Source organism: Scyliorhinus torazame, chromosome 7 (assembly GCF_047496885.1).
Source record: "Scyliorhinus torazame isolate Kashiwa2021f chromosome 7, sScyTor2.1, whole genome shotgun sequence".
Taxonomy (NCBI): Eukaryota; Metazoa; Chordata; class Chondrichthyes; order Carcharhiniformes; family Scyliorhinidae; genus Scyliorhinus; species Scyliorhinus torazame.
In genome coordinates this window covers 15503131-15629654 of record NC_092713.1, presented here as the reverse complement: position 1 = coordinate 15629654, position 126524 = coordinate 15503131, and the positions used below count along the sequence as shown (strand labels likewise).

The 126524-nt window shown below is 49.5% G+C and overlaps 1 long non-coding RNA gene across 1 annotated transcript; it reads right to left on the bottom strand.

Moving 5' to 3' along the window:
• Window positions 1-8019: 8019 nt before the first annotated feature.
• On the bottom strand, window positions 8020-117761 carry LOC140426053 (uncharacterized). Its single transcript, XR_011948113.1, has 3 exons — window positions 117433-117761; window positions 97333-97473; window positions 8020-9538 (listed from the first exon to the last, which is right to left on the bottom strand). It is a non-coding gene; the product is annotated as an uncharacterized lncRNA (long non-coding RNA).
• Window positions 117762-126524: the final 8763 nt, after the last annotated feature.

Genomic DNA, 126524 nt, shown 5'->3' with positions numbered 1-126524 from the left:
GGAGTGCCGGGAGGGGGTCCGTGCCGGGGTGGAGGTTGGGGAGGGGGTCCGTGCCGGGGTGGAGGTTGGGGAGGGGGTCCGTGCCGGGGTGGAGGTTGGGGGGGGGGGTTCCGTGCCGGGGTGGAGGTTGGGGGGGGGGGGGGGTCCGTGCCGGGGTGGAGGTTGGGGGTTGGGGGGTGGTCCGTGCCGGGGTGGAGGTTGGGGGGGGGGGTCCGCGCCGGGGTGGAGGTTGGGGGTTGGGGTCCGTGCCGGGGTGGGTGATGGGAGGGCAAATGAGTTGGTCCACCTGGCCAGGTGCCAGCCTCCAACAGTTGGACCCATGCGGTCCATGCCACCTGGCTGGGGGGAGGAGGGGATATGGGCAATGATGACATGTCGTCGTTCCCCTCCCCCCCACCAGGCCGTCATGTTTTCAGACCATCCAGCGATGTTGGCCGCCGTGGTGGCAGCCGCTCATGTCTATGTTGCCCTGGATGAGGAGGAGGAGGAGGAGGAGGAGGAGCGTGCCAGAGAGGCGGCGCATGCTGCCGCAGAGGGGCCGGCGGCAGCCGCCCAGGCTGGAGGGACACCTGACCGACAGGACGAGGAGGGGGAGGAGGACGTCGCGGCCCCACGGCAACGGAGGCACCCGAGGGCGCCCCGTGTGTACCGGCCCCGGCAGTCATACCAGGACCTCACGGACCGGGAATGCAGGAGGAGACTCCGGATGAGCAGGGAAACCGTGGCACACATCTGCCACCTGCTGGCACACCTGTCACCGCGTGGCACTGGCGGGGGACACCCTCTCCCCGTGTCCATCAAGGTTACGGTGGCCCTGAACTTTTATGCAACGGGGTCATTCCAGGCACCGAGTGGGGACCTGTCCGGCATATCGCAGACATCGGTGCATCGGTGCATCCGGGCAGTGACAGATGCCCTTTATGCCATGGCGCACCGCTACATCTGCTTCCCCGTGGACCGGGCCAGCCAAGATGCCCGGGCCGTGGGCTTCTCTGCCGTTGCCGGGTTCCCCATGGTCCAGGGCGCGATCGATGGGATGCACGTCGCCGTGCGGCCACCTGCAGAGAACAGGGCCGTGTTCACTAATAGGAAGGGGACCTATTCAATGAACGTACAGGTGGTCTGCGACCACCGCATGATGATCCTGCACGTCTGCGCCCGTCACCCAGGCAGTGTACACGACTCATTCGTGTTGTCGCGGTCATCCATCCCCGGCATGTACGAGGGACGCCATCCCCGGCTGAGGGGCTGGTTGCTGGGCGACAGGGGCTACCCATTGCGATCGTGGCTGATGACGCCTATACGGAGGCCACGCAATGAGGCGGAGAACCGCTACAATGATGCCCATGTAGCGACAAGGGGAGTGATCGAGAGGTGCTTTGGCGTGCTGAAGATGCGTTTCAGGTGCCTGGACCTCTCTGGGGGCGCCCTCCAGTATCGGTCAGATAGGGTCGGCCGCATCATTGTGGTGTGCTGCGTCCTGCACAACATAGCCCAGCAGAGGGGCGATGTGCCGCAGGCAGAGGAGGGCGGAGTGGAGGAGAGGCAGGAAGAGGCCCAGTCCTCCCCAGATGAGGGGGATGGGGGCAATGGTCAGGGCAGACGGGGTAGACACAGGCGGGTGGCTGTCCACCGTTACCGGCTGGCCCAGCGGGCACGGGACAGACTGATAGACACCCGCTTCACTGACTAGATGGGCGTGGGAATCGGGTAGTATGGCCACAGACCGCACACCATGACAACAGCCGACCACCCACACCCCCCACCCATCCACCCACCCAGCACCCTCACCCCCCCTCCCCAACCCCACACACCCCACCCGCATGCACACCACCCCCCCACCCCCAATTGCCGATCCACCGGCGGCACAACGGGCCGGGCTCACCCAGTTGCGGGTGGACGCGTGTCTATCGCAGGCCATGGAGAATGATGACAACCCGCCTCCGATGAGCTCCTGGCTCTACATCGTTGGACTATGTCTGACCCATGGCCACAGTACCACCATCCACCCGGACCATCCCTGCATGCGGCTGTGACACTGCAGCGCACGGTCCCGTCCTCTGCCCGGGGGATGTTGATGGCGGCCCAGGGGGAAGGGGGCAGACTCACCTGGGGCTGAGGTAAGACCACCCCTCACACACACACTTGCGCTCAACGTACATGACACCCCTGCACACTTTGGACAGAGCACAAAGGCAGCTTCGGTAGTTGTAACATTGACTTTAATAACCAAAGGAGTTCATGCACGTGCCCTAGCCCCTAAAACTCATCTGTGCCCTGCACCCGTGCCAACTTACTCAGTGTCTAATTGTTTGGCCTTACGGGCCCTTTGACTACGTCTACGTGGTTCCCCAGACGGTACAGCAGAACTGGAGGTGGACTCCTGTGATTCCTGCCCTCTGACACTGGATCCCTTTGGCGGCCGTTTCCTGGGGCGTCCTGGCCTAGATGGGCCAGGCTGCGGCCCGGGCGACTGGGATGGCGAGCTGCCAGCCTGTCCTGCCCGTTGCCCACCCGATGCACCTGGGACGGAAGGGGGGGAGTCCGAGGTGTCGCGGTGTACCGGGACCTCCCCTACAGAGGGAGCCGGGATGGACCACACCACCTCCTCCTCCCTCGGGGTGCCCGATGGCCCCCAGGCCTCTACATGGGTGGGGGATGCGAACGGACTGGCCATCCGACGCGCCCCCGACATCTGGCACTGCCAGTCCTGGAGGCTCGTGCTGGTATCGACAGGGGTCTGCAGGTTTGCAGCCATGGAGCCCAGGGGGTTGTCGAACCCTGTCTGCGACAGTGCGACGCCAGCTCGCACATGGCCACTGGCGCCGATGCCCTCAGCGATGGCCTGCTGAGACTGGGCCATGGCCTGCAGAGACTGGGCCATGGCCTGCAGAGACTGGGCTATGGCCTGCTGAGACTGGGCCATGGCCTGCTGAGACTGGGCCATGGCCTGCTGAGACTGGGCTATGGCCTGCTGAGACTGGGCCATGGCCTGCTGAGACTGGGCCATGGCCTGCTGAGACTGGGCTATGGCGTTGAGCGCCTCTGCCATCTGGCGCTGGCACTGGCTCATGGCCTCCTGTGAGAGGGCAGCCATTTCCTGGGCCACAGACGCCGCCTGCACGGAAGGCCCCAGGCCTCCCAAACCGTTCCCCATGTCTGACACCGTCGCACCCATTGCCTCCACCGCGGACGCCACCCGTGCGGTGTCAGCCTGGGTGGCACGCATGACCGGGACCACTCCCAGCTCCTGGACGCGGGTGGACTCCTCCACCTGCGACCGCAGCCGCCGCAAGCCACCCGTCACCCTCTTCGCTCGTCTCCGTGTCGGTGGTTGCATCGGATCTATGTGTGGGTGTGGTAACTGCAGGAACCCGGGATCCATCTGGGCGGCAGATGTTCGCTTGGCCTGGGCTGCCCTCCAACCGCCCGGTCCCTCTGCTGCTCCTACCTCCACCTGCTGTACCGGGACGGCTGTGTTGTGCGCACCAGTGAGTGTACCAGACGCCTCATCACTAAAGTGCCCAACCGTGGTGAGTGTTTCTGCGATGGTGGAGGGTGTTGGTGACAGCAGTGGCGTTGTGTCGTGCTCTTCGTCCCACTCTGAGTCCATGGCACTTTGGGGTGGGGGTTCGTCTCCACCCATCCACTCTGAGTCACTGTCCGGTATTTCGTCTTCCCGGGTAGGGGTGTCCTGGGTAGTGCTGTCCCGGGTAGTGCTGTCCCGGGTAGTGCTGTCCCGGGTAGTGGTGTCCCGGGTAGTGGTGTCCCGGGTAGGGGTGTCCTGGGTAGTGGTGTCCCGGGTAGTGGTGTCCTGGGTAGTGGTTTCCCGGGTAGGGGTGTCCTGGCTCGGATGTGACGGGGGCCTGTGGCTGCCCCCCTCATCGCTGGGTGGTCGCTCCCGCACGTGACGGGGGTGTCGTCTCCCTGTTGCTCCAGGTCTCTCCGTCTCCCGTGGTCTCCGAGGGGCATCCTGCGGGCGTCGCATGCTGGAGGGTGCGGGTCTCTCCGTCTCCTGTGGTCTCCGAGGGGCATCCTGCGGGCGTCGCATGCTGGAGGGTGCGGGTCTCTCCGTCTCCTGTGGTCTCCGAGGGGCATCCTGCGGGCGGTGTGCATCTGCGGGGATGGGTGCCTGGACGTTTGGTCCTGCGATACACAATGAAGCATGCATGGTTAGACATCAGGCAGTGATCAGGTGATACGGGGGAGGGGGATATAGGGGAGGGGGGATATGGGGACGGGCTGTTGGTGGCTCACTTGCTCGTGGGGCCCCGACCTCTGCATCAGCAACCTCCCGGTCCTCAGGTCCGCCAGCCAGTTCCAGGGCCCTTTCCTCGTGTACGGTCAGTGGCCTCTCATCAGCGGGCCCTCCTCCAGTCCTCACATGCTCCCTATTGTTGTGTGCGCGCTTCTCCTGGGGGGGGGGGGGGGGGTGGTGGCAGGGGTAAAAGGCAACAGTGTTAGGCAGGTATATGAATGCACGCCATCGGTTGCGCGTGCATTGCAGAGGTTAAGGTTAGGGCTGGATTCACTTGGGGATATGGGGGAGGGGGGATATGGGGGAGGGGGGATATGGGGAGGGGGGATATGGGGGATATGGGGGAGGGGGGATATGGGGATATGGGGGAGGGGGGATATGGGGGAGGGGGGATATGGGGGAGGGGGGATATGGGGGAGGGGGGATATGGGGGAGGGGGGATATGGGGGATATGGGGGAGGGGGGATATGGGGATATGGGGGAGGGGGGATATGGGGGATATGGGGGAGGGGGGATATGGGGGATATGGGGAGGGGGATATGGGGGATATGGGGGAGGGGGGATATGGGGGAGGGGGGATATGGGGGATATGGGGGAGGGGGGATATGGGGGAGGGGGGATATGGGGAGGGGGGATATGGGGAGGGGGGATATGGGGGAGGGGGGATATGGGGGAGGGGGGTTATGGGGGATATGGGGGAGGGGGGATATGGGGGATATGGGGAGGGGGGAATATGGGGGATATGGGGGAGGGGGGATATGGGGGATATGGGGGAGGGGGGTATATGGGGGGTATGGGGGAGGGGGGGATATGGGGGATATGGGGAGGGGGGATATGGGGGATATGGGGGAGGGGGGGATATGGGGGAGGGGGGATATGGGGAGGGGGGATATGGGGGAGGGGGGATATGGGGGATATGGGGGAGGGGGGATATGGGGGAGGGGGGATATGGGGGATATGGGGGAGGGGGGATATGGGGAGGGGGGATATGGGGGATATGGGGGAGGGGGATATGGGGGAGGGGGGATATGGGGAGGGGGGATATGGGGGAGGGGGGATATGGGGGATATGGGGGAGGGGGGATATGGGGGATATGGGGGAGGGGGGATATGGGGGATATGGGGAGGGGGGATATGGGGGATATGGGGGAGGGGGGATATGGGGGAGGGGGGATATGGGGGATATGGGGGAGGGGGGGATATGGGGGAGGGGGGATATGGGGGAGGGGGGATATGGGGGATATGGGGGATGGGGGATATGGGGGAGGGGGGAATATGGGGGAGGGGGGATATGGGGGAGGGGGGTATTTGGGGGATATGGGGAGGGGGGGATATGGGGGAGGGGGGTATATGGGGGAGGGGGGATATGGGGGAGGGTGGATATGGGGGATATGGGGAGGGGGGATATGGGGGATATGGGGGAGGCTCACCCTGCCTGCTCTGACGAGGTCGTTCACCTTCTTGTGGCACTGGGTGCCTGTCCGTGGTGTTAGGGCCACAGCGGTGACGGCCTCTGCCACCTCCCTCCACAGACGCCGGCTGTGGCGTGGGGCAACTCTGCGGCCGTGCCCGGGATACAGGGCGTCCCTCCTCTGCTCCACCGCGTCCAGGAGCGCCTCCACATCGTGTGACTCGAACCTCGGGGCTGAGCGACGGCCAGCCATCCAGTCAGGTGTTGCATTCGGCTGTTCTGGTCGGGTGGGGGGGAGCTGCGCGGCCTTATGAGCCGTCACGCCGTGCAGCGCGTATGACGCTGCACGGCGTGAACCACTGCGCAAGCGCGGATCCCGTTACGTCGCTGCTAGCCCATTTCGGGCCGCAGACTATCGTCCCATTTTTATGACGTGACGCAAGTGGGATTTGCGCCGTTTTTTGCGCCGATCGGCGGACTTTCCGCCGATAATGGAGAATTTCGCCCCAGTTTTTCTCAATCTCTGTAACCTCCTCCAGCCTTACAATCTTTCCCAGACAGTAGCCAGTCCAAAGAGCATGTGGTCGCTGACATACCCTGCCACACTCCCCCACACCGAGAATTTCATTCTTTTTTAAAAAAAATTATTTTTATTTTGTTTTATAAATTTGGAGTACCCAATTCATTTTTTCCAATTAAGGCGCAATTTAGCGTGGCCAATCCTCAAGCAGTGATAAAACCAGCGTCCTTAATACCCATTCCAGCATTTGAGGAACCTTTTACAAGGGTCCTAATTGATTGCGTAGGACCACTTCCTAAAACAAAAGGTGGGAATCAATGGGCGGGATTCTCCCACCCCCCACCGGGTCGGAGAATCGCCGGGGAGCGGCGTGAATCCCGCCCCCGCCGGCCGCCAAATTCTCCGGCACCGGAAATTCGGCAGGGGCAGGAACCGGTCGGCGGGCAGGCCCCCCCCCCCCCGGCGATTCTCCGGCACGCGATGGGCCGAAGTCCCGCTGCTGTCATGCCAGTCCCACCAGCGTGAATCAAACCACCTACCTTACTGGCGGGACTGGCGGTGCGATCGGGCTCCGGGGTCCTGGGGGGGGGCGCGGGGCGATTTGGCCCCGGGGGGTGCCCCCACATTGGCCTGGCCCGCGATCGGGGCCCACCGATCCGTGGGCCGGCCTGTGCCGTGGGGGCACTCTTTTCCCTCCGCCTCGCAGAGGATCTGGCCGATGCAAAAGTGACCCCCCCCCCTGCGCAGCGCGGGGATGACGTCAGCAGCCGCTGACGCTCCCGCGCATGCACGGACTTCCGCCGACCGGCGAGGTCCCTTCGGCCCCGACTGGCGTGGCACCAAAGGCCTTTCCTGCCGGCTGGTGGCGCGCCAACCACTCCGGTGCAGGGCTAGCCCCTCAAGGTGAGGGTTTGGCCCCTAAAGGTGCGGAGAAATCACCTTTGGGGCAGCCCGACGCTGAGTAGGGGAGAATCCCGCCCCATATCTTTTGACTATAAGGATGTGTCTACTAGGTTTCCAGAGGCCATTCCAGTACGTAATATTACAGCTAAAAAGATTGTGGAGCAGTTACTTAAATTCTTTACTAGATATGGACTACCCACAGAAATACAATCGGATCAAGAATCAAATTTTACCTCAAGGTTATTCAAAGAAGTTATGGATAGCTTAGGAATAAAACAATTTAAATCAATTGTGTACCATCCAGAATGGCAGGGAGCATTAGAAAGGTGGCATCAGACATTAAAGACAATGTTGAGGGCTTAGTGTCAAGATTATCCAGAGGTTGGGATAAAAGACTTCCATTTGTGTTGTTTGCAATTAGGGATGCACCTAATGAGTCAATCAAATTTAGTCCTTTTGAACTAATATTTGGTCATGAGGTAAGAGGACCACTTAATTGATTAAGGAAAAATTGGTGAGTCAGAAATCAGAAATTACATTATTGGATTACGTGTCAAATTTTAGGGAACGATTAAATAGAGCAGGTGAATTGGCTGGACAACATTTAAAAGTTGCACAAAATGTGATGAACCTGGTAGGGGACAAGAAATCCAAAGTTTGTAGTTTTTGTACTGAGTTGAGGAGAAATTTATTTACTTTCTTTTTTTAAATTTAGAGTGCGCAATTATTTATTTCCAAGTGAGGGGCAATTTAGCGTGGCCAATTCACCTAAGCTGCACGTCTTTTTGGGCTGTGGGGCTGTTGCTAACTTTGCCTTAGTTTAATTGCTCTATTTTATCACCTTTCCTCTTGAGTCGCCAGGTATCTTTCTGATACCGCCACGTGGTTCAAGTCCGAGTAATGATCAGTAATCCAATACACCGCTTAGTAAGATTTAAATCAAAGCACATTTATTATACACAGTAATCACTACTCATGTACAAATTCTGCGTCTAAGCTACTTTTACGACTAACAGGCCAATATTTAACTTTGGACTGGCCCACCCGGTCAGGGAAACGAATGGCCTTTCGTTCGGGTTCTGAGCCTGCGGGATTCGAAGTCGGTACAGATTGGTAGCTAGGAGCGCCTGTCTCATAGCGAGCGTTGAAGTAAGACTTACTGGATATCAGCGGTGGCTGGACCGGTCACTGTCAAGGGTTGGTTCGCGTTGCTGAGTGACCCGGTCAAGAAGAACGATTTGAACTTGGGCTTGATTCTTATAGTCCCCAGGGGCTTCCCGCCTTTCGGGGCGGACCCTGTACCTGGTCCCAAGTGATTGGACTTTGTCCCAATCACTTGGTTCGATTTTCTCCAATGCTGGAGCGGTTCCCTGATCGATGGGCGGTCCTGAGGTGGTCGTTCACCTCCCATTGTGTAGGCTTCTGCTGGCGCCGAAGAGTCTGGTTTGGCTTTATGTGTCTAAATGTTGCTCATTGTTCCCGGGGATTGCTCATTAATATGCAGATGGCTGGTGTTTTGTTATGCTGATGGTTGCCGGTATCGATCTTGTCTGGCCTTTCCAGAGGTAAGTACACACTCAACCTGCAGCTGCTCGTTTGTGTCCTGTTGGCTGACTTTCCCATCAGCCTTTGCCTTTTGCCATTTTAAATCTGGAGTTAGCCATTCTAAATCAGGAGTTAGCCATTTTAACTGGCTACAGACCCTCCTCGTGATCCTAACGCGAAGCGTGAAGGATCACATAACTATGTTGCTTTCCATTCCCTAACCTGTGGGGGACACTTCCTTCATGGCCTTTGCACTGACCATAGCTTTGCAAAAAATGTTTCACTAACAATTCTAAGGACGCTATGTCAAACAGGAACATGCATTACAAAACAAGAAACTGGGAACCTCTAACTATTCTTAATATACTACACTCACTTAAACATTTCATCATCCTATCTTCCGCAATCATACAACAAAATCATAGCATTTCATACACAGTCTTTCCTGGCTTGGCAGTCAAGCTCAGGATCATACAATTTGCTCATGAACAGTTCTTTACATTTCTTTATTTACAATAAACGCAAGTGAATGTACTTCATTATAGATCACGGGGGTCGGGGGTCTGGTCGTATCCGAACATAGGGGATCTGATCCTATATACCGGGGTTCGAGCGCGGTAGGCTCTCCTTCTCCATTTCCGTAGACGCATAGTCTGCACTATGCAGCAGAGTATCGCTAATACCAGTAATGTTTCGATTACATAGGACAGAGAGTACCAGGTTATAAACCTGGCACACCAAGATGATATGGTGTCGCTGGTGACTGGGCTCTGGGTACTGCGGGGAAGTGAAATATTAACGGCTGGGGGGCTTGAGGTCCGCGAACCCAAAAGTCCATAAACATGATGCTGATCCATGTGAAGGAAGTCCTCATGGCTCTTCTCTTCTCCGGTCCTGGAGTTCTGTGGAAACAAGCATAGTGTCTGTAACTATCTTTGTTTAATATCTCGTACGATAGTGTGTCTGTCCTTTGGTGCCAATTATTCCCTTTATAATTGGTCACTATGTGCGACTCCCTCATTTTTTTTTCAAAAATCGAATTTTAGGACAAGACACACTTCCTAATAATGAACCAGTGCGAGCCGTCTCGCAGACTGTGCAATTTACCATCCAAATGTTTCAGGATGTAAATAGCATGTGGTTGGCAACCTGAAGGTTACCTAAACAAAACAAAACTTTTTGAACGAAAATTTCCAAAATGAGGTGCGTATGGGCCGCGACGGGTACGATTTGGATGGAGTCCCCGGGTAGGACGGCTACCAATGCCGTGTCTCTCCTACCCGAGCGTAGTTGACCAGAGGGGGGGTCCCCAGGCAGGGCAAGTCCCAAGCTGTTTCTCCACTGCCTGAGCAACCGACAAGAACGGGCAAAAAGTGTAGTCATCGTGGTGGGGCTGTCGTAGTGGTTCTACCTTCGAACCAGAAGGGCAGTTATGAACGGGTGTCTGGTTCCTTAAACAGTCTCTACAGACAAGCTCTGAGAGGTTTCTGCTGAACTAGTGTCTGGCAATGGTGAGTCTCTGTGGGCAAGTCCTCAGAGGTTTCGGCCGAATAGGCATGGGGCAGTGAGATAAAATTCTCCTGTCGGACATACAACATTTAACAAACGTACAAACAACATAAAACATTCTGCCGGTTCCATCAGAAAGGACAACACTTCTCCCAAGCGGTTCCTTTTAAAACATCATCTGGACACCTCAGTTCTCGGTTGCGAACAGGGTCGCAAAGGGGTTCTCGGTTTGGGAGTCAGACCCAAGGTCGTCCTCTTCTCCCGGGTGCCACACTCTTGAGTGTATCAGGGCTGAAAGGGCTGCATGGTGTGAGGTGGGGTCGCTCTCGTCGTTGCGGACGAGTCTGAACGAGTTATTTCGGTGCCAGTAATTGGTGTCTAGCTGTGTGGGACAAAATCGGGGTCGTCAGTGTAGTTCGGTGGTCGGTGGTGGGGTTTGTTCAGGAAAGTGATCATGAAGGGATCACTTGGATCGTAGTCGGAATTGCTAAGTGTGGGTCCTGTTGCATGGGGATAGTAGGGAGGCGTGCTGTGGCTATCGTCCCAGTCACAGTCGCTGTCTCTGCTGCTGCAGTCTGTGGGCATTCCGGGGCGGAGTGTATATTTCGGGGGTGGAGTTGAGGTCGAGTCCGAGGCTGGGCTGGACATGGTGGGGGTTGGTAGGGTTATGTTGGCTGTGGGCGGGTGTGGTGTGCTGCGTCGAGCATGACGTGGTGTGCGTGGTTAGACTGTGTTCCATATGCCTTCAGCTGGTTTATATGAAACCACGCAGTCTTACCGTTGGGGTACTTTATTTTATAAACGGAAGGGCTTACTTTGTCCGCAATGGAATACGGACCCGAGTATTTTGGTGACAGGAATGTGCTGGGGTTATGTACAGAGAGCATGACTTGCTGTCCGATACTGTACTCAGTCGCATGCACTGTCTTGTCGAAACAAGCCTTGCTCTGTTTCTTTCTGGTGCCCAATTTTACTGCGGCTGCTAACTGAGCCGTTTTAACATTTTCCACTAGTTGTTCTACTGCTTTCTCGTGTGTGAGGGCCTTCGGGGCTGGTCAAGTCCAAACCTAACAAATTTTCTGTGCCTTTCAGTCCGGTCATGAGGGTGTGTGGGGTGTAACCTGTGGAAGTAGAAATTGTGTTACGTATAAACATCAGAGCAAAAGGGAGGACTGAGTTCCAAGTGGTGTTGTTCTGCTGGACCATTTTTCTGAGGGTGGATTTTAGGGTCCGATTCATGCGCTCCACGATACCACTCGACTGTGGGTGGTATGCAATGTGGAATTTTTGGGTGATGCCAAATATCGTGAGGACGTTCTGCATGACACGTCCCATAAAATGGGAGCCTTGGTCGGATTCAATGCTGCGGGGGAGTCCCCATCTTGTAAAGATGTGGTGGGTCCAAATCTTGGCTGTGGTTTTTGCAGTGTTTGTACGGCTGGGAATGCTACCACCCATTTCGTAAATGTGTCAATTACCACAAGTACATATTTATAGCCATTCCTGCAAGGGGGCAATGGTCCTATAAAATCAATCTGGAGGTTAGTCCAGGGGCCACTAACGGGTCGGGTGTGGCTGAGTTGAGCCTTTTTGGCATATCTGTCCGGATTATTCTGGGCACAGATAAGACAATTCTCGAATTAATGGTTTACATCATCCTTTAAATTTGGCCACCAACAAAGCTGCTTGAGATGGGCTGTAGTGGGATCGATTCCCTGATGTCCATGACCATCATGGAACAAACAAATCAGTTGATTCCTGTCCTGTTCAGGAACCACATAAAGGGTGTCTTTTAACACCACACCATCATGTGTGGTCAGTGCATTTCTAAACCTCTCATAGGGAGCTGAATATTTCCCTTTTACAATCTCCCTGAGATTGCTGTCCTGCTTCTGGGCCTCTACTAGATCCTCGATCTTTGTCTGTGAGACCTGAACTGCACTCACTGGTGCGCTTTCGGGGGATGTCCAAAAATATCCGTGCCTGGAACCTGCTTTAGCCAGTGCGTCGGCTTTCACATTTCCAGGGGGGGAGGAACGATGGTGACTGCGGACTTTGATTATCCCATAAGTCCTGTTCTGAGCTCTCTGTAAAATATGACGGAGCAATGGGGCTGAGGGGAGGGGTTTTCCGTCTGCGGAAACAAATCCTCTTGCTTTCCACAGGGGCAGGAATTCCGTAAGGCTGTTGCAGACATAGAGGCTGTCCGAGAATATGTCTGCTGGGCTGGGGAAGGAATCTGTGTGGTCTACTGTGTATGCGATGGCCGCAAGCTCTGCTGCCTGCGCGCCTAGTGTCCGGGTAGTTTTAACGATATTTCCTTGAGGGCGCGCCCCTGCGCGTCCTCGACATAGATCCCGCAACCTGTTATGCGCTTCCCATCCAAGACTGTGGAAGATCCATCCACATAGATTTTTATGGGCTCACACGTGTCCATGTGTTGGGGGCTCTGGGTTGAACTATCTGTCTTTCTGGGGGGTGTTTTAGCGATAAAGGGGCCTGTGTCGTGGTGTGGAGAGATAATCTCACATTCATGGGGGGTTCCGGGGTACTGTACGTTGTCGGCTAAATAGATGTGTGTCTTTATCCGTTTCACAGTGATGTCCTGTCCCAGCAAGAGAAGGGTCCATTTGGCTGCTCTTATTTGACTGACGGTACCGTCCTTGAGTCATCCGTCCAGTAAATGTTGGGTGGGGGTGTGCTTGGTGAGAATTGTGATGGGGTTCAGTCCGGTAATGTACGAAAAATACTGGACTGCCCAGAATACTGCAAGCAGGTGCCTCTCACAGGCTGAAAATCCCTGCTCCACAGCATCTAAAATTCTGGAGGCGTAAGCCACGGGCCTTAACTGTTCCTGTAGGAGCACGGCCGAAAGGGTGCGGTCTGTGGTCGCTACCTCTATGGCGTAAGGGGAAAGCGGGTCTGGAACTTGTACTGCGGGGGCTGCTATGAGTGCCTGTTTTAAAGAGTCCACAGCATCCGTATGCTGCGGAAGCCATTCCCAGGGGGCTCCTCTCTTTAGGAGGTCTGAGAGGGGCGCTGCCTTGCTGGCGAAACCGTCAATGTGGTTTCGGCAGTAGCCAACCAGTCCTAAAAACGACCGGAGGGCTGAAACGTTCTGGGGAAGGGGCAATTTAGCGATCGAGTCAATCCTTTTATGCTCGATCTCGCGTTTACCATGTGTGATAATTGTTCCCAAATATATCACTTTTTCTTCCAAAATCTGGGCCTTTTTGGGGTCGACTTTACAACCGATTGAGTGTAATAGTTCCAGGAGTTCGGACAGAAGCTCAATGTGCTCTTCCTTGGTGTCTGTCTGCAGTAGTAGGTCATCAACATACTGAACCAGACATTCGGGGCGAGAGAATTTGGCTAAACCATTTGCCAGCTGTCGGTGGAAAATGGAGGGGGAGTTGTGGAATCCTTGTGGCAGGCATGTCCACGTGTACTGCTGTGCTTTAAAGGCGAAGGCAAATTTGTCCTGGCACGCCTTTGCCAATGGAATGGACCAGAATCCATTACTGACGTCCAAAACCGTAAAGAATCGGGAATTGAGTCCCTGCTTGAGCATGGTCTCGGGACTTGTAGCTACTGTGGGGGCTGCTGCGGGGGTGACTTTGTTGAGTTCCCGGTAATCGATGGTCAGTCGCCATGATCCATCGGGCTTTCTCACTGGCCAAATCGGGGCATTATTAGTGGAGGCTACTGATCTAAGTACGCCCTGCTCTAATAAGCTTTCTATTACCTTGGAGATTTCTCCCTCTGCCTCTTGGGGAAATCCGTACTGTTTTTGGGGTCTAGGGTCAGGTCCTGTTACTTGTACGGAGCCAGTCATCCGTCCACAGTCGTGCTTGTGGGTCGCCAATGCTGCCCTGTTCTTTTGCAGAACTGCCCTAACCTGCTTGTCCATGCTAAGTGTGGTCGGGTTGCACCAAAATTCACCTACTGCGCTAATTTTGTTCATGTAGTCTCCTATGTTGAGCGTTGCGGGGGCTCTTGCGGATTTTGCCATCTTCCAGACACACTGGTTGACTGGATCGAATGAAAGGTGGTGGGAATTCATGAAATCGGTTCCCAGAATGTGTTCTGCTGTGTGGGGCAGGTCAACTAAAACTACGGGGTGCTTGGTGGTGATGATTCCGATTTGAATGGGTACAGGGGCTGTGATGTGTCCCTGCTGTGAGTGGCCTGTAAAGCCGCTGAGGGTGATAGTGGCTGTAGTGGGCCACGTGTATTTTTGAAACAGGGTGGAGGAATTTATGGTGGTGCGGGACCCTCCTGTGTCCCAGAGAAATTCGATGGGCTGTCCCCAAATTTTTGCTGCAACTACCGGTCATCCGGACCTATCCCAAAGGGTGTTGCAGACCCAACTGGGGGAGCCCGTACACCGTCAGTCCGTTCCGGTCAAGTCCGTCTGATCTGAACGGGGGCGAACGCTATGAATGGGCTCTGTCTTTTTCTTACTCAGAGTGCCCGTCTGCTGGGCTCTCTGTGGCTTTTTAGGGGCATTGCACTCTCTTGCGAAGTGTCCCAACTGTCCGCAGTTGTAACACTCTTGTGACTTGGGTGGGGGGCTGTTCTTTCCCTCATTCACCCATGCGGGGTTCGGGTGGGTTTTTACTGCCTGCATATCTGCGCCGGCCTGCTTTTCCTCGGGATTCTTAACTGCGGGTTTACTTTGAACAGATTGCTCCCAAGCGCGGGACAATCTTTTCACTACCCACTTCTCGTTATGGGCCTCCTCTGAGGGATCATAACTCGTACAAGCTTTCTGTCCTGTTTCTGTGGCATGGGAGATAAGGGTGCGGGTCCATTTGGCCATGTTGTCTGGGTCAAATGGGCACGGTCTAAATCTCCAAAGTCTGCAGCAAAGTGAATCCACAGGCGTCCAGCGAACGTGGTGGGGTGCTCGGATTTCTTTTGCCTACATTTGTTGAGGTCATCTACGGGGTCACCCCGGTTATACCCAATCGCATCCAGGATCGCGGTATGCCTTTCTGCAAGGGTGCCTCCTCCTACATTCTGTGGGTCGGGAAGGGCTGCTGCTACTGACGGGTCTAAACCTAAAACTGTGAGCTTTACCTGCTCTCGCTCATCCAGGCCATACATGGTCGCCTGATGCTTAATTGTGGCAAAGAAATGGTGGGGGTCTGAGGTGGGGAGGAACGGTGTGATCCTATCGCACACGTCCTGTAATTGGGTCACTGTTAAGGGGGTGGAATATAGAAATTCAGCATTGTCAGATGTGGCTGTGCAGTGGGTGGTTACTGGGTTCATTGGAGCTTGAACTATCTGCTGTGTGGGGGGTTGGGGCATTTTTCTCTTTTGTGGCTTTCCCTGCGCACTTGTTCCCTGAACATATCTCTACGTTGTTTCATTCAACTCTTCCCAATCAGGGCCGTCTTCCTGATCTAATCTTTCTCCAAAGGTTTCCTGGAAACCTTTCTGAACTGAGAGCAGCGATTGCAGCTCTGCAATCTGCTTCCGGCACTTTGCGTGATCTAATGTGCTTTGGCTTTGTTCTGTGGTGGCAGCATGGAGTGCTCTTAATGCTGCCTTGAGGTCACTACACTGTTTTTGCTATGCCTCGACCTGTTTTTCCGTTTCTTCTCGTACCAGGATTGCACATTGCGTGTCCTGATATGCCTTTTCGTATTGAGACTGGAAGCTGCTTAAGTGCGCCAGACAAGACTGGTGAGCCCTTTTGGCGTCATCCACCTCTCCAACTTTTGCTGCCAATTTCCTTCTCAAGTCTAAATTCTCCTTTTCTACCTCGCTTACATCGACCTTACTCATCCGATGTATGCCCTCTACTTCTTTCCGGAGCGTCCTAACGACCTCCTCTGTGCCTCGCAATTGTGCCAAGCAGGACACGATTGCCATCAGCTTGCGAGCTTTCCCTAAGCTCTTTTTGTGGATCTCGCTCAGGTTCTCCCACCAAGTATGTCCTATACTCCCGGGACCTGATTCCTCGTTATAACAGAATTCATTCCAAAGGGGCCATCCTTTCCCTTTGAGATATTTCCTGATCTCTTCCTCCCAAAAGGTACATTGTCCCACTCTACTGCTGCTGGTTGCTGCGATCGCAAATTCCTCTGGGTTCATTAGGCGCTGCATTGCCTGCATTGCCATCTTTCCTATCCGAATGCTTCTTTTAAATTTGGAACAGGGGAGCTAAGGCGGTGCTGTAAATACGGGTACGGCTTTCGCTACTTTCCGATATACAAACTTCCGACAGTTTTGACGCAACAAAAAATCTATCAGTTTAACCTTATAGCCCTGTTAGTTATGCATGCATACACACACTTCTGAATTATGACTATTGATCAGAACTGCTTGAACACTTGTGGGTTTCTGTTTCCAATTGGATTTCTAGTTCAAATTCTTGGGTTCTCCCGGAGTGGTTTTCCACTTCTAGATCAGGTCCCGGTGGAGTCGCCAAATAATGTTGCTAACTTTGCCTGAATTTAATTGCTCTGTTTTATCACCTTTCCTCTTGAGTCGCCAGGTATCTTTATGATACCGCCACGTGGTTCAAGTCCGAGTAATGATCAATAATCCAATACACCGCTTAGTAAGATTTAAATCAAAGCACATTTATTATACACCGCAATCACTACCCATGTACAAATTCTACATCTAAGCTACTTCTACGACTAACAGGCCAATATTTAACTTGGAACTGGCCCACCAGGTCAGGGAAACGAATGGCTTTTCATTCGGGTTCTGAGCCTGCGGGATTCGAAGTTGGTACAGATTGGTAGCTAGGAACGCCTATCTCGTAGCGAGCGTTGAAGTAAGACTTACTGGATATCAGCGATGGCTGGACCGGACACTGTCAAGGGTTGGTTCGCGTTGCTGAGTGACTCGGTCAAGAAGAACGATTTGAACTTGGGTTTGATTCTTATAGTCCCCAGGGGCTTCCCGCCTTTTGGGGCGGACGCTGTACCTGGTTCCAAGTGATTGGACTTTGTCCTAATCACTTGGTTCGATTTTCTCCAATGCTGGAGCGGTTCCCTGATCGATGGGCGGTCTTGAGGTGGTCGTGCACCTCCCATTGTGTAGGCTTCTGCTGGCGCCGAAGAGTCTGGTTTGGCTTCATATGTCTAAATGTTGCTCATTGTTCCCGGGGATTGCTCATTAATATGCAGATGGCTGGTGTTTTGTTATGCTGATGGTTGCCGGTATCGATCTTGTCTGGCCTTTCCAGAGGTAAATACACACTCAACCTGCAGCTGCTCGTTTGTGTCCTGTTGGCTGACTTTCCCATCAGCCTTTGCCTTTCGCCATTTTAAATCTGGAGTTAGCCATTCTAAATCAGGAGTTAGCCATTTTAACTGGCTACAGGGCTGAGACCCACGCAGACACGGGGAGAATGTGCAAACTGCACATAAACAGTGACCCGGGGCCGGGATCGAACCCCGGTCCTCGGAGGCCTGAGGCTGCAGTGCTAACCACTGCGCCACCGTGCTGCCCCTCAGAGAAATCTATTTACTCAGAATCTTTTAGACTCTCTACCCTAGAGGGCTGCGGATGTCCGGTCGTTTATTCAAGACAGAGGCCGACAGATGTTCGGATATTAAGAAAATTAAGGAATATGGGGGTGGAGCAAGAATTTTATTGAATGGTGAAGCAGGTTTGAAGGGCCAAATGGCCTGCCCCTTTTCTTAGGCCTGTATATCCATGTTTGTATTACTACTTCTGAAGCCCTGGGGACTGACATCTTTGCCAAGATTAACTCTGCCATGAGTGTCGTTTTCTGTTCCAGGCCCAGATATTTCTGTCAGGTCCCGATCACAAAGGTCACCTTTATGCACAACTTTACCTTATTTCTGGGCAATCAAATGTTGCTCTTTGGTCCAATTCTTTGCTTTGACATCTTTTAACCTTCAGGATCCAGATGACTTCCGGCTACTTACTCACCTGCACCTGGACGCCCTCCTCACTGACCACATCCTATAAAGGGGCAACAATAACTTGCTTTTACGCAGCATCGTTAACATGGTCGAATTTCCTGAGATGTTTCAAAGGAACGCAACCTGGCAAAACTATCCACCAAGTCACACAAAGTGATGTTGGGCTGAATCTTGCGGGGTGATGGAAATCTCAGCTGTCAGGGAGACCCCCACGTGAACACTTCTCGAGATGGCCATGGCATCTTGTGTCACTTAACAGGTCTTCCTCGGGAAACAAGGGTGTTGAAGTCCCGTCCACTGTCCCGTCCCAATCAGAGGCCAGAAGCTATTCTGTACTCAGCAGCATCACTGGGGAGGCAGTGGCTGTTGTCAGTACTGCACCCACCCAAGGACTTGAATTGAGGGCTGACCCAGGTAAAGGTGTGGAGGGAAGGGGGTCGCATGCTGTGGGTCATTAGCAAGTCATCATGGGGAGGTGGGGGAACGGGCCAACTGCAGGGGAAGTGGGGTGGCTTTTAGCTGCACCCCCTTTCTGATGTCGGGTCCCTGGATTTTTGTATTTTCATTTCACTTTCTGGGTTGTGGGCATCGATGACTAAGCCAGCATTTACTGTCCATCCTTAATTTCCCTTGAGAAGGAGACGGTGAGCTCCTTGTTGAACTGCTGCAGTCATGTGGTGTAGGTACACCCACAGTGCTGTAGGGGAGGGAGTTCCAGAATCTTGACCCAGTGACGGTGAAGAAGCGGCAAAGTATTTCCAAGCCAGGATGGTGAATGACTTGGAGGGGAACCTCCAGGTGGTGGTGTTCCCAGGTACCTGTTGCCCTTGATCTTCTCAATGGTAGTGGTCGTGGATGTGGAAGTGCTACCTAAGGAGCTTTAGTGAGTTTCTGCAGTGCATCTTGGAGGTGTTACATACGGCTACTACTGTGCACGTCGGCGATGGAGGGAGTGACTGGTTGTGGAAAGGGTGCCAATCAAGCGGGCTGCTTAGTCCAGGGTGGTGTTGAACTTCTTGAGTGTTGTTGGAACTGCACTCATCCAGGCAAGTGGAGAGTATTCCATCACACTGCTGACTTGTGCCTTGTAAATGGCGGACAGTCTTTGGGGATTCGGGAAGTGAGTTACTCGCTGCACGACTCCCAGCCTCTGGCCTGCGTTTGCAGCCACAGTATTTATATGGCTAGTCCAGCTTATCTTTGAAGGAGGATAACCAGTGGGAACGTGGAGGCAAACGTGGCGGAGTTTGCTTGTCATGCTCCTTGCATGGCACACTGACACAGTGGTTAGCACTGTGGCCTCAGAGCGCCGGGGACCCGGGATCAAATCCGGCCTCGGGTCACTGCCTGTGCGGAGTCTGCACGTTCTCCTTGTGTCTGCGTGGGTTTCCTCCGGGTGCTCCGGTTTCCTCCCACAGTCCAAAGATGTGCAGGTTGGGTGGACAGGGATAGGGCGGGGTGTGGGGCTGGGTAGGGTGCTCTTTCAGAAGATTGGTGCAAATGGCCTCCTTCTGCACTGCAGAAATTCTATGGGGATCCCCCCGCCCACTGCTAATTTAATACCAGCGGAGGCAAGATGAGGCCATACAGTGGACATGAACTGACCACTGCAATTAATTGGTTGTTTGGCCTCTGCTTTACTCGTAACATTGTGAACGGTCAAATCATCAAGGACCACCTTGGCTTTGTTGTAAGCACTCGACCCTGAGTCCAGAGAATGGCTGTGAGCTGCAAATTGACGGTTCTGTTCTTCAGATGGCGTGTTAAGCCAAAACACCTTCTGCTTTCCACAATGGTTCTTTAAAGAACTTTTACAAAGAGCAATCAAGATTTTTTTTATAGCCAGGCTAACATCCACCCCTCCCTCCCACCCATTGAATCAAGTGTCATCTTAGATAGCACTCTCACCTCTGAGACAGAAGCTGTGGGTTGAGCACAAAATATCAGCTGACACTTCAGTGCAGTATTGAGGGAGTGCTAGACGGTCAGAGATACCAGGCAGAATTCTCCCCACTGGTGGGTTCAATGGAGGGTGTCGGGGGCACTGAATATGGAAGGAGGCCCATAAATCGGTTTTATGCCGGAGTGAACTTTGAACCCACAACCGTCTGACTCCACAGTCGGAGGTGTGCTAGCCACCACACGGCAACTGACAGAAAAGTTCAGTCAAAGAGGCTGGTTTTATTGAACCCCTTAAAAGCACCGACCAAAGGAGAGACAGAGAGAAAGAATGGTGGAAGGCACAGCCGTCAACGATGGACCAGGGAAAATTGGGAATGGACGTAAGAATTGGAGGAGTGCAGAGATCTGAGAGGGCACCATGGTAGCACAGTTGTTAGCACAGTTGCTTCACAGCTCCAGGGTCACAGGTTCGATTCCCGGCTTGGGTCACTGTCTGTGCGGAGTCTGCACATCCTCCCCGTGTGCGCATGGGTTTCCTCCGGGTGCTCCGGTTTCCTCCCACAGTCCAAAGATGGGCAGGTCAGGTGGATTGGCCATGATAAATTGCCGTTAGTGTCCAAAAAGGTTAGGTGGGGTTACTGGAATAGGTTGGGGGGGTGGGCTTTTGTGGGGTGCGCTTTCCAAGGGCCGGTGCAGACTCGATGGGCTGAATGGCCTCCTTCTGCACTGTAAATTCTATGATTCTATGAGACGGTTACATGGCTGGAAGAGAATACGGGGAGATAGGAAAGGGGCAAGGCCCTAGGGGGATTTGTAAACAAGGATGTGAATTTTTAATTCAAACATCAGGCACATTTACAATTTGGTGTATTTTTATTCTAATTTATGACACGTTATGATCAACAAGCAGCAAATTAAACCCCTAGCAACCAATAATAGGGAAAATCACAACAGAGGGAATCAATAATTCACAGTGAGATCAATGTCAATTCTGTAATTGATTATCACCACATTATAAAACTCCCAGTATAATCACTGAACCTCAATAATTCATGCTCTCCAGGTTACATATGCCCTAAACTGCTACAACTAATTATTACAGATGGAAGGACATTTATGGATCTCACTAAAAATTAGCATCAAGCTAAGTTAAACCTGATGACTTGAATTCATGAAATTCCATCTGAAGTTCTTTGACAAGCTGAAGTAGCACCACAGTTATATTGGTAAAATGCACAATGTGGTACTCGATTTCCGATATTACACAGTGACTTCAAAGGGGCACTTTACTGGATGTAATTTGGAACATCCTGGGATCATGAAAAAGCCCCTCATAAATGCAAATCTTACTTTCTTTCTTTCCACTGTATTTGTCATATGATGAGTCATTCGTTGAAGTTGTGTAACAGTTATTGTATAGCTGAAGGCTGCAGTAATAATCCTCTCGTAATATACCACAGGTAGGTGTTAGATTAACGGTCAGTTTAATTTGGCCCTTGGCGAGTTTGGTTAGCAGGAGGGATGTCAGGCCGAATGTGCTGCCCTTCAGTAAACAACCACGGGAGTAATGGAGCAGGGAGCTGTGGCCTTGATGCAATGTCTCGACTGAAGGGAGGAAGCTGCAACAATACGTCACTCCTACAGTGGATTGCCAGCCCAAGTTAGATGCTCATGTCATGGAATGGGCCTTTGGCGCACAGCTTGCAAGAGCAGTGAATTTATGTCTCCTTCCAAGTGACGGACCTTTTGAGAAGTTCCCAACTATTGGCCGGGATTCCCCAGTCCGCCAGCGCATTTCACTGGGCGGCGCGCCCTGACCGGAAGTGGGATTCTCCATTCCCGCCACCTGCCAATGGGATTTCCCATTGTGGCCACTCCACACCACCGGGAAATCCGCGGGCCTGGCCACACTGCTGGTGCAACGGAGAATCCCGTCGGCAGAGAATCCAGCCCATTGTATGATGCACAGTCCCATCCATTTTATTATCCCACTGAATTTCGAGGCCTGCTGCAGTCGTTTTAAAGATTCTTTTAGCTTGGAGGAAGAAGGAGAAAGTGCTAAACCAGGAGATACCAGGCAGGTTGGGTTGCAGAGCGATGCCTTGGCCGACGTGGCCCTCTCTCATCACTACGCTTAAAATGCGTGCTACATTTTTTTAAAAATGGGGCTTTAAACCTCAAAGTCCGACTCAAATGTGGGAATGTTTGCCAATTGAAGAAAACTGGCACTAACGAGCAAATGAAATCACTATTTATTCATTAAAACATGCGTGTCACAGAGTGATTCTATCACTGAATGCAGAAAGGAAATATTTAAGCATCAGGGCCAGTTCACTTGAAGCTTGTTAAATTGGAAATCTTTTAATAGCCCCTCCTGATTGCTTCACAAGACAGATTGAGCATGTTAAAAAAATAGAAAGGTCTAATGTATTTTGTGGCAATCCAATAATTATACAATTTGGACAATAATGAGTTTGTAGCAAGCAACCTACATTTGTATCTCTTAGATTTCTGCAGTGAGATCATCTTTTTAAATTATCTTATTTCTGAAATACCCCAGATACTTTCAGGTTCCTTGACAAATCATCGGAATTTTTAAAAATTCCATTGGATTTTTGCTGTTGTTTAATATGAAGAGGAGCAAATTGCATTGATTCAGGTTTAACATCTCTCCACAAAGCACCTCAGATTCCTTCACGTATAATCAATTCCTCCTCGGTGCAATAACTGTATTTCCACAAAACCTTGTCTCCTTTCTTCTATGTCCTTCAGATAAGTATTTTGAAGAGTGAGTTCCTGGAGGAATGTGAGTACACAGCAGAAAACGAGCAGACGAACATTCTTTACATGGTAGCTCAAAGATAAATATAAAGTTATGGTCATAGAGTTAATATCGCACAGAAGGGGGCCAGGGCGATACCCTGGCACTGCCCACCCGAGAAGGAAAAGGAACAGTAAAATGGAGAACTAAAAAATTCAAACTGTTTTTTTTCCTTCTGGGGGCAGGCCCTGCCAGGGGGCAGTGCCAGGGAGGGGGTGCTTCAAATGGGGATGTCCATCGGGGGGGGGGGGAGGAATTCATTGGCGGGGGAGGTGGGTAGCTGTGTGCATGTGGGTAGGTTTGTGTGTTTGTGGTGGAGGCCCCTTTTTTCATACCTTTGTTATGTTTAGATCGAGGCACCCTTTAAAAATGGTGGTCCAATCTCTGGGAGGCTGACTTTGTTGGCGGTAGGGGCGGTGAGCCCGCCCCGCCGGAGTGACGTCGTGGAAACCCACCGCCAGGGTTCCCTTTGGCCAAGTGTCAACAAATGTGGTGGGTAAAGGCGACAGTGGAGACGGTGGGCTACACACCGATATTCCGCCCCCCCCCCCCCCCCCCCCCGCCCCCCCCCCCGCCCCCCTGGACTGACACTTACTCAAAAATGGAAATTTCCGCTCATAATTGTTTTTCGGGTAACCACTTGTCTCTGGAATAAACCAATGGAGACTGACAACCACACTCAGGAGGTGGGGGTGGGGGGGATTTGACATATTGGGAGGTGCTGTGGGTGCATCAGGGGATGAGGGAGTTGGTGCGAGTGGGGAATTAAGTGTACTTAACAGAGCCAGAGCGCACATGGCGATTCTGAGGTTGACTATCCTGCATCTGTATAACTCCTTTCTCGTAGTCGGGGTGTGTGACCTTCTGAACTGTAAAACACTGAAATGAAATGAAAATCGCTCATTGTCACAAGTAGGCTTCAAATGAAGTTATTGTGAAAAGCCCCCAGTCGCCACATTCCGGCGCCTGTTCGGGGAGGCTGGTACGGGAAACGTTGATGGGTGTGCAGTTTCATTTTGCAAGACTATGAGTGTTCCACATTTAGCATTGAAATTAGTGTGTTAGAAGCCGTGGGGGAAACGGTTGAGAGAGAAAGGCTGGGTATAGCAAATAAAAGTATATTTAGCAGCAATTAACTCACACCATGGGATGAGCGATTGTATCATTATGCAATTTAAGTAATTTCATTTTGTTCCATAACAGTGTCAGACATGGAGAGGACATGAAAGAGAAGGCAAGAGCTTAATCAAATGCCTCAATACTTCCTTCACTCTCATGGCTTGCACCGAGACCCGTCACCCCAATATTTAACAAGTCAAGCCAGGAAGGAGTCATGCTGATTTCAATAATTAAATTAGACCCTCATGCTCAGTTCACAAGGAATCACAGACTGTCAGCTCCTTGCTGCTGAGGAGCTCGGGACGTAGCCAGGTTACCAGGATGTTGCCTGGTATGGAGGGCATCAGCTATGAGGAGCGGTTGAATAAACTCGGTTTGTTCTCACTGGAATGACAGAGGTTGAGGGGCGACCTGATAGAGGTCTACAAAATTATGGGTTGCAGAGACAGAGTGGATAGTGAGAGGCTTTTTCCCAGGGTAGAGGGGTCAATTACTAGGGGACATAGGTTTAAGGTGAGAGGGGCAAGGTTTAGAGTAGATGTACGAGGCAAGTTTTTTACACAGAGGGTAGTGGGTGCCAGGAACTCGCTACCGGAGGAGGTAGTGGAAGCAGGGACGATAGTGACATCTAAGGTGCATCTTGACAAATACATGAATAGGATGGGAATGGAGGGATACGGACCCAGGAAGTATAGAAGATTTTAATTTAGCCGGGCAGCATGGTCGGCACGGGCTTGGAGGGCCGAAGGGCCTGTTCCTGTGCTGTACTTTTCTTTGTTCTTTGTTCTTTGATCTCTTTGGCTACCAATTGGCAGGTGCGACAGATAAAAGCCTGAAAAAGCACTTTGCGTTACCAGTACTGCACCCAGCTACCTGGTCGGGAGCGGAAGTAAATTCAACTTGTCACATCTACTCATTGCCCAAGGTGAGGAGGATTCCGTCATTGCTTCTTGCGGCTTGCTGAGATGCCCGACCCACACCGAAGGGAGGTCCTGGGGAAACCTGCTGTCTTTGGAGTGGGCAGCACGGTAGCACAGCGGGTAGCACTGTTGCTTCACAGCGCCAGGGTCCCGGGTTCGATTCCCGGCTCGGGTAATTGTCTGTGCGGAGTCTGCACGTTCTCCCCGTGTCTGCGTGGGTTTCCTCCGGGCGCTCCGGTTTCCTCCCACAAGTCCCAAAAGACATGCTTGTTCATTGAATTGGACATAGAACATACAGTGCAGAAGGAGGCCATTCGGCCCATTGGGTCTGCACCGACCCACTTAAGCCCTCACTTCCACCGTAACCCAATAACCCCTACTAACCTTTTTGGTCACTAAGGCAATTTAGCATAGCCAATCTACCTAACCTGCACATCTTTGGACTGTGGGAGGAAACCGGAGCACCCGGAGGAAACCCACGCACACACCGAGAGAACGTGCAGACTCAGCATAGACAGTGACCCAGCGGGGAATTGAACCTGGGACCCTGGTGCTGTGAAGCCACAGTGCTAGCCACTTGTGCTACCGTGCTGCCCATTCTGAATTCTCCTTCAGTGTACCCGAACAGGCAGCGGAATGTGGCGACTCGGGGCTTTTCACAGTAACTCCATTGCAGTGTTAATGTAAGCCTACTTGTGACACTAAAAATTATTATTATTAATCTTATTACGTTTCGTCGAACAAGTTGTTCCGGGAGAACAGGCTTCAGTGGTATCCAGCAGAGCCCAAGGCCACTAAGCCTTTGTATTCTGAGTAGCCAGGTAGACGCAGATCCGCACTCGCAATGCTTTTGCTGGCGGCACGATTTGAAGCGTGATCTAACAGCGCAGCCACCGTATTGTGACCTTTTCAGCACAACGCGCTGAATGATGAGGACCCTTCCATCACCAGGGTCGGAGCCTGCGGTGGGCCGTGAGCACTGCATCAAGAGAGGGCTGGATAAAAGTATTTGTGCACTCTAAGCCTGATGCAATGACTTGTAAACTGCCCCGAAATATGGATATAACTGAATTTTCAGCATGAACTAAATTTAGTTAATTAAGTAAATCTGGAATTTCAAAGCAAGTAACAGTAACGGTGACCATGCAACTTATAATAATCTTTATTATTGTCACAACAAGGCTTACATTAACACTGCAATGAAGCAACTGTGAAAATCCCCCAGTCGCCACACTCCGGCGCCTGTTCGGGTACACAGAGGGAGAATTCAGAATGTCCAATTCACCTAACATGCACGTCTTTCGGGACTTGTGGGAGGAAACCGGAGCACCCGGAGGAAACCCGCGCAGACACGGGGAGAACGTGCAGACTCCGCACAGACAGTGACCCAAGCCGGGAATCAAACCTGGGACACTGGCGCTGTGAAGCAACAGTGCTAACCACTGTGCTACAATGCTTCCCACCCTGGTTGGTCGTTAAAAGAAAAACACAATCTGATTGACCATTAAAAACATAAGAAGATAAGAAATAGGAGCAGGAGGAGTCCATTCAGCCCTCCGAGGCCATACTGCCATTCAATGAGATCATGGCCGCTCTTCCACTTCAACACCATTTTCCTTCATGATGTGTTTTATTTAATTCGTTCATGGGATGTGGGGGTCACTGGCTCGGCCAGTATTTGTTGCCCACCATTAATTGCCCCTGAGAACGTGGTGCTGAGCGGTATTCTTGAACTGCTGCAGTCCGAAATCTATCGATCGCCGCCTTGGACTTGCTCAACGTCTGAACCTCCTTATTCCTCTGGGGTAGAGAATTCCAAAGATTCACCTCCCTCTGAATGAAGAGATTCCTCCTCATCTCAGAACCGAATGGCCTGCCCCTTCTCCCGACACTGTGTCCCCTGGTGGACCCCCCCACCCTCCCCGCCCGGCCCTCTCCCTCCTCCCTCACCAGCCGGCCAGCCAAGGGAATCACCCTTCCTGCATCCACCCTGTCCAACCCTGTAAGACGTTTGTACATTCCAGTTCGATCATCTCTCATTCGTCAGCCTATTTAATCTTTTCTCATAGAGACAATCCCTCCATCCCAAGAATTATTTTGGTGGACCTTTGTTGCGCTCCCCCCATGGCAGATTTCTCTTACCTTAAATAAGGTGACCAAAACGGCAGACAATATTTAAGAAGCATTTAGATTAACATGTTAAAACGCCATAGCATACAAGGCTACGGACCAAGTGCTGGACAATGGGATTAGAATAGATAGGTGCTTAATGGCCGCTGCAACCACGATAGGCCAAAGGGCCCCCTTTTGTGCTGAAACCTCGATGACTCTATCTCCCAGATGTTTTCCCACTCGCATAGCCTCTGCAAATTTCCTTGAAGCACCTTTGCATCCTCCTCACAACTCACACTTGTAGCTGTGTCATCTGCAAACTTGGAAATATTACTTTTAATCCCCACATCCAAATTATTGATACAGATTGATATAGGGTGGCGCGGTAGCACAGTGATTAGCACTGTTGCTTCACAGCGGCAGGGTCCCAGGTTCGATTCCCAGCTTGGGTCACTGTCTGTGCAGAGTCTGCACGTTCTCCCCGTGTCTGCATGGGTTTCCTCCGCGTGCTCCGGTTTCCCCCCACAAGTCCCGAAAGACGTGCTTGTTAGGTGAATTGGACATTCTGAATTCTCCCTCCCCAATCAGGCAGCGGAATGTGGCGACGAGGGGCTTTTCACAGTAACTTCATTGCAGTGTTAATTTAAGCCTACTGGTGACAATAATAAAGATTATTAAGATTATTATTATCAAGCACTAACCCTTGCCGTACCCCACTGGTCACAGCCTGCCAACATGATGTCCTTTAGGGAAGGAAATCTGCCGTCTTTACTTGGCCTGGCCTACATGTGACTCCAGTTCCACAGCAAAGTCACTCTTAAGTGCCCGCAACCTGGCTAAGGTCAATTACAGATAGGCAATTAACTTGGACTTGCGAGTAATGCCTGCATCCTGGGAATGCATGTATACATGTAAACTGTAGTCTATAGCTTCTCCAGGAAGCCAACACAGGCATTCGGGGTAAGAATGCACATAATTAATGAGTTCAAGTGAACAAGGTGGTAGTGTTCGAGTATTTAAGGGTTTGGCAGGCCTAGAGATGTGTCACATTTTGTTGTCGCGGCAGCGATTTCTCTTCTGATGTCCTTGGAATCATTCGAATTCTCTCCCCCCAGGGGGCAGTGGAGGCTGCGTCATTGAGTACATTCAAGGCTGAGTTAGACAGAGTAACGATCGACAAGGGAGTTAAGGATCATTGGGGCAGGCAGGAAGGTGGGGTTAAGGCCGCAATCAGCTCAAACGCAATTTTATTGAATGGCAGAGCAGGCTTGTGGGACCAATCGCCAATCCCGCCCCTATTTCTTCTGTTCCTCTGAGTCTTGTGTTTATGGTTAAGAGCTCTGTTGTATCCCACACGGGACGGGAATGATTATCTTCGCCGTGGTTCCCGCGGAGTACGAGCTCCCCCACTGAGGAGCGGGCGGACTCCATTCCGCTATGTATGAAAGGTCGGCCAGTGGGGCATTGACCGTGGGGAGGCCCGGTCGGGATCTACCAGGTGTTGTGTATAACGTAACTGTAAATAAACCAAAGTTCCTTATTCTTACTAGGATTGGACTCCCTGTGTCGTTACTGAAGGCTCCTCATTACCATGTCAGAGATTCCTGTTTTTAAAAAAAAAAAATTAAAAATAAATTTCGAGTACCCAATTCATTTTTTCCAATTAAGGGACAATATAGCGTGCCCAATCCACCTACCCTGCGCATCTTGGGTTGTGGGGGTGAAACCCACGCAAACACGGGGAGAATGTGCAAACTCCACACGGGCAGTGACCCAGAGCCGGGTTTGAACCTGGGACCTCGGCGCCGTGAGGCAGCAGTGCTAGCCACTGCACCAACATGCTGCCCGATTCCTGTTTTTTTAAAGTCCCCGAGCTTCCCATCAGCTGGGCCAGAGCGGGGCAGGCTTTGCCAGGCTTTGGTGAGGTCATGGGCTGTAACACGTTTTCCGTAGCACCCGGCGAGGGAAGGGAAAGGGGCGAAATATGCGTTCCCCAGCCCGTGCACCCTCTAAGAATCAGTCTGACAGAAAGGAGAAGAGATATATTCATGATAGGGTGGGGTGGACGGGCGAATGGGCATGGATAGAGTGCTCATTGGAAGGGTCGGTGCAGATTCGATGGGCCGAATTGCCTCCTTCTCCCTCTGTAGAGATTCTCTGAATTACCTAAGATTTCATGGGGAAAAGTTTGTGAAGCACTCTATCGGCATGTTGTTTTTCTATGCAGTATTAATTGAAATGACAGAATCCTTTTTTTTTTAAACACAGCCCACCTACTAGGATTTAGCTTCGAACTGTCAAAAACCAAATCTGGCTCAATATTTTGACAAAAAAAAGCATCTGGAAGAGTTCAACAAAACTGCAGTGAATTTGACAAATTGGGTTTTAACAAACCTAAAGTTCAAATCGCAACATTTTCTGTCTTCGATAAAAGGACCTCGAGAGGAGAGTTGCAAATAATCCTCACCGATGATCCCATTTTCTGTTGGACAGTTGGTTCCCCTCGCACCCTCGGTCTCCAAACTCTCCCCCCAGTCACAACATTTCTTCTGCCGCTCCATCTTATCGGCGTTACTGTGGTTAGTATTACTCTGAATTCTCCTCTCCTATTCCATCCAAGCTCTAAGATCGACCTGCCACACACGTTCCTTCTGGCCAGTATCATCTCTCCGTTGAAGACGGAGTAATAACAACAGGGATGGCAACTGTGCCATAGAAACCAATTGGGCCTGTTGCGATCCCAGTTGGTGCATTAACTGGCCGGGATGATCCATTATGGAACCCTGGCGCCGCACTTGGACCAATTCAGCGATTGTGGAGGGGCTGGCGCAAACGCCACGTGGAACATGATCCATTCCAATGAGAAACAGTGTTGGATTCGCCAAGATTGACATTCGGGAGGCTGACAAGCTGCAGCCACAGATACACATTACACTCGCCACACACACCATCCCAGCCAACAAGATGGGAGTGAGGAGAGCTGCACCCCGTTTCAGGGACGGCGAGTTGGGCAGCCTCCTAGAAGCGGTGGAGGAGAGGCAGATGACCCCGTGCCCTGGCCCAAGTGGCAGAGGTGGTCAGCGCCACGAGCAACACCATCCGGACCGGCCTTCAGTGCCGGAAAAATCTGCACAACCTCCTCAGGGCGGCCAGGGTGAGTAGGCAGCACTGTGCCCCTGGCACTAACCCCCGTCCCACACACCTGTAACCCGACCCCGCCCCCCCCCCCGCCTCCTCACCTGGAGGGCGTCCGAACCCCCAACTTGCACCACATGCCGGCATTAGGGGCTGTTTAGTTCAGGGCTAAATCGCTGGCTTTGAAAGCAGACCCAGGCAGGCCAGCAGCACGGTTCGATTCCCGTAACAGCCTCCCCGAACAGGCGCCGGAATGTGGCGACTAGGGGCTTTTCACAGCAACTTAATTTGAAGCCTACTTGTGGCAATAAGCGATTTTCATTTCATTTCCAAACCGACCGCCTTACCCGGGTGCCCTGGCCACTGAGGCCAGCAGCCTTCCCACCTCCTGAGCTGCAAGCGTCGGACTGTCTACAGTGCGTGTTTTCTGTTGCCTCACGCAAGAGAAGGTCGCCCATAACCGCCGGGAGGTGGAGAAAACTGGAGGGGTAGCGCTGGATCGGTCCAAGTGCGGCACCAGTTTTGCTGCTCATGAACTCCACGCATCCTGCGCCGGTGTCAACATTTAGCCTCAGGAACGGAGAATCGCCCCAGTGGTCTTTCGAGCCAGGGTTCCATAATGGATCTTCCCGTCCAGTTAGAACATCAACTGGGATCGTAACAGGACCAGTTGGTTTATGTGGTACAGTTGCCATACCTGTAGCCCCTCACCGTGGCAGAACAAAAGGGTAATGGATGTGGTTGGCAGCCCAGAGTAAAGGGAGGTCACCGAGATGGAGGTTGGCCGCAGGCAAGGAAGTGAGACCCTGCTGAGTTGCGGCTTCCAGTGACACATGTGTCAACCCCCCCCCCCCCCACAACACGACCTCCACCCTCACCCTCACCCCCATACTACCCTCACTCATGCCACCCCCACCATTCCCCAGCCAGTGGTCTAATCATGCATCTTGTCTTGTGTCTGGCAGGATATACTGGTGATGGGGTGGGTCCATCTGGTGTCCCCCACCCCCAGCCAGTGCTACAGCCGGAGCCACCCCCCCCCCCCCCCTACCGCCAGCAAGTGCTACAGCCAGAGCACACACCCCCTCCCCGCCCCCTTGAACTGAGCAGTGACGAGGAGAGTTACGAGTTAGAACATAGAACATAGAACATTACAGCGCAGTATAGGCCCTTCGGCCCTCGATGTTGCGCCGACCTGTGAAACCACTCTAAAACCCATCTACACTATTCCCTTATCGTCCATATGTCTATCCAATGACCATTTGAATGCCCTTAGTGTTGGTGAGTCCACTACTGTTGTAGGCAGGGCATTCCACGCCCTTACTACTCTTTGAGTAAAGAACCTACCTCTGACATCTGTCCTATATCTATCTCCCCTCAATTTAAAGCTATGTTACCGGACACCAGCCCTCCGGCCGAGACTCAGGACACCCAGGAGCTCGAGTCTGGGGATGACACTGATATCTCTTCACAGCTGTCTCCAACACCCTCCACCATCCCAGAGACATGGGCAATTTAGTTAAGAGGCTCCTGGGACATTTTTCTGGGGCGCACAGATAGGATAGATAGGATAGATAGATAGATAGATAGATAGACCTGATGCCAGGGGTACTGTCGGTTGGCACTACCCATGCCAGCGGCACACTCCACGGCCCCCACCCATAGCCCATTACAGTTAGCATTGCCCTTGAGTGGGCCGCCTGATGGCCGGGTAGGGGGGTATAACGGAGGGTGGGGTGCGGGCATAGGGGGTGGGGGTGACAAATCAAAAATGTTTTACCCGTCAGTCTGGCCTCAATAAAAGTCGAGATGGATTTGCAGGTACAGCATTAGTTATTTTATTTGACTTGCAAGTCTGTTTCATTTCACACAGGCACAGGACACAGCTAGTCTCCTACACCCCGGGAAACGAATGAAGAAGGAGACAAAGGGATTTCTGCAAATACATTCAAATGGCATCAAGTTTCACATACACGATTCCCATAGGTCATCCTATACCCCTCCTGACCTGGCCATCCTGATTGGCTCACTTCTCATCCCTTCCTCTGGCCCCCTATTACCCAGCATCCTTTTCTCCTCCTTTGCTGGACACTCCTCCCCCCTTGCTTTGCCATGCGTTCTGAAATCCTTTGTCTGTGAACTCACCAGAATGAGACTGGCCTATCTCTCCATTACAGTAACTAATATTTCTAAAGTAACTATTTTATATCACATTCGTCAGGGGCACCCATATGGCTGGTGTTGCTCTGCAGAACCAGGGACCAAGGTGAGTGGTCAGTGGGGTGCACAGCAAGATGGCTGCCTTGCAGGCCGGGCAATGGTTACCCACGGCTGGGCACCGCTCCAGTCTCGTGGCGGGTCTCTCCGGCTACACAGCCTGTTACCCATGACCAACCCTCCCCCCAACCCTGCAAGGCCCCCCTCTTCCAGCTAGCCTAGCCAGTGCACCATCACCAACAGTTTGTCCTGGTCCACTCACGTTGATGCAACAGTCAAGAAAGCCCAACAACATCTCTACTTCCTGCGGAAGATAAAGAAATTTGGCATGTCTGCATCGACTCTCTCAAACTTCTACAGATGTGCGATAGAGAGCAACCTATCCGGCTGCATCACAGCCTGGTGTGGCAACTGCTCAGTCCAAGATCGCAAGAAACTGCAGACTGTGATGAACTCAGCCCATCGCATCACACAAGCTTGCCACCCCCACATTGATTCTGTCTACACCTCCCGCTGCCTCAGGAAGGCAGACAGCATTATCATAGAACCCTCCCACCCAGGCATTGCCTTCTTACAGACCCTTCTATCAGGCAGAAGGTACAGAAGTCTGAAGACTGACACATCCAGACATAGGAACAGCTTCTTCCCCACAGCTACAAGACTCCTCAACGACTCCCCCTCGGACTGATCTGTCCCCTGTAAGAACACTATTCACGACGCCCTATGCTGCTCTTGCTCATGTATTTGCTTTGTTTGGCCCTTTGTTCCGCACTGTAACCAATCACTGTTTGTCGATGTGCCATTTGTCAATGTTCTCTGTTGATTATTCTTGTGTCTACTATGTACGTACTGTGTACGTTCCTCGGCCGCAGAAAAATACTTTTCATTGTACTTCGGTACATGTGACAATAAATCAAATCAAATCAAATCAAATCAAATCAAAAATCTCTGTGTCCTAACTCCTCGGTTTCCCTCATCAGCCATGGCGACATTTCCACCATTTTAAAAAGATTCACAAGTCAACCGCGCCGTCAGGAACTCGACCCATCGGAGGCGGAGAATTGCGGAGGCCCCCGAGAATCAGGCCCGCGAATGATATGCAAACGGTGTTTACTATACGTGCGTTTCGGAACGCATTGATGGAGAATTGCGATTCCGTCTCATATCGGTCCCGTTGCGATTTCGGCGTTGGTACCGATTCTCTGCCCAATCGCAGTCCCGATTCCGGTGTCGGCCAATGGAGAAATCCGCCCACAATAACTTTTATTTTTTAAAATAAAATGGTGAGGACCACTAATTAGTTTTAACAACAATGAAAAAACATTTATTTAATATGAAAAGTTGGATTATTGTACCTTACTCTCCCTTTAGTTTAACAATTACCCACAGATTTTGATTGATAGTTCTTTATTGTCACATGAATGATATTTTAAGACTCACATCGATTACAAATTAAACGACAATGGTCTCATTAACACAAAATACCTTTAGGCACACAGATTGGCTGTGGTCAAATACTCTCTACTCTCTGAACCCAAGGTAGTGTCTGGGTTTCTCTTAATAATAATCTTTATTGTCACAAGTAGGCTTACATTAACACTGCAATGAAGTTACTGTGAAAATCCCCTAGTCGCCACATTCCGGCGCCTGTTCAGGTGCACAGAGGTTGAATTCAGAATGTCCAAATTACCTAATAGCACGTCTTCGGGATTTGTGGGAGGAAACCGGAAGACCCAGAGAAAACCCACGCAGACACGGGGAGAACGTGCAGACTCCGCACAGACAGTGACCCAAGCCAGGAATTGAACCTGGGACCCTGGCGCTGTGAAGCCACAGTGCTAACCACTATGCTACGGTATGGCCAGACTTCAGAATCTTCAGAATCTCCCAGATGACTGTCACATGAGAGTTTCCAAACTCCACTTCCGAAAACACACTTTAAAATCTTTTCTCATAATAATGCTTTCCCTTGCTTGTTTGCATTCTGAAATCCAGACCAAGGTTTCCAAATGACACATTTAAACAAAGCTTCCATTCCACTTTTAACACTGTTTCTAGTCCAGGAGTTTACACCAACCCCTTTAGGATTTATTTGTCTTGACTGCTATGCAAACTGCTCTCAATTGCTTTAACTCTCAATTATCAGGTTGTATTATAATGGCATCAGACATTTGATTTACCTTTGAAGGCTGCTGTCCCATTTTAAATCTAGTTACAGCAATTGACAATTTAACTCAGAACAATTTGTTTACTCTTCCTTGAATTCTTCTGAACCATACCTTTGTTTCTGTTCTCTTAACTCTTGACTTCTTGGGCACTTCTCTTCATTTCTCCAATTTCCTTAACAAGCATTAATCTCTACTGTGGCTTTTCTTCCAGCAAGGCTGAGAGACATGTTCCCTCTTTAGTCTTCTAAAATCAATTGCTTCTGGCAGGGCTGTGAGAGCTGCCTTCTCTCACTACCTATCTCCAACTGCAATTGAATTAGCAAAACTAAAACTTACCTTACAAGGTCCCAGTTGCTAAGCAATACCCACTTGCCTTTGACTTTTTCTTCATGCCGTCACCCTCTCTAAGCACTATAGAAATACAGCTGGAACTTCATCCACCCCCACACATACAAACACCTCTGTCCAGCATGAATCTAACTATAGGTTTTGCCCTTCCAGGCACAGAGGCATTTAAAACGATACCTCATTTCACATGTTTACCAATACAAATATGAATCCCTTAAAACTACCTTTGTTTTCCCAAACGTCCAGCTGATTAAAATAGAGAAATTGATTAAATTCCACCACTGCTGCTGGGGAATTCAAATCCGGTCAATTAAATCTGGGAATGGAAATGATTGAATTGGCATAAAAATCTATCTGGTTCCTTTAGGGAAATAAATCTTCTCTCCTTAACCGAGCTGGTCTGTACGTGACTCCAGACTAACGGCTCCACGGTTGATTCTTGACTGCCCTCCAGGATGGCTGAGCAGGTCACTTAGTTGTCTCAGTGCAATTGGAGATGGGCAGTAAATGTTGGCCTTGCAGTGATGTCCAGATCCTTTGAATGAACCACTGACAGTGAGCAAGTCATCATGAGTTTCATAGCGATGGAGCTTCTTATCTTGCTCAGAATTTCCTACCTCCTACATTCTAATTGACTTTGAAGACCTAGCTTGACATCATCAAATTGCTGATTTACTGTGGGCGGATTTCTCCCCCCCCACGCTGGGTGGGAGAATCGCCGGGGTGCCGCGTGTGTCCCGCAATGCCACCCCGACGCCCGCACGCGATTCACCCCCCCCCCCAAACCGGTGCAGCGAGAATAACGGCTGGCCGCTGGGAGAATCGCCGCTCGTTGTTTGCAACGGGCGAACGGTGATTCTCCAGCCCGGATGGGCCGTGCGACCTGCCCAATACGACGGGTTCCCACTGGTGCTGTCCACACTTGGTTGCTGCCGGCGGGAATAGCGTGGGAACGCTGGGGGTCGGTCTGTGGGGGGGGGGGAGGGGAGATCCTGCACCGGAGGGGGGGACTCAAATGGGGTCTGGCCCGCAATCGGTGCCCACCAATCGGTGGGCCGGCCTCTCTGAAGGAGGACTTCCTTTCCTCTGCCGCCCCACAAGATCCATCCGACATCTTCTTGCAGGGCGGCTTCGGGGAGGACGGCAACCGCGCATGCCGGCCGAGTCATTTACGCGGCTCCGCTTTTACGCGGCGCCGCTCCTAGCCCCCCGGGGGCAGGAGAATAGGGGTTGGGAGCAGGCTTCGACGCCGGAGTGAAACACTCCGGTTTTCACTCCGGCGTCGGCACTTAGAATCCCGATGGGAGAATTGCGCCCGATGTTCCAAGGTCTACATTCTCATTGGAGTTACCTGAGTACTTGATGAGTATGTTACCTCTTATGTGATAATTTTGTCGTCCAGCACTTTCCCGGAGCGGAGAAACTACGGCATCTTCTTCACAGCCTTCAACATGTCATTGATGAAGATCAACATCTTGCCAAGGTCATCCCCACACGCAACTACTTGCCTTCAAACAACCGCGCAACCTCAAACAAACCATTGTTTGCAGCAAACTACCCAGCCTTCAGAACAGCGACCACAACACCACACAACCCTGCCATGGCAATCTCTGCAAGACGTGCCAGATCATCGACATGGATACCACCATTACACGTGAGAACACCACCCACCAGGTACGCGGTACATACTCGTGCGACTCGTCCAACGTTGTCTACCTCGTACGCTGCAGGAAAGGATGTCCCGAAGCGTGGTACATTGGCGAGACCATGCAGACGCTGCGACAACGAATGAACAGACATCGCGCGACAATCACCAGGCAGGAATGTTCGCTTCCAGTCAAGTCAAGGGCATTCAGCCTCTGATCTCCGGGTAAGCGTTCTCCAAGGCGGCCTTCAGGACGCGCGACAACGCAGAATCGCCGAGCAGAAACTTATAGCCAAGTTCCGCACACATGAGTGCGGCCTGAACTGGGACCTGGGATTTGGCTGAATTTGCCACCCCTGCCCAATCTACATGCTGATTCTTAATGCCCTCAGTGCATCTATATATTGGGCAAAATGTGACGCCGCGAGCAGCTTTGAATGCAGTAAGTCATTCAAAGGTTCATTGACTTTGGTGCAAAATGGTGCAGGTGTAAAATTTCACCCATTGCCTTATTGCTGCTGCCCGCAGGCTAAGAACAGGCTTTAAGGTCTGAATTTTTGTTTGGCAGGGAAGGGAGGTCCGGAGTCGGACGAGGCCATAACTTCACGTCCTGGAGCGCCTGGACGGCATTCCGACGATATTCCTCCGCACCTCAACAATTTCAGAAAAGGAGTCAGGCGCCTGAATTCCAGCCAACTGCCCAAGCATAATTGAGGAGGTCACCGCTGTCCTCAATCTGACCGGCATCCCAGAGGGCTGCCTTCTCCGAAATTGCCCTTCGGGGCAGTCCTGCCAACCAATTGCGACATAAATTAATAATTGGGGCTGGTTTAGCACAGAGCTAAATCGCTTTGAAAGCAGACCAAGGCAGGCCAGCAGCACGGTTCAATTCCCATACCAGCCTCCCCGAACAGGCGCCGGAATGTGGCGACTAGGGGCTTTTCACAGTAACTTCATTGAAGCCTACTTGTGACAATAAGCCATTTCATTTTCATAATTGCTGTTAGGTAATTTGGACATTCTGAATTCTCCCTCAGTGTACCCGAACAGGTGCCGGAATGGGGCGATGAGGGGCTTTTCATTGCAGTGTAAATGTAAGCCTACTTGTGACAATAAAGATTACTATTATGTATTATTATAAATTACATCCTGATAGGGCGGCATGTGGTGCAGTGGTTAGCACTGGGACTGCGGCGCTGAGGACCCGGGTTCGAATCCCGGCCCTGGGTCACTGTCTGTGTGGAGTTTGCACATTCTCCCCGTGTCTGCGTTGGTCTCACCCCCACAACCCAAAGATGTGCAGGTTAGGTTGATTGGCCAGGCTAAATTGCCCCTTAATTGGAATAAAAAAATTATTGGGGTTCTCTAAATTTAAAATTAATAAATAAATAAATAAATTACATCCTGATGGCTGAATCGGAACAAGGGTACGGAAATTAATTTGGAGGAGGGAACAGAGATGCAAAGGTGGGAGGAAAGACAGGTTGTAAGGAAGATATATAAACAGTTTACAGAGAGATATTGATGGGCTAAGTGAGTGGGCAGAAAATTGGCAAATGGAATCTAACGTGGAAAATTGTGAGATTGTTCATTTTGGATGAAAAAATGAGGAGGCGGATTATTATTTAAATATAGAGAGATTGCAGAAAGCTATAGCACAAAGGGACTTGGGTCCTTGTTCACAAAACCCAGAAAGCGATCATACAGGTGCAGAAGGTAACAGGGAAGGCAAATGTAATGCTGGCTTTTATTTCAAGAGGGCTGGGGTATAGAGGTAAAGAGGTGTTGCTGCAACTGTACAAGACGCCAGTGAGGTCACGCTTAGAATGTTGTGTCGAGTTTTGGTCCCCTTATTTTAGCAGAGCTATATTATCCTAGCAGGCAGTACAGAAGACTACTTTCAGGTATGGAGGGACTGCAGATGGGGAAAGGTTGAACAGGTTAGGTCTGCACTCCTTGGAGTTCAGAAGAATGAGAGTGATATGATTGAAACCTATAATATTCTTAGGGGGTTAGATATGGTAAATGTTGGGAATATGTTTCCACTCATGGAAGAATGTAGGACCAGAGAGCATAGTCGCAGAATAAGGGGGAGCTAATTTAAGACAGATATGACAAATAATTTCTTCTGTCAAAGAGTGGTGAATCTTTGGAATTCTTTACCCCAAGGAAACTGTGGAGGCCGAGTCTTTGAACATTTTCAAGGCTGAGATCGATCGGTTTTTAATCCGTCTGGGGAATTAAGGGTTATGAAGATAAGGCAGGAAAGTGGAGTGGTGAATGGTAGATCAGCCATGATCTTATGAAATGAAGGAACAGTATCGAAGGGCTGAATGGCCGACTCCTGTTCCTATTGCTTATGGTCTGACGGTCTTAATTCAGTCCTGAGAAGCTGGAAGTGCCAAGGCTTGAGATAATGTCGTGAAGCTGTCTTTCCAGGCCTCAGCAATTTAACAAAAGACAGTCAGAGATACTCTGCACATCAGATAAGCACTTGGCATGTTGGTGTTGGAGTAATAAAAGATGGGGTTAAAGCTTAAACCACTTTATTGCAAAATGCATCTCTTTAATCCTACCTTTCATCAGCCCTTTTAAACAGAATAATTCATAAGAGCAACTCCGGTAATTTTTAGTTATTATAGTGGCAACAGTTTAAAATAAGCAGCTTATGTAACAAAGAGCAAGGATAGTCTGAGGTTTTAGGCTGCATTAGGACTAAGATTGAAAGGTGCATTCTTTTGCTTCCCATTTACTCCCCCAGCTTCGTTCAATGAAAAGGCTCTGTTTTATTTAAAAAAACAAAAATTGACGAGCCGCTTCAATTCTTTTGAGCATGTCACTCTTGTAATATAATCCCCTGCTTTGGGTTTATATAGGATGGAGCACATTGGGATCAAAGAAGCCAGTGTAAATTGGTTTTGTCACTAGGGCTGAACATTAATAGGGCAGGCAGATAGCACATCCGATCTGCTGTGAGAGTGTTCAGGGTACTTGTACCCAAACAGGCAAGGCTTCCAGATAATGGCTTGAAGTGTCTCACAGTGATGCAAAATTTGCTGTTTATTCCTGGAGCTATATTTTAAAAGTGATAGAAGGAAATGTTACCAGGGGTCAGATGGGGAGCGCGGACGCCATGGAGGGAAGCTTATGCAGACCATAAATACTATCTACACCTCCCGCTGCCTGGGGAAAGCGGGCAGCATAATCAAAGACCCCTCCCACCCGGCTTACTCACTCTTACAACTTCTTCCATCGGGCAGGAGATACAAAAGTCTGAGAACACGCACGAACAGACTCAAAAACAGCTTCTTCCCCGCTGTCACCAGATTCCTAAACGGCCCTCTTATGGACTGACCTGATTAATACTACACACATGGATGCTTCACCCGATACCGGTGCCTGTGTATTTACATTGTGTACCTTGCGTTGCCCTATTATGTATTTTCTTTTTCTTTTATTTTATTTTCATGTACTAAATGATCTGTTGGCGCTGCTCGCAGAAAAATACTTTTCACTGTACCTCGGTACACGTGACAATAAATAAATCCATCCAGCATGGATCTGTTGGGCTACTAGGTCTTTTTCACTGCTCTAATTATTTTGTAAACCATGTTTCGGGGAAACGGTGGTGCCATTGTAACGTCACTGAACTAGTAAGCCAGTGGTCTGGGCTAATTCTATAAGGATAATGTGGAGATGCTGGCGTTGGACTGGGGTGAGCACAGTAACAAGTCTTACAACACCAGGTTAAAGTCCAACAGGTTTGTTTCAAATTACTAGCTTTTGGAGCACTGCTCCTTCCTCAGGTGAATGGAGAGGTAGGTTCCAGAAACATTTATATAAACAAAGTCAAAGATGCAAGACGATACATTGAATGCGAGCATTCAAAGTATCGTCTTGCATTTTTGACTTTGTCTATATAAATGTTTCTGGAACCTACCTCTCCATTCACCTGAAGAAGGAGCAGTGCTCCGAAAGCTAGTGATTTGAAACAAACCTGTTGGATTAATTCTATAAGGGCAGTGTTCAAATCCTACCATGGCAGCTGGTGGAATTTAAAGTTCAACTGAACAAAGTCTGCAATTGAAAGTTAGCCTGAGTAATGGTACCCATGAAACATCGCCGGTTGTCGTAAGAACCCATCTGGTTCATTAATGCCCTTTAGGGATGGAAATCTGCCGTCCTTACCTGGATACGGCCTACATGCGATCCCCAGACACGCAGCAAGTTTGACTCGGAAATGGCCGAACAAGCCACTCAGTTCAATGGCATTTAGGGATGGGGTGACGAGTGTTGGCCTTGCCAACAATGCCCACATCCCATGAAAGAATGGAGAAAATTGTTCACTGCCAAATTTATGGGGGCTACCAAAACCAAGTTTACATGGGATTATTTACCGGACTTTCATTCTATCAGTCTGCGATGGATGTGATTGCAAACCCAAAAGGTCAAAGGCCAGCTATCTAATCCAACTGTAGCAACCAATTGCCACCACCCAAACAGTTTGGAAGCTCCCCAGAGTGATGATATTCCAATTTTGATGGATGCTTGGCTGATGAATAAAATAAATATGCTAAGATATGGTTTCAAACCTAGAATTGCTCATTCTGTTGCACTATAATTGAGCACTTCATTGTTTGTCTTTTTATGTCCCTCGAACAACCTATTAAGGCAAGACAATGTTTTTATTGCATTGTTGTCAAATTTCAACTCATGGCATTCTCAAAGCGAAGTACTTGCTCGAATAATGTTTGGCATGTACTATTCAATTAGTATTTGACAGTCACATATTAAATTTGTAACAAACACATTCATTTGTCAGATTGACAAACAATTAGCACGCTTGGAGTTAAGTGCCACAACTGGTTGTTATCCAATCACCACTGAAAGATGCTTTGATTCATGAAGATTCGAGGAGAAGCATTATCTGTGGATAACTGAGGAAGTTAAAGGTCGTCTCACTTTGAAAGAAAAAGCATACAATTCTGCACATTTAGCGGTAGGTCAGAAGATTGGACCGAATTGAAAAACCAGCAAAGAACGACTTAAAAAAAGGAAAGGAGGGAGATGAGAGAAAATTAGCTACAAATGCAGACATTAAGTGTTTCGCTGGGTAATTTCAATAGGAAAAGATCAACTGGAGTAAGGGTGGGTCTTCTGGCGAGCGAGTCTGGGCAATTAATAATGGGAAATAAGGAAACGGCAGATGCCTTTAACAGATATTTTGTGTCAATCTTCACTGTGGAGGACACAAATAACGTCCAAGAACTACTTATAAATCCAGAAGTGAAATGGAGAATTTAAAACTATTACAAGCACCAGAGAAAGGGTATCGAAAACACTTTCAGAACTAAAAGCTGACAAGTCCCCAGAACATGATGAGTTCCATCTTAAAATGAGTGGCTGCAGAGATAGGAGAACCATTTTCCAAATCTTTCTGAAGCTCCCTCGATTCTGGAAAGGTCCCATCTTATTGGAATATAGGGCAGGGATTTCCACCTACCCCATCCCCCAACTCCCCAAGGCATGTTTTGCGGTGGCTTGGGCAGCCCATCATTGGCCAGTGGCAGGATCTTCCTACCCCACCCCTGTCAGTGGGGTTCTCCTTTGTTCCCACCCTCCGCCGCTGGGGATCCGGTGGTCGGGGGGAGGGGCTTCTCCATTGGCGGGACCGGATGATCCCACAAGCGGAAACAGCCGGAAGACCTTGACCTTAGTGAATGTAACTCCTCAAGAAAAGAGGAAGACAGAAAGAAGGAAACTACAGGCTAGTTTGCCCATTATCTGTCATAGGGAAATTGCTAGAAAAGATTATTGCGGAGGTTATCGCAATGCACTGACAAAATCTTAATACAATCAGGCAGAGTCACCATGGTTTTGTGAAAGGGGATCATTGTTTGATTAATGTTTTTGAGTTCTTTGAGGATGTGGCAAGCAATGTGGATGAAGGGGAACCTGTAGATGTAGTGTACTTGGATTTTCAAAAGGTGTTTGATAAGTTGCCATATCAAATGTTACCACAGAAGATACAAGCTCATGGAGTAGGGGATAACATATTAACATGGATAGAGGATTGATTAGCAAACATAATATAGAGAGTAGGGATAAATTTTCCAAATCTTTCCGAAGCTCCCTCGATTCTGGAAATTTGGGGGTCCCCGGATAAATTTGGGGCAGCACGGTAGCATTGTGGATAGCACAATTGCTTCACAGCTCCAGGGTCCCAAGTTCGATTCCGGCTTGGGTCACTGTCTGTGCGGAGTCTGCACATCCTCCCTGTGTGTGTGTGGGTTTCCTCCGGGTGCTCCGGTGAGGTGGATTGGCCATGCTAAATTGCCCTTACTGTCCAAAATTGCCCTTAGTGTTGGGTGGGGTTACTGGGTTATGGGAATCGGGTGGAGGTGTTGACCTTGGGTAGGGTGCTCTTTCCAAGAGCTGGTGCAGACTCAATGGGCCGAATGGCCTCCTTCTGCACTGTAAATTCTATGTTAAAATGGATTCTTTTCCAGTTGGCAAGCTGTAACTAGGGGAGTGCTACAGTTTTGGGACCTCAACTATTTACTATAGAACATAGAACCTACAGTGCAGAAGGAGGCCATTCAGCCCATTCGACCCACTTAAGCCCTCACTTCCACCCTATCCCCCTAACCCAATAACCCCTTCTAACCTCTTTGGTCACTAAGGGCAATTTATCATGGCCAATCCACCTAACCTGCACGTCTTTGACCGTGGGAGGTAACCGGAGCACCCGGAGGAAACCCACGCAGACACGGGGAGAACGTGCAGACTCCGCACAGACAGTGACCCAGACATCTATATCTATATCAATGACATGCATGAGGGGACTGAATGCATGAAAGCTAAATTTGCTGATGACACAAAGGCAGGTAGTAGAGTGAGTTGTGAAGAGGACCAAAGGAATCTACAAAGGGCTGTTGATAGATTAAGTGAGTGGGCATAACTTTGGCAGATGGAGCATAATATGGGAAAATGTGAACTTTTCCACTTTGGCGGGACGAACAGAAAGGCAATACATTAATTTCATGGAGAGAGATTGCAGAACTCTGTATCATAGAGGGATCTGTGTGTTCTGCTACTTGAATCACAAAAAATAGTATCCAGGTACAGCATTAGGAAGGCAAGTGGAATGTTGCATTTAGGAGCATAGAAACATAGAACATGCAGTCAAGAAGGAGGCCATTCGGCCCATCAAGTCTGCGCTGCCCCACTTAAGCTCTCACTTCCACCCTATCCCCATAACCCAATAATCCCTCCTAACCTTTTTGGACACTAAGGGTAATTTATCATGGTCAAACCACCTAACCTGCACGTCTTTGGACTGTGGGAGGAAACCGGAGCACCCGGAGGAAACCCACGCAGACACGGGGAGAACGTGCAGACTCCGCACAGACAGTGACCCAAGCTGGGAATCGAACCTGTGACCCTGGCGCTGTGAAGCCACTTGTGCTACCATGTAAGTTAAATAGAATATAAAAGTAGGGATATTTTGCTGCCTTTGTATGGGGTGTTGGTATGGGTGCAACGGTGGAACAGTGATGAGTACTGCTGCCTCACAACATCAGGGACCCGGGTTCGATTCTGGTCTTGGGTGTCTGTCTGCGTGGAGTTTGTACTTTCTGCCCTTGTCAGCGTGGGTTTCCTCTGAGTGCTCCGGTTTCCTCCTACAGTTCAAAGATGTGCACGTTAGGTGGATTGGCCATGCTAAATTGCCCTTAATGCCCAAAGGTTAGGTGGGATTATGGGGTGGAGGAGTGCACCGAGATGGGGTGCTCTTTTGGAAGGTCGGTGTGGGCTTGATGGGCTGAATGGTCTCCATCTGCACTGTGGGTGGATTCTATGATTGATTGAGACTGCAAGGACTGTGTACAGTTTCCACTCCTGTAATAACCCCCACGCAGCCCACAGGGATATCCAAATTGATCTCCCCATGCGACTCGTGGAATATGAGCTTCCCAGCCCGTGAGCGGAGTCCCACCCAGCTGGAGCACATAATAATTTTGCATAAATACCGGCCCAGAGAGGGACTGGCATGTCGATTGTCCCAAAGGGAATGATACTATGTGTGTATTTACTACCTTTGGGCAGTTTCTTATGACCGTGAATATGCCAGCGTTTACCATACCTTTCGGCTTCCTGTGTTGAGATGGATAGAAAGCTGGTTAGCAGACAGGAAACAAAAAGTTGGAATAAATGTGTCTTTTTCTGATTGACAGGCAGTGACTAGTGGGGTACCGCAGGGATCTGTGCTAGGACCCCAACTGTTCACATTATATATTAATGATTTGGAAAAGAGAACTAAATATATTATCTCCAAATTTGCAGATGATAGAAAGTTGGGTGGGAGGGTGAGCTGTGAGGAGGATGCAGAGATGCTTCAGCGGGATTTGGACAGGCTGAGTGAGTGGACAATATATAGCAGATGCAGTATAATGGGGATAAATGTGAGGTTATTCGCTTTGGCAGCAAAAATAGGAAGGCAGGTTATTATTTGAATGGGTGTAAATTGAGAGAGGTGGATACTCAGAGAGACCTTGGTGTCCTCGTGCATCAGTCGCTGAAAGTAAGCGCGCAGGTACAGCAGGCAGTAAAGAAGGCAAATGGTGTGTTGGCCTTCATAGCGAGAGGATTGGAGTATAGGAATAGGGATGTTGCAATTGTACAGGGCATTGGTGAGGCCACACCTGGAGCATTGTGTGCAGTTTTGGTGTCCTTACCTGAGGAAGGATGTTCTTGCTGTGGAGGGAGAGCAGCGAGGGTTTACCAGACTGATTCCTGGGATGGCGGGACACTCGTTTAAGGAGAGGCTAAGTCGGTTAGGATCATATTCATTGGAGTTTAGAAGAGTGAGAGGGGATCTCATAGAAACTTACAAAATTCTGACAGAATGTTCCCGATGCGGGGGAGAGTCCAGGGCTAGGGGCCTTAGATTGAGGATAAGGGGTAAACCTTTTCGGACTGAGGCGAGGAGAGATTTCTCCACCCAGAGAGTGGTGGGAAAGCGGAATAGGGCTTTGACTTGATGATCAGCCATGATCATGATGAATGGCGGAGCAGACACGAAGGGCAGAATGGACTCCTCCTGCTTCTGTTCTCTATGTTGCCATGTTTCTAACTCCCTATTTGAAAAAGGATATAAATGCGTCAGAAGCAGCTCAGAGACGTTCACCCGACTGATTCTTGGGAAGAAGTGATTATCTCAAGCGGAAAGCTTAGACAGGCTGGGCCTGTTTCCATTAGAGTTTAGAAGAATGATGGTAATCCCACTGCAATATATTAGGTGTTGAGGGATTTGATAAAGTGGAGGCTCCCCCTTGTGGAAGAGACTGGAACTAAGGGACGCAAATTAAAAATGGGGGTCGGGATTCTCCGTTCCTGGGACGAATTATTGAAGCCAACATAGAATCCGTGGACGTTTGCAGCAGAAACAAACGACGCCGCACCTGGACCGATTCCACTACAGGAGCTGGTGTAGCACAGTGAGCTAAACAGCTGCCTAGTAATACAGAACAAAGCCAGCAGCGCGGGTTCAATTCCCGCACCGGCCTCCCCGAACAGGCGCCGGAATGTGGCGACTAGGGGCTTTTCACCTTCCATACCCCTCTCTCTCCCTCAGCTGCGGCCACGCCGGTTTCCTGAATTTTAAAAGCGTAACTGAACCACGGCATAGGAATTCAGCCCATCGGAGGCGGAGAATCACGGAAGCCCCGGAGATTACCAGGTCGGGCCCGCTAATGATATGCAAACAGTGTCTACTGTGCGTGCGTTCCAGAACACATTGACACCGCTGTTGAGGTGCTGGAGCATGGCGGTTTGGCGTCAAATCAGCGCCTGCCCGATTTTGTCGTTGGAAACGATTCTCGGCCAAATCGCCTTTCCCAATTTCAGCGTCAGCGAATGGAGAATCCCACCCAAGGGGTCTCCTATTTAAGACAGAAATGAGGAAAAATGTTTTCTCTCAGACGGCCATTAGCCTGTGGAAGTCTCTTCCTCAGAGAGCAGTGAAGGTAGGTTCTTTAACTATATTTAAGGCTGAGTTAGATAGCTTGTTGATTGACAAAGGAGACAAAGGTGATGGGGAGTGTCATGTGAGTGTCCCTTTAAGAAAATTGTGTTTTATCAAATGGCTGCAGTGATGTCATTGTGTGGGTGGAGCTGGAATGTGATTCTGCTTTTTACTTTCGTTTTAAGCTGGAAGCTCTTTTTGTCTCTGTGTTTTAGTTTTGCTTTCAGTTGGAGAGCTGCATTCAAACAAGAAGGTGTATATCTCTCTCTCTCTAAAGAATGTCTCCAGATCACTTGATGATTTCAAAGTAATACCTGTTTCTGTAGAGAATTCAAATCTACTGTCTTTGTTAAAAAGTGTTTTGGCTTATGGATGTTGTCAGGAAAGTTACTAAGGGTTATCTATAGAGTACTGTATCTTTTTGGGGGGTTATCAGTGTTGGTAGTTGGTAAGATGTTTACTGTGGGTTTATAAAATGTTAACTGGATTCATAGAATAAACATTGTTTTGTTTTCGAAATACTTTAGATCTCTGTTGCATCACACCTGTAAAGTGGGCCCTTGTGTTCCCCATTACCACAATCTATAAAAAGTTGTGGGTCAGGTGAACTCCAGGATATACTTTGGTGTTCTCTAAACCCTGACCCATAACAGGAGTAGACTGGAAAATAGAGTTGAGGCCACAATTAGATCGGCTATCATCTGATCAAACGGCAGAAATTAACCCTCTGTTTTTTCTCTGATTTTATGCCTCTCTTGGAGACTGGATTATAAGGAGGTGGAAGAAACGTTTCACCACAATGGTCAAGCATCATGAGGGTAGGGCAGGCTCGATGGACTGAGCTGGATTTTTCCTTCTCATCATTTCTGAATGTTCTGCAAGAAGGGGTGGAATTCTCCGTTTCTGGGACTAAGTATGGTGACACCAGATTTTGCACTTGGAAACTCATTACCTTTTTTCTTTATTCATTTACGGGATGTGAGCATCGCTGGTTAGGCCAGCATTTATTGCCCATCCCTGGTTGCCATTCAGAAGGTGGTGGTGAGTTGTCTTCTTGAACCGCTGCAGTCCCTGAGGTGTAGGTACACCCACTATGCTGTTTGGGAGGGAGTTGCAGGATTTTGACCCAACGACAGTGAAGGAACAGTGATATATTTCCAAGTCAGGATGGTGAGTGACTTTTCTCATAGATAGAATTTACAGTGCAGAAGCAGGCCATTCAGCCCATCGAGTCTGCACCAGCTCTTGGAAAGAGCACCCTACCCAAGGTCAACACCTCCACCCTATCCCCATAACCCAGTAACCCCACCCAACACTAAGGGCAATTGTGGAGACTAAGGGCAATTTATCATGGCCAATCCATCTAACCTGCACATCTTTGGACTGTGGGAGGAAACCGGAGCACCCGGAGGAAACCCACGCACACATGGGGAGGATGTGCAGACTCCGCACAGACAGTGACCCAAGCCGGAATCGAACCTGGGACCCTGGAGCTGTGAAGCAATTGTGCTATACACAATGCCACCGTGCTGCCCCTAAAATTTCAAATGTTACCATCTGCTGTAGTGGGATTTGAACCCAGGACCCCAGAACATTACCCTAGGTCGTTGGATTGCTAATCCAGTGTCAATAACACTACTACATCACTTCCCCATTAAATTTGAAAGCGATTGTCAAAGACTTGGCAATTTGGCAAGTTGATAATAATAATCGCTTAATAATAATCGCTTATTGTCAAAAGTAGGCTTCAATGAAGTTACTGCGAGAAGCCCCTAGTCGCCGCATTCCGGCGCCTGTTCGGGGAGGCCGCTACGGGAATTGAACCCACGCTGCTGGCATTGTTCTGCATTACAAGCCAGCTGTTTAGCCCACTGTGCTAAGCCAGCCCCTCGATCGCCTCCAAGCCAGACTTGGAGGCGAACTTCAAGGTGGTGGGGTTCCCAGGTATCTGTTGCTCTTGTCCTTCCAGTGGTTTTGGGTTTGGAAGGTGCTGCCTAAGGAACCTTGGTGAGTTCCTGCAGTGCATCTTGTAGATGGTACACGCGGCTGCCACTGTTCGTCGGTGGTGGAGGGATTGAATATTTGCTGGAAGGGGGAGCATTCAAGTGGGCTGTTTTGTCCTGGATGGTGTTGACCTTCTTGAGTTGTGTTGGAGCTGCGCTCATCCAGGCAAGTGAATAATCCATAGCACTCTTATCTTGTACCATGTAGATGGTGGACACGCTTTGGAGGGGTGGTCAGGAGCTGAGTTACTCACCATAGGATTCCCAGCCTTTAATCTGCTCTGCTCGGCATGGTATTAATGTGGCTAGTCCAGTTCAGTTTCTGATCAATGGTAACACCCAGGATGTTGATTGTAGGGATTCAGCGATGGTGATGCCATTGAATATCGTGGGAGATGGTTAGATTCTCTCTTGTGGGAGATGGTCATTGCCTGGCACTTGTGTGGCACAAATGTAACTTACCACTTGTCAGCCCAAGCCTGGATATTGTCCAGGTCTTGCTGCATTTGGACTTGGACTACTTCATTATCTGAGGAGTCGCGAATGGTGCTGAACATTGTGCAGTCATCCGCAAACATTCCCACTTCTGACCTTATTTACATACATAGAATTTACAGTGCAGAAGGAGGCCATTCGGCCCATCGAATCTGCACCGGCTCTTGGAAAGAGCACCCTACCCATGGTCAATATCTCCACCTTATCCCCATAACCCAGTAACCCCACCCAACACTAAGGGTAATTTTGGACACTAAGGGCAATTTATCATGGCCAATCCACCTAACCCGCGCATCTTTGGACTGTGGGAGGAAACCGGAGCACCCGGAGGAAACCCACGCACACACGGGGAGGATGTGCAGACTCCGCACAGACAGCGACCCAAGCCGGAATCGAACCTGGGACCCTGGAGCTGTGAAGCAATTGTGCTATCCACAATGCTACCGTGCTGCCCTTATGATGGAAAGGAGGTCATTGCTGAAGCAGCTGAAGATGGTTGGGCCCAGGACACTAACCTGAGGAACTCCTGCAGTGATGTCCTGGAGCTGGGATGATTGACCTCCAACCACCACAACCATCTTCCTTTTGTGCCAGGTATGACTTCAAACAGCGAAGAGCTTTCCTCCTGATTCTCGCTGAGTCCAGTTAATCTCGGGTCCCTTGATGCCATATTCGGTAAAATGCTGCCTTGATGTCAATGGCAGTCACTCTCACCTCCGGCATTCAGCTCTTTTGTCCATGTTTGAGCCAAGGCTGTAATGAGGTCAGGAGCTGAGTGACCCTGGCGGAACCCAAACTGAGCGTCCGCGAGCAGGTTATTGCTGAGTAAGTGCCGCTTGATAGCTCTGTTGATTACTCCTACCATCACTTTGCTGATGATGGGGAATAAACTGAAAGGGTGGTAATTGGCTGTGTCCCATTTCTTGTGTAAGGACAAATCTGGACAATTTTCCACATTGCCGATGAGATGCCAGTGTTGCAGCTGTACTGGAACAGCGTGGCTAGGAGTGCAGCAAGTTGCGGAGCACAAGTCTTCAGTACTATTGTCAGGGCCTTTGCAGTATCCAGTGCCTCAGCCGTTTCTTGATGTCACGTGGAGTAAATCGCATTGGCTGAAGACTGACATCTGTGATGCTGGGGACTTCCGGAGGAGGCTAGCAACCTCAGAAAGAAGTTTGGTCCTCGATTCAACCACCCTTCCCCCACACAGGGCAATCAGCTGTGAGGCACCCATGTCCCACTTGGACCTTTACCCATGAGCTCTGGAGTCCATCACATGTGGTACCCATTTGATCCCCTTGCTTGTGAGTTTTTCACACAGTCTTATTGAGTCCTAGCTTCCCTTCTCTTGGACTTCTCTCTGCATTCCACTATATGCCTTCTTCATCCATCTGCTTGCCTGGCTGCCTGCCAAAGTGAGCCCTCACCCTCTCCCCCCACTCTCAGCCTTGCACAGCCCTCCTTCCACATTGCCCCTCCTCTTTTCGTCAGGCACACCCTCCAATCCTCACCTTGCACTGCACCCCTGGTTGAACTTTGCATCTTTGCTACGGCAATTAAACATGCTTATTGCAATGATTGGAGAAAATGGGAAGGGGCACTAACAATTCCCTGCCATTCATACTAATCACCGCTCTTCAGTAAATGTCATACTAATAGCTCCGGAAATTAATGTCAACGCATTTCACAATGCAGGTTTACATGTGATTTTATTTATTTCAGCTCTCCCTAATTTTTATGCTTGTACTGGCTGCTAATATCATCACTAAATTTAATTTGCAAAAATATTAAATCTGCACCATAATTGCAAGGCACAGCTTTCCGTCAAAAAATACGGTTTTATTTTAATCATGCAATTATTATTTTCCCCTCTCTCAATAAATAAATTAATAATTACACTTCAAACAACACTTCTTGGCTGCATCCCTGCATTTCAACACGCCTGCTATTAAAAACATTCAAATTAAATTACTCGCTATGAATATTTATAATCCTCCCCAAGTCGCATCGCTTGACAAAAAGAAAAATCCTTTTCATTTGATCTCAAGAGTTTGGGTCCAAGTGCCTCCTCGAATGTCTACACTTTGACAGCTTTTACCTTTGTTTAGTTTGTTTATTTGCCTCCTTCAATGTTGCCGTATTGTGTTGAATTGAATTTTTCACTGCAGCTGTGAGTCAGTTTAATAAATCATTCATCATGTTGAGGATTGCCCAGAAACTTTCATTTTTATAAGATGTTTTATACACACACACTCACGTGTACTAAAGACAGGCAACACAGAATAACTTAATTGCCTCACGATTCAACCCAACCCTGCTCTATAACAGGAGGGTGAGCATGGGGGAGTGGTGGTTTAAGATTTAAACACTGAAAATGTGGAAAAGATCTTGGGGTCATAGTTTCAGGATAAAGTGTCAGCCACTTAGAACTGAGACGAGGAAAAGTTGAACTCAGTGTCGAGTTAAAATAGACCCCATTTTCACTGTAGCAAGAGTCTTATCTCGCAGTGTGAGAGTTGAAATTATGAAGTCATACTTTCTTGGGAAGACTGATAAAGTATGTGGAACTATCAATCTGCCAGGATGTTTAAATGTCCAGCTCTTTAAAAATTAAATAGCAAATGCCCATGTCTGTGAAAAGTTAAAATAAAAGCTGCTCTGCCAGTTTCAATAGCTTTTGGTTGACATTACCCTAAGTGCTATCATCATAGCACTATTAATGCTTGATTGCATTGTGCCACATATCAATATCATAGTGGAGGGGGATGATGGAAGTTCCGTTTGACTGACAGATCAAAGAGTTTACTAAAGGATTAGTTGTTTTTGACATGGGGTTATGAATAAAATGTTTTATTTTTATATGGGATTAAGTACTTGAATATTTGAATATATTGATTGGAATTTATGAACTATATTCTTTATTTCATATGGTGAAGTCTATAGTAGATACCTAGAACTTAATTTTATTTCATCTCAGCATCCGAGATCTCCCTCTGATGGATACTGGGTGATTTGTCGACAAGGTGCTGTAAGGGGCCATGGGCATGGGTGAAGGGAAGAGCTGGTATGAGTTGGCACGATTTGCCACTAAATGGCAGAGGGGCAATTGGTTATCACTGCTGCCTCACAGCGCCAGGGACCCGGGTTCAAATCCGTCCTCGGGTGACTGTATGTGTGGAGTTTACACATTCTCCCTGCGTCTGCCTGGGCTCCAAAAACGTTCAGGTTAGGTGGATTGGCCATGCTATGTTGCCTCTAAGTATCCAAAGGTTAGGTGGAGTTACAGGGATAGGGCAGGGAGCTGGGCCGAGGTCGGGTGCTCTTTCGGAGAGTCGGTGCAGACTCAATGGGCCAAATGTCCTCCTTCTTCACTGTAGGGACTCTATGGAGCTATAAGGGAACCTGGGAATGGGTGGGGGCATGAGTTGGCATGGAGGGTGTGAGAAGCCATTGGCTGTGGGTGGGAGGCATTGGCTGAGTTGATTTGGTATGCATTGTCACAGAGAGTGGGTAGGAGTGTTGAAGTGGGTGGGAGGAGAAAGGGCGAGAGAGAGCCTAATGTTTAAGAAAACAACTGGAATGAAGCAGGACAGTCCCTGTGGCCACCTCTGATCTGCATGGAGAGCTGACAGGCCTGACTCCATCTTGCACGCAGCCCACTGGAATGAAGGTCCTGTATTCGGGGTACAACTCCCCCGGCAGGTGCAGCAAGTCAGGAAATTCTCCTGCTCTGCGCAACCACCACGGGAACAAAAAGGTGTTTGGAGTGAGCATTGAGCCCACAACCTTTGTGAGTCGGAGGCGAGAGTATTAGCATTGAGTCATGGCCGTGTTTTAGTGATCAGTTTCAATTTCTGAATCCCGTTCGGAGAAAGGATTGAACGGATGAGATTGGGGTAGTTTCTGGTCTTTCAAAAAGTAAGACCTGTGGTAAACTTAGGTGCTATTGCACATGTAAAAAGGAGTGAGGGGACATTCTGGTCCCCTTGGGAAGTATTTCTGGCACTGTGTTGTCGATCAACAAACTGAGTTACCTGTGAGGGGGATTTGTTGTCTCTTTTCCATGGTTATGTCTGTCATGATATGCACTCATGCACATAATGAGATACAGACAGGCAGTGACAGACACCCATTACAGCCAATCAACACACAGGACAGAGCACAACCAATCACCAGGCAGAACACTCGAAGGTGGTCTCCTACTATAAAACACACAAGGCATCAACACTCCGCCTCTTTCCACTGGTGACAACAGTAGTGACAGTCAGGATGTATATATCAGTTAGCACCTTCTACACATGGCTCAGAGCTAGTCTGGTCTAGTTAGTTATAGCAAGCACGCTTAAATTAGTAGAGTGTCAAACCCACAGCGAACTGTGTGCACTGCTTAACAAGTTCAATAAAGCGTATTGAACCAACATCAAAGTTTAGAGTCCACATTCAAGTACAACTGCATCCAGTTGCAGTCCGTGTTGCCCCAGGGTGAATAACATGACAATATCCACACCTACATGGCCTAGAAGAAGCATATTACAGTGTTCAGTGGTGTGCTTGAAGTCTCACACACCCGCAGTGCACTGTATCATAGATTATCATAGAATTTACAGTGCAAAAGGAGGCCATTCAGCCCATCGAGTCGGTACCGGCTCTTGGAAAGAGCACCCTACCCATGGTCAACACCTCCACCCTATCACCATAACCCAGTAACGCCACCCAACACTAAGGGCAATTTTGGACACTAAGGGTAATTTATCATGGCCAATCCACCTAACCTGCACATCTTTGGACTGTGGGAGGAAACCGGAGCACCCGGAGGAAACCCACGCACACACGGGGAGGATGTGCAGATTCTGCACAGACAGTGACCCAAACCGGAATTGAACCTGGGACTTTGGAGCTGTGAAGCAATTGTGCAATCCACAATGCTACCGTGCAGTCCACGGTGTTGTGGATGTGGATTCATGTAAGTGACGTGGATTCATGAAACAACATTATGATTTAGTGTGATATGTGATAAATTTATTTTGTTCTGCTGGGAGTTTGGTGAATGAAGGAGCTTTACTCCAGGTTTGTTTGCATTTAACATTTAATGAAAAATTACACAAAGTTAAGTTTAAATTTCTAAATCCACACTTAAGCAGGGACAAACAAGCTTACTATCAGAGAGCTGATGTAATTAGTTAATTAGGTAGCTAGCTTAATCTGGTTTCTAGTAGAGCCGAACCATCAAAGTCTCAGCTAGCATAATACAGGGCTATCCGTGTGACTTACACTGAGTGTGAATCGTAGAATCCCTACAGTGCAGAAGGCGGCCATTCGGCCCATCGAGTCTGCACCGAGCCTTCCTCACTCCGCCCTATGCCCGTAACCCCATAGCCTAACCTGTACAGCCCTAGACACTAAGGGGAAGTTTGTCATGGCCAATCCGCCTAACCTGCACATCTTTGGACTGTGGGAGGAAACCGGAGCACCCGGAGGAAACCCACGCAGACACGGGGAGAACGTGCAGACTCCCCACAGACAGTGACCCAAGCCGGGAATTGAACCTGGGTCCCTGGCGCTGTGAGGCAGCAGTGGTAACCACTGTGCTACCGTGCTGCCCCATGGGTGTGACTTAACAGAGTCGGCAGCCTGGAGTTTGGTGAGTGAGGGAGTTCAGAGATAGGTGGTCTTTTATTTTTCTTGCTTTATCAGCCTCCAGTGTTTGGTTCTTCCTTTGATAAAAAGGAAAAAGCTGATTGATGAGCAACGTAAGTTAATTCTACTTATAAATAGCTTGTAAAAGTTAAGGTATGGTAGGGCAGCCCAGTTGAGTGGAATTTACATCCTACGGAACATGGGAAGTCCCGGGTGCAGCATATGTGCTGCAGAAGCTTGCTCTCTGGGTTTTGGAACTCGAGCGGTGGATGGAGTCACTGTTGTGTGTCCGCAAGGCAGGGAACTATGTGGACAGCATGTTGAGATAGAGGTTCGCATTGCAGGTTAGGATAATGTAGCAGAAAATGACGGGTGATTGCCAGGCAGTCTGTGAAAACCAGATAGATAATGCAGAAGCCCCCGAGTCGATCTCCTTCCATGAGAGTGATTGTTCCCCAGAGGAGTGCAACATCAACCACATCAAAGGCACCACGGGTGACTGAGCTGTACAGGAGGGGAGAAAGAAGAGAGGAAAAGCAATGGTGATAGGGGATTGGTTAAGTGGGGGAACAGCCAGGTAATTATGCGGCCGGCAAGTTGCGACCCAAGGATGTTACATTTGCTCCATGGGCAGCACGGTAGCACAGTGGGTAGCACTGTTGCTTCACAGCTCCAGAGTCCCAGGTTCGATTCCTGCTTGGGTCACTGTCTGTGTGGAGTCCAGTAAGAAGTCTTACCACACCAGGTTAAAGTCCAACAGGTTTGTTTCAAATCACTAGCTTTCGGAGCACTGCTCCTTCAGCAGGTGAATGAGTCTCGGGTGGGTGGAGTCTGCACGTTCTCCCTGTGTCTGCGTGGGTTTCCTCCGGGTGCTCCGGTTTCCTCCCACAGGTCCTGAAAGACGTGCTTTTTAGGTAATCTGGACATTCTGAATTCTCCCTCTGTGTATCCAAACAGGCTCCGGAATGTGGCGACTCGGGGATTTTCACAGTGACTTCACTGCAGTGTTAATGTAAGCCTATTGTGACAATAATAAAGATTATTATTATGACACCCGGGTGAAAGATGTCACAGAGTAGCTGCAGTAAATTCTTCAGTGGGAGGCTGAACAGACAGAGAACATAATCCACATTGGTACCAACAACATAGGTAGGAAAATAGGCCCTTAAATTAGATTTTCAGGAGTTAAGAGAGAAATTAGAAAGCAGGAACTCGAAAGCAGTAATCCGAGGGTTACTCCCAGTGCCATGTGTTGATGAGTACAGGAGGATTGAGTGATTGAACATGTCGCTGGGGAAATGGTGATGGAGGAAGGGCAACAGATTTCTGAGGCACTGCGACCGGTTCTGGGGCAAGATGGATTGGTGGCATCTTAGCAGAACTGAAACCGATATCTTTGCAAGAGGTTTGCTAGTGGTGTTAGGAAGGGTTTAAACTATGTTGGCAAGGGGATGGGAAGCTGGGAGTGAGCTCTTATTGGAGGAAAGCAAAACCGGTAACAGGAAGTGAATGAAACGAGAAGGTGGATGTAACAAAAGAAAACATCAAATAGGATCAGTAATACTCAGTAATAATATCTCACTGATGGGAATTCCCATTGAAGCCGTCCCATGCTGTCGGAAAACCCACGGACTGGGCTGCAATCCCAATGGGACCAGAGAATCCCGATACCAGCGAACGGACAGACAATTCCGGCCTACTTTTGAACTAAGGCTGTAATGAGATCAGGAGCTTATGAATGAAAATGAAATGAAAATCGCTCATTGTCACAAGTAGGCTTCAAATGAAGTTACTGTGATAAGCCCCTAGTCGCCACATTCCGGCACCTGTTCGGGGAGGCTGTTACGGGAATTGAACCGTGCTGCTGACCTGCCTTCTAAGCCAGCGATTTAGCCCTGTGCTGAACAGCCCCTGGCAGAACCCAAACTGAGCATCAGTGAGAGGTTATTAGTGAGTAAATGCTGCTTGATTGCACTGTTGGTGGTCCCTTCCACCGCTTTACTGATGATTCAGAGTAGATTGATGGGTGGTAATTGTCTGGGTTGAATTTGTCCAGCTTTCTAGGCACAGGGCATACCTGGGCAATTTCCCATATTGTCGGGTAGATGCCAGTGTTGTAGCTGCACTGGAACAGCTTGGCTATGGCGCGGCTCGCCCTGGAGCACAAGTTCTAATGCCTGGATATTGTCAGGGCCCATAGCCTTTGCAAAACTCAGTGCCTTCAGCAGTTTCTTGATATCACATAGAGTGGATCGATTGGCTGAAGACTGGCACCGGTGATGCTGAGGACCTCCGGAGGGGGCCGAGATGGATCATCCGTTTGGCACCTTTGGCTGAAGTTTTCTGTGAATGTTTCAGCCTTGCCTTCTGCACAGATGTGCTGGGCTCCTCCATCATTGACGAAGGGGACATTTGTGGAGCCTCCTCCTCCACTGAGTTGTTTAATTGTACACCACTGGTGGGAAATACAGAAAATCTTCCAGAAATATTGGGGACGCAAGGGACTTGTGAAAATAGGAACTTGAAAAAATGAATAGTAATAAAGATGCAATGCTCAAAAAAATAATTACATTGAAGATTGATAAACCCCCTGAACATGATGAGCTACAGCCCAGATAGTTGAAGGGGGTGGCTAGACAGAAAATGGATGCATTGATCGTTATCTTTCAAAATTCAATAGATTCTGGGAAGTCCCTGCAGACTCGAAAGTAGACAATGTAATCGCACTATTTAATAAGGAAGGGAGCGAGAAAATGGAGAGCTTCAGAGCAGTTAGTTTGATATTTGTAACAGGAAAATGTTAGATTCTATTATAACGTCTGTAATAACTGGATACTTAGAAAATAAGCATATGATTGGGCTGACTGGACAAGAATTTCTGAAAGGGAAATAACATTTGCCAAACCTGTTGGGGCTTTTTGAGGAGGCTACCTGGAGCACAGATAAAGGAGAACCTGTGGACGTGATGTATTTGAATTTTCAGAAGCTTTTGATAAGGTCCCACACAGGAGGTTAGTAAACAAAATTGGAGGACTGGTGGTTCGGGGTGAAATACTGGAAGGGATTGAGAATTGGTTAACAGAGAGTCATTCTCAAGATGGCAATGTGTTACCGTGGGGTGCAGCAAGGATCAGTGCTGGGGCTACAGCCGCTCACAGTCTTCAGAAATCATTTCGGTGTGGGGGCCTATTCGCCGATGATACAAAAATAGGTGGGAATGTCAGTTGTGAGGAGGATGGCAGGAGGCTTAAATGTGACTCGGACAGGCTAACTGATTGGGCAAGAATATGGCAAATGGAATTCAATGTGAATGAGTGTGAAGTTATCCGCCTGGGTAAAAAAGAAAGATGACGAGGTGCTGGGAAGTGTAGATGTCCAAAGTTTCCTAGGTGCCCTTGCTCGGGAGTCACTAAAAGCTAGCATGCATGTGAAGAAAGCAATTAGGAAGGTCAATGGTAAAATTGGCATATATCACAAGGGAATCTGAGTGCAGGAATAAAAGTACCTTGCGGCAATTGTATGCAGCCTTAGTGGGATTGCCCCTGGAGTACTGTATACAATTTTGATCTCCTTATCTAACAAAGGATTTACTTGCCATTGAGGGAGCATAACAAAGATGCACCTAACTATTCCCTCGGATGACGGGATTGCCTTTGAGCAGAGGTTGAAGAAACTGGGCCTGTATTCTCTAGAATGAGAGATGATCTAATTGAAACTGACAAAATTCTTACAGGACAATTTTTTTTTTCATTCAAGCGACGTGGGCAGCATTGGCTGAGCAAGCACTTGGTGCCCATCTCAAATTGCCCTTGAACTTAGTGCCTTGCTAGGCCTTTTAAGAGTCAAGTACAGTACTGTGGGTTTAGAATCACATGTAGGCCAGACCAGGTAAGGACGGCAGGTTCACTAAAGGGACATTAGTGAGCCAGATGGGTTTTCACAACAATCGATAATGGTTTCATGGTCAGCGAAAGTTTGAATTCAACTTCCACCAACTGCCATGGTGGGATTTGAACCCAGGTCCTCAGAGCATAACCTGAGATCTCTGGATTACTAGACCAGTGACAATACCACAACACTACCACCGCCCCATGTAGACAGGTTGTTTCCCCTGGCTGGTGTCTGTAGAACAAGGGGACACAACCTCAGACTAAGGGGCAGGTCATTTAGGACTGAGATGAGGTGGAATTTCTTGGGCAGCACGGTAGCACAGAGGTTAGCACAGTTGCTTCACAGCTCCAGGGTCCCAGGTTTGATTCCTGGTTTGGGTCACTGTCTGTGTGGAGACTGCACGTTCTCCCCACGTCTGCGTGGGTTTCCTCCGGGTGCTCCGGTTTCCTCCCACAGTCCAAAGTTGTGCAGGTTAGGTGGATTGGCCATGATAAATTACCCTTAGTGTCCAAAAAGGTTAGGTGGGGTTAATGAGTTACGGGGGTAGGGTAGCGGCATGGGCTTATGTCGGATGCTCTCTCCAAGAGCCAGTGCAGACTCGATGGGCCGAATGGCCTCCTTTGGCACTGTAAATTCTATGATTCTCTGATTCTTCACTGAGAGGCTGGTAACCCTTTGGAATTCTCCATCCCAGAGGGTTGTGATAGTTTAATCATTGAGCATGTTCAAGACAGAAACCGGTAGCTTTCTGGATATTAGTGGTATACAGGGATAAGTGGATGGTGCAGGAAAGAGACAGGGGGACACATGACCAGCCATGATTTAATTGAATGGACAGCAGGTTTGACGGGCCAAATGGCCTACTCCTGCTCCTATATTCCTATTTTATTGTTTGTGTCGCTTTATAAAAGGGCTAAATTGTTTTTTTGACTAATTGCACCATCATCCTCATTGGCAATTAAAAAGAATTAAGGAGCACCGTTTCAAAGTAAGACCTAATCCCTTTAAAGATGGAGATGCTGAGGAATTACTTCTCTCAGAGGGTCATTAGTAGTTGGAATTCTCTCCCACAGAGAGCAGTGGAGACTGGTTCATTGAATACATTCGCGGCTGAGTTAGAGAGATTTATGATTGACAAGGAGTCAAGGGTTATGGAGCACACGCAGGAACGTGGATTTGAAGTCACAATCAGACCAGCTATGATCTTAATGAGTAGCGGAACAGGCCCAAGGGGCCGAATGGCCTACTCCTGCTCCTATAACTTATGTAAGAGGGGATGAAGAATCTGCGATCATAGAGTTTTGCAACAGAAAGAGGCCTTATGGCCAATCAGCGGCCATCAACACCGATCTGTTCTAATCCTGTTTTCCAGCACTTGGTCCATAACCAAATCAGCAAGATTGCCAATGACAGAAAGGAAGTGGGAATTGATGTGTTGGGTGCTCTGCTACACAGACGAACCAACACAGTTGCGAATGGTACAACTCAGTTTTATTTCAAACATCTGTTTACAGTTGTATACTGTTTACTGAGGTTCGATCATAACCCTTGAATCTGTGGACCTACTCCTAATTCTATCTTGTAGTGGCACTCAGCACATGGTGGATGTCTGAGTGGCTTGCTGTGAGCTCTGTGCCCTGAGCTGTCTCGTCCTCGATTGCTCAGGAATTGTCGTGTTCCCTGTTTTGTACTATGTATGCTCTTGCCTGTGATTGGCTGTCGCGTTGTGTGTGTGTTGATTGGTCCGTTGATCTGTCCATCAGTATGTATGTATGTATGTGCTATGATGTTTACCAAATAGAATGACAGGAATGAGAGATGTCAATTAGAAAATGAGCAAATGAAGGACAAGCTGAAAGCCCCAAGAAGGCACTTCCTCATGCAAAAACCAAAGAAATGCAGCTTAACTTTACTGCTGCCTCACATCTCCAGGGACCCAGGTTCAATTCTGGCCTTGGGTGACTGCCTGTGTGGAGTTTGTACATTCTCCCGGTGTTTGCGTGGGTTTCCTCCGGGTGCTCCGGTTTCCTCCCACAGTCCAAAGATCTGCAGGTTGTGTGGATGGGGCTTAGTGTCCAGGAAGGTTAGGTGGGGTTACGGGGCTAGGGTGGAGGTGTGGGCTTAAGTAGGGATCTTTTTCCAAGGGCCGTGCAGACTCGATGGGCCGAATAGTCTCCTTCTGCACTGTAAAGTCTATGGGCGAGATTCTCTAATAATGGGGCTATGTCCCCACGCCAGCGTGAAAACCGGCGATAACCACTCCGGTGTTAACAGTCCCCGAAACTGAGGAATTCTCCCCTTCCCAGGGGCCGAGGTTGGCGCCGGAGTGGTCCTTGCAGCTCCAGCCAGCGGCGAACGGCCGGCGCGGGTCCACGCTTGTGTGGTACGGCCGGCGTATTTCCGCGCATGCACGGGGGTTCCCTTCTCCACGCCGGCCTCCGGGCAATATGGCGGAGCCCTACAGGGGCCCGGCGCGGAGTAAAATAGGCCACCACGGATCTAGCCTGCCTGCCGATCGGTAGGCCCCGATCGCGGACCAGGCCACCTTGGCCCCCTCCCCCGGGTCGGAAACCCCCGCCCCTCCTCCAGGACAGCCTCCACACACTCACCTTCAATGTCCCACATGGGACCTGAGTGACCCATGCCGGAGGGACTCAGCCAAACAAGTTGGCCACTCGGCCCATCGGGGCCCGGAGAATCGCCGGGGGCGGGGGGGCGCTGCCAACGGCCCCTGACCGGCGCGGCGGGAATCCCACGGGCATCTGAGAATCGGCACCGGAGAATGGGGAAGCCCGCATCGGGGCGCCCCGGGGATTCTCTGACCCGACGCCCGGTCGGAGAATCCCGACCTATGAGTCTATGAGGAAGGATTTGTAGATTGACAGCCAACCTGCTTGGCCATGTAATGAATGCACCTTCCTTGGCTATCAGGTCCTGGGGTGGAACTGAGCATTCTGGGGAGAGGCAGGGACAATGCCCAACGGACCTCCCTAAGAACCATCATAAGAGGAATTAACATTTAGCCTTTACATTCAGAAATGGGACGCGGGTGAAAGTTGGATGTAGAAATAAGGGAGCACATTGCCATTTCTGACCACTCTACCGTACACTGGAAGGTGTGGAGCTTCAGGATAATAACAAGCTGACTCACAATTTAAGACAGCTTAATTAATAGACTGTGCATGTGTTTTTAAATGGGAAAGGTTGAGAATGAGTGTAACACATAACAAAAATGGATGGTTTAACTTTTTTCAAATCGTGAAAGGTCATTGAGAAGGTAGTGCAAGACAAAGCTATAATGGATTCATGAAAGAAAGAAGGAAGAACTTGCATTTATATAGTGCCTGTGGCGACAACCAGACATCCCAAATTCATTGAAGTACGTCTGAAGTGTAGTCACTGTTGGAATGTAGGGAACTTGTTTCAAGAGGAAATATTATGAGAGGCTTTAAAACGTGTAATTGCCTTTCAGACAGGGGGATGGCATGCAAAATAATTGGCTTGAATTGCACAAGCGTAAATAAATCTGCAAAAATAAAATAATGGAAAAAGAAAAAAGTTTTGTTTCTGTTGGTGGCAGTCAGTTAAACGCCACCATTGCTGTGTTTTTACCCCCGCAAATTTATAGGTGACAACAAAGATTTGGCAGCAGAGTTGGACAGATATTTGGAATTTGTTTCTAACTCTACCGTCTGCATGTTGTTTCTGTCCCTTTGCATGAGAGATCAAACTGAAACTCAAATGAGTTGCCTGTGAGGCTCCAGGATAATGCTGTAAGCTAAATTCAAAAGAGCTTGAGGTGGTGAAAGCACTGACTCCAGAATTCTTTTCCCCAAGAAAACTGAAAGAAATTAGTCAAGACAGTACCAAATACATCCAATCGCTCAACGAGAGTTAGGGAAATGCTGAGTAACGAGAGGAAGAAACAAGTGATGCTTTCTTTTCATGAAGGGTCAAAAATAATTTTAATCCATTTACGGGATCTGGGCGCCGCTGGCCAGGCCAGCCTTTATTGCTCGTCCCTAATTGCCCTTGAGAAGGTGGTGGTGAGCTGCCTTCTTGAACCGCTGCAGTCCCTGAGGTGTAGGTACACCCACAGTGCTGTTAGGAAAGGAGTTCCAGGAGGTTGCCCCAGCGACAGTGGAGGAACGGGCAATATATTTCCAAGTCGGGATGGTGAGTGACCTGGAGGGTCCCTGGGGTTCCCAGGTATCTGCTGCTCTTGTGCTGGGCTTGGACGGTGTTCCCCAAGAAGCCTTTGGTGAGTTCCTTCAGTGCACCTTGTATAGGTACATATTGCTGCCACTGTGGACTGCCTTGTCCTGGATGATGTCGAGCTTCTTGAGTGTTGTTGGAGTTGCACTCATCCAGACAAGTGGAGAGTATTCCATCACACTCCTGACTTGAGCTTTGTAGGTGGTAGACAGACTTCGGCGGGGGGGTGGGGGGGGGGGGGGGGGGAGTGGGGGGTTGGGGGGGTCTTTGGGGGGTAAGGAGGTGAACATAGAACATAGAACATTACAGCGCAGTACAAGCCCTTCGGCCCTCGATGTTGCGCCGACCTGTGAAACCAATCTAAAGCCTATCTACACTATTCCCTTATCGTCCATATATCCATAGGTGACTTACTCACCGCAGGATTCACACCTGCTCTTGTCGCCACAGTATTTATATCACTGGTGCAGTTCAGTTTCTGGTCAATGGCAGCCCCGAGGATGTTGATAAATCATAAACTTAAACCTATGAAGAGTTAATGGAGAGCATTATTAGGAATGTGATCAATCATCGACTAGAAAACTTGGGTTTGATGTGGGATAATCCACTTAACTTCAGAAACAGAGGTCACTTTTCTAAATGTCTAGGGAAATATATCAACAGGTGTTTTAAAATGTAACATAATGTTAGTTGATATTGATTCGATATTTAAAACACTAAAACAGTACATCCATAACACGTAATGCATATCATGTGGATGGATTTGTGAAAGTCTTTTGATAACGTAATAAATAAGTAATATAAATATTGCTGAGAACGAGGCATGCTGTCGAAGCTTTTTAACTTGCACTCATCAGGCCAGATTCACATGAATACCAAATCTCAAAGGGAACATAAATTTATACTGCATGAGGGGATGGTGGCTGGGCACCTGGTGGGATATCCAGCAATGCTGCAATATTGCCGCTAATCAGTCTAAATCACCCTAATCCCCTCCAGAGAGCAGATAGCCATTCCCTTCACTTGAGTATTTATCGTATGTCCTACATTTTCATGTATGGAATGATCTGACTACTGTACGCAGAACAATACTTTTCACTGTACCTCGGTACACGTGACAATAAATCTAAATCTGTTACCAGCCCGATCCTGCGAACACTCCCAGCAGCAGGAAGGAATTAATAAGCCCGACTGACGCAAAACATTCTGAGCTGGATTCTCCGTCGGCGGGATCCTCCCTTTCACCGGCAGCGCACTCACGCCCGCGGATTTCCCGACGGTGTGGGGGGCCCACAACAGGAAACCCCATTGGCTGGCTGGCGGGATGGATAAATCAGGCATTTAAAATGGTAGCATACGAGGAGATGGATCGCTTACGGTGATGGTTTAAATTCATTCAAATTCAGGAGTCAGGAGTGAAGTTCAGATGGACATGATTGAACCAAAACATTTCTAAGAGTCAATTTGGGTGAGTTTGATGGATGTTTTCTGTCGTCTTTTTGGCTGAGGTCCACACCAGTATTTACGCACACTTAGGGGTGCGATCTACACGAGTCCCCTAGCGTTCGTGATTAGCCAGGTGTTTCTTACCACTCAGAGCGCTTCGTATCATTTCCTGCAGTGAGGAGGGACTCCTCGATCCAGGGAGAGATCAGGACGCTCTTTCTGAATGGCAACCCGATCGCTCGTACCCCCAACGCCACTCCTGAACCTCTGCCACAAGCCCCACTCGCCTATAAGGGGCGATTTCCTGGCCCGAACCCCTGCAAGGCACCTCCAAGTCTGATACACGATGCTTGAAAATGCCAGCCTGGCATCCTGGTAGAGCCTCCAGGGTGCCATCCTGCTCAGAGGGCAAGCGGGTGGGGGCCTCCAGTCCACTGGGAGGTGCACTCTGGTCCTCATTTCATGGAGACCAGCACTGAACAGCACTCGCCCGAGATCTCCAAGGTGAGGGGGTTAGATCCCATGCCTTAGTTAGACCGCGGGAATGCATATTAGAGGGACACCAGCTCTCTGACTCTAATATGCAGATTTTCCAGAATTTCTTTTTTTTAATTTAGAGTAACCAATTAATTTTTTCCAATTAATGGGCAATTTAGCGTGTTCAACCCATCTAGCCTGCACATCTTTGGGTTGTGGGGGCAAAACCCACGCAAACACGGGGAGAATGTGCAAACTCCACACGGACAGTGACCCAGAGCCGGGATCGAACCTGGGATCTCGGTGCCATGAGACAGCAGTGCTAACCCACTGCGCCACCGTGCTGCCCTCAGATTTGCCAGAAAATAGTCCTGCCAACAATGGACAGGAATCACATTGCGGCGTCTCGTGAGATCTCGTTCGATCGCACAGGTCATCCTGTGTGTCAATCACTGCCTGTCTGCACTTCATTATATACATGCGTGGATATTATGACAGCATCCACCTTTCCCTCTCTAGTTGCCTGTAGCAGTGAGAGTGAAAGCCATCTTGAATAAAGTTGCCGTGGGTCCTTCCAGGGTCACTTGTCATCCGTCAAGCAGCAGCACACCTTCTGAGATGCTTCGCTCTGAGCTCTGAGGTCCATCTGGTCTTTTTATGCCATTGTCACCATCCTCTCCTTCACCGTTGGAGAAATAGAAGAATTCTCTTTGGGAAATCAGATTTCCCTCATCTCAAACGTTGCTTTCTCATTTTATCACAAAACCTCTCATGAAAGGTCTCCAGGGAAGCTTTGCAGCTGGCTTCACTTGAGACGGGATCTTTGGTGTGCAGGAACCCAGGAAAACCCCTCTCCAGGTTCAATAGCACAATGACACTGCCTGCCTATTGCGCTGCTTTGGGTGAATGTAAAAGGTGCAATTCTCAGCCAATTGTTGGCAGATGGTCAGGAAATCTGTTGTCAGATAATTAGACCCGAATCTCCTGTATGCATCCTGAGGAGTACAACCCTGGGCTGGAGTTGCAAAAATTGGAAAATTGCTCTTTCCCTGTCTGACGATGAGGACAGTTGGCAATGCAGTTCTCTCTCAGTTTTGTTCTGGGGTGTTGGGGGACAAGATGGCGGCGCACGGGGTCCGCACGTGGGCCTGGGATATGGAGGTGGCGGCGACCGCTGGCCGCCTGGGGTCCCTGGAGAAGTTCGCTGTGGCGGTCCGGAGTCGCCGCTGGAGACTGCGGCCACCGCTTGTGCCTGGCAGACCCCCACGAAATGGTCCTTTTTGCCACACCCCCTGCAGATGGATGTGCGGGCCGGGCAGTGCTGGTGGGGGTGTTTTTCCTGCCCGCAAAAGAAGCAGCGGGGTCCAGCGGGGTTGACGGGCCGCCTTACAGCGCAGGCCTGCGGGGAAGCGGGAAAGGTCTCTGGCGGCCGCTGCGGGATTCCACGCTGCCCAGGGGGCCGTCGCGCAGTCGGGCACGTAGGATCAAGCGTTCTTGGAGGCAACGGCCATGGACCCTGCAAGGGCCCGTGCCTCCCTAAGTCCCAGGGTGTCTTTCTCTAAAACACACTGGCGGATTTCTGAAGAGCTCATACCTGCTAGAAAGGCGTCCCGGACTAGGAATTCCATGTGCCCACTCGCCGAAACTTGCGGGCAGCCACAGCTTCTGCCCAGCACCAGTAGCGCGCGGTAGAATTCCTCCAACGATTCCCCGGGGTTTTTCCGTCTTGTTGCAAGCAGGTGACGAGCGTAAACCTGATTTACTGGGCGAATATAGGGTCTTTTTAAAAGTTTGATTGCTGCATCAAAATCTTCCGTCTCCTCGATGAGAGTGTAGATCTCTGGGCTTACCCTTGAGTGCAGAATGTGCAGTTTCTGCTCCCCCGAAGGTATGCCTTCAGCCGTCTCCAGGTAGCCTTTTATACATGCCAGTCAGTGCTTAAAGATCGCCGCTGAGTTGGTCGCGTGTGGACGGAGTTGCAAACACTCCGGCTTGATTCGGAGGTCCATCCTTTCTACTTAAATCTAGCTTATTAAATTGATGCACGATCAATAACTACTAAAATGAGGTTGTAGCACAACTGAAGGCTTTAATCAGCTGGAAGTGTTCCCCAGCAGCTCAGGTACAGAATGAGGGCTGCTGGGACGGCACGGGTTCTTATACCCCGTCTATCGGGGCGGAGCTACCATACTCTACAGCCAATGGTAAAACCCCGAGGTTTAACCAATGGCACTTCAGCCTCTCAGGTACCGTAATACCTGATAATACCACACAAGGCAAGGTAGATATCAGACCCATCATCAGCAGCCTTGCATAGGAGCCGTTTGACTATATGTACACCCTTCTCCGCTTTGTCGTTGGATTGGGGATACAGGGGACTGGACATCACATGGGCAAAATTGTACCGCCTGGCAAAGTTGGACCATTCCTGGCTGGCAAAGCAGGGGCCATTGTCCGACATAACCGTGGGCGGGATGCCGTGTCGAGCAAAGGTTTCTTTACATGCAGGAATGACTGCAGACGAGGTGAGGTCGTGCAATCGTATCACCTCCGGGTAATTCGAAAAGTAGTCCACGATCAGGACAGTCTCTACCCAGCGCGTGGAACAGGTCGATGTCCACCTTGGTCCATGGTGACGTGACCAACTCATGGGGCTGCAGGATCTCACGTGGTTGGGCTGGCTGAAAACGCTGACAAGTGGGGCAATTGAGCACTGTGTTGGCTATGTCCTCATTAATGCCGGGCCAGTACACTGCCACTCGGGCCCGTCGGCGGCACTTTTCCACGCCAAGGTGGCCCTCATGTAGTTGTTCCAGGACAAGCTGGCGCATGCTATGCGGGATGACAATGCGGTCCAGTTTTAGAAGAACCCCGTCTACTACCACCAGATCATCTCTGACATTATAGAACTGAGGGCATTAGCCCTTGAGCCACCCGTCCGTTAGGTGGCGCATGACACACTGTAGCAAGGGGTCAGCCGCCATCTCACAGCGAATTTGGACGAGGCGTTCATCCGAGGCAGGCAGATTGGAGTCCGCGAATGCCACATGGGCGTCAACCTGGCCGACAAATCCCGCTGGGTCACATGGAGTGTTGACTGCCCTGGAGAGAGCGTCAGCAATGATGAGGTCCTTCCCTGGGGTGAATACCAGCTGGAAGTCGTATCGCCGGAGCTTGACAAGAATACGCTGGAGGTGATGTCGTTCAAGTCTTTCTGTATTATATTGACCAACGGCGATGGTCGGTCTCGACGGTGAATTGAGGAAGTCTGTAGACATAATCATGAAACTTAACCACACCGGTCAGAAGGCCCAGGCATTCCTTTTCTATCTGCGCGTAGCGCTGCTCCGTGGGGGTCATCGCACGTGACGTATATGCAACGGGGGTCCATGATGAGGCCTCATCATGTTGAAGGAGCACTGCCCCAATGCCGGATTGACTGGCATCGGTCGAAATTGTGGTCTCTTTTGCTGGATCAAAGAAAGCTAAGACCGGGGCCGTGGTCAGTTTTGTTTTGAGTTCTCTCCATTCGCGCTCGTGGGCAGGGAGCCATTGGAAGCCTGTCGTCTTCCTGACCAGGCTCCTGAGAGCCGTGGTATGAGAGGCGAGGTTAGGGATGAATTTCCCTAAAAAATTGACCATGCCCAGAAATCGGAGGACCGCCTTCTTGTCCTCTGGTGTTTTCATAGCTGTGATGGCAGCTACCTTGTCCGCATCCGGCTGCACACCCAATTGGGAGATGTGGTCCCCGAGGAACTTGAGTTCCGTCTGGCCAAAAGAGCATTTGGCCCTGTTGAGGCGGAGGCCATGCTCATGTATACGTCTGAATACGTGCTGGAGGCGACTAACATGCTCCTGTGGGGTGGTGGACCAAATGATTATGTCATCGACATAGATGCGAACACCTTCAATGCCTTCCATCATTTGTTCCATAATCCTATGGAACACTTCTGATGCCGAGATGATCCCAAACGGCATCCTCAAAGACATCGTGGTGCTGGTTGATAATGGCGTCGAGCTGCACCCTGAAGTCGGTGTCCTGAAAGGCAGAGGCGTCAGCAGGAGAGAGAGAGTGAACTCTCTGAACTAGGTTCAACAGCTTGCATGCCTGCACGCCAAGCAGGGAGGCTTTCGAGGAGCCCACGATTTCAAAGTGAAGGATGGCTTTGCGTGACCTGTGCATCACTTCAAGTTGGCATGAGCCGCTGGCAGCTATGGCATTGCCATTATAATCTAATAGCTGGCAGGCTGATGGCAGGATGGCTGGTTTGACACGAAGGCTTTGGAGGTCAGACCGCACAATGAGATTGGTGGAGGCACCAGTGTCCAGGGGGAATCGTATTTGGGACCGGTTGACCGTAAAGGTGGCACACCACTCATCGTCTGGATCGATGCTGTATACCAATAGAGGCTGGATTCTTTGCTTCGGGGACACCCTGTTTTTTGTAATGATACCGACTCGAAAAGGCGCCTTCGGGTCCTCGGTGTCAATATCGGGTAGCAGGTCCGAATCGGACTCGGTGACCGTGGGTTCAATGGCCCGGACATTCTTGCGAGGCTGGCTGGAGCGATAAGAGTTGAGGAGGACCGTCTTGAATTTTGATTTATCTTCATCATCAGCAGCAAAGGTGAGAGAATTGAAAATGTGGATGGCATGTTCCCCGGCCGTGGATAAGAAGAGAGCGATCTTCCTGGTGTCTGAGGCACCTTCCCGGTCTGTGGCTTCAAGGTAGAGCTGGAAGCGTTGTTTGAATATCTTCCAGTTGGCCCCTAGGTTACCGGTGATGCGGAGCGGCGGCGGCGGGCGGACGCTGTCCATTTTGCAGGATGACTGTATGCTGGTGGAAGGCAGATCACTTGCAGGTAGGTCTAAGAAGTTCTAATATCCCTCAACTCCTGGTATCATGATGTGTTGGGTGCTCTGGATCCGTGGAACACATACAGGCCACCAACACTTAAAATAGTGCAGCACTATTTTATTAAGTTAGAAACTGTTGAACATACTTTCACTGTGGGTGAACACGATGTTAGATTAAACTAAAGATCCATGCCTGTCCTAACCAGTCTATGCACTCAGCACATGGTGAACATCTGTGCTGTAAGCTGTAAGCTCTGTCCTTCTAGGAGGCTGCATCCCGAATGAGCGGGAACTCTGATGCCCCCTGTCTTTATAGTGAGTGTGCTCGAACTGGTGATTGTCTGCGGTGTCGTGTGTGTTGATTGGTCTTGCTGTGTGTCCATCAGTGTGTGTATATCTGCACCATGATATACTGGTGTATATTATGACACGCATCGCTGATGGCTCCCTGCTACAGCGCAACAGACGGGCACTGCGAAGACTTCCACGCCCGCTACCTGACCGGCGTGCCCTGCCGCCTACGATGCCCCTTCCGTACGTACCCTACTACGAGGCCACCGATCTACCAGCAATCCTGCCGGTCCATGCGCCCACCGCGATGCCAGCGATCCCGCCTCTCCAAGCGCAAGCGGCTCCGAATCCGCCTCTGCGGCAATCAACAAGAATTTGTCGCCCACCACAAAGACTAAATCTATAGACTGAGCTTTTGTACATTTTTGTGACTTCACCAATTGGACCTCTGTAAATATTGTTTTGATTGCCATGTATCTGCACTATCGCAACCTTCCCATGTATAAACGTTCGTTTAGGCATCTTTCTGTATATAGTCAGGCACATATATATCTATATATATTTATAAGCATCCACACCTTAGTATTTATTTTAAAATAGAAAGGGGGGAGATGTCAAAATATCCACGCATGTATGTAATGAAGTGCAGACAGGCAGTGATTGACACATAGGATGACCAGTAATCACACAGCACAGTGCAGCCAATAACCAGACAGGACACCACCACTATAAAGCCAGAGGGGACTAGGTTTCCCGTTCTCTCTGGACCCAGCCACTGAGAGAGTCAGAGTCCACGAGCTAGCACAGTGCAAACACCATGCGGTAGCTAGTAAGTCTGGTCAGGTTAGTACAAGGTCTCCAGTCAGTTCAGTATAGTGTCGACCCACAGTTAAAGATGTATGTTAGTTCTATCGTTCAATAAAACCGTGTTGGATCTTCTGCAGTGTTAGAGGTCTGTTTCTCTCATCGCTGCATCAAGTGCAGAACCGACCTGCCTCACACATCAGATGCAGCACTGCTCAAAAGAACCAGCGGAAAGCTCTCAGTCACTGGCGGGCAAACAAAATGTAAGTAAGTCAGTCTGGGTATGGAAACACCATGAACAGGTCGCAATGAGTAACAGAGATGTTACCATCTCATACTGCTCATCCAGTACTGTTCTCAGCCCAAGCTACTCCCGAGACTTATTTTTTTCCAATAAAAAGGCCTTAAGCCATGTTTATGCTAAATGTCTCTCTTTTTTTAAAAAGAAAATTGTATGGGTTACGAGGCTGCAAAACAGTTTTGTGAATCAATTGGCACAAAATGATTTGGCACTCAAGCACATGATTGAAATCCATCTCTGATAAAGTTGTCCACAGCATGTACTGAAATTTGTTTGTTGTTTGTGTATGCATTTGCTGAAGTGAGTGCAGCCTTGAGCTAAACTGGCTCCATTATTTAAATAAGGTATAATGTGTGTTCCAAATGAGGATAATGGTCAATTCTCAGTCGGAGCGCCTGAAAAGCTCATGAAATCTCTGATGCAAAAGCAGAAAACGTTGGAAATACTCAGCAGGTCAGGCGGCATCTCCGGAGGGGGATACAGAGTTACCGGGCAGCATCCTGCGTTTTAGGCCGGGTCCCCGATACTGGGGCCAAACGGGGTGACTGATGCTTGAGTCGGGACCCCGGCCTTGAGGTCAAATGGGGTTCGTGACCCCACGTTGTGTTGGGAGCGGTCACCCAGCGGCGTTTCTGCCTTGATTGGCCGATTCATGGTGGAAGGGCGCACTAGCTGTCAAACTGAACATGGCGGGAGGCTCTCGAAACTGGAGGGCGGACAGTAGTGCCCTCCGGTGATGGAGGAACTGCAGCTGGCTGTTGGAGGCAAGGGCGAGGGAAGCTGCTTTGGTCCTCAGGCACCCTCTCAGCCCCTGGGGAAATGTGAAATGAAACAGGGAGCCCCCTCCGGAAGAACGTACGGATTATGAGCAGGAGTCGACCATTTCGGCCTTCCAAAGCTACTCAGCCAATCGATAAGCTCGTGACGGATCTGCTTGTGGTGTCAACTCCACTCTCTTGTGTGTCCCGTCCCCGCGCCCCGCCCCGCAGAATGGCCTAAAATCGTGGCTGGCTCACTGGATCTCCGATCTGGGGTCTGTCCCTGATTCCACTGGGGGGGGGGCGGCAAATCAATTGGACAATTCCTGCTTGTGGGGTTCCTTTCCCATCCTATCGCCGACCCAGCCTCCTGCAAAATGACTTGTGGGTTGGATGGTGCTGGTAAACCGGCAATGTATGAACATATGGATTAGGAGCAGGGGTCTGCCATTCGGCCCATCGAGCCTGTTCCATTCACGCACAAAATGCCAGCTTGGCAGTGCCAATCTGGTACTCGACTGTATTTAACGTCACTTTGTGCTGAAAATGAGCCCCCACAGGCTTCTCGCCATTACTGACTATCTTGCCATCTGATTGTCCAGACTCTCACCCCAGCATCTCGCCGCTAACATGGGGGAGCTGCTTTTGAACGCTCCCTCACCACTCCAGTCAACACAGTGTGACGGCGCGCGGACCTCCTCCTCGCTTTGGTCATGCCAACCTTGCCAGGCTTCTCAACGCTGGGAATGCGTGTTGGAACATCTTACTCCCCCGAGGGGATTGGATGACCAGCAACAGGGTCACCAATATCACCTGTGAGGCAGTGGCAGCGTCTGTCAGTGCGGGAAGCATGACCAGGAGGACCAGCATCCAATGTAGGAAGGAGTCCAATGACCTCCACCGCAGTGAGGGTAAGTTACCGTCTCTCTCCTGGCATCTGTTCCACCTGCCACCCCTCAAATTCCATCCCTGTCCCCTCACAAATCACTGACTGACACTCGCAACCTCCCCACATCTGATCTTCGTGCTTGTTCCTCAGCACTCCCTGGCATCCAGCACAACCCCATCATGCCTAGTTGCGGTGCCCACACATGCCACCTGCCCCTGATCCATCAAGCATGCGGCTCCCCTCTCTTTGTCCCCACAGGAGAAGGTAGCCCATAATATGGAAGAAAGGACCAAGACGGGGTGAGGGGTGACGGAGTGTCAGAGATTTGGGTCCTCACCCTCACATGAAGAACGGGCACTGGCGTTCTCGGAGTTGAACAAGGAGGGAGCAGCCACCGATTGCGAGGTTGGCCTGTGCCACAGAGGTGAGGATTCACTGCCCCTTCACCCAGGTGACCTGTTTCAACTGAGTTGTTCATGTCAGACAAAATGATCCCTCCCTCTCACTGGCCACATGTCCATTCCCTCACAGTATCACCATTTGACAGGGCTGGGCCGTCTGGAGTGATCCCCCCCCCCCCCCCCCCCCACCCCACCACCACCACCCCCACCCCCCACCCTTCCCCTCCCCTGCCATCCAAGAGACCACCTTGGAGGAGAGCTCTGAGGAGCTATCGCCCCCAACTTCCACGAGCGCAGAGTCACAAACCTCGCTGGGTGACATTAGTGGACAGGCTTCTGGGGCACAATCAGGTGGAGGCAGGAACATCCAGTGGAGACAGCAGTCGGAGGAAGAAGCGTTGGAGGCCAACCCGGGGCTTGACACGAATCCCCTGCTTCTGACACCGCTGCATCTCAGGGACAGTGGACAGAACAGGGTGGCATGGTGATGCCTGTGACACCAGTAAGTCAACCACGGCCCTCCGGCTCTAGGCCCTCAAGAGGACATCGGCCAAGGGCATCAAATGCGACAGGATGTGGAAAGCAGCAGGCGGCCTCCATCTCTGCTGTGCATCCTCGGGATATACCAAACGTGGCAGTAGACCCACCGAAGATCAAGAAGATTGAGGATCACTGATTGGGTATGGAGGAGGGTGCACTCAAGGGGCTAGTTTAGCACAGGGCTAAATAGCTGTCTTTGAAAGCAGACCAAGGCAGGCCAGCAGCACGGTTCAATTCCCGTACCAGCCTCCCCGAACAGGCGCCGGAATATGGCGACTAGGGGCTTTTCACAGTAACTTCATTTGAAGCCTACTTGTGACAATAAGCGATTTTCATTTCATTTTTTTCATCTCAATGGTGGAGAGTGCACTATCCGTAGACAGGGGGAATGGAATTGCCCAATGCAACATCTGATACATGTAAATCGCGATCACATTAATCTGCACAGCGGACCTGCCTGCACACCCACCCCTGTTGCCATCCGCTGCCAACCTATTGCCGCCGGGCACAGTGGCCCCCGATGCAGACCCCAGTAATAGTGCCAATGCAGGCCCATTACCCTGGGGTGATGTTGCACGGACCCGGGGAGGGTGGAACACGGTAGTCGGAGGTGTGGGGGGGGTGGGGTGGGGGGGGGCGGCGGGTTGGTGAAAGAAGGGGAATGGAGAGGAAGGACGGGAATGGGGGGAAATGGTGGCAGTGAGTGGAGGGCACAGTGGTGAGCACTGTTGCTTCACAATTCCAGGGTTTCAGGTTCGATTCCCGGCTTGGGTCACTCTGTGCGGTGACTGCATGTCCTTCCCGTGTCTGCTTGGGTTCCTCCGGGTGCCCCGGTTTCCTCCTTGTTAGGTGAATTGGACATTTTGAATGCTCCCTCTGTGTACCCGAACAGGTGCCGGAATGTGGCGACTAAGGGATTTTCACAGTAACTTCATTGCAGTCTTCAAGTAAGCCTACTTGTGACACTAATAAAGATTACATTTGTTATTATAAGAGGGGAATGGGGGAGGAAGGAGGGAATGGGGGGGGGGGGGGGGTGAGCTGACAGACAAAGCATCGTCCTATGAGAAGTGAGCGAGGATGAGGATCTCCCTCACCGTCCAGGTAGGCCGGACCCTTGCCGCCGTCTGTGCTTCAACCTCTTGCTCCTCTTGATGCTCTACCCCGGGCTCATCGACTGTCTCCTCCTAGTCCTACTCCTCCTCCAGCATGTCACCCCGCTGCTGTGCCAGGTTGTGGAGGGCACAGCAGAACCACCACAAAGCGCGAGATCCTCTGGAGGGTGGACTGCAGTGCACCACCAGGGCAGTTCAGGCATTGGAACCGCATTTTCAGCAGTCCGGTGCACTGCCCAACGACAGAAATGCAACACGGGCCTCGTGATATTGGCTCTCTGCCTCGGTCTCCAGCCTCTGCACTGGTGTTATCCGCCAGGAGCTCAGCGGGTATCCTTTATCCCCCAAGAGCCAATCCGCCATCCAGGGGTGGTCCTTGAAGATGCTGGGTATCTCTGGGTGCCCCAGGATGCAGCTATCATGCACATCCCCTGGGAAATGTGCACAGCATACACATGCATGATCAGGAATCGGTGGTCGCACACGCGTTGAACATTCAGGGAGTGGAATCCTTCATATTAATGAAAGGCACTCCCTGATGACACAGTGCACAAGGCGACATACGTGCCATCAATTACCCCCTGGACCTGGGGCACCCTGCCGATAGCGTAATTTTCCAAACCGGGCATCTTGGTGGGCCTGGTCCAGCTCAAAGTTGATATAGTCAGCTGCCCAGGCATCCAGGGCATCCGTGACCTCACAAATGTACTTATGGACTGTAGCTTGTGAAATGCTGCACATGACACCACTAGCGCCCTGAATCAACCAGTTGCAAACTTTCAGGGCTGCAGTGACCTTCATGACCACCGAGAGTGGATGCTCTCCTCCTCCATGCGATGCTAAGTCCCCGAGAACGTGTCACATGTGCCACACTGTCTCTTTGTTGAAATACAGCTGTCATCTCCTCGAAAGACCAACAACGCCCGTACTCCTGAGCCGTCGCTGGCGTCCCCCTCTGGGTCCCTCCTCGGACTGATGGGCAGACGAGTCGTCAGGGCTTGTGGCGGCCCCCTGCACATGGGGTGCCGCCTCCAGCCGACATCAACGCTGCTGCCTTCTCCGGCTTCTGGCCACCTGGGCTGCCACCAGCATCACAACGGCATCCTCTGTGGGGCCAACAACACCAACCATTTGGTATCTGTAAGGAATTGTAGAAGGACTTAGGCCAACAATGGGTTAGGGCTTCCACCCTGAGGCCTTCAAATCCCCCAAGCCTCCCCACCCTTATGTGTACCGCCTTCTCTCGCAGTGCCATCCACCCAGCCAGTTGTCCTGGACAACCTTGCCCTGCATACTCGCCCCCAGCCACAGCAGGAGCCCCTAGACCCCAGACCCCTGCTGGGAACATTTGTGAGACTGTGCTCTGGTGCCCTCCCCTGATCCACACACTCACCCTTTGGTCGTGAGGTTATCTCCAGTGCTGAAGCCCAGCTCTTGAGTGTTTGATTGTTGGCTGCTGCCTCTATATGGTGCTGACGCTCTGAGAGTTCAGTGCTCAGGCTTTGAAGTTTCATTGAAGTGTGTCTCAATAATTATCGTCTGAGACATGGCACGTGTACCCACGAGAATCCACTTGAGAATATTTTATGAAACTTCAACAGTATCAAAATTAAAAAATCAACTACATAACATTCCACATACCTCAATAACCATTAAACAACAAGGAAATGTCACCGTTCCATGTTGGTACCAATACATCAGCTATATCAGCTCATTTTCACACAAACAAACAAATCGCCCCTCACAGGTTCCTCAACAGAAATGGAGGAGGATGTGTTATCCTGTCCAAAGCTTTGTTGTAGAAATGACCTGTCCATCAATGTGTTCCACGTATCAGTGCCATTCTCCGTCCAAGAGCCGCAGCTGTGCAGACCCCTCTTACACGGCCCAATCTCACCGGAACCAAACCCTGGCATCCACGTATTCCACTGGAGCTCAAGGTGCAGTTGAACATCCTTGACTTCCAGTGTGTTTAACCCGCGGTGACGCACCAGTTACATGTAGCACTCACCCCACCAGCAATAAAAGCATCAGCAACCTGCGAAAGCATTTCTTCAACAAAGTCATCAGGTGACCCATTTGGATCAATGTTGCACACCGGGTCCTGCAGCACTTTCTTGCTTCAAACAGGATTGCCTTTTGGACTCATACATCCGCCTGAGCCCCGGTGTTCCAGGATCCAGGCATCGTCGAAAGAATTGTCTTTCTTTCCGTCGACAGGAAGTGAAGGAAACAGCAACAGCAGCCTCCAGGCATCAGCAGCCACCGGCAGGAGCAAACAGCAAACACAACCTGCAGCTGTGAAGTGTTCTCGCAACTAACAAGGTCAATTGCTTATCAGCAGTAGCCTTCAGCCGTGAAGCTAGAGGCTGCTCACAGTCAAAGGGAGTTAAAGTGGCCTCCAGCAGGCTCTATCTGGGAAGTGTTTGGTAGGACAGACAGACAGACAGCAGCTGCAGTTGTCCCCTCGATGGGTATCCACAATAATTAAAGAGGGATTGAAGGTCTCACGGGCTAAAAGCCCCCCCCCCACCCACCCACCCCACCACCACCACCACCCATGCACTGAGTCAGCAGCTCCAGTGCCCTTTGCGACATGCCACAAAATGCAAATGGTTTCTCACCTCCTCAGTCCCCCTCAGCAGGGGAGCTTCACGTTTTTAAAAAAGGAGTACTAATCGACGCCCGCGTGATTTCTCACTGGGGAGCCGGTTAATTTCCTGGACGCCGTTACATTCGACTTCAATCTCACGATTGAGATGGAAATTAATGCAAATTGGAGTTAATGATATGCTCACCATATTTGTTCATGGTCCAGAACTATTGGGAGCAGGCTGGTTAGACGGCAAACCGATTCGCGGCAGGCACGAATCTCAATTTTGTCCTTTCCCGCTATTTAACTAGTGCACCCAGATCCGCGCTGGGCACAATGCAATGATTAAATCATGCTCGTAGTATGAACTGCAGCAGTCTCCCATCTCATGTGATAATGGTTTGCATCTTGGTGGTGAACCCTGTGTTCCTGGTGTGATGACTTGGGTCTACTTGTTGAGAAAGCCATGAGGTTCCACACACACACTGACGCAGGTGAGCTGTGGCAGGTGGGTCTGCCCTGCTTAAGGTGGGCGGTAACTAACCACTGGGATCGGGTGGTGGCTCCCTCGGAAATAGCCTCCCGAGCACCGTTTCCTTATGCCAATCCAGTTGGACTTGTCACTTGTATGTGCTGTCCCCCTGGACCACAAGAACTAGGAGTAGGAATAGGCCCATTCAGCACATTGAACCTGCTCCTCCATTTGAAAGGGTCACGGTTGAACTGATTGTAGCCTTAACCCCACTTTCTTGTCTGCCCTCCATAACCCCCATCTGAATCAAAAGTCTATCTCACTCAGCCTTGAATATATTCACTGACCCAACTCCACTGCTCACTGGGGGAGAGAATTCCACAGACTAACAACCCGCTCAGAGAAACAAATCGACTCATCTCAGTCTTAAGTGGGAGATCCCTATTTTTTTAAACGGTGTCCCTTAATTCTAGACTCCTAGACTTGAGTCGATTTCAGCGGGAGCGGAGCAGGTTAGTCAATTTCAGCGGGAGCAGTGCGCAAGTGATTTCTGGGAGGTAAGTCTCTCCTTTCAAAATACTTGTCTTTGCAGGAGCAGGCCAGTCGATTTCAGCGGGAGCGGAGCAGGTTAGTCAATTTCAGCGGGAGCAGTGCGCAAGTGATTTCTGGGAGGTAAGTCTCTCCTTTAAAAACACTTGTCTTTGCAGGAGCAGGCCAGTCGATTTCAGCGGGAGCGGAGCAGGTTAGTCAATTTCAGCGGGAGCAGTGCGCAAGTGATTTCTGGGAGGTAAGTCTCTCCTTTAAAAACACTTGTCTTGCAGGAGCAGGCCAGTCGATTTCAGCGGGAGCGGTGCGTTTGTGATTTCTGGGAGACCTTCACAGGAGCAGGCTAGTCAATTTCAGCGGTAAACACTTACCTGGTCCCGTTTTCGGTCCCTCTTTGCTATTTTAAAAAATGTTTTAGTGTTTAAGGCGGGAACAGGAAGTTCGACCCGCGGACTTCTGGGAAGACCCTCACCAATAAATTCTGGTGGAGAGGAAACCCGAGACACTACACGTGTAGTGTCTCCCACCCGCCCTCCTCCTCTAACCTAATAATAAAACCCATCGGTGTGAGGTAAGTACCATATTTTATTATTATTATTATTTTTTTTTTAAAATTTAAATTTAGTTGATAGCCAGGTCTTGGTAGAAAGTTAGAGGGATGGCAGGGAAGGGAGTGCAATGTTCCTCCTGCAGGATGTTTGAGGTGAGGGATGCCGTTAGTGTCCCTGCTGATTTTACGTGCAGGAAGTGCTGCCATCTCCAGCTCCTCCAAGACCGAGTTAGGGAACTGGAGCTGGAGTTGGAAGAACTTCGGATCATTCGGGAGGCAGAGGGGGTCATAGATAGCAGCTTCAGGGAATTAGTTACACCAAAGATTGGAGATAGATGGGTAACTGTAAGAGGGACTGGGAAGAAGCAGTCAGTGCAGGGATCCCCTGCGGTCGTTCCCCTGAGAAACAAGTATACCGCTTTGGATACTTGTGGGGGGGGGGGGACTTACCAGGGGTAAGCCATGGGGTACGGGCCTCTGGCACGGAGTCTGTCCCTGTTGCTCAGAAGGGAAGGGGGGAGAGGAGCAGAGCATTAGTAATTGGGGACTCGATAGTCAGGGGCACAGATAGGAGATTTTGTGGGAGCGTGAGAGACTCACGTTTGATATGTTGCCTCCCAGGTGCAAGGGTACGTGATGTCTCGGATCGTGTTTTCCGGGTCCTTAGGGGGGAGGGGGAGCAGCCCCAAGTCGTGGTCCACATTGGCACTAACGACCTAGGTAGGAAAGGGGACAAGGATGTCAGGCAGGCTTTCAGGGAGCTACGATGGAAGCTCAGAACTAGAACAAACAGAGTTGTTATCTCTTGTTGCCCGTGCCACGTGATAGTGAGATGAGGACTAGGGAGAGAGAGGAATTAAACACGTGGCTACAGGGATGGTGCAGGCGGGAGGGATTCAGATTTCTGGATAACTGGGGCTCTTTCTGGGGAAGGTGGGACCTCTACAGACAGGATGGTCTACATCTGAACCTGAGGGGCACAAATATCCTGGGGGGGAGATTTGTTAATGTTCTTTGGGGGGGTTTAAACTAATGCAGCAGGGGCATGGGAACCTGGATTGTAGTTTTAGGGTAAGGGAGAATGAGAGTATAGAGGCCAGGAGCACAGATTTGACGTCGCAGGAGGGGGCCAGTGTTCAGGTAGGTGGTTTGAAGTGTGTCTACTTCAATGCCAGGAGTATACGAAATAAGGTAGGGGAACTGGCAGCATGGGTTGGTACCTGGGACTTTGATGTTGTGGCCATTTCGGAGACGTGGATAGAGCAGGGACAGGAGTGGATGTTGCAGGTTCCGGGGTTTAGGTGTTTTAGTAAGCTCAGAGAAGGAGGAAAGAGGGGGAGGTGTGGCGCTGCTAGTCAAGAGCAGTATTACGGTGGCGGAGAGGATGCTAGATGGGGACTCATCTGCCGAGGTAGTATGGGCTGAGGTTAGAAACATGAAAGGAGAGGTCACACTGTTGGGAGTCTTCTTTCGGCCTCCAAATAGTTCTAGGGATGTAGAGGAAAGGATGGCGAGGATGATCCTGGATAAGAGCGAAAGTAACAGGGTAGTTATTATGGGAGACTTTAACTTTCCAAATATTGACTGGAAAAGATATAGTTCGAGTACATTAGATGGGTCGTTTTTTGTACAGTGTGTGCAGGAGGGTTTCCTGACACAATATGTTGACAGGCCAACAAGAGGCGAGGCCACGTTGGATTTGGTTTTGGGTAATGAACCAGGCCAGGTGTTGGATTTGGAGGTAGGAGAGCATTTTGGGGACAGTGACCACAATTCGGTGACGTTTACATTAATGATGGAAAGGGATAAGTATACACGGCAGGGCAAGAGTTATAGCTGGGGGAAGGGCAATTATGATGCCATTAGACGTGACTTGGGGGGGATAAGGTGGAGAAGTAGGCTGCAAGTGTTGGGCACACTGGATAAGTGGAGCTTGTTCAAGGATCAGCTACTGCGTGTTCTTGATACGTATGTACCGGTCAGGCAGGGAGGAAGGCGTCGAGCGAGGGAACCGTGGTTTACCAAAGAAGTGGAATCTCTTGTTAAGAGGAAGAAGGAGGCCTATGTGAAGATGAGGTGTGAAGTTTCAGTTGGGGCGATGGATAGTTACAAGTACGCGAGGAAGGATCTAAAGAGAGAGCTAAGACGAGCAAGGAGGGGACATGAGAAGTATTTGGCAGGTAGGATCAAGGAGAACCCAAAAGCTTTCTATAGGTATGTCAGGAATAAGCGAATCGCTAGGGAAAGAGTAGGACCAGTCAAGGACAGGGATGGGAAGTTGTGTGTGGAGTCTGAAGAGATAGGCGAGATACTAAATGAATATTTTTCGTCAGTATTCACTCAGGAAAAAGATAATGTTGTGGAGGAGAATGCTGAGCCCCAGGCTAATAGAATAGATGGCATTGAGGTACGTCGGGAAGAGGTGTTGGCAATTCTGGACAGGCTGAAAATAGATAAGTCCCCGGGACCTGATGGGATTTATCCTAGGATTCTCTGGGAGGCCAGGGAAGAGATTGCTGGACCTTTGGCTTTGATTTTTATGTCATCATTGGCTACAGGAATAGTGCCAGAGGACTGGAGGACAGCAAATGTGGTCCCTTTGTTCAAAAAGGGGAGCAGAGACAACCCCGGCAACTATAGACCGGTGAGCCTCACGTCTGTAGTGGGTAAAGTCTTGGAGGGGATTATAAGAGACAAGATTTATAATCATCTAGATAGGAATAATATGATCAGGGATAGTCAGCATGGCTTTGTGAAGGGTAGGTCATGCCTCACAAACCTTATTGAGTTCTTTGAGAAGGTGACTGAACAGGTAGACGAGGGTTGAGCAGTTGATGTGGTGTATATGGATTTCAGCAAAGCGTTTGATAAGGCTCCCCATGGTAGGCTATTGCAAAAAATACGGAGGCTGGGGATTGAGGGTGATTTAGAGATGTGGATCAGAAATTGGCTAGCTGAAAGAAGACAGAGGGTGGTGGTTGATGGGAAATGTTCAGAATGGAGTACAGTCACAAGTGGAGTACCACAAGGATCTGTTCTGGGGCCGTTGCTGTTTGTCATTTTTATCAATGACCTAGAGGAAGGCGCAGAAGGGTGGGTGAGTAAATTTGCAGACGACACTAAAGTCGGTGGTGTTGTCGATAGTGTGGAAGGATGTAGCAGGTTACAGAGGGATATAGATAAGCTGCAGAGCTGGGCTGAGAGGTGGCAAATGGAGTTTAATGTAGAGAAGTGTGAGGTGATTCACTTTGGAAGGAATAACAGGAATGCGGAATATTTGGCTAATGGTAAAGTTCTTGAAAGTGTGGATGAGCAGAGGGATCTAGGTGTCCATGTACATAGATCCCTGTAAGTTGCCACCCAGGTTGATAGGGTTGTGAAGAAGGCCTATGGAGTGTTGGCCTTTATTGGTAGAGGGATTGAGTTCCGGAGTCGGGAGGTCATGTTGCAGCTGTACAGAACTCTGGTACGGCCGCATTTGGAGTATTGCGTACAGTTCTGGTCACCGCATTATAGGAAGGACGTGGAGGCTTTGGAGCGGGTGCAGAGGAGATTTACCAGGATGTTGCCTGGTATGGAGGGAAAATCTTATGAGGAAAGGCTGATGGACTTGAGGTTGTTTTCGTTGGAGAGAAGAAGGTTAAGAGGAGACTTAATAGAGGCATACAAAATGATCAGGGGTTTGGATAGGGTGGACAGTGAGAGCCTTCTCCCGCGGATGGATATGGCTGGCACGAGGGGACATAACTTTAAACTGATGGGTAATAGATATAGGACAGAGGTCAGAGGTAGGTTCTTTACGCCAAGAGTAGTGAGGCCGTGGAATGCCCTACCTGCTACAGTAGTGAACTCGCCAACATTGAGGGCATTTAAAAGTTTATTGGATAAACATATGGATGATAATGGCATAGTGTAGGTTAGATGGCTTTTGTTTCGGTGCAACATCGTGGGCCGAAGGGCCTGTACTGCGCTGTATTGTTCTATGTTCTATCAATGTGAAATTGGGGGCAGCATGGTGGTGCAGTGGTTAGCATTGCTGCCTCACGGCGCCGAGGTCCCAGGTTCGATCCTGGCTCTGGGTCACTGTCCATCTGGAGTTTACATATTCACCCCGTGTTTGCATGCATTTCGCCCCCACAACCTAAAGATGTGCAGGTGGGTGGATTGGCCACGTTAGATTGCCCCTTAATTTGAAAAAAATAAATTGTGTTCTCTAAATTTTAAAATAAATTTTAAAAATAAATTAAATGTGAAATTGGTTTTACTCGGCTATGATTGACAGCTTGCACACCAACCCTGCTGTCTAGAGTGTTTAATTTAATTTCCCTTCATGCTTGAATGAATTTCAAGTAGCCTGCTTATGAAACTAACCACAATGTTTATAAACATCTAACTATGATTGACAGCTCTTGGGCCACATCAAAGGTGCTCTCACTTCCTTTTATCTTTGAGGACAGCTCGGTGTGTACAAATTGTCAATCACAAAGAATGATGCCTGGACTTCAGGGGTAAGGTAATGAGGAGAGATTATACAAATTAGGCCAGTTTACACTTGAATGAGGATGGTTAAGGGGTGACCTGATCAAAGTCTTTAAGATATTAACAGGAAAGGACAGGGTAGATAAAGATGATCTGTTTCTACTGGTTGGGGTTCTAGATCTAGGGTTCAAGCATAAAAATTAAGGCCCGACCTTTCTGGAGAGATGTTAGGAAGCACTTTAACTGGAGAGATGTTAGGAAGCCTCAGGTCTATTCCACAAAAGACAATTGATGCTAGATCAGTTGACAATTTTAAATCTGAGAGAGATACATTTTTGTTGAGCAAAGGTATTAAGAGATATGGGCCAAAGACAGCTGGATAAAGTTAGGCCACAGATTAGCCATGATCTCATTGAAAGGTGGAGCAAGTTAAAGGGGTTGAATGGCCTACTCCTGTTCCTATGTTCCTAATACTTTTGGTGCCGGCTTTGTTTCAGGAGTAGCCGGAAAGGTTACATATTTGGGGATCAGTCTACCTTTGGGTTTCACTCTAGATTTTTTGTTGAGGTTTATTCCTTTAGCCTTCATTCCTTCTGAGGTAGTGGTGCTATTCCCCAATACACAGAAGTCTGGTTCATGAGTGCCAGGGCCTAGCCTTTGTCATTTAAATTAAGGGTGGCTGAGTTACCGATGAGGATCATGGTCAATTCACACTATCCTGATGGTTCCTCCTGCTCTGTTCACATTGGCGTTTGTCGCCTGTAATACGTAACGGTTACTGAGGTGCTGGTTCTGCTTGTTCTAATCCGGTCAGTACTTGATGAAAGCCTCAGTGACAATCCTGGATTACAGAACCGCTCCATCCTGAATATTCAAGAAAACTGGTTGGAGCAAATGTCATTCTGGTGATACTCTGCGTTTCAATTGTTGCTCTATGGTTAGCACTCGAAGCATAAAACCAAGGTAACACTTCAACATAGCACAAAGGGAGTCCTGCATACGAGAGGTGCTGTTTCTTCGATGAGACCTTATGCTGAGGCCCCGTCTGCTTTCTCAAATGAATATAAAAGGCTCCAAGGCACTTTTTAACAGAACTATAGAAAGGTTGTAGCACCGAAGGAGGCCATTTGGCCCATTGTGGCCCTGTCAGCTGTCTGCAAGCTCGACTCAACCAGTTCCACTCCCCAATCCCTTACCTGTAGCCCTGAAATTATCTTCCCTTCAGGCACTTACCTAATTCCTTCTTGGACGTTACGATTGAATCTGCCTCTGCCGCACTCTCAGACAGTGCATTCCAAATCGTAACTGCCACTTTGCAGGGCAGTCCAAAGCAGTCTCACACCCATGGTCCCGTGGCTATTATTTATCCCAAAACCAACATCGCGAAAACAGATCGTCGGCTTATTCGTCCAATTGCTGTTTGTGGGAGCTTGCTGTGTGCCTGCTGATGGTCTGATGTAAGGATGTTGCAACAGTGGCTGTTCTTCAGAAGGCATTCACTTGCCACAGAGCATGTTGGGACTTCCTGGGTTTGTTGCGAAAGGCAGTACAGAAATGCAAGTGCGTCCTTTTCTTTTACTTGGCACCTGAATTTGGAATAGAATTGGCACCAGACGATATGTCAGCTGTACATCTGTCGTCCCAGCCGAGGAGAAGACAAACAGAGACAAATGATTATGATGGAGGGGGGTGGTGGGCAGGATGAGAGAGGGAGGTGAAGAGCAACATTGAGCAGTGACGATTCCTTGGGGTGGATTGAATGTACAGGTGGGTTGTTAACTTATAATAAATCTTGATGCTTTGTGCTGATATGATTATCTTTCTATCTTTGGGACGTAGATTGATGTCTAATCCTCTGAGTACCTATCAGATCTACTCTTGTATGTTGAGCAGTCCAGGTGCAATCTCGGTGCTGACACTGCACTTCTGCCGAAAGTTAAGATTTTCCTGTCATATTAAGTGCCTAGTGGCAGCAAAGCCGCATTAATATTATATTCAAATGGAGCTTACAGCATGATCTGACTTTAAAGCTGCTATTTTAATCCCAGTACCTGCGCCATGAGGTTGCCCAGCAAAATTAATAAGTGCCACAGCTTTTGATTTTCATGTTTTCTTTATTAAATCCTGGGTGAGCTGTCTGATTTTTTTGTCAATTTTGGGATTTTGGTGCAAAATTAATTTGCCTCGGTTCACAAAGTTAGAAGCATGACTTCAATGCGGTCATGCCAAAGTCATTGCTCTATTGTTCGAAGAATGGGAGATGATCTCATTCATACAAATAAGGTTCTGAAGGGGTTCGACAGGCTGGACACTGAGAGGTCGTTCGTACTGGTCGGAGAATCTAAAACGCGGCGGAGGGCACAGTCTCCGGGTAAGGGGGCTGATCATTTAGGACCGAGACGAGGAGAAACAACTTCACTCAAAGGGTTGTGAATCTTTGGCATTCTCTGCTCCAGTGGACGTTGGATGGTCCATCGTTGATTACATTTAAAGCTGGGATGGACAGATCATTGGTCTCTTAGGGAATCAGGGTAGATCGGAGTGAGCAGGGAAGTGGAGTTGAAACCCAAGATCAGCCGTGATTTTATTGAAAGGTGGAGCAGGCTGGATGGACCGTGTGATCTGCTCTGGTTCTATTTCTTATTGTATCATGTGATGATCACTACAGGGACAGATAACTTTGAAAAAAGACATTTAAGCTTTCAATTAACAGTGGAAAGAATAACACATCAAGGTTTCATGTCTTAAAAAACTTTCACTGCAGCAAATTACTGAAAATGCTATTGACTAAACATTACTTTCTTTTGTGGGAAATATAGACTTTAAACTATAGAAATAAACAGTTCCACTTGACTTATCCCACATTCTAACAGGACTACCTATAAAATTCTAACAGGACTAGACAGGGTAGATGCACAAAGGACGTTCCCGATGGTGGGTGTGTTCAGAACCAGGGGTCTCATTCTGAGGATACGGGGTAGACTATTTAGGACTGAGATGAGGAGAAATTTCTTCACCCAGAGAATGGTCAGTCTGCGGAATTCGTTACCACAGAAAACAGTTGAGACCAAAACATTCTGGGCGCAATTTAGCACAACAAAAAAAAGTCCCACTTTGGGCACGGATAGCAGGGTATTTCCCGACACCTACAGCACCTCGAACGGGGCGTTGCTTTATTTTTCGGCTGAGATGCCACTTAACTCATTCCTAAGAAAAGACCAGGGTACCATTTTTAAATGCCGCCACAATTTCTCAACCCGCCCCAGCCACCGCACAATGGCTTCCGGACCCCCTCAACTTACCTCTTGGAGGTCCTCGAGGCCCCCCCTGTCACCCCATCAGTGTGGCATTGCCAAGGATGTCTGGGTGGTGCTGCCAAGCTGCTGGGTTGGCAGGTACCACCCTGCCCAGAGCACGACCATCCGCAGGCCTCCAATGGCCTGGGAGACACCCCCAGGGGCCATTACGCCTGGTCCACATTTGTGTGCTAAACAGCGCTATGGCGAGGTCTCTCAGACGAGGCCATTAGTTCCCGAACCTCGGGATAATCGGCGCAGGCATATTTAAATGAGCCGACTAGCTCATTTAAATATGTTAATCTGGATCTCGCCCTGCGATGTCGAGATCCAGATTGTGACGTCTCGCGAGATTTAACGGCCTTGCTGCGTCACCAAGTCGGACGCGATGAGCCCATTCAATCACGCCCTCTGTATTATCAAGAAACAGTTATATATAGCAGTTGAAGCAACGAGGATCATAAGATATAAGTGGAAGGCGGGAACAGACTACTGAATGGCAAAGCAGGCCCGAAGGGCCGAATGGCCTCCTCCTGCTCCTATTTTCTATGTTTCCAATCACCTTCCATAGAATTACCGGTTTCATTGCAAACAGTTCACAGGTTCTTTCAGCTCCCGGTGGGTTACTTCCTGCTGATTGTAGCAGCCGGGTAACTTCTAATCCCAGAATTCTTCCTCACTTGAGAGGCTTGCACTGTAGATTTCTTCCTCTAGCTTCAAGCTGGGCATGTCTTCCAATCTCCTTCAACTCCTCACGAGCTCGATCTTCAATCTGAGCACAAACTCCCACTTGTGCTCGACATGGCGAGTGTTAAGAGTCAGCATTTCTCTGCTTAAAGTGCAGGACTAGCTATTTTAACCTTTTGGTCTCACTTCTCAGTTGACTACAAACCAGAACAAGACAAGACTGAAAATGCCGCCTGTCTGTGATATGCCTTAGTTTAAAGGAAAACTTGGCACCTGATCTGAAACTGGTGTCCTTCACCCGCTTCCTCGTGGCAATGGGAAACATCTTAGCATCCAAGTAGAAATGCTAATTAATTATCTTTGATCCTGACACTATTTCATCTTTCCAAGTATAGGGATAGTTTGCAGAACAGCTGTAGACAATTTCGCAGCTGTAGCACCTTTTTGGAACTTTGGACATTTAGGGTCGATCATATGTTACACTGAGTACCAGCTGTCATTGCCCCCAAGTACACCTCCTCTCAATGTGTCTTTCTCAGATCTGTAATAAGCAAACCACCCAGGCTTACGGCCAGGCAGAGTCCAAAATAGGTCACATGGCACCTTTTATCCACCCTACCTTTACAGCTGCAATATCACAATATTGTCGCCTTAGAAACTAAAATATACAATCCTAAACCATAATAAGCTTCAGAGCTTCATACCTGTACCACCACTGGAGTGGGGCTTAAACCCATAACCTTCTGACTGCAAGCTGGAGGAGGTGAAAAGTTCAAGAGTGTGGGTCTTAGTGAAGAAATCATTGATGTTGTCTTCACTTTGCAGAGTGCCCTTAAGTAATGGAAGGCTTTTGACAGAGGCAAGGGTGGGCGTTAGTAGAATTTGATGCGATCCATCCAAATCCAGCAATGGACACATTGATACACAGAACATACAGTGCAGAAGGAGGCCATTCGGCCCATCGAGTCTGCACCGACCCACTTAAACCCTCACTTCCACCCTATCCCCCTAACCCAATAACCCCTCCTCACCTTTTTGGTCACTAAGGGCAATTTATCATGGCCAATCCACCTAACCTGCACGTCTTTGGACTGTGGGAGGAAACCGGAGCACCCGGAGGAAACCCTCGCAGACACGGGGAGAATGTCCAGACTCCGCAGAGACAGTGGCCCAGCAAGGAATCGAACCTGGGACCCTGGCGCTGTGAAGCCACAGTGCTATCCATTTGCGCTATCGTGCTGCCCACCTTGGATAGACTTGTGGGAGTAAAGGTGGGGAGGATAGCAGAGGAGGAACTGACCAGTTTGGGACACACAGAAGGATGTGCTGTTGCCGTTAGTATTAAACCTGCAGGCGGGAGAGCAATTAGATTAAGTCACAGCAAATCAGATGAAGATATTTATTGAAAGAGTACGTTTTCTATTAATACCATGTAGCCTGATTGATGAGTCAGATTTGAACAAACGTTATCTGAGAGAAAACAAAACGCAAAGAAAGACAAGTTTTATGATTGCTTAAACTCTTGGCGAACCATGACCTGTTTTGTAAGAAGATCAATGGCGGAGGTGGTATGTCGGGGTTACAAATGAGTTGATTAGCAAATAATTATTAATCACGGCTTACCCTACTTGCTGTGTTTAGAAAGTCTAAACTGCATGTAGTTGTACTGTGGCAAGATTCATCTGAGTAGCACGTGCAACGTGCCCCATCCACACAACCCATAGCCTCTGTTTGTAATATTGGGCAGAATTGTCCGTTCCCTGCGGGCGTCCCACACGCTGCCTGAAAAGTCTGTGAGACACCCGTGCCGAGTCTGAGGGGGGAGGGAAAGCCCGCCCTATCTTCTGCCAAGCTGGTCATTTGGTGGGCAGCGGCAGGGCCTTCCTCCAGAATGAGGACCCCGGATATGACTTCCCGCCCACCGGCTGCTGCTGTCCAATCATAGGCCAGCAAAGCGGCACCGTGAAGGAAACCATGGTTGTTGGCCGAGCCACTCTCCTTGCAATCCCAGGATCAAGGAGCAACCAAAGAAAAAGATGTGTTGTTGGGTGTGTGTGTGTGTGGGGGGGGGGGGGTGCTTTCAGTGGTCACCCATCTGCTCCAAGTCCACGCCCTTGGTCCTGCACAGATTAGTTTGATGAAACCCAGAAAGCTATCATACAGTTGCAGAAGGTAATTAGGAAGGCAAATGAATGCTGGCTTCTATTTCAAGCGGGCTGGGGGACAAAAGTAAAGAGGCGTTGCTGCAACTGTCCAAGGTACTAGTGAGAATGTTTTGTACAGTTTTGGCCCCCTTATCTGAAGGAAGATATATTATCATTGGAGGCAGTACAGAGGAGCTTTACTAGGATGATCCCGGGTATGGAGGGACTGCCATACAAATTTTTATAAATGACCTGGATGAGGGCGTAGAAGGATGGGTGAGTAAATTTGCAGACGACACTACAGTCGGTGGAGTTGTGGACAGTGCGGAAGGATGTTACAAGTTACAGAGGGACATAGATAAGCTGCAGCTCTGGGCATAGTTTAATGCAGAAAAGTGTGAGGGGATTCATTTTGGAAGGAATAACAGGAAGACAAAGTACTGGGCTAATGGTAAGATTCTTGGCAGTGTGGATGAGCAGAGAGATCTCGGTGTCCATGTACATAGATCTCTGAAAGTTGCCACCCAGGTTGAGAGGGTTGTTAAGAAGGCGTACGGTATGTTAACTTTTATTGGCAGAGGGATTGCGTTTCTGAGCCATGAGGTCATGTTGCAGCTGTACAAAACTCTGGTGCGGCCGCATTTGGAGTATTGCGTGCAATTCTGGTCGCCGCATTATAGGAAGGATGTGGAAGCATTGGAAAGGGTGCAGAGGAGATTTACCAGAATGTTGCCTGGTATGGAGGGAAGATCTTATGAGGAAAGGCTGAGGGACTTGAAGCTTTTTTCGTTAGAGAGAAGAAGGTTAAGAGGTGACTTAATTGAAGCACACAAGATGATCAGAGGATTGGATAGGGTGGACAGTGAGAGCCTTTTTCCTCGGATGGTGATGTCTAGCATGAGGGGACATAGTTTTAAATTGAGGGGAGATAGATATAAGACAGATGTCAGAGGTAGGTTCTTTACTCAGAGAGTAGTAAGGGCATGGAATGCCCTGCCTGCAACAGTAGTGGACTCGCCAACACTAAGGGCATTCAAATGGTCATTGGATAGACATATAGACGATAAGGGAATAGTGTAAATGGGCTTTAGAGTGGTTTCACAGGTCGGCGCAACATCGAGGGCCGAAGGACCTGTACTGCGCTGTAATGTTCTATGTTCTATGAAAGATCAATCAGGTTGGGTCTGTACTCCTTGGAGTTCAGAAGAATGAGAGATGAATGTGGGGAGGATGTTTCCACTCATGGAAGAATGGAGGACCAGTGGGAGTAGTCGCAGAATAAGGGGCTGCTCGCTAAGATGGATCTGAGGATGAATTTCTTCCCTCAAAGAGTGGTGAATCTTTGGAATTCTTTATCCCAGGAAGGTGTGGAGGTCGCATCCTTGAACAATTTCAAGGCTGAGATTGGTCGGTTTTGAATCAATAGGGGGATTACGGGTTACAGAGAGAAGACAGTGAAGTGGATACAGTGAGTTTTAGATCAGCCATGATCTTACTAAATGGTGGAGCAGGCCCGAAGGGCTGAATGGCCTACTCCTGTTCCTATTTCTTCTGGTCTTACGATCTCATGGTGAACACACCCCGACCAGCTGACGTTTAGTCCACACAGTTTTACCAGTCACCCCAGTCATAGATCGGCCAACCCGCCTGTAGCTGGAAAGATTGCAGCGGGGGTGGGAGTTGGGAACAAGTGGCTCTTAACTGACCACGTTAGGGACTTGAGTGGAGGAGGGATGGGCGGGTTGACCGTGACCCTTCCTGCTCAGAACCTACTTCCAGTGGAAGCCGGAAGGCATCGGGTATGGGTTCCGACACCAAACCACCAGAATTTCAGGCCCGTCCACTTCCTCCTCACCTCCTGCGGCCTTTGAGAGGGTTACAAAGAACAAAGAAAAGTACAGCACAGGAACAGGCCCTTCGGCCCTCCAAGCCTGTGCCGACCATGCTGCCCGTCTAAACTAAAATCTTCTACACTTCCTGGGTCCGCATCCCTCTATTCCCATCCTATTCATGTATTTGTCAAGATGCTCCTTAAATGTCACTATCGTCCCTGCTTCCACCACCTCCTCTGGCAGCGAGTTCCAGGCACCCGTTATCCTCTGTGTAAAAAACTTGCCTCGTGCATCTCCTCTAAACCTTGCCCCTCTCACCTTAACCTATGCCCCCTAGTAATTGACCCCTCTACCCTGGGAAAAAGCCTCTGACTATCCACTCTGTCTATGCCACTCATAATTGTGTAGACCTCTATCAGGTCGCCCCTCAACCTCTTTCGTTCCAGTGAGAACAATCCGACTGTATTCAACCGCTCTTCATAGCTAATGCCCTCCATACCAGGCAACATCCTGGTAAATCTCTTCTGAACCCTCTCTAAAGCCTCCACATCCTTCTGGTAGTGTGGCGACCAGAATTGAACACTATACTCCAAGTGTGGCCTAACTAAGGTTCTATACACCTAGATCTCTTTGGCTGTCAATACTCTTGAGGGTTCTACCATTCACTGTATATTCCCTACCTGCATTAGACCTTCCAAAATGCGTTACCTCACATTTGTCCGGATTAAACTCCATCTGCCGTCTCTCCGCCCAAGTCTACAAATGATCTAAATCCTGCTGTATCCTCTGACAGTCTGTATCCTCTTACGTCTTATTTGTGGCCTGCGTTGCGAGTTCTGTGGTCACCTCCCACTGTTACTGTGGCCATCCAGCTTGCAGTGGCTAAAGCTGGTGTGACTCCCAGCCGTCACTCACAGATGTCACCATGACAAGCCAATGTCTATTGAGCAGGTTTTATTTAACTGCTTGGGCTGTCTGAAATAAATGCCAATTTTTGTTTTATTTCAAAGTACCGCTTTTAAAAAAAAATCTAGTCCTCATATTTTTGGTAATTAAGCCTCTGTTCCCACAGTTACATCAGCTCTGCTCGGGGGCGTCCACTTAGATTGGAAAGCTAGGGCAGATTGATAGCCTCTTCAAAACGCCCAGCAGGGAGTTCATCTCATGCTTTAACATATGCACATTATTAATAAGGTTACACTCTCCATTTGCTTGGCGAGGTCAGTCCGATGAAATCTGTTCCCTGCTAGGCTCTTGGACAGGCATGTCTTAGGCTGATGAATGTGATGGAACTGTGCAGTTGGTTTGGAACCTGCAGGTGCACTGCATAAAACGGAAGACCATTTCAAAACATCAGTCAGTTCTTAATCACGTCAGTTCTATTCCCCTTTCAATGAAGGATCAAACTCCACAGGGGATAAAAGTGGTAGTATAGAGTTAATTGTTGATGAGAATCGGTTTTAAGCAGCACTGTCATGTAGAAAAGGGATACGAGGCAGAAATAAGGGCTTGAATTTCTTTAGCTAAACCGGAACAGCTCCATCAATTATTTTTGTATTGCCATTTTAGAGTTACTGTTATAATGTGGGATACGGAATGGACAATTTGCATACTGCAGGCACCCAGGGACAGCATCATGATCGGAACCCAAAAATATGTTTTAGTTGAAAAAATTATATATGGTGGCTAGAACATCAGAGATAATAACAATCTTTATTAGTGTCACAAGTAGGCTTACATTAACACTGCAATGAAGTTACTTTGAAAATCCCCCAGTCGCCACACTCCGGCCCCTGTCCGGGTACACGGAGGGAGAATGTCCAATTCACCTTGTTGCCTTTTTTCCATTTACTCTTTTACTCTGTCCTTTCTGTGGCTCTGTTCCAATTATGGCAATCAGTGAATTTGCCCATCTTTCTATGTTATCTATGTCCTAATGCTTAGAGTCGCCAGGTATCGAGTGATACCACCACAAGTTTCAACCAGCTATCGATCAAAGAGCCAAACACCAATTAGTTAGTTCAAGGTCAAGGGTACTTTATTTATACACAATTAGTCATGCAACATAAACACTAATAGTTAACTACACCTATCGACTAAGACAACCTGTACTTAACTTCGGGCACCCGGCTTAGACCAGAGAAACAGTGGCCGCTGTTCGATTCTGGATCTATCGAGTCCGAAGGAGTAACTGCTGCCCAGCTGGGCTCATCCGTCTGGTAGCGAGCGTTGAACTTGGACTTGCTTCTGGTGTTGCTGCGATTGGAGATGGCCGTGGCCAGGGCGCCAGGTCCAAGAGAGGACGAACATGTGGCGAACTCTTCTTCTTATACTTGGCGGTTTTCGCGCCCTTTTGGGTGGTCCTTCAGTTTGGGCCCTACTAATTGGGTGATCTCTGATCACTCCGTTTGATTCCTAACCAATAAGTGGGCGGGGATCTGGATGGCTGGGCTTGTCCCAAGCGGTCACTGACCCCATTGTTTGCGTTTCCCTTGATCAGGGAGTGGCGCCGAAATGTCTGGGACGTTCCCGGTTGCTCGAGTACCAGTCCTTTGTTTTGGGGAAGATGGGCCATCAAATGCTAATCGGCCCCATTAAAATGCTAATTGGTCGGAGTTTCAATACCGTCTGCCCTTCTTGCTTGCAAATATGCATTTCTGGCTCTGAGCTAGACTGAGTCTTGGCTTGTCCATTTTACCCACTAGGCTTTGTGAATATCTCTGTACCAAGTTGTAAGTGGCCATCCCAGATGGTTACAACCTAACAAGCATGTCCTCTCTCATAATAACGGCCTTAATATCAGGAATGGTTTGATGAATTTTAAACTCGGCCACAGAACAGCAGACAATTGTTTTTAAACTAGCTCACGAGTACTGTGATCGTTGACCAACTTGCTGCAGCTTGCCGCCATTTCCGTTCTCCTGCCATTTGACTTTTGTTGTGGGGTGGGGGTGAGGTGCGGGGCGGGGGGGGGGGGGGGGGGAGGGACGGCATTGCTGCAACAGCCTCAGTACTCAACACCGACAGCTGCCAATCTCCAGATGCAATTCTGCAACTCATCCGCTTCATTCTGGATCACAACGTCTTCACCTTCGACAACAAGTTCTTCATCCAGACGCACGGAACAGCCATGGGGACCAAATTTGCACCTTAATATGCCAACATCTTCATGCACAGGTTTGAACAAGATCTACTCACCGCACAGGACCTTCAACCAACGTTATACACCAGATACATCGATTACATTTTTTTCCTTTGGACCCACGGCGAAGAATCACTGAAACGACTACACGATGACATCAATAAGTTCCATCCCACCATCAGACTCACCATGGACTACTCTCCAAAATCAGTTGCATTCTTGGACACACTCATCTCCATCAAGGACGGTCACCTCAGCACTTCGCTTTACCGCAAGCCCACGGATAACCTCACGATGCTCCACTTCTCCAGCATTAAAGAAGCCATCCCTTATGGACAAGCCCTCCGTATACACAGGATCTGCTCAGTCGTGGAGGAGCGTAACAGACATCTGCAGACACTGAAATATTCCCTCGTACGAACGGGATATGGCACTCGACTCATCAATCAACAGTTCCAACGCGCCACAGCAAAAAACCGCACCAACCTCCTCAGAAGACAACCACGGGACACAAACGACAGAATACCCTTCGTCGTCCAGTACTTTCCCGGAGCGGAGAAATTACGACATCTTCTTCGCAGCCTTCAACACATCATCGATGAAGATGAACATCTTGCCAACGTCATCCCCACACCCCCACTACTTGCCTTCAAACAACCGCGCAACCTCAAACCATTGTTTGCAGCAAACTACCCAGCCTTCAGAACAGCGACCATGACACCACACAACCCTGCCATGGCAATCTCTGCAAGACGTGCCAGATCATCGACATAGATTCCACCATTACACGTGAGAACACCACCCACCAGGTACGCGGTACATACTCATGCGACTCGGCCAACGTTGTATACCTCATATGCTGCAGGAAAGGATGTCCCGAAGCGTGGTACATTGGCGAGACCATGCAGACGCTGCGACAATGAATGAACGGATATCACACGACAATCACCAGGCAGGAATGTTCCCTTCCAGTTGGGGAACACTTCAGCAGTCAAGGGCATTCAGCCTCTGATCTCCGGGTAAGCGTTCTCCAAGGCGGCCTTCAGGACGCGCGACAATGCAGAATCGCCGAGCAGAAACTTATAGCCAGGTTCCACACACATGAGTGCGGCCTCAACCGGGACCTGGGATTCATGTCGCATTACATTCACCCCCCACCATCTGGCCTGGGCTTGCGAAATCCTACCAACTGTCCTGGCTTGAGACAATTCACACCTCTTTAACCTGGGGTTACACCTATCTCTGGATCTGTAAAGACTTAATTAACTGCAAATGCTCGCATTCTAAGCATTGTCTTGCATCTTTGAATTTGTCTATATATATGATTCTGAAACATACCTCTTCATTCACCTGAGGAAGGAGCAGCGCTCCGAAAGCTAGTGTTTGAAACAAATCTGTTGAACTTTAACCTGGTGTTGTAAGACTTCTTACTGTGTTATCCGAAGCAGCATAATACAACATGATACCAGGGGTAACTGTTCAATCTATTTAGTTCAACTCAGCAAGATCCATGACAACCAGCTACTGAATACAGGATGGACACGATTCAGGCTCCACATCAGCTCAGGACCACCGGCAATCTTAGTGCCAACTGCCGATCATTCAAGCAGAAATTTCAACTATACGTGAAAGCATCCAACCTCAATGGCGCGACCGATGCTCGGAAATGTTTTTGAAAACTCACCACTATTCTTAGCAGTCCCCGTATACCAAAAGGGCCGACATTCGAAATGGTGATCAGGGATTCTCACTCCCCGAGTCCGATGCAAGCTTCAGTGGGTGCTATTCAGGTCAAACTATATTTTCAAGTTATCCCCCGGTATAACCCATACCTTCACCAAAGATTTCATCTACTTACCACTTAGTAGCATCGACCCTGGCTCCCGCATTGCTAAGTAAGTAAAGTAGACTTTGGAATAACCACTATTTCAGGTTAAATTAAGTTATTTTATTATTATATTTTTTCTTTTAAAAGCTGCAATTACTGTCTTTACAGGAAGGTAAAAAGAGTTTGCTTCTGGATCCTTCTGGTTGGTTGAAGGGACCTTCAGGCCCAACTTGACAATCAATCTTCTTTAAAGTCTGGTCTTCTTTAGATGTATTCGCTGATGAGCTCAGTTGCTGTGTCCTATCTTTCACATGTACAGAGCTGTGAGAGCTATCTCTGAGCTGACTCTGCCTACTTTTTAAATTCTAGTCTTCCTTAGATGTACTTAGCTATTTTAGCTCGGCTGCTTTGCCCTGTCTCTTTCCCATGGCCGAGCTGACTGTAATCTGACCCTGCTTCTCCCCTCTCTCTCACTCTCTCTCTCTGGGTTCTGCTTCTTGTTCTGGTAGTTCCTGCCCTGGTCTCTTGGTTTATATTCTCTTTCTAACAGTTAAGTTTTTTTGAAGTTATTGTAAAGTAACTCTTATTTTCTTTGATTGTAAAAAGTATCTTTGATCTAAACCTTTTAATCCAACTAAGTATTCATTTTGACATGACTTCATCTCATAGATCTGATCACATTGTTTCCTTTGTGATGTTCAAAATGCTTTGGTTTCAAGAGCTGTTACTTTTAATTCCTGCCATTTCTATAGTTTCATTTTCCAATTGTGTCCTCAGCTCATAATTTTGACTTTGATTTTGGCTCTGAATTATGTTTCTCGTAGACTGATAGTCTCCAGTTTTCTTTAATTTACCTGGTATTAGCAAATTTTCACACCTCGAACCTCATCCTTTCTTTCCCAGCTGCTAACTAAGATAGTTACTTTCAATGAAGGTGTGAGCCATTGTTTTTGGCTTCATTCAAAATCCTGTTTGTCTTGTTTGCTAAGCCTGCTTGACCAAGGCCATCTGCATGTTACAATCCTTCCCTGGCAGCTGCTGTTAACCCTTTGTGGGATCTTTCCCTGTAACCTCTCATGTTTCTCTCAGACCAGATATTGCCAGACTTCCATGTTTCAAATGACACATCTTTCCATATTTTCAATAAGAGAAGATAGCTCTTCTACTCACCACTGCGGATGACCAGGCGATAGAGATCTACAACTCCTTTCACTTTTCCGAAGGGCAGGACAAAACGAAGTACCAAACCATCCTGGACAAATTCGACAGCCACTGCGAGGTGGACACCAACGAAATCTTCGAGCGCTACATCTTCAAGCAGAGGATACAACGTAAAGACGAATCCTTCAACTCTTATCTAACTAACCTTAGACTGCTAGCGCAATCCTGCAACTTTGGTGATATCACTGACTCCATGATCAGAGACCAAATCGTTTTTGGAGTCCACTCTGATCCTCTGCGAGAGCAATTGTTGAAAATGAAGCACATGACCCTGCCAGTCGCGATTGAAACGTGTACTGTGCATGAGCACTCTGAAAATCGCTATTCACAATACAAAACGGCAGAAAGTGAAAAACAAGCCTCCCACGAGGTGGAGAGTGTTCCGGCCATCTCCCGGATGCAGCGTCTCCACATTGACGAAAGCGGTAATTTTGCGCGCTCTTCATGCGGAATGCGATCGGGAACACGAAGCGGCCGAAAACCGCACTGCGCAGGTGCAGACATCCGAGAACCGCACCGCGCATGCGCAACGATGCACTGAGCGTCATGTCGCTGACATCATGGCGTGTGCGAACTGCGGCACCGCCCATTTTAAGAAAAACTGCCCTGCAAGAGGTAAACGCTGTTTAAACTGTGGGAAACCAAACCACTATGCAGCCCTATGCAGATCTGCACCACCAGTCAGGAGCCAGTGCTCCCAATTCCGACAGCAGCACATCAGAAGTGTGCAACACCAAATGCATGACTCTGATCCAGGCAGTGCGACGGATCCAGATGATGAATACCTGGACAACACTTACCGAGTGGGCATTATTACGAAGTGCGCATACGCCACACCGGACACATCAATCCTGGCCGTGGATTCCGAGGATGAATGGCATGCAGTGATGAAGGTCAACCACTGCCCCATCCAGTTCAAACTGGACACAGGTGCCTCCGCCAACCTGATTTTGCAGGTGGACTTCAAGAGAATCAAGAAGCCCCCACAATCCTTCCAGCTGCCTGCAAACTCCTGGACTACAATGGAAACGCAATCAAGGCACTGGGGTCCTGCCATCTGCAGGTGTCCAGCCGACTGTTAAACCAGACATGGCGTCCCTGCTAGGTGCGCACGCCTGCAAGCAACTGAACCTCATTCAAAGGGTCTACACCACGATGCCGTCCCATTCAGATCTTCAGGCCAGCATCGACGAGATCCTAACCCAATACCCAGATGTATTTAGCGGGATGGGCACGCTGCCGTACGAGTACAAGATTCTCCTGCGGCCTGATGCCAAGCCAGTGCTCCACGCACCACGACGTGTCCCTGCTCCATTGAAAGAGTGCCTGAAGGCAGAGCTCACGAATCTACAACAAAAAGGCATAATCTCCAACGTCACTGAACCAACCGACCGGGTCAGCTCGATGGTGTGCGTAAAGAAACCTTCGGGGGACCTCCACATCTGCATTGACCCCAAGGATCTAAACAAAAACATTATGCGGGAACATTACCCCATCCCGAAGAGGGAAGAAATCACGAATGAGATGGCACACGCACGCTTCTTCACAAAATTGGACGCATCCCAAGGATTTTGGAAAATCCAACTTGAAGAATCCAGCAGAAGGCTCTGCACCTTCAACACACCTTTTGGCAGATTCTGCTACAACCGAATGCCATTTGGCATCATCTCAGCATCAGAGACTTTCTACCGCATCATGGAACAGCTGATGGAGGGAATAGAAGGGGTTTGTGTCTTTGTTGATGATATCCTAATCTGGTCCACAACCCCAGAGGAACATGTGTCGCGACTCAAGAAAGTATTCCGACGCATACACGAACATGGCCTCAAGCTAAACAGGTCCAAGTGCTGTTTTGGGACATCCACGCTGAAGTTCCTGGGCGATCAGATTTTGCAACACGGTGTGCGCCCGGACACAGACAAAATTAAAGCCATCGAGGCAATGAAAGTCCCCGAGGACAAGAAGGCAGTACTGCGCTTCCTGGGAATGGTCAATTTCCTTGGCAAGTTCATCCCAAATTTGTCCACACACACCACGGCCCTACGCAACCTGGTGAAAAAATCAACCGTCTTTGAGTGGAAGGCGGAGCACCGAACAGAGTGGCTGGAGCTGAAAGCCAAGCTCACCACTGCACCCATCTGTCATAATATACACCAGTATATCATGCTGCAGACACACACACACACACACTGATGGACATGCAGTGGGACCAATCAGCATACACAACACCACAGCCAATCACCAGTGAGAGCACACACGCTATAAAGACAGGGGACAGGACAGTTCCCGCTCATTCTAGTAGCAGCCAGCTCGGAGCACAGAACTCACAGCCTGCAACAAAGACATTCACCATATGCTGAGTGCATCACCTGGCTAGAACTAGGCAAGGGCCAACAGTTAAAGCTGGTATTGCATTTACCCACAGTTCAAGTATGTTAATATAGTTAACCTTATAATAAAATAGAGTTGCACCACTTCAAGTATTGGTGAACTGTTTGTGATCCAGAACACCCAACACAACACCGTCCTTGCAATCTTTGACCCAGACCGAGAGACCAAGATACCCACAGATGCGAGTCAGGATGGCATTGGGGCGGTGTTGCTTCAAAGAGATGACACGTCATCCTGGGTACCAGGAGTATACGCTTCACATGCAATGACACCCACTGAGACCAGATATGCGCAGATTGAGAAAGAGTGTTTAGGTCTTCTCACCGGCATCCTCAAATTTCATGATTATGTCTACGGCCTGCCAACATTTACTATTGAGACGGATCATAGGCCTCTGGTCCATATCATCCAAAAGGACCTGAACGACATGACGCCTCGTTTGCAGAGAATTCTGCTCAAACTCCGGAAGTATGATTCCAATTTGGTGTACACACCTGGCAAGGAGCCCATCTTCGCCGATGCATTGTCCCGCTCCGTCAACTCACCCAGTGAACCACTGGAGATCACCCAGCACATTGAATTGCAGGTCCAACTGTGTGCAAGCGCTCTCCCGGCAACAGATGAGAAGATCGGTCTCATACGAGAAGAGACGGCCAAAGACCCCCTGTTGCCGCGAGTCATCCACAATCTCAGCAATGGCTGGCAGAAAGGGCAATGCCCTCAATTCTACAACGTCAAGGACGACCTGATGCTGATCGACAGCATCCTGCTCAAGCTGGACAGGATAGTCATCCCGCTACGTCTCCAGAGCATGGTGCTGCGGCAGATTCATGAGGGACACCTGGGTGTCGAAAAGTGCAGACGCAGGGCCCGGCAAGCTGTGTACTGGCCTGGCATCAACCAGGATATCACGGACATGGTCCTGAACTGTGAAACCTGCCAGAGATTCCAACCAGCGCAGAGCAAGGAGATGCTCCAACCACATGACCTAGAGACCTCTCCGTGGTCCAAGGTTGGCATTGACCTATTCCACGCGAGTGGTAGCAACTATATCTTAATCATCGATTACATTTCGAACTATCCTGAGGTGCTGAATCTGCCAGACCTCACCTCACGGACTGTTATCAAAGCGAGTAAAGAGACATTCTCACGGCCTGGCATCCCGAACACCGTCATGAGCGACAATGGCCCGTGCTTCCACAGTCGAGAATGGTCCACGTTTGCCAAGAGCTACAATTTCAGGCAAGTCACCTCCAGTCCGTACTATCCGCAGTCTAATGGCAAAGTGGAAAAAGGGGTGCACATCGTTAAGCATCTCATCTGCAAGGCCTCGGACTCCGCTTCCGACATGCACCTTGCACTACTTGCGTACCGGGCGACTCCCTTGTCCATTGGCATGTTGCCAGCTCAACTGCTGATGAACAGGGACCTGCGGACGACGCTTCCAGCCATACACCTGCCCAACCTTGATCACCTCCCGGTGCTGCAGAAGATGCAGCAGCTTCGCGGCAGCCAGAAGCAGGGCTATGATGCACATGCCACCGATCTGGATGTGCTATCCCCGGCAGACACGGTCAGGATCAAGATATCGGATGGTGGGTGGTCTGCTCCGGCTGTCGTTGTTCGACAGGCCACGCCCAGATCCTATGTCATACGTATGGCTGATGGCTCCATTGTGCGAAGGAATCGAAGGGCACTGCGAAAAGTTGCTTGCCCACAACCACTTTCCCCTCCATTTCCACATGTCGAATTGCCACCTCTTGACACCTCAAACCACGAGGCCACCAGTCGTGCCTCCCACTCGCCTGTCAAGACACCATCATCCCCTCTACCACCCCTCCGGCGGTTGACGGGGATCAGACGCAAGCCTCTGAGACTGGACTTATGAGCATTTGTTTTGTTTGTTCTGTTCTGTATTCCTCAGTCAGTCACATTAGACAGACACATTCACATGTATATACATATAAACAAAAAAAAACTGTCATGATATGCAAACATGCAACCAATGAACACTCGGAATAGGACACAACCAATGGGCAGTCAGGACACTCAGAGGTGGCATCACCACAAGGGGGCATGACATAAACACTATAAAAGGGATGAGGCACTCACACCCTGCCTCTTTCCACAGACAGACATCTAGAGAGTTAGACAGGGTTGATCAGCAGCATCACACCCCAGCACGTGGCTTCGAGCAAGCTGGTACAGTTAGACTGAGTTACTACAGTTAGATTAGCAGAGAGCCGAACTCATTTGAGAACTGTGTTAATGGTTCAATAAACACGTTGAACTCATTTCAGAGTCTGGAGCATCAAGTAGCATCAAGACTGCATTAAGTAGCGGACTGTGTTATCCGAAGCAGCATAATACAACACATCGGACATAGTAAGCATGGATTTATGAATGAGAACTCTTGGTTGACAAACCTACTTGGTTGACAAACCTACTGGAATTCTTCGAGGATGTAACTAGTAAAGTTGATGAAGGGGAGCGAGTGGATGTAGTTTATTTGGACTTTCAGGAGGCTTTCGACAAAGTCCCACATAAGAGATCAGCGTGTAAAATTAAAGCACATGGGATTGGGGGTAGTGTATTGAGATGGATAGAAACTGATTGGCAGACAGAAAACAAAGAGTTGCAATGAAAATTGAAAATGAAAATCGCTTATTGTCACAAGTAGGCTTCAAATGAAGTTGCAATGAAAAGCCCCTAGTTGCCACATTCTGGCGTATGTTTGGGGAGGCTGGTACAAGAATTGAACCATGCTGCTGGCCTGCCTTGATCAGCTTTTAAAGCCAGCGATTTAGCCCTGTGCTAAACAGCCCCTAAACATCCCAGAGTTGGAACCAAAGGGTCTTTTTCCGCATGGCAGGCAGTGACTAGTGGGTGCCGCAGGGATCGCTGCTGGCACCCCAGCTGTTCACAATATATATTAATGATTTGGATGAGGGAACAAAATGTAATATCTCCAGATTTGCTGAAGGCACAAAGCTGGGTGGGAGGGTGAGCTGTGAGGAGGCTGCAGAGATTGTTCAGTGTGATTTGAATAAGTTGAGTGAGTGGGCAAGCGAATGGCAGATGCAGTATAGTTTGAATAAAAGCGAAGTTATCCACTTTGGCAGCAAAAACAAGAAGACAGACAATTTTCTGAATGGCTATAAACTAGGAGAGGGGATCGTGCATCGAGACCTGGGTGTCCTCGTACACCAGTCGCTAAACGTGAGCATGTCGGTGCAGCAGGTGGTAAAGAAGGCAAATGGTATGTTGGCCTCCATTGTGAGACTCCGGTGCCTGTTCGAGTACACTGGGGGAGAATTCAGAATGTCCAATTCACCTAACAGCACGTATTTCAGGACTTGTGGGAGGAAACCGGAGCACCCGGAGGAAACCCACGCAGACACGGGGAGAACGTGCCGACTCCGCACAGACAATGACCCAAGCCGGGAATTGAACCTGGGACCCTGGAGCTGTGAGAGCAACCGTGCTAACCATGCCACCCCATTCAGGGATGGGCAAGAGAAATGCTGGCCTTGCCAGTGATGCCCAGGCGCCATGAGGTAAACATAAATCAGTGGTGATGTACGTTGGGAGAGTAGACGATTCATGTACGCCGGTGCCACAGGTTCGATCAGTCATTCTCAAAATCAGGGCCGGGGCTCGCGAGTAAGGTGGGTGTCGGGAGGGTCGTGGGGGTCAAAAGGTCGCGGTATTCCCGATGGCGGGAAGAAGCAGCCAACGTCTGCGACTGGCTTTTAAAAACACATGCCGCCACAGGCTTTCAGAATGCCGGCTGTCCGCCGCATGCGCACGGCCTCAGCGGCGGGCAGTCCCAGAGCCCAGCGAGACAGGACGCCTCCTCCTGACATCAGCTCGCTGACCCAGCTGCCGACTACTCTGAAAAATCGATACAGTCTTCTCTCCAGGATTGGCGACAGAGAGCAGGTCACCTGCTCTGGGCGAGAGAGGGTCCTCCATCTTGCCGCTGCCAGCAGTGCTGGTGTGAGATCCAGGCCTTCTGATGAACAACCCATTGTGAAGACGCTGAAATCAAGAAAAAAGGTGATTTCTTGAGGTATGGATTTATTAACTGTGCCAATGCAAATCAGAATGCCAAGCCCATGTGTATTATATGAAGGATGTACTGGCAAACGCCAGTACATCCCTCAAAACCCTCAAAACTCAAAGGTAATTAAAGAGTAAGCATTTACAAATGATCCAGCAACAACTTAAATCATCCACTGAAGTCCTGAGCGGAAATGTAACATTGAATGACAAAACAAGTGAGATCGTGAGGACCAAGCGGGTTCACCTGTCACATTAAAGGTAAGCGAAAATGGTGCGCCCCGGGCAAAAAAGTTTGAAAAACACTGGATTAGATCATTGACCCATTTCTCGCGCTACCGTGTGGTCCTCCTTTGCACGCCATGGGCACTGACCACATGGCAACCTCCTCCCAGCAACGATCTCGATGGGCCGAGTGGCCTACTCCTGCTCCTGAGTCCTATGTTCGATATGTTCAAGGAGGCCACAGATGAACAATAATTGCCAGCGGTACCCATGTCCCGAAAATCAATCCAACCAAAATAAAATTGAGCTCTGGATATCAGCAATAATTATCTTTACATCAAAAGTACCATATTTCAGAGTCAAAGAACAACACAGCACAGGAACAGGCCTTTCGGCCCTCCAAGCCTGCGCCGATCACGTGTCCTATCGAGACCAACCACCTGTATCCTTCTATACCCCGTCTGTTCATGTGCCTATCCAGATAAGTCTTAAAGGTCGCTAACGTATCTGCCTCAACCACCTCACTCGGCAGTTCATTCCAGGCCACCACCACCCTCTGTGTAAAAAACTTCCCCCGCACATCTCCACTGAACCTTTCCCCCTCACCTTGAACTTGTGCCTGTCATGATATGCACTCATGCACATAATGAGATACAGACAGGCAGTGACAGACACCCAGTACAGCCAATCTACACACAGGACAGAACACAACCAATCACCAGGCAGAACACTAGAGGGTGGTCTCCCACTATAAAACACACGAGGCATCAGCAGTTTGCCTCTTTCCACGGGTGACAACTGTAGTGACAGTCAGGGTGTATATATCAGTTAGCACCTTCTACACGTGGCTCAGAGCTAGTCTGGTCTAGTTAGTTATAGCAAGCACGCTTAGATTAGTAGAGTGTCAAACCCACAGCGAACTGTGTGCGCTGCTTAATAAGTTCAATAAAGCGTATTAAACTAACATCAAAGTTTGGAGTCTACATTCAAGTACAACTGCATCCAGTTGCAGCCCGTGTTACCCCAGGGTGAATAACACGACAGTGCCCCTTTGTCATTGTCATTTCTGCCCTGGGAAAAAGCCCCCAACTGTTCACCCTATCTATGCCCCTACTAATTTAAAAACTTCTATCAGGTCGCCCCTTAGCCTGTCTCTCTGGGGAGAACATCCCAGTTTATTCAATCTCTCCTCATAGCTAATACCCTCCATACCAGGCAACATCCTGGTAAACCTTTTCTGCACTCTCTCCAAAGCCTCCACATCCTTCTGGTCGTGCGGTGACCAGAATTGGACACAGTATTCCAAATGTGGCCTAACCAACGTTCTTGTATAACTGTAACATAATTTTTGAGCATTTATGTTTGATACCCCGTCCTACGAGGGCAAGCATGCCATATGCTTTCTTTACCACCATTTCCACCTGTGCTGCCACTTTTAAGAATCTGTGGACCTGCACGCCCAGATCTCTCTGTGTCTCTATACTCCTGATGGTTCTGCCATTTATTTTATAGCTCCCACCTGAATTGGATCTACCAAAATGCATCACCTCGCATTTGTCCGGGTTAAGTTCCTTTCTTCCTCATTGGGTGACCTTTTTAACGTTTTGACTGGAACTGCGAAGTGCTAACATTCACATTGTTCCATTATTGTCAGCTTGACTTTCACAGATGCAGAAGGAGTTTAATGTTCATTATGATCATTGAGTGGTTTCAACTTCATCTGAATAGAACCTCGGATCCTCGCGTTCTAATTTACTGACATCGTGCCAGGTGAGAAGCCCTTAAGTCAGTAAGTAAAATAAGAAAAGAGCAGTAAAACCCAACTGAAAAATGTGAATCCACCAAACTAAATGCCTCAGTGGCTACAATTCGCCACCCCTGGGTCACTTTGTTGTTTCCTCACTGGCTTCACAATGAATTTCGCCCAAGCGTTTACAAGCAAACCCTTTCCAAATCGATCTCCGCTGACAACACATCTTTAAAACAGGCATAAACAAGTCAGGATGATAACTTGCTGTCCTTCATTTAATAAGTCAGGGCTGACATGTCAGCTCACCAACTGTGGGTTTTATTCTGCTGCGTAGTAATGGTTTAGAACTGACATCCGTGTCACTCGCACACATACAGCCTCATTTCAAATGTGACGTCTTCTGGGACCTGTGCTGTGATGATACATTAGGCAAGGCTTGTATCTCTGCTCCGGCGGGTTGCATATTGTATTAACCGACAGTAGAAATCTCTTTCCAGCATTGCATTACACATACATCACCGTGATGTGCCTCTGTCTCCAAAATAAGCTTAACTGCTTAAAGATATATTTATTGTGTCGCTCTGTAACTCGCTGTTGACTAAATTCAGTTTATCTTTGGTAAACGACTTGGTGCATTAGTAGTGGCTGTAATCAAATTTGTGACAGATGAGTTTCTGTACAATTTGTTCCCATCATTAATCTGATGTTCCTTTAGCTTCAGTTGTAGACAGCCGACTAATATTGTGTGTGACAACACTCAATAAAAATAAGTTAAAGTAAAATGAGTTAAGTAAAGAATTACTGTGATGAATGATACAATTGAGGCAGCATTGAGCGCATCCCATATGAGGCTCATCAGTCATCAGGGCCCACATGCTGCTTGCTGCTTTACTCCTTTCCCAGAAATGAAAAGAAAAGAACGTTGTCAGGTGATTGTTTTTTTTTTAAAAACCATCCTTAGGATGTGAGCGTCACTGGTGAGGCTCGCGTTCGTCGCCCATCCCTAATTGTATTGAGGTTCAGTATGCTAAGACCATAGGATCATTTAAAAATAGGATCAGGCCATTCATCCCTTCGAGGGTAGGCCACTCTTGAGGCAGGTCAGGGTCAACCACATTGCAGTGGGAATGGAGTCGCATCGAAAGGCCAAGGACCTGGATTTTCATCCTCGATACAGGGAGCAGGATTCGAAGAAATTCCCAGCCCCGCCCACCCGTCTCGGAGGAAGTGTTCGGCAGAGACATAATCTTCATTGGGGTGGGGGTGGGGAGGGGAGGCACGGCTGGGCTGCAGTCATCCCCGTCAACCCAGAAAAGAGTTTGGAGGCAGCCAGAGCTGCTGAGGTGGGTTGTTGAAGAGGCTCACTCCAGTGCTATGGGGCTTCAAAGAACAAAGAACAAAGAAAAGTACAGCACAGGAACAGGCCCTTCGGCCCTCCACGCCCGTGCCGACCATGCTGCCCGACTAAACTACAATCTTCTGCACTTCCTGGGTCCGTATCCCTCTATTCCCATCCTGTTCATGTATTTGTCAAGATGCCCCTTAAATGTCACTATCGTCCCTGCTTCCACCACCTCCTCCGGCAGCGAGTTCCAGGCACCCACTACCCTCTGTGTAAAAGACTTGCCTCGTACACCTACTCAAAACCTTGCCCCTCGCACCTTAAACCTATGCCCCCTAGTAATTGACCCCTCTACCCTGGGGAAAAGCCTCTGACTATCCACTCTGTCTATGCCCCTCATAGTTTTGTAGACCTCTATCCGGTCGCCCCTCAACCTCCGTCGTTCCAGTGAGAACAAACCGAGTTTATTCAACCGCTCCTCATAGCTAATACCCTCCATACCAGGCAACATCCTGGTAAATCTCTTCTGCACCCTCTCGAAAGCCTCCACATCCTTCTGGTAGTGTCGCGACCAGAATTGAACACTATACTCCAAGTGTGGCCTAACTAAGGTTCTATACAGCTGCAACATGACTTGCCAATTCTTATACTCAATGCACCAGCCAATGAAGGCAAGCATGCCGTATGCCTTCTTGACTACCTTCTCCACCTGTGTTGCCCCTTTTAGTGGCCTGTGGACCTGTACTTCATCCCAGTTAAAATAAAAGAGATAAGGCCTTCCAGCCCTAACCCCTCCCCACTCCTTCACCTCCCGCACGCTACCCATGGCCAATCCATGTCACCTCATGACCCTTCACCCACCCACCTCCAAGGCCCCTAAAGTTCCTCCATGCTACGTTATGTCCCTCAAACCCCCCCCCCCCATGGCCCCTCAATCCCTCCATGCCAAGGTATGCCACTCCACCCACCCCCATGGTCCCTTAAGCCCCTCCATGCCAAGGTTTGCCCCTCTAACCACCCTGTGGTCACTCACGCCTCTCATGCCAAGCTAAGACACTGGCATTCACTCACTAAGCACTGTATAGAAACAGTGAACCCCATCGTGACAATCGGATATGAAAACAAATGGTCATTCGTTGATAGCTTTCCATTTTCTTGAAAAAAAATAAAGTTTAACTGCACATCAATGGAAGACAATAAGACAATAAGACATAGGAGCAGAATTAGGCCACTCAGCCCATCGAGTCTGCTCCGCCATTCAATCATGGTTGATATTTTTCTCCTGCCTTCTCCCCATAACCCCTGATCCCCTTATTAATCAAGAACCTATCAATCTCTGTCTTATAGACACTCAGTGATTTGGCCTCCACAGCCTTCTGCGGCCAAGAGTTCCACAGATTCACCACCCTCTGGCTGAAGAAATTCCTCCTCATCTCTGTTTTAAAGGATCATCCCTTTAGTTTGAGATGGTGTCCTCTGGCCCTAGTTTTTCCTGCAAGTGGAAACATCCTCTCCACGTCCACTCTATCCAGGCCTTGCAGTATCCTGAAAGTTTCAGTAAGATCCCCCCTCACTCTTCTAAACTCCATCGAGTACAGACACAGAGTCCTCAGCCATTCCTCATACGACAAGCTCTTCATTCCAGGGACCATCCTTGTGAACCTCCTCTGGACCCTTTCCAAGGCCAGCACATCCTTCCTTAGATACGGGGCCCAAAACTGCTCACAATACTCCAAATAGGGTCTGACCAGAGCCTTATACAGCCTCAGAAGTACATCCCTGGTCTTGTGTTGTAGTCCTCTTGAATTGAACGCTAACACTGCATTTGCCTTCTTAACTGCTGACTGAACCTGCGCGTTAACCTTAAGAGAATCGGGAACCAGGACTCCCAAGTCCCTTTGTGCTTCTGATTTCCTAAGCATTTCCCCATTTAGAAAATAGTCCACATTGTATTTCATTTGCCACTTCACTGCCCACTCTCCTAGCTTGTCCAAATCCTTTTGCAGCCCCCTTCCTTCCTCAATACCCCGTAACAGCCTCCCCGAACAGGCATCGGAATGTGGCGACTAGGGGCTTTTCACTTTAACTTCATTTGAAGCCTACTTGTGACAATAAGCGATTTTCATTCATTTCATTCAATACTACCTGTCCCTCTACATATCTTTGTATCATCTGCAAACTTAGCAACTGTTCCTTCAGTTTCTTCTTCCAGATCATTAATGTACATTGTGAAAAGTTGTGGTCCCAGCACTGACCCCTGAGGCACACCACTAGTCACCGGCTGCCATCCTGAAAAAGACCCCTTTATCCCCACTCTCTGCCTTCTGCCAGTCAGCCAATCCTCTATCCATGCCAGGATCTTACCCTTAACACCATGGCCTCTTAACTTATTTAACAGTCTCCTATGCGGCACCTTGTCAAAGGCCTTCTGGAAACCTAAATAAATAATGTCCACTGGTTTTCCTTTATCTAATTTCCTTGTTACCTCCTCAAAGAACTCTAAGAGATTTGTCAGACATGATCTCCCTTTGACAAAGCCATGCTGACTCAGTCCTATTTTACCATTCACTTCCAAGTACTTCACGATCTCATCTTTAATAACAGACTCTAAAATCTTACCAATGACTGAAGTCAGGCTAATCGGCCTATAATTTCCCGTCTTCTGCCTCCCTCTCTTCTTAAACAGTGGTGCTACATTAGCCACTTTCCAGTTCTCTGGGACCCTTCCTGCCTCCAATGATACCTAAAAGATCACTACCAATGCCTCCACAATATCCCCAGCTATCTCTTTTAGGCCCCTGGGGTGTAGTCCATCCGGTCCAGGTGACTTATCCACCTTCAGACCTTTCAGTTTCCCCAAAGATTTCTCCTTAGTGATGGTCACTGCACTCACCTCTGCCCCCTGATTCTCCTGGACCTCTGGCATCCCACTGGTGTCTTCCACCGTGAAGACTGATGCAAAGTAACTGTTCAGTTCATCTGCCATTTCTTTGTTTCCAATTATTACTTCTCCAGTCACTTTTTCCAGTGATCCAATATCTATTTTTGCCTCTCTCTTACCATTTATATATTGAAAGAAACTCTTCCTATCTTCTTTTATATTATGAGCTAGCTTGCACTCATATTTCATCTTCTCTCTCCTTATTGCTTTTTTAGTTGTCCTCTGCTCACTTTTAAATGATTCCCAATCCTCTGGCTTCCCACTAATCCTTGCCACTTTGTATGCTTTTTTTTTTTGTTGCTTTTATGCTGTACTTGACTTCCCTTGTCAGCCATGGATGCCTTGTCCTGCCCTTAGCATGTTTCGTCCTGCTTGGGATGAATTTCTGCTGTGCCTCCCAAATAACCCACAAAAACTCCTGCCATTGATGTTCCACTGTCTTCCCTGCTAGGCTCCTTTTCCACTCAACTCTGGCCAGCTCCTCCCTCAAGTCTTTGTAGTTACCCATATTTAATTGTAATTCCGTTACATCTGACTCCAGCTTCTCCCTCTCAAACTGCTGGGTAAATTCTATCATATTGTGGCCACTGCTCCCTTAGGTCCCTTCACCTTAAGGTCCCTAATCAAATCTGCCTCATTACACATCATCAAATCCAGAATTGCTTGTTCCCTAGTGGGCTCTACCACAAGCTGCTCCAGAAAACGATCCCTTAAATATTCCACAAATTCCATTTCTTGGGATCCACTACCAACCTGATTCCCACCTGCCCCAGAAGAGATCCCAATGATCCAGAAATCTGAAACACTCCCTCCTACACCACCAGTTTAGCCACGTGTTTAGCTGGACTATCCTCCTATTTCTCGCCTCACTGGCACGTGGCACAGGGAGTAATCCTGAGATTACAACCCTCGAGGTCCTGCTTCTTAGCTTACTGCCTAACTCCCTGAACTCCTTCTTCAGGACCTCATCACTCTTCCTGCATATGTCATTATGTGTACTATGACCTCTGGCTGTTTACCCTCCCCCTTCAGGATGTCCTGTGTTCATTCAGAGACATCCACGACCCTGGCACCAGGGAGGCAACACACCATCCTGGAGTCTTTTTCACTTCCACAGAAACACCTATCTGTGCCCCTTACTATAGATTCCCCTATAACTATCACTCTCCTGCACTTTGCTCTCTCCTGCTGAGCAACAGAGCCAATTGCGATGCCACTGTTATGACTACTGTTGTTTCCCCTGATAGGCTATCCCCCTCAAAAATATCCAAAAAGGTATACCTTTGCAGTTCTGGTCGCCACATTACCAGAAGGATGTGGATGCTTTAGCGAGGATGCAGAGGAGGTTCACCAGGATGTTGCCTGGTATGGAGGGTGCCAGCTATGAAGAAAGGTTGAGTAGATTAGGATTGTTTTTGTTGGAATGACGGAGGTTGAGGGGGGACCTGATTGAGGTCTACAAAATTATGAGAGGTATGGACAGGGTGGATAGCAACAAGCTTTTCCAAGAGTGTGCGTGTCAATTACAAGGGGTGACGATTTCAAGGTGAGAGGGGCAAAGTTTAAGGGAGATGTGCGTGGAAAGTTTTTTACGCAGAGGGTGGTGGGTGCGTGGAACGCTTTGCCAGCGGAGGTGGTAGAGGCGGGCACGATAGCATCATTTAAGATGCATCTAGACAGATATATGAACGGGCGGGGAACAGAGGGAAGTAGATCCTTGGAAAATAGGCGAAAGGTTTAGATAAAGGATCTGGATCGGCACAGGCTGGGAGGGCCGAAGGGCCTGTTCCTGTGCTGTAATTTTCTTTGTTCTTTGTTAGAGAGAGGCGGCCATAGAGGATTCCTGCACTGACTGCCTGCCCTTTCTAGCGGTCACCCATCTGTCTGCCTGCACCTTGGATGTGACCACTAAATTACTCTCTATAACTCCTATCTATAATGCTTTCCGCCACCTGCATGCTCCTAAGTGCATCCAACTGCTGCTCCAGCTGAACCACTGTGAGGAGCTGCCATTGGTTGCACTTGCAGCAGATGTAGTTGACCGGAACGCTGGAAGCGTCACAGATCTGCCACATCTCACAGTCGGAGCACTGCACCCCGCTGAGTGACATTTAAGCACTAGTTAATTAATTTAAGATAAACACTTGAATTATTGTTAGTTTGAGTTACAATTAACTATCTGGCCCTGACGCTAGATTTTTACTGTAAAATTAAATGATAAATACTAATCTCTGCCCTCAGGTTTAGTTACTCCACTATCCAGTTCATCAATTAGATTTATTTTGCAATGTTATTTTTTTTTCAAATTTAACAGATTCCCAACCAGCCAATCAGGTCACCGCTTTACTGTAATGTCACCTCAGTTTTTCCCCCCACAATTTGCAAAGGTCTTTATATCACTTAACTTCCCAGGATGCTCTCTAGTTCTCTCCCTGCTGATTAACAGTTACAGGCCAGAGGAAAGAAAACAGAATGGTAGGAAAAAAGCACCTCCTCCCACTCTGCACAGAGTTACCTCACTGCACCAAATTACCAAGTTTCCACCTCACTCTAGCTGTCTCTCACTCAGGATGTCTTGACTTTACCGTGCGTAAGCTTACTAAGGGTGCGCTTTGTGTCTACCTTTTATGCAGACCTCAGCGACAATCAGTTGAGTCACACTACTGAGCTTCAAACAGAAGAAGAATGCAATTCAATACAATTCACATCTTTTTGCCACTAATCAGGCTTCAGGTGAAGTGTCAGTCTTCCCTGTAAATAGTCAATGGCAGAAACTGTAAGCACTTGGAACATTTTTATCTTGTGTAAATCAATATTCTTTGATTGACAGAACAGATTAGAGCCAGAGCTGTCAATCAAGCAATGTTTCCCTTGGGGCTCAGCTGTTTTAATAGTTTAATGGATGCCTGAGCCCTCAACCAATAATGCATAATAAATCTTAGTTGAGAGCCCAGACATCCATGAGACTGTTGAAACAGCTGAGCCCCAGAGAAACATTGCTTGATTAACAGCCCTACTCTCTTATCTATTCTGCCAATTGCATCATGTTTATTTACCTGAAGAACTGCTTGCAATGTCTACTTTGGATACTTTAAAGGGTCTGGTGAGTTACAGTTCTATTGGTCTGCAGTAAAAATGGTTTTCTTTAAGAAAGTGGAACGTTAGCAATAAATTACTGTTTTTCCCCAAAAAAGCTATGTCTCCACCTCCTTTGTCATGATAGGGTTCAAATACCCTATACGGTGTACAGTAGGTGAATGGCAATGGAAGTGGGGTGGTGACATGGATGTGACAAAGGGGAATGAAGGGCCATGGGGTATGATGGATGGGCATACATTGGTAAGGGGCATGCAGGTCAAGTTGTTGACATGGTGGACATGGGGAAGACTTATTGAACTTCTTACATTATAAAATGTTCCCTTCTGCAGACTATGGTTTATGCAGTGCAAGCAGGGGCGAGAGGAGCAGCAGCGGTGCAAGAGGAGCAGCTGCGGGGGGAGAGGAGCAGCAGCGGGGAGAGAGGAGCAGCAGTGGGGGGAGAGGAGCAGCAGCGAGGCAAGAGGAGCAGCAGCGAGTAGACAGGAGCAGCAGCGAGGCGACAGGAGCAGCAGCGGGGAGAGGAGCAGCTGCAGGGGGAGAGGAGCAGCAGTGGGGAGAGAGGAGCAGCAGCGGGGAGAGAGGAGCAGCAGCGGGGAGAGGAGCAGCAGCGGGGAGAGAGGAGCAGCAGCGGGGGCAGAGGAGCAGCAGCGGGGAGAGGAGCAGCAGCGGGGGGAGAGGAGCAGCAGCGGGGAGAGGAGCAGCAGCGGGGAGAGGAGCAGCAGCGGGGAGAGAGGAGCAGCAGTGGGGGGAGAGGATCAGCAGCGAGGCAAGAGGATCAGCAGCGAGGCGACAGGAGCAGCAGCGGGGAGAGAGGAGCAGCTGCGGGGGGAGAGGAGCAGCAGCGGGGAGAGAGGAGCATCAGTGGGGGGAGAGGAGCAGCAGCGAGGCAAGAGGAGCAGCAGCGAGGCGACAGGAGCAGCAGCGGGGAGAGAGGAGCAGCTGCAGGGGGAGAGGAGCAGCAGCGGGGAGAGAGGAGCAGCAGTGGGGGGAGAGGAGCAGCAGCGAGGCAAGAGGAGTAGCAGCGAGGCGACAGGAGCAGCAGCGGGGAGAGAGGAGCAGCAGCGAGGCGACAGGAGCAGCAGCGGGGAGAGAGGAGCAGCTGTGGGGGGAGAGGAGCAGCAGCGGGGAGAGGAGCAGCAGCGAGGCAAGAGGAGCAGCAGCGGGGGGAGAGGAGCAGCAGCGGGGAGAGGAGCAGCAGCGAGGCAAGAGGAGCAGCAGCGAGGCAAGAGGAGCAGCAGCGAGGCGACAGGAGCAGCAGCGGGGAGAGAGGAGCAGCTGCGGAGGGAGAGGAGCAGCAGTGGGGTGAGAGGGGCAGCAGCGAGGCGACAGGAGCAGCAGCGAGGCAACAGGAGCAGCAGCGGGGAGAGAGGAGCAGCTGCGGGGGAGAGGAGCAGCAGCGAGGAGAGGAGCAGCAGCGAGGCAAGAGGAGCAGCAGCGGGGGGAGAGGAGCAGCAGCGGGGAGAGAGGAGCAGCTGCGGGGGGAGAGGAGCAGCAGCGGGGAGAGGAGCAGCAGCGGGGAGAGAGGAGCAGCAGCGGGGAGAGAGGAGCAGCAGCGGGGAGAGAGGAGCAGCAGTCGGGTGGCCAAGCATGTACAGCAGAAGGAGAGCGCAGAATCCAGAGTGCCCGCCCACCTCATCAAACACCACCCGCCAGACCTGTGGCAGAATTTGCAGATCCAGGATCGGACCATTCAGCCAGCGAGAACCCACCTCCCAGTGTGGAGGCAAGTCACCCTTGACACTGAGGGACTGCCCAAGAAGATGAAGAAAAGGAAAGTAAATGCTGCTTCCGATGTGCTGTGAACGATTTTACTTTCAGAATCCTTGGGCGGGATTGTCCGACCGCCTGCCGGGTCGGAGAATCGCCCGGGGGCGGCGTGAATCCCGCCCTGCCGCCCCGACGCCGGCTGCCAAAATCTCCAGCGCCGGGGTTTTGGCGGTGGCGGGAATTGCGCCCCCACTGGTCGGCGGCTGCTAGCAGCGCCCCCCCCCCCCCCCGGCGATTCTCCAGCCCGCGATGGGCCGAGCGGCCGGTCCTGCCGGCGTAAATCAAACCAGGTCCGTGCTGGCGGGACCTGGCTCTCCGGGCGGCCAGCAGAGTCCTCGGGGGCTGGGGGGGGGGGGGATCTGGCACCGTGGGGTGCACCCACGGTGGCCTGGCCCGCGATTGGGGCCCACCGATCCGCACCGCGGGCAGGCCTGTGCCGTGGGGGCACTCTTTCCCTCCGCGCCGGCTGCTGTCAACCTCCGCCATGGCCGGCGCGGAGAAGAACCCCTCTGCTCATGCGCGGCGATGATGCCAGCACACGCAGGTGCTCCCGCGCAAGCGGCAACTCACGCCGGCCGGCGGAGGCCCTTCCATGCCGGCTGGCGCAGCGCCAACCCCACCCGCGCCGGCCTAGCCCCTGAAGGCGTCGAGGATTCCGCATCTTCCGGCCGACCCGGCGCCGAAGTGGTTCACGCCACTCCTCGGCGCTGGTACGGCCCGCCCCGCCGGGTGGGAGAGAATCCCGCCCGTTATGTTTGTTTTCAAAATCCCACCACACGGCCTCACAGCTCCCTGTTTCCGTAATATCCTCCAACTTCCCAATCCCCCGGGGAACTCAGAACTTATCCGATTCTTGGCTCTTGTACATCCTTGATTTTAATCCCCCTCCCACACCCCACGTCTCCCCTTCCCCCCTCACCTTTACCCCCCCCCCCTGCGCTTACCTGTCCCCTCCCACCCCCCACCTTTCCCCTCTCCCACCTCGTCACTCACCGCTGGCCCATCTCACGCTTCCCCCTCCGTATTGGTGGCCGTGCCTTCAACTACGTTGACTACAGAATTCCCTCCCTAAACCGCTCTACGGGCGGCATGGTGGCACAGTGATTGGCACTGCTGCCTCACAACGCCAGGGGCCCGAGTTCAATTCCCGCGTGGGTTTCCTCCGGGTGCTCCGATTTCCTCCCACAGTTCAGAAATGTGCAAGTTTGGTGGATTGGCCGTGCTAAATTTCCCCTTAGGGTGGAGTTGCAGGAATGGGGCAGGGGATTGGGCCTACTTGGGGTGCTCTTTCGAAAGATCGGTGCTGACTTCACTGGCCGAATGGCCTCCTTCTGCACTGTCGGGACTCTACGATTCTATACCTCCCTCCTCCTTGAAGACATTCCCTTCCCGCCGGCAAGGTCTTTTGCTCTTGCAATCAACAGTATTTAAAACGGCTCGCCGTGTTTTCCATCGCCTCTCCGTGTTTTCCATCGCCTCTCCACCACCTCTTTGACCAAGAGTTTGGTCATCTGCCCTAATTTTCCCTCGTGGACGGGTGACACATTTTGTTTGATAATCACTCGTGAACAGCGCCTTGGAATGTGCAACTCTGTCAAAAGGTGCTCCATAAATACATGTTGTTGTTGTTGGCACATCGTTGAAGCAGCCGGGTACCCACAATAGGCTGAGAGTTTCACGCCCGGATTTGCCCACTGCAACTTTTAATTCCAGATCTTGAAAAAAAAAACGCAAATTCAAATTGCCAAGCGTCGTGGGATTCGAACTCACACACACCAGATTTTTAGTCCAATGACGTACTCGCTACACTCCTTGCAGCACTGCTCAGGAACTATTTACCAATGAGAGTGTTTCGTTCCGCAGTCTAAAGGCTACTGGGTATTGACGACTGCCTGTCAGCAAAAAGTAAAGTGAGTCTATCAGACCTGTGAACTGGCATTGAGACGCTAGGGCAAGATGCTGCACAGGTAGATGTGTGCGCGAACGCTGTGGTATAAATGGATTCAGCTGAGCCCGTAGCTAGGTTACCTCCTACTGGTATTCCCAGTGTCGTCAGTGTGCAAAAAGACAATGTTCTCGACCATCGCTAAACAAGGCCGCCTGGTGATAAGTAGCTCCTAAGGCTCTCTTAAGTCGGAAAGCGTCCGTCCACAGAGGAGACGGCAGCTGGAGAGTCAGTCCACAAAAACCGCAGCAATAACCAGCGGGGAAGGCCTGTTCGCTGATGGATGTATTATCATTCAAAACAAAATCAATTTATTTCATTTTATTCCAAGGCTGCCTCCGTGGTTTAGAAATGGAATAATTTCCTCCAGCTCACTGCTGCAAAGGATTTGGATATGCCAGTGTTAAAACAAAAACCCTCCCCCAAAACATTTGTACAACGATTCTAACGTAATAGATTCAATTCAGGAAATCACAAGTGACCCAGTTCCCCACTGTAAAGGTTTAACAGAGTAACTGAACCGGTACCTTGCAATGCAACTTCCACAATGCATATCCTCTTCAGGCTCCTCGTCAATTCACTTTTGCTGCTCTCGGCACATCGCAGACTGACTACACGAGGCTTCAAATATGGCCTGGGTAGGGCTCAACATTCATTTTTAATAAGTGCACGCCTCTTGGGCAAGTCTGTCTCTCAAAAACTCCAGCCTCTGACTTTAATTATTCCCCAATTAGAGATCCAAGGTTCAAGATAGCAGCCTGTTCGTACACGGAGAACATGGAGGTTTCGTCCTGTAGGTTAGGTACTAAATCACGTGGGCATTTCGTTGGCGGAGGCAGTCATTGAAGATCCTCACGGAACTATGTGGAAAAGAATTATGGTAGAGGGGGCTTCGCTCAATGGCCCGGCAATGCACTGATTCACTCAACTGCTGTCTGTGGGACCTTGTGGTGCGCGAAGTGTTGGTGTGGATGAGAACTGTCACTGTGTTTCAATGTGTAGTAATGGCTTCATAGAATCAGAGAATCACAGAATTTACAGTGCAGAAGGAGGCCATTCAGCCCACTGAGTCTGCACCTTTGAAAGAGCACCCTACCCAAGCCCGCACCTCCACCCTATCCCAATAACCCAGCAACTCCACCCAACACTAACTTCGAGTTACTTCTTGGCAGATATAAGGTCGTTGCATCGATACAAGTCTTTTTTGCAAACTCTCTACACCTTCACGATCCTGTGGCAGGAGATGGATTGAATGTTGGCACATAGGGCCGTAGGATTTGTTTGGGGAAGGGGCCATACCTTGGCACGATGGGCATGATGGGGACGTAAGGACTGGGTGGGGAGCGCACCTTGGCAAGAGGGCGATGGGGTTGTGTGGGAGAACATGAGGTGGCATGGATGGGGCATGGGGAGTGTGCGCGGGGTGAGGGCCGGAAGGCGTTTCTGTTTTTATTTTAACTGGGACAAAGCCCCACAGCACTGGGGCAGGCATTTTAAACAGCCCGCACCTGTGTCTCCAAGACTTTTCCCAGCTTGGCTGGCCTAACACAGACAGCACGGTAGCACAGTGGTTATCACAGTTGCTTCACAGCTCCAGGGTCCCCGGTTCGATTCCCGGGTTGGATCACTGTCTGTGTGGAGTTTGCACGTTCTCCCCGTGTGTGCATGGGTTTCCTCCAGGTGCTCCGGTTTCCTCCCACAGTCCAAAGGTGAGCAGATTAGGTGCATTCACAGTGTGATAGAATCTACAGTGCAGAAGGAGGCCATTCGAGCCATCGAGCCTGCGCCGGCCCCCGAAAAGAACACCCTACCTCCACCCTATCCCCGCAACCCAGTAAGCCCACCTTACCTTTTTGGACACAAAGGGAAATTTATCATGGCCAATCCACCTAACCTGCACATGGAGGATTGGCCATGCTAAATTGCCCTTAGTATGTCCAAAAGTTTAGATGGGGTTACTGGGTTCACGGGGATAGGGTGGAGGTGTGGGAATAGGTAGGGCTGGTGCAGACTGGATGGGCTAAATGGCCTCCTTCTGCATTGTAAATTCTATGATTCCCCCCCCCCCACCAGCACAACAATGAAAATGCTATCCTTGCGGACACTTTTTTCCAAGGCAGGCAGGCTGAACTGGGAATGTTCTCAATTCTCGCTCCCCGCCTCAAGGAGGGAAATCCATCACCTTACGACTCGGCTGGCCAGGATCTTGGGAAATAGGAACAAGGGATTGGCCATCCAGCCCCACGTGCCTGATTCGCCCGCCATTCAATAAGGTCATACCTGATCTGATTGAGGTCTTAACTCCACTTTCCTGCCTGCCCTCCCCGCCCCCCCCCTCCCCCCCCCCCCCAATAACCCATAACCCTCAACTCCCTTGTCAATCAAAAATATATCTAACTCATCCTTCAGTAACCCGGCCTCCCCTCCTCAGTGGGAAAGAGGGATCCAAAGATTAACTGCCTGGTGGGTTAAAAAACCAGGTCTCGGTTTTGTTCAGAGACCAAGGATCCAAGAACCAGGGAGGGACAGGAAAAATCCACAAGACGTAGAAAGAGGCAAAATAAGAGCAGGGATGGGCCATTCGGCCCTTCGAGCCTGCACCGCTATTCACCACGATCATGGCTGACCATCTAACTCAGTAAGCTGGTTCCCCTCTCACCCCATATCCATTAATCCCTTTAGCCCCAAGAGCTATATCTAATCCCTTCTTGAAAACACGCAGGGTTGGATTATCCAGTTCCACAGCCGTGTGTCCCTCAGCGGCACAGCGTTCACCGGTGGCGGGATTCTCTACTCCCATCTACACAATGGGGTTTCCCATTTAAACCACCCGATGTCACCGGGAAAGCCACGGGCTGGGGTGCACTGCCAGTGGGAACTGGGAGTCCCAACAGCTGTATAATCCTGGCCACAATGTTTTGGCCTCAACTTCTGTCTGTAGTAGCGAATTCGGCATGCTCATCACTCCCTGGGTGAAGAAAGTTCTCCTCATCTCTGACCTAAATGGTCTACCTCATTCCCACACCAGCCTCCCCGAACAGGCGCCGGAATGTGGCGACTAGAGGCTTTTCACAGTAACTTCATTTGAAGCCGACTTGTGACAATAAGCGATTTTCATTTTTCATTTCATATCCTCAGACCGTGACTCGTGGTTCTCAACTGCCCCCGCTATCGGGAACATCCTTCCGGTCTAGTCCTTCTCGAATTTTATACGCTTCCATGAGATCCTCCCGACATTCTTCTCAACTCCACTGAACATAATCAATCTCGATTCAATCTCTCCTCATACGTCAGTCCCACCATCGCTGGAATCAGTCTGGTAAATGTTCGCTGCACTCCCTCTACAGCAAGAACATTCTTCCTCAGGCAAGGAGACCAGAACTTCACACATTATTCCAGGTGTGGCCTCAGCAAGGCCCTGTATAATTGCAGCAAGACATCCCTGCTCCTGTACTCGAATCCTCTCGCCATGCGGAAGAGGAAAAAAGTTTGGTTCCAGTATTCGTACTTCCCCTGTTTACAGTTTTTTCCTTCTGAGTATGAAGGCCAACATACCATTTGCCTTCTTCGCCACCTGCTGCACCTGCAAGTTTCCTTTCTGTGGCAAATCCAGTTTAGCCACAATCTAACTGAATGCTGAAACAAGCCTGTGGGTAGGAATGGTCTAATCCTATGTTTCCCGTTTGCCTAGTGGTGCTACTATAGTTGTTTGTTCTTCTCTCTCTCCCTGCACTTACTGGTGAACAAGGCAGACTTTCATCTGTTACCATGACACTTTTCTTTACAGTCGCTAACTTGTTGCCAGAGGCGTATAGCTTCAGGGGTACCATCCCACATCAAGCATGGCTGAGCTGGAACCTCTCCCACTCTTAACCCTGCCATTAGCACGTGCTGGGAGGACTTGGCAAGTTGCTATTCAACCGGTTTGGCCGTATGATGAGCGCAGCCATCAAGTCCCAGGGAGAGACGCGAAAATGGAGCTTCTGGCTAAGAGGCAGGACTAGGACTGCTCGACAAGACCTCCCTGCGAAGTCAAGGGACAAGGACAGGGATCGTCCTGTGAAGGTAACAGGCAAGAGCGGGGAGAGGCTCAAATTTTAAACTGAGAAAGCTGCAGGAATCAGACTTAAATCAAAATAGGCCCGTGAGAAGCCAGAGATTCAGGGATGCAGCCAAAGGTCTGTAACTGCTTCCTATAAGCCGGTGAAGCAGTGGTGTTTTGTTGTTGAATACACAAACTAGTGGGTGGAAGGTGAACCTTGAATGTATGTTGTGATCCAGGGGAGAGGAAAGTCAAAGGGAGGGGCTGAAACCCTGGGGGTGGATCCTGGTTGAAGATGCCCTCACGAAAGTGCAGTTTGGGAGGACATTCCAAGGCAACTCCTTTCCAAGATGAGATTGGAAACCCAAGTTAAAAGGCCAGTTGGCTGAGAGCGTGACAAGCAACAGGGGTGGGGGTGAGGGAGCGGGGAACTTGATGAGGAATCCATAGACGTTGGTTTGGGTGGCATTTGCCACTTGGTTTCAGAGTAAGGTGTGTTTGACCACAAGTCACCTGTTGGTTTACATGTACTCTGTACTTTCTGAGAACATTAGCGCATGAGATAGATTTTATATATTGGGTTATGCTTACAAATCTGTGTACATCTACAAAGGTATAACTGGGGTGAAGGAGTCGTGGAACGCAGTTCTTTCCTTGTTTTATTCTTTTGTTAAAGGCTCCTTCGCAGTCTTTGTGATTCTGTTCAGAAGCCATTCTTGATGTATCTAAACAAAAGGTAAAAGTTAGGATTTATCAAGTTGGGCTCCACCCTGGGATCTCACCTGTCCAGTAGTAATATCATCTGGGATTGTAACACCAGTAATGCCCCCTTAGAAGCTGATGTGTTTCAACAAGATAACCTCACGTACTACTATACCCCACAAAGTAATAATAATCTTTATTAGTGTCACAATTAGGCTTACATTCACACTGTAATGAAGTTACTGTGAAAATCCCCTCGTCGCCACATTCCGGCGCCTGTTCGGTGCACTTTGGATGAATTTAGAATGTCCAATTCACTTAACAGCACGTCTTTCAGGTCTTGTGGGAGGAAACCGGAGCAGCCGGCACAAACCCACGCACACACGGGGAGAACGTGCAGACTCCGCACAGACAGTGACCCAAGCCGGGAATCGAACCTGGGACCCAGGTGCTGTGAAGCAACAGTGCTAACCACTGTGCTACCGTGCCACCCAGCGATTTGCATCCAATGCAAGTATATCTCTCCTCAAGTAAGGAGACAAAAACTGTGCACTACTCCAGGTGTTACTTCACCAATGTCGTGTTGAGTTATAGGAAGACTTCCCTGCTTTTGTATTCCACCCCACTTGCAATGAAGGCCAGCATTCCATTTCTCTTACTAATCACTTGCTCTTCCCGCATGCTGACCTTTTGTGATTTTTGTACAAGAAGATCCAGATCCCTCTGTACTCTGAAAATTAAATGAAATGAAAATCGCTTATTGTCACAAGTAGGCTTCAAATGAAGTTACTGTGAAAAGCCCCTCGTCGCCACATTCCGGCGCCTGTTCGGGGAGGCTGGTACGGGAATTGAACCGTGCTGCTGGCCTGCCTTAGTCTGCTTTCAAAGCCAGCGATTTAGCCCTGTGCTAAACAGCCCCTGTACCACAGCACCTTGCAACAGCTCTCCATTTTGCTTTCTCCTGCCCAAACACTGATATGCAATAGACTAATAGATAGAGAATGATCACTATGATGAGTTAACAGCCCCATTATTGTTATCATGGGAGTATCAGAATATTCAAAGGTGAGCTAAATGGGCCTTTGGCGCTTTCTCGTCCAGCAATTCCGATGTTCCTCTGCTACAGTGAGGGGTTGGACATCGCTGCACAAATAGGACATTCCTGTGTTCCAGGCAGGAGCTTTTGTCAAATCTTCGTTGGACTCGACAAAATCAAAGATGTGCAAATGAACTGAAAGGCCCGAATTGATGATGTAGCAGATTAATTTCTGGTTATGTTTAATAGTTCCAGTTATGCCTGTTTCGCTGTGCGAATGTACATAAGACATGATCAGACTAAGTCCACTTAGTTGAATTTTCCAGCTTGATCTTTGTGGGAACACAGGGGTTAAGTGAGTGAAAAGCACTTAAACAGAAATGCATTCCCAAGGCTAAATGTAGGGCATAAAATGAGCCAGAGCCTTTAATTATAAGTTTATCTATAGGTCAGTTTTTATTGCTGACATTTCAATAGTGCCCATGATCATCGAGAGACTCAGAGGGAGGACCTCATTAAAGGGATCTTGAAACTTATTCTAATTTCATGACGTCATCCTTCTGGTCAGGGGTCCGAGAAGCCTTGAAACAGTGTGAAGATGCACCCATGTGATGCTTATTGAATATGTATGCCCGAATCTTCGGTCGTCGGGATTCTCTATTACACCAGCAGTGCAATCCTGCCTATGGGTTGCCCGACGGCGTTGGGCGGCTTCAACGGGAAGTCCCATTGACAGGGACAGGAAGAAGGAACAATGTTTAGGGGCCTTGTTACATCAAAGAGGGCATTTTGAAACAGTTCATAGGGAATCTGTCCATAAGGGGAGCCATCAGCCTTGACCACGTCACGGAGTTGACCAGGCAGATTGTAACCAATCCCTGATCACCACAGATTTTGAACACATGCACAGATAGGTATAAGAAAGGTCTACCTTTCCATTGTTCTGCGCTGTGCAGGCAGAGGTAGTCCAACACGTCAGAAGTTATGGGCGCGATTCAGTGGCCACATTGCGCCCGGCCTGCATCGGGTGAATAGGGCAAAATTGAGATACACGGCAAGCGAGAACCATTTTGCAGTTCGCCCGGGCCGCTCCCGATGGCAAGGTCAGGATCTAGCCCCAAAAATGACGAGGATGTCATTAACCCTAATTTGCATTCATTTCAACCTTGGAGTCAAATGCAGAGGCCTCCCGGAATTATCCAACTCACCAGCTGGGAGCCATGCAGGCGTCGTTTAGTACTCCTCTTCAAAAAGGTGAAGATGGTACAATGGCTACTAAGGAGAACTGGGAGGGTGAGTAACCATGCCCATTATCTGCCTTTCAGCTCAAGGGTGCTAGAGCTGCTGCCCAGTGCTCGGTGGGGGGGGTGGGGGCGGGGGAGTGGAAAGGGCCCCGTAGGGCTTGTTCTTGGGCTGAAACATTCCAGGTTAGGGGTTGCCACTGGGCCGGAGGTTGAGGGGCTTTGTACCTGTGAGGCCTTCAAGCCATCTTTAAATATTGTGGGGACCCATAACAGGACAACCACAGCTGCAGCCTGTCTGTCCCACCAAACAGTCCCAACACAGACCCTGCTGAGGCCTCTCTCCTCAAAGACAATTTCCCCCCCTCTTTGACTGTGAGCAGCTTTAGCTTCACAGCTGAAGGCTATTTCAAATGAGGAATTCGCCTTGTCAGCTGAGAGCACATCATGCTTCTGAACTCTCAAGTGCCTTCTCGAAGCAGCACAGTAAGAAGCCTTACAACACCAGGTTAAAGTCCAACAGGTTTGTTTCGAATCATTGGCTTTCGGAGCGCAGCTCCTTCTTCAGGTGAATGAAGAGGTGGGCTCCAAAAACATTTATACAGACAAAGTCAATGATGCAAGACGATGCTTTGAATACGAGTCTTTGCAGGTAATTAAGTCTTTACAGGTCCAGACGGAATAACTGGAGAGAGGGATAATCACCGGTTAAAGAGGTATGAATTGGCTCACGCCAGCACAGTTGGTAGGATTTTGCAAGCCCGGGCCAGATGGTGGGGGGGTGAATGTAATGCGACATGAATCCAAGGTCCCGTGTGTGCGGAACTTGGCTATAAGTTTCTGCTCGGTGATTCTGCGTTGTCACGCGTCCTGAAGGCCACCTTGGAGACGCTTACCCGAAGATCCAAGGAAATGGGGAGGTGAGCGTTGTCAGCCAGTAGGCACGGTAGCATAGTGGTGAGCATTGTGGTTTCACAGCTCCAGGGTCCCAAGTTCGATTCCCGGATTGGGTCACTGTCTGTGTGAAGTCTACACATTCTCCCCGTGTCTGCGAGGGTTTCTCTGGGTGGTGCTCCGGTTTCCTCCCACAAGTCCCAAAAGACGTGCTGTTGGGTAATTTGGACATTCTGAATTCTCCCTCTGTGTACCCGAACAGGTGCCGGAATGTGGCGACTAGGGGCTTTTCACAGTAACTTCATTGCAGTGTTAATGTAAGCCTACTTGTGACAATAAAGATTATTATTAGATTGTGGGGGAGGGGTGGCTTGGGAACTTGAGGTTTGGCAGGCAGGAATGAGAGAGATGGTAACATACCCTTGCAACTCGGTGGAGTTAGTTGTTCTTGTATCAACATTGGACGGCGATCCTCCTTGACATACTGCCCACACTGACAGCCGCTGCTACTGCTGCCCAGGTAGCATTACTCAGCCTGGTGCTGCTCCTCCGACCCTCGGGGAAGAGGGTACCCCACCTCTCATCTACAGTGTTGAGAAGTCTTATGAGGTTGCAATCCCCAAAGCGAGAAGCTGGTCTGTGCGCTGCCATGCTTGTGTGTTGACTGGGAGTGAGTGGTGAGGGAGAGTTTAAAAGCAGCTGCCCATTGTTAGCGGCAAGACGCTGAGGTGCAAGTCGGGTGAACCAGATGGCGAGGGAGCGAATAATATCAGGAATTGTTCGCACTAAGGGCCGTTGAATATGGGCTGTGATCTTGCAAACGTGGTGGTTGCGAATCTCATCACCCAATTGCGCCCCAAACCGGACTTTAACTTTAGTCCGCTGAATCAAGCCCTACATCCTTCCCCCTGGTAACTGATCAACACTCCAGATAGGAACAGGGGTTAGGGTACTGTAAGTATTATTCAAGGAACATGTAACCTTCAGTCTCCTGGGTACGTTGGTCTGGCTGAAAGGGACCAGTAGGTTTTCAGTGGTTTAAATGAAGAGGTAAACAGATTGAGGAGCAAACCTGGGCAATGTGTGAAAGATTTAACCTTGTGGGTATGATCTAGAAAACAGGATGTGCAAACCTTTGATCTCATCGATTAAAGTAAGGAATGAAGTTGGATGGAAGAGGCCAGTTTTCCTACAGTTTAACGTAAAACACAGATTGGATTGGGAGGACTCAGTTTATGTGGGGCATTTCTCAAATGAAACCAAAACTGATTTGAAGGAGGTTTGTTTATGAGTTTTGCTTTTCATCGATGAGTCTGGCAAGATACCATTCGCCTGTTCTTCAGCTGTCTGTGAGCTATTTATATCCTTGTGATTTTAAGACATAGTTCAATAAAAATAGTTGAAGCATTTTAGAATCTTACAACCTTGCCAGTGTAATTATTTATCCTATTCAACCCTGAGCCCTCATAACAGTTCACGTGTGACAGATGGTCGGAAGCAAGGGTACAGTTAAAATTATAACACGCACCCTTGGAGAAACAGGACATTTATCCCCCTCAGCCTGCACTTGTGTTTTTTTCCATCTGAGCTGTTCCCTCTATCCCTACTATCCGTTGCCCTGTTCCTCAAAGCGGCCATCTAATTCTCATTTGGAAGACAAGAACACTAGAAGTGGGAGCGGGGGCGCGATTCTCCGACCCCCCC